The sequence below is a fragment of the Dasypus novemcinctus genome, chromosome 13, assembly GCF_030445035.2.
Source record: "Dasypus novemcinctus isolate mDasNov1 chromosome 13, mDasNov1.1.hap2, whole genome shotgun sequence".
Lineage (NCBI taxonomy): Eukaryota > Metazoa > Chordata > Mammalia > Cingulata > Dasypodidae > Dasypus > Dasypus novemcinctus.
In genome coordinates, this window is record NC_080685.1 from 24204260 (window position 1) to 24326296 (window position 122037).

The window sequence follows — 122037 nt, forward strand, 5'->3', positions numbered from 1 at the left end:
TATGAGAGTCTAGTTTCTTAAAAAAAAAAAATAGGTGTGTCAAAGTAAAAAGTAGTATAGTAAAATGCCCACTGAAAAAGATATGCTTCTCTTGATATGCTGCTTTCTAACCTCAGGAAAGTTATTTAACGTCTCTGAACTTCAGTTTGTATGTAATATGGAGATAATACCTACCCAAAAGGAAAGTTGCAAAGGTTAATTGAGCTATATGTAATGGGCTCAGCACATAGAATAAAAGGTGGCTTTTATTATTTATTATTAAGAGAAGAATCCGGAAATAGGCTGAGACTCAAGCAATTGAGATCCCATTTACCATGTGGCTGGACCTGGGTTCGATCTCCGAGACCTCTTGTTAAAAGAAGAAAAAAGGCATCCCAGACCTGCATGGAAGTGGAGAGGCACAGGCCCCAAAGACCGTGATGCAACCAGATAGAAAAAAAAGAAGAATCCTGAATTATGTCCTACATGAAGGTAATTTTATTTGCTTCAAGTGGAAAGATGTGTAAATAAATGTTTTACCTTATTTTCACAATATTTAATATTTTTCTAGTGAACAAAGATGTGATCTTGATCAAATGCTTTAATCAAGTCAATAATAAGCCATTTCTAAAGGAATTATTTCAATAGAAAAAAAATGTTATAATGACTCCTTTAGCATTAATGAAATTTAAAGATGTGTAAGAATATGCATTTTCTGGTATTTACCCTATATGGTTTGTCTGCTCTCTTGGAATATTATCTAAAATAATTTCATCACATTTTATATCTAACACAAAGAACAGCCCAAGAACAGAAATGTAGATCGTAAAAGAGAACTTAGCTATAATCTAGTTCAACTTTTTTTAAAATTAGAAATAAGAACCTATGGATCTCCTTAACATTACAAAGCACTTTAAAAATCATTTTATGAACTTTAATAACTTCTCAGGGAGGCAAACACATGACAAATACTTTTATTTTCAATTTGTAGATGGGATAACTTATGAATAGCAAAGCCAAATATCGCATAAAATAATTTGCTAAGAAAAATTAATTAAAACTAGGCTAAAGACCATATGTATATTTTTACTTATTTCTCACAACAATGTGAGATAGATACTATTATTAACTCCATTTACAAATGAAGAAACTGAGGCACAGAGTTTACATAACTTGCCAAAGTTATGAAGCTAGTACATAGCATAATCAAATCCAAGGGTGCGGGAAACGGACTTTGGCCCCGTGGTTAGGGCATCCGTCTACCACATGGGAGGTCCGCGGTTCAAACCCTGGGCCTCCTTGACCCGTGTGGAGCTGGCCCATGCGCAGTGCTGATGCCCACAAGGAGTGCCCTGCCACGCAGGGGTGTCCCCCGCGTAGGGGAGCCCCACGCGCAAGGAGTGCATTCCGTGGGGAGGGCCGCCCAGCGCAAAAGAAAGTGCAGCCTGCCCAAGAATGGTGCTGCACACACAGAGAGCTGACACAACAAGATGACGCAACAAAACGAAATACAGAGTCCTGGTGCCCCTGATAGGGACGGAAGTGGTCGCAGAGAAACACACAGCGAATTGACAGACAGAGCAGACAACTGGGGCGGGAAGGGGAGAGAAATAAATAAAATCTTTAAAAAAAAAAAGAAGAACAAGTGAATGCTGTGTGGGATCCTGGATTGGATCCTGGATTGGATCCTGGACCAGAAAAAGGACATTAGTGGGAAAAAAGGTAATTTTCAAATTAGATTATGGTTTAATTAATAGTATTGTATCAATGTTAAGTTCCTGGTTTTCATGCTTACACAACTATTATATATGATGTTAACATTAGGGGAAATTGGGTAATGGGTAAGGGAACTTTGTACTATTTTTGCAACTTTGATAGAAGTCTAAAATATTTCAAAATAAAATATGTAAAAGGAACAAATTTCTCAATTTGTCTTCTTCTTTCTCCTCAGAGAGTCCAAATTGGTGCGTGCTCCCATGAGTTGACTAGTGTCACTCAGGAGGGGAGGTAGGAGTGGTTTTCTGGAGGATCAAATTTATCATCCATAGACTATGTGCCTTTATAAGATTGGGTGATGACAGCATACAATAAACATATTTTTTAAGTAGTGTGAGTGAAAACCAGTATTTCAGAATGAAAGGCTTCAAAGAATCTTTTCTTCTAGAACAGTGTAAGTGGGTGAAATGGTGGTCCCCCAGAAAATATGTCCACAACCTAACCCCCGAACCCTGTGACTATATTTGGAAAAAGGGTGTTTGTACATGTAATTCAGTTAAGGCTCTCAAGATGAGATCATGCTGTTTTATCCCAGAGAGTCCTAAATCTAGTGACAACTGTTCTTTTGAGAGACAGAAGAGAAACCACAGACATACAGAGGAGAAAGCCATGTGAAGACAGAGGCCGAGATTGGAGTAATGCAGTCACAAGCCATGAAACACCTGGCACCAGATGCTGGAAGAGGCAAGCAAGGTTTCTTCCTTAGAGCCTTCAGATGGAGCACAGAGTCACCTGTGATATTAGTTGCATTTTCTCTGCCACATTCCAATCTTTCAAACCAAAATATATGGCCCTACTTCTATCTCTTGATCTTTTTCTCTTTAAACTATCCTTTGTTTCATGAAATGGTTTGGACTGCTGAAAATACATTAAGTCAAAACACTGCTGGGGAAGCAGATGTGGTTCAACTGATAGAGCATCTGCCTACCATATGGAAGGTCCAGGGTTTGATACCCAGGGCCTCCTGACCTGTGTGGTAAGCTGGTCCATGCACAGTGCTGCCATGCAAGGCGTGCTGTGCCATGCAGGGGCACCCCCGTGTAGGGGCGCCCCACGCACAAGGAGTGCACCCTGCAAGGAGAGCCGCCCTGCATGAGAAAAAGTGCAGCCCCCCAGGAGTGGTGTGCAGCACCACTCCTGGGGGGCTGCACACATGGAGAGCTTACACAGCGAGATGACACAACAAAAAAGAGACGCAGTTTCCCAGTGCCTCCTGATAATGTCAGCAGACACAGAAGAACACACAGCAAATGGACACAGAGAGCAGAGAACAGGGGAAAGGGGAGAGAAATAAATAAAAATAAAGCTTTAAAAAGAAAAGAGAAAACAAGCCAAAAAAAAAAAAAACAAAAACAACCACTGCTGGTTCTCTTGTTTTGGAATGGGAAGTAGGAGTTATGGATCATGCAATGCATGGGGATCCCAACCCCTCCTGCTTTTATTAGTAATTCATATTTATATCATGTTATTATGTTTTGCATTCATACTGAATTTTGATTTCTAATAATTAAAAGTTGATATTTACTGAGCAATTTACTATGTGCCAGGAAATGTAAAATACCTTCTATACAATATTTCATTTAATTCTCACAATTTCATGAGGTAGATGACACTATCATTAGATGAGAAATGGAGGCTTAGAGAAGTTAAGAATATTGTACAAGGACTGGGCGATTGATTGTCTGACACAGGCTATACGCCATTCTTTCTCCATGCATTTTTTCTATTGTTAACAAATAGGAAATAAACTAACTTGCATTTCATTGAATTTCATCTTTACCTCCCTCCTATCAAGGGCTTGTGGTAGACGTGTTAACAAGGAGCAACAAGGAACATAGTAGAGAATTAATAATCTAAGGTGGGAAGCAGTTGTGGCTCAACTGGTAGAGCATCCACCTGCCACATGGAGGGTCCAGGGTTTGATACCCAGGCCTCGGGACACGTGCAGTGAGCTGGCCCGCGTGCAAGGAGTGCCGTGCCATGCAAGGGTATCCCTCACATAGGGGTGCCCGAGGTACAAGGAGCGCGCCCCACAAGGAGAGCTACCCTGCGTGAAAAAAGTACAGCCTGCCCAGTAGTGGCGCTGCACACAGGAAAGCTGACGCGCGACAGTTTCCCTGTGCTGCGTGACAAGAATGCGAGCGGACACAGAAGAACACACAGCAAATGGACACAGAGCAGACAATGGGGGGGGGGGGAGGGGAGAAAATAAATAAAATAAATATTTAAAAAATAATAATAATCTAAGGTAACTAAGAGCAGACCATATTATTAAAATTTTACTGAAGCTTATTTAAATACCCTGAGTTCTGATAGAAGAAAAAATGATTCTGATTAAACATGAAATGAACAATAAACTGTTAAATAGTATACACTTTGGAGGAAGCTGAGGTACATGAAACTATTCAGGTAATCATTCCTGATTATTTAATTTATACACATATTTATAAGTCTAAATAAAATGTGTAGATGTAAATACTACATTTTTTTTTTAAAGATTTATTTTATTTATTTAATATCCCCCCCTCCCCCGGTTGTCTGTTCGGTGTCTATTTGCTGCGTCTCGTTTCTTTGTCCGCTTCTGTTGTCGTCAGCGGCACGGGAAGTGTGGGCGGCGCCATTCCTGGGCAGGCTGCTCTTTCTTTTCACGCTGGGCGGCTTTTCCCCACGGGATGCACTCCTTGCGCGTGGGGCTCCCCCACGCGGGGGACACCCTTGCATGGTAAGGCACTCCTTGCGCGCATCAGCACTGCGCATGGCCAGCTCCACACGGGTCAAGGAGGCCCCCCATGTGGTAGATGGACGCCCTAACCACTGGGCCAAAGTCCGTTTCCCTAAATACTACATTTTTAACTCCTTATTTTCTGTTCTTAAACATTGATTTCTTGGACCTTGTGAAAACAAATTTTTCAGGTAACTGCATTGGAAGCTTTTATAGTTAAGGTAATCACTCACATTTGTAGAATGTTGGGATTTACTTTTTAATTTTAATGTCTTTAATATTTAAAATATTTCATTATTATATAGGTTAATGCCTAAATAAAAAATATGCACTTCATATGGCCTTCTGAATTTACTATCTCTTACCTACAACAGAATACTCTGGGTTTATCCTGTATTAGTGACAAAGCAAGAGTTTGGATATTATCATTGGTTTCAGTCCTATTTTTAAAGTTACAGGGATACAAAAGAAATTCTTAATCTGGAGACATTTTAAATGGCTTGCCTGGTTTTCTTCAGGAAGGAAGTAGGCTGCAACTTCAGGACCATTATGGCATCCTTTAAATGTATAACTATCTACATATTTTGTTCAAAATATTTACATTTTCTATCTTATCACTCAATGTACGAAATTACACTGCCCACTGACAACAATGGAATCTCATGGGAAGTGGAATGAGTTAGTAAATCTTGTCAAAACAGGCATTTTCGTCCTCAAAATGTTAGTTGTTCAAGTGTGAATAACCAAAAGGATGCAGTCTTCTCATGTAGTACTTACAGATAGACTATTGTCTAAAAATGCACAAATTTCATGGACAAGCTTTTTTTCTCCGTGTTCTTTCTAAAAAATGCAGGAAATGGAAAACATTACGATTTACTATACTGCAGTTCAAATAATATATAAGAAAAAAAACAAGTGACAGGAGATTGGAGGTGAATTTTTAAGTATTGGTAACCTACAGGATTTGCAAGTGTTTGATTTTTCATCAGCACCGGTTCACTGTTTTCTCTAACATATGAACATTTTATATTGATAAGAATATTCATAAAACATTAGGTTTGTCTTATTTGTATCCATTTAAAGAATCATCCTCAATTTTATAATTTGAGACTTTTTTCACCAAAACATTTAAAAAATAGAAAAATGCACAATAGGAATCTTTACTTGGTGGGAAAACTTAAAAAGAGAGAAAATTAAACTCATTCTTTACGATTTCAGAGGTGATATAAGTCTATGGTATTTCAAGTGGCTTCTGATCGCCCTTAAAGTGATTTAAAGGATTTGAAAATGTAATATAATGCTGCATAAATTAATCTTAACAGCCAAATTAATGTTAACGTGCTTTTGGCTTAGTTTTGAGTGTACACTTCTTACAACATAACGAAGGAATGATTTATTTGGTAATGTTGAACCTATTGATTAAATTGATCCCAACAAACACTGGTCATTATTTTGACGGAAATATTTATAATCATTTGTCGTCACCAATTTCTGGCAGTACTTTCTTGTTATCTTCCTGATTTTACAATTCCCCAACATAAGGGTGCAGAAAGCAAACATTTACCCTCCTTTTCGAGAAATCGCAGGATGGAGAGAAGACCCGTGGGGTATAAACACAAATGCAGACATTTAGAAGTTGACGGCTTTAAATTCATTTCGTCTACAAGTTTTGGTGGTTTCGTAAATCAAAACTTATGAGATTTCTCTTAAAATGCCCCATGCTAGTTTGCTTTAGTCCCATTCATTCCTGACTATTAACTTGGCTTCTCCTGGCAGTTTCCCGGTCCGGAGTGCCCCAAGCCCGGCGCGGGCAGGAGGCGCGGGAGCCCAATCGCCCCGCGAGCGGAACCTGGAGGGGCTTGCGGCCAGGCGGGTTCCGCCAGCTGCGAGTCCCAGAGGTCGACCCCAGATCTGGGCCCTCCTGGAGGATCCAAGCCTCTTCCAAACCATCCCTAAAAGGCATTCCGTTGTTCATTCATTCAACAAATATCGGTTCAATTTCAGAAGTTTCTCAGTCTCCGGAACACTAAATCCAACACCGCTTTGCAGCCTTTTAACACACGCGTATTTTTCTTGCCTTGTTAATGACCCATTGCAGCTCGGGAAGAGGAATCGCCGCCACCGTTTAGCATATACCGAGTGCGAATTACCAAATGCCGTGCTTCCGAATCCCGAAAGCCCGGGAGCATCACGCCACCTCCCTTCCCTTCTTCCCTCACCACCCAAAAAAGCAGTAATGGCAGATAGAGACCACGGCCACGCTCTGTTGTTCCTGCCTCGGAGCCAGCCTTTTGCCAAGTTCCTCCAACATCGCGATGCGCCACCCTCTCTCCAACCTAGCGAGCCGTGTTTCAGACCGCTCCCGGAGCCTCCCGGGCCAAGGTCCAGGAGAGATCTCAGAGCCGGGCCCCCTATGATTCCCGGCGAGGATTAGATCTAGAATTGCGCCCACGCTTGGTGGCCCACTGAGCCTCCGCAGGTTTTCCCCGCGCGACCCGCGGCGGAACTACAACTCCCAGCACTGCTGCCGCCCGGACTCCCGGAAGCCGAAGCCCGGCGAGGAGGAAGCAGTTTAGACACCGCCAACAGTCCAGGGATTCATTGAGCTAGAAAAGGGGTGGGAAGGGCTGTTGGGCACCTGTCAGTTCGCCACCATGAACGTGGTTTTTGCTGTGAAGCAGTACATTTCCAAAATGATAGAGGACAGCGGGCCCGGTATGAAAGTACTTCTCATGGATAAAGAGACGGTGAGTTTGCTTTTGCTTCAGTATTCGTGAAGGAACCCTCTCTCCCTTCCAATAGTGGGTCCCGTTCTACTGTAGGCTTTAGTATTTAATTAAATATTTAAAAACAAGGGTCAGTTCTTTGTGAAACTGAAAAGTTGTAAAACTTCCCAGTGGGTTTTCAGTCTAAATGTCTCTCATCACTGCCTAGAGACTTATTCTTATCCCTGAACAATTTATTAGAATCGGAAATCCTTTTCTAAGTGTCTCTGCTAGAAAAGAATTAATATATGAGACAGAATACTTGGAAGACCTTGAAATGGTCCTTTTATTTCCAGTCAACGTTTTGTTTTTAGAGTAAACTGTTGGGGCAGAAGCTGAGAAGACAGGTTATTATTTGTTGGTCACAGATTAAAAAAAAAAAACTTTAAGATGATGGAAAAATATTTTAGAAATTTATGAATTGTTTGTGTTCAGAAGAAAGCATGTTTTTCATTCTGGTACATTGCTTACATGCTTTGGATGCTCAGTGTTATATATGTTAGCATTTAAGTTATCCAGGTAAGAAAATACTAAAAAAGTGTTAGGTATTGCTGCTTGTTTTTATTATTCTGGGCTAGCATGAACTCAGTTCATTCATTTTCTTTACAGACTGGTATAGTGAGTATGGTATACACACAGTCAGAGATACTTCAGAAGGAAGTGTACCTCTTTGAACGCATTGATTCTCAAAATCGAGAGATCATGAAACACCTGAAGGCAATTTGTTTTCTTCGCCCTACAAAGGTACTTCATAAACTGAGCTGCCATCTTCACAGACAAATGGAGAATGCTCTGGTCTGAAAGCATTAAGAAGGCAAAATAAATTAGTATTATCATCATTGGTGTATTATAAGTATCCTGATTTATCAGAGTTATAACGTTGACTCTTCTCCTATCCACATGTCATTTCATCCCTCACAGTCAATTCTTCCTTCCAGTTGTCTTTTAGTTTCTTGGCTATCTCCAAAGCCACCCTAACAGAGACCACCAACTTTTTATTCCTGGGTAAATCTCTATGTCTATCACACCATACACCATTTCTACTTAATCTTATTTATAACTATAAGCATCTTGAATCTTTATCATCTGCTTTACATCTATGTTTAGGAACCTATAGTAGTTCAATTTACTTCTATGATTAAGTCTATATTTAGTAAATTAGCAGTCAAAGTCTTCCTTTAGCTGGTCTGGTTTGCCCTTATGTATCCTATGCCCCAACTCTGTTCCTCTTCTACAGCCAACCAGGGTTTTCCCCCATACACTTATTCCTATCCCCTATTTACTTGTTCTCTTCCCCTGATCTAGTCTTTTGCCAGTCTTTGTCCATCACCTTCTAAATCTAATTTTCATCTCTCCTCCTTGAAAAATCCTTTCTTAATTCACTCTTATTTTGTGTACTCTCTTCATATTCTTGTTCTTCAACTCCAATGCAGCTCTTTTACCATGATTACTACATTATGTAGTGTTCAAAATGCAAATCTGATCATGTTACCCTTTCTTGCAATCCTTGAATAACTTCTCTTTGCTTTTAGGAAAAAAACAAAACTCCTTAATTGCGACCTGTTATTTGCAAATACTTCACAAACATTGCAGTTGTGTAGAGTCTAGGGCCCAATAAATTAAAAACCAAAGTGAATATAATTATATTTTCTCTTAAATGTTTTTTTTAAAGAACTAGAAACGTTTTTTAAAATATATTTTTATTACAGAAGTTGTGAACTTACAAAACAGTCATACACATGTGTAGAATTCCCATATAACATCCCTTCACCAACACACCTCTCTGTTATAGAAGATTTGTTACAGATTATGAGATAATATCATCAGGCTATTACCACTTACTATTGTCCATAGCATATATTTGGCATATATTTTCCATACCCCCTATTATTAACCTAGTACTTATTTGGCATTGATACAAGAATATTACAGTATTGCTGTTACCTATAGTCCATAGTTTACATTACTTGTATTTTTCCCATGCTTCTCCATATACCCACTACTCTGCAATAGTGATGTATATCTGTTCTAGTTCACAGAAAGACATTCTTGCATTTGTACTATTAACCACAATTTTCATCCACCTCTGGGTTTACTTTATTATTCAGTTCAAGAACTAGAGACATTTTGATGTTCTGTAAAAGAATTTTGATCAGATGAATACAATTTATGGACAAAGTGTGAGATAAATTTACAAAATTATTGTCAGTTACATGTTGTTTCTCAACATCAGTGTCCTTTATTTTTTTTTAATTTTTATTTTATTATTTTTTAAATTTAAGTCTCCTATGTTCATGTTCCCTACCCCTCCCCCCAATTTCTTGAGCCATATTACCCATCCTTCCATCCCTAGCCCCCCTCAAGCCCACAAAGCCCCACACAAAGTTATCCCTATGCCCCCGTTTTATCCCTTTCCTGTAAAAATACTTACCTCCACTTATCATAGATTTCACCCAGGTAGGTGTCAGCTCGCAACCTTCCTCTACCCCCCAACTCCTTTAAGCCTATCATCCAGTCTCTAGCTCTCTGAGGCAGCTTGGTTTACTCATATCATTGAGGTCATGTAGTATTTGTCCTTCAATGCCTGGGTTGCTTCACTCAACATAAGGTTCTCAAGATTCATCTGTGTTATCACATGTGTTTGTAGTATATTCCTTTTTAAAGCTGAGTAGTATTCCATTGTATGTATATACCACATTTTATTTATCCATTCATTTGTTGATGGGCATTTGGGTTGATTGCATCTTTTGGCAATAGTGAACAACACTGCTATGAATATTGGTGTGCATATATCAGTTTGTGTCCTTCTTTTCAGCTCTACAGGGTATATACCCAGCAGTGGAATTGCTGGGTTATATGGCAAATCTTTAGCTAGCTTTTTGAGAAACCACCAAAGTGTCCTCCAGAATGGCTGGATCCTTCTGCATTCCCACAAGCAGTGGATGAGTGTTCCTATTCCTCCATGTTATTGTCAGTTATATGTTGTATTTCAACATCAGTGTCCTTTATTTTTTTACTTAATTTTGCCAAGATGACACAGCCTCTTAATAATTAATATTGTGTGTGTATATACATAATTCCTGGTCATTATATTTTATGTATCTCCTTTTTTGCCCCTAATCCTCCGCTCCCCTCAACAGAAATATACTTATTTGAGACCTTAGTACACAGTAGATTTTCATTAAACACTTAAATAAATCAGTGGATGATATTTATTACTTGTTTACTTCAGCTGGTCTCCTCATATTTCATTTATTTGCTTGTTCTTTCTTTACTAGGAGAATGTGGATTATTTGATTCAGGAGCTCAGAAGACCCAGATACAGTATATATTTTATTTGTAAGTATGTTGTTTTGTCTATTTAAAAATGCAGCTATATCCTAGCTAGATTGTTCCATTGACACGTCATATCATCAATAAGTTAATTGAATCCATCACCTTTAAGCCTGGTTTTTTAAATGTTTTCAAATAACTAAAAGTCTGATAACCAGCATTCTTTATCAGAGGGCTAAATGTAATTTCCATTCTTTATTGATTGCTTAAGTAAAAACAAAATAGATTGTTTCACTTCACCTTTTTAGATGCTTTGCAAGTATCAAGGTTGTAAGTAGCCAAATTTCACATCCTGCCGTTGCAAAAAAAAATGTTCGCTTATCCCTATCTTAAACTTTTATGAATATCAGCATAGGAGCTGATTTATTTATTTGTGGGGACATTATGCTTGAGTTGGCTCGGGAAGCAGAGATTGACTTTATATACCAGGTAAAAACATTCCACTTTTCTTTGCTACTTTATGTGATACTTGAAAGTACAAGTCATCAGGTAGACATTCTTATGTGCCCAACTTTTTTGTTTGTTAGGATTTGGAAATAAACCAGGTTTGTGGTTACTAAACAATTCATATGGATTTTTTGATATAATACATCTACTTTGGAAGTTACATCTGTTCTCCTCTAGATGTCATTGTTGATCTTTACAGGATTGGTCTATTTGGTGACATTTCTAAAACCAAGAGCAAAATTTAACACTCAGTATATAGAAAGTTTAGAAGTCTTAAAGCTTATTTGGAGGCTTTGGAATTTTAAGGATTTGATACCCAGACTGTAGTATAAGACATACATCCTTCAGTATATTTTACTCTTTAATAAAGATAGCAGAAATTAACATTTGTATAAGACATTTTATATGTATATATTTTTTAAAGATTTATTTTTTATTTATTTCTCTCCCCTGCCCCTCCCCCCCCATTGTCTGCTTTCTGTGCCCATTCACTGTGTGTTCTTCTGTGTCTGCTTGTATTCTTGTCAGCGGAACTGGGAATCTGTGTCTCGTTTTGTTGTGTCATCTTGCTGCGTCAGCTCTCTGTGTGCGGTGCCATTCCTGGGCAGGCTACACTGGGTGGCTCTCCTTATGGGGTGCACTCATTGTGCGTGGGGCTCCCCTATGCGGGGGACACCCCTGCATGGCGCGGCACTCCTTGCGTGCATCAGCACTGCGCGTGGGCCAGCCGATCTCACGGGTCAGGAGGCCCTGGGTTTAAACCTTGGATGTCCCATGTGGTAGGCAGACTCGCTATCTGTTGGGCCAAATCCACTTCCCAGACATTATATTTTATAAAGAGCTTTCTCATACATTATTTTAATCAGCCCTTACAATAATCCCAGGAGGGAAAAAGAGGCAATTTCATTAGTTTCTGCCATCCTACTTGTTCTGTTTTCATTTTTAGTTAACAGTCACAGATTTGTTTATTTTTATATTAAACTTTAATGTTGCAATAATTATAGATTCACCTACAGTTATAAGAAATAATGCAGAGAGATCACCTATATCCCATACCTGCCCTATATGTACCCTTTACCCAGTTTCCCCTAATAGTAACATTTTGCATAAGTATTATTCAGAGAATTGGATGTGGCTCAAGTAATAGGGCCTCTGCTTTTCATATGGGAGGACCTGGGTTCGATCCCTGGGGCCTCCTGGTGAAAAAGAAGAGAAAGTGTGCCTGTGTGGCACGCCGGTGCTCACATGAGTGCCCGCCCAGCAAGCCAGTGCCCACATGGCAAGCCGAGTGCCCGTGTGGTGAGCCAAGACCCGTGCAAGTGAGTCATGCACCAAGATGATTGTGTAACAAAAGAAAGACTAAAGGGACAGTCAAGGTGAAGCACAGCAGAGACCAGGAACTGAGGTGGCGCAATTGACAGGGAACTTCTCTCCACATCAGAGGTCCCAGGATTGAATCCTGGTGAATCCTAGAGCAGAAAGACGAGAAGACAAAAAAGAGAAATAGATTCAGACGATCACACAGCAAATGGACACAGACAGCAAAAACAGCAGGGTGGGAGCAGGGGGGGGAAGAAAAAGTATTGTTCAATGTCACAACTAGGATATTGATATTCATACAGTCAAGATACAGAACATTTCCATCTCTACTAGGATCTCTCAAGTTGTCTTTTTTTTTTTTTTTAGATTTATTTATTTCTACCCCGCCACCCCCTCATTGCCTTTGTGCTCACTGTCTCTGCTTTCTGTGTCTATCTGCTGTGTGTTCTTCTGTGTCTGCTTGTCTTCTCTTTAGGCAGCCCTGGGAACCGACCCTGGGACCTTCCAGAGTGGGAGAGAGGTGCTCGATCTCTTGCACCACCTCAGTTCCCTGGTCTGCTGCATCTCTTATTGTCTCTCTTCTGTCTCTTTTTGTTGCATCATTTTGCTGTGCCAGCTCTCTGTGCCGGCCAGCACCCCTGCATGGGCCAGCTTACCTTTACCAGGAGGCCCTAGGAATCGAATCCTGGGCCTCCTATATGACAGATGGCTTGAGCCACATCCGCTTCCCTCATGTTGTCCTTTTATAGCCACACCCACTTCCCTCCCACCCCTACTCCCTGGCAACTAGTAATCTGTTCTTCATTCCAATAATTTTGTCATTTCAAGAATGTTCTGTCAGTGGAATAATACAGTGTGTAACCTTTTGGGCTTGGCTTTTTTCACCTAGCATAATGCTCTGGTGATTAATCCAGGTTGTGGCATGTATCAATAGTTCATTCCTTTAATTGCTAAGTAGTAGCCTGTGTTATGGCAGTATGGCAGTTTGTAAATCATTCACCTGTTGAAGGGCATCTGAGTTGTTCCCAGTTTTGGGCTGTTGTGAATAAAGCAACTATAAACATTCATACACAGGTTTTTGTGGGAACATAGTCGTCCTTCCTTTGGGGTAAATAATGCTCAGGATTACAATTCCTGGGTCATGTAGTTGTTGCATGTTTTTGTGTTTTAAGAAACTGCCAAACTGTTTTCCAAGTGTTTATATCATTACATTTCTACCAGCAGTGTATGGGTGATCCAGTTTCTCCACATTCTCATGAGCGTTTGGTGTTGTCACTATTTTTTATTTTAACCATTCTGACAGGTGTATAGTCATTTCATTATTTTCTTGGTCTGCTAACAAGTCTTTGGTAGCGTGAAGAAACTTCTATACTCTATGCTTAACATATATATATCTGTATACAGATTCCCTATGCTGCCAATTTTAAACGGGCATGTAACTCTTACTGAGTCTCTCAGCAAAAAATTGAGTTGGTCATGAGATGAAAAACCCTTTTTTCTCTGAAGAGAGTTCTTTCATGCAGTGGTTGAAACTGATAACCAGTATTAAATCTAGTATTTACTCTTCTGGTGAATTTTATTTGGGCTGCAAATCTATGAGACAGAATAAAAAATATATGTGTGTGTGTATATATATGTATATAAGAGTAGTTATATACACTGAAACCCATGAAACCCATGAAAAATAGACTCTGTTGAAATTTCTTGTGTGAAAAGATCAATTTCAGAATTTTATTTGGTTGAAGTAAACTAAAATGAATTTGTATTTAGTAATTTTATTCATTACAGACTTTTAGCCCAATTTGTGTTAGCACTGAACTCATTTGCACATCCTACTTTTATAATTTTATTTTTATGTATTTCTATGTCTCCTAATCTCTTCTATAACAGACTCTGTCCCTCAACAAGTATGGAAGTTTTCAAATATATACAAAAAGTTGAAAGAATAGTATAGTAAATCCCATGTCTCCATCACCAGTTTCAACAGTTATCAAGCCACAGCCAATCTTGTTTTAACTATTTTGTCACCTACTTCCACACCAATATTTTTTAAGCATGTCATATAATTTCATCCATTAATATTTCAATATGCCTCCCAGAAGATACTTATTTGAAAGAAAACAAAATACCATTATTATATCTAAATAAAAATGAAAAATAATTCCTTACTATTTTCAAATATTAATTGAACATTCAAATATCCAATTCTTTCATGTTTTTTCCCCCACTGTTTGTTTGAGTGAGGAGCAAAATAAGGCCCACAAATTGCTATTGGTTGGAATGTTGTTTAAGTTTTATCTTCTATATGTAGGTTCTCTTCTCTCTCTCTCTGTCTCTCTGTCTCTCACTTTCTTTCTCTCCCTCCCTCCCTTGCAATTTATTTATTAAAGAAACTGAATTATTATCTTGTTTCCCACAGCCTAGATTTTGCTGATTACACCCCCATGGGGTAGTAGTTTAACACATTCCTTGCATGTTTTCTCTGTCCTCTACGTCCTATAAATTGGTAGTTGGATGTAGAGAGTTAGTTAGATTCGGACTCATTTACTTATCAACAGGAATACTTCTTAGGTGATGTTATTTGTTTCCACTGGTTGTCTTTTATTAGCAGTTCTTGATTCTCAATGGCTAGATCCAATAATTCATTAATGGTTGAAAAAAATGGTGATATTCTAACTATCATTATATTCCTTTGTTTTTTAGCTGGGATATTTCTATAAAGAAATTTTTCCTCATCTACTATTTGATTACCCAGTGGCACAGATTTTATATAAAAGATTGGCCAAAAACTTACTTCTTTCCCTTTCTTTACTATTTTCAATATAATGACTAGTTCCCTAGCATCCTCCAGTGATAATCCTTTTGTTGTTATCAATTTTTTGTATTTAAACATACTTGTACTGCTTGTTCCTATTTGAAGAATTTTGACCATGATGTATAGTAAATTCCCATATTCACAATCTTCAACTGACAGGTCCATTTACATTTAATTGCAGCAGAGATGGTTTCCTTTGAGTTAGCCGCAACTCATATGTCTGTTTCAGATTTCAGTAATGTGATCAGTAAGAGTGATGTGAAGTCATTGGCTGAAGCGGATGAACAGGAAGTTGTGGCCGAGGTCCAGGTAAACATATTTGTCCCCTAACACATCTGTTATATAAGCCCTTTTTAAAAATTTGGGTCTAAAAATAAAAAAGGTGGTGTCTCCAAAGAAGGGAGACTGTTGAGCAGACAAAACAGATGTGCATTGCATCCAACTATATTCTTATTTAAAAGAGATATCAAATTGAATGGGAATAGAATTAAAGGAATCAGTGGGAATGTGGAATAAGAAGATTGGGTTGATGGTTGCTAGGAAGGGTTTCACAGGGTTTGGGATAAGAGATTGTTCTTGACATACTGTAAGAATGTTCGACAGGACTATGTCTGGTTAGAAGAGAATAAGAAGTAAACCTTGTGCATGAGGTTTCTTAAAGTTCTGTTTGTGTGGGAAGCATACTCAGCCCAATGGATAGGGCGTCCGCCTACCACATGGGAGGTCTGCAGTTCAAACCCCTGGCCTCCTTGACCCGTGTGCAGCTGGCCCATGCACAGTGCTGATGCACGCAGGGAGTGCCGTGCCACGCAGAGGTGTCCCCTGTGTAGGGGAGCTCCACATGCAAGAAATGTTCCCCGTAAGGAGAGCCACCCAGCACAAAAGAAAGTGCAGCCTGCCCAAGAATGGCACCGCACACACGGAGAGCTGACACAACAAGATGACGCAACAAAAAGAAACACAGGTTCCTGGTATCCCTGATAAGGATAGAAGCAGTCACAGAAGAACACACAGCGAATGGACACAGAGAGCAGACAACTGGGGGGGGCGGGGTTGGAGGGGGAAGGGAAGAGAAATAAATAAAAAATAAATCTTTTAAAAAAAAATTCTGTTTGTGATTTCCTTGCTCTAGGAGATAATAAGCAAACTTTTTCCAATAGTTTAAAACATGGAAACTCCTAAGCATTTACACTGCATGCTATATAGTACCTCACTTTAGAACATCTTGTGTTACCTTTTCCTTCCTAAAAACTTTTGTGTTCTTGAATATGTTTGTGATGTGTTCACCTAAGTGAAGAATATTGTCTTCAGAGGCAACAAATAAACAAGTTTTGAATTTTACAGAAGAACGTGCTAGGTGATAAATGAATGGAAAAGAATAGCCAATTTTAAATCATATTCTCCCTCATGAGAATAAACTGGACAAGCAAAATTCTTTTTTTATCTAACTGAATGTAACACTGCATAGCCCATAGCAATGTTTTATTTTTACAAACTGATAAGTGTGCATATTCTTCAGAAGTATAATGTGTATACCTCTATAGCTTTCGTTTTGGTAGGTGTTTTATTTTATTTTATTTATTTATTTATTTATTTAATTCCCCCCCCCCTCCTGGTTGTCTGTTCTTGGTGTCTATTTGCTGCGTCTTGTTTCTTTGTCGCTTCTGTTGTCGTCAGCGGCACGGGAAGTGTGGGCGGCGCCATTCCTGGACAGGCTGCACTTTCTTTTCACGCTGGGCGGCTTTCCTCACGGGCGCACTCCTTGCGCGTGGGGCTCCCCCACGCGGGGGACACCCTTGCGTGGCACAGCACTCCTTGCGCGCATCAGCACTGCGCATGGCCAGCTCCACACGGGTCAAGGAGGCCTGGGGTTTGAACTGCGGACCTCCCATATGGTAGACGGACGCCCTAACCACTGGGCCAAAGTCCGTTTCCCTGGTAGGTGTTTTAAAAGACATTATTATTGCTGCTATTTTGTAGTCACTTTATTAATTCCCCCACATTGACTATTGCTACTCCATTTTTAATTGAGCAGTCTTTGTATCTCTCTTGCCTCTGCATTCATCAAAATTGGTGTTATGGTATTGTGTCATATATGAAAATATTACTGCTTGATAAAATTGGAATTTGTACAATGATCTTCATATTCTTTATTTGTAGGAATTCTATGGTGATTACATTGCTGTGAATCCACATTTATTTTCCCTCAATATTTTGGGTTGCTGTCAGGTATGGAAGGAAAGGATTTTAAAAAATTTCAGTTTATCAGGCGGGAGTTAATTCAGCAAATAATTGGACTTCTAAGAGAAAATTCAAATATTTTCTCTGAATATATTTTTTTAACAAAAAAAGGGTCGAAATTGGGATCCAGCTCAGCTATCAAGAACAACTCAAGGACTGACAGCTCTCCTTTTATCACTGAAGAAGTGTCCCATGATTCGTTATCAGCTTTCATCAGAGGCAGCAAAGAGACTTGCTGAATGTGTTAAGGTATGGCATTGCCTTACCATCCCTCGTTCCAGAACATCAAGGCCATTCATTTCCCTATGGAAAAGAAAGTTACCTTATCATATTTCAGAAACTAAAGGAATGTTTTATTTACAACTAAGGATGTGTTAGGTTTACTGACAGGTAGATATTTGTAATCTAAAACCAAAGGTAACAAATTAGAACAAAGAGACTTCATTTCTTACCTAAGAAATACACACAAGCTATTCTAACTTTTTTGGTCAAATGAAACCACTTAAAACTAGGGTTATAAATCCTGATCTCTTAAATAGAATGCTACTAAACTTTGAAGCTTTGGAATCCTTTCATGGAAGACTTATGCAGGTATAAAAACTATTGTTAAGTATGGTTTTTATGTATTAATTTCTTATTTATATCATCTCTATCTGCGACCAGTTGGATGACTAAACTGTCTTTCTTTCTCACCCACAGCAAGTGATAACTAAAGAATATGAACTGTTTGAATTCCGACGGACTGAGGTTCCTCCATTGCTCCTTATTTTAGATCGCTGCGATGATGCCATCACCCCATTGCTAAACCAGGTGCAGATCCCTTTGTTAGCATAATAGAAGGATGATTTTAAGTGGTATTCATCAAAATGTGGAAGTAGAAGTAGACAGCATTGTCCATTTTTTTTGCGTCTTTCTTTTTTGCTGTCCTTATTCAGCTATTTTAACTTCTGGGTGTTTTGGTATCAACATTATTCCAGCCACAGTCATCTTTGACTCTTTCTTCAGCCTCATCCTTCCTGTCCCTGTTTACCACTTCCCTCTGTCCCTAACTGAGGCATTGAACTTCTAAGTTCTGTAAATTTTACTTTTCCAGCTTTTCCTTCTGTCCTTTTCCACTTTTATTGCCAGTACCTTGGTACAGGCCCTACTTTCGCAGGAATACTAAAATAGTTTTCAGCTTGCTTCCCTACTTTTAGTTTCTTCTCATTCTAATATATTTTACAGGCACATTGTTGTTAAATTACTTTACCTAAAGCATAGCTGTAATCCTATTATCCCACGGCTTTAAAATTCTTCATTGGTTCCCATTTGCCTACTGGGTAAAATACAGATTCCTCAACTTGACATCCAAGAACTTTCACAGTATGGCCCAATCTTGTATAAAACTGGAAAGCTCACTGGTGCCCAAATACAAAATAAAATAAAAAATACTGTTGTGCTTTTTCTCAGGTTATGACCTCAGTCTAAACTGTAGAACGTTTAGAATACCTTCTCTTCCCATAACCATCTATCAAAATACTTCTCTAAAACCATTCAAAAGCCATCTTACTTCCCTGCAAAGCCTGTATGTTCAGACATGCTCTTTTCTCTGTAAAAACACTGTAGACCTTTGTGTCTCTTATCTCATACGATGTTGTACCTTTGATTATTTTCCCATTCCTCTAGTTATACATTGTTTCAGGGCAGATGGTGTCTTACCAGTACTTGTTTTCTATTGCACATAGTAGGTGCTTTGTTAATAGTGAATTTGCAGGAAAAAACAAAGTCTATATTTCAGTTTCTTCTCAGATTATAATAATGTTAATGCCAAGGGATATCAATGTATGGCATGAAATTTCTCTATGGTATAAGATAACCTTATATTTCTAAAATTCAAAGTAACATGTTTCCTAAAGAGACTTTTGATATTATAAAAAATAATTACCTATAATTCTGTTCCCCAAGGAAAACCAACCATTCATTCAACAGATTTCCCTGAGGATCTATTATGTGCCAGGTACTGTACTAAGTCCTGGAGAAAAAAAGGTTAAAAAAGATATGGTCTTAACCGTCAAAGAGAAGTAAACATTTTATGTTAATTTTATAATATGTCATGTGGTAGAAGCATGGACAGGAAGCTGTCTGTGGGAACATAAAACAAGCTGTCAATCTTTTTTTTTTTTTAAGAGGTACCAGGAATTGAACCGAGGACCTTGTATATATAGGAAACAGGTGCTCAACCACTGAGCTACACCCACTCCCCAATGAAAGTTGGTTTTTTCGTTTGTTTTGTTCTTAGGAGGTACCAGGGATTGAACCTAGGACCTTGTACACGGGAAGCTGGTGCTCAACCACTTGAGCTACATCCATCCGCTCCCCTGTCATTTTATTTTAAATGCCCTAATTGAACTTGCTTTTTCAAGGTTTCCTATGCTGAATCTTCTAGGAAATAAGGTACTTTCTTTTCTAAGCTCCTAAATTATTTCTTGGTAAATCTAGATTGCTGATGATATCTTTATAAAGATTTCCTCCATACCAGGATATAGTAGCTAATTTACTTGAAAATAGTTAATTTTGTCTAATGGGCCTACAATTAAAAGTAATCCATTCTCTATAAATGGTGAGAAGGCAGAATTTTGGGAATTGTCCTTTCCAGTTTTATCAAATAAGTTTTTTTTTAATTTTTTTTTATATTTTTTATTTTTATAGATTAAAAAAAATTTTTAAAGATACATAGATCATACAAAATATTACATTAAAAATATAAGAGGATCCCATCAAATAAATTTATCTATTGTAAGACTGGAAACTAATGCTTCTTCACAATTCATATTAAATGAAAATATAAAATGGATTTAAAGGCAGGCTTCTGAATATGCTAGTGTTTTGATCTACTCACAAGGTTCTTTCTGATAATATTAGTGTTCCCAGGATAAATATAGCACCACTCAGATCTGCAAGAACACTTCTCATGCTGCAGAAAACCACAGAAGCGTACAGGAAATGGTTCAGCTTGTAACTGCAGTACCAATATAGCCCTATCTGTGAAGCCAAAAATATACTCTTAATTCATAGGCAAAGATTGGAGCTAATGATAGATCTAATTTGTTTTCTTTCTATCAGGAATATTAACCTTGCTGACCTTCCCAAAGTGTAAAATCTAAAGTATTTTGACTTTCGGGTGTTTAACCAATTAAAATGACAATCTTAATGCTTACTGCAGTACAAAATATTAATATAATTTGAACTAAATAGAGGTACTCCATGTAAAGAAGACTAGTTACCAAGAATGTTATCACTTTTGTTTTCCTGAACATTTGCTATTTCCATGGTTTTGTCAGTTACCAATTTTTTTTTGTCATAATTCTTTTATTTAGTGGACATATCAGGCCATGGTCCATGAACTTTTGGGCATAAACAACAACCGGATTGATCTTTCCAGAGTGCCGGGGATCAGTAAAGACTTGAGAGAAGTGGTCCTATCTGCTGAAAATGATGAATTCTATGCTAATGTAAGTGGTTTGTTTTTTTAAAAAAGGAATAATTATTTTTATGTAAGGTCAGTATTGACTTGTTAGAATGGGAGTAGAATGGGATTTCATGTGGAAGAATGATAGAGTCATCTTGTAGTCTTAAGGGAAGGCAGAAGACTTGGATTCTAACTCTTCAAGAATATTCTATTGTATGGAAATTCCATACATACCTAGTTACATATTTTTAAAAATTTGAATCCAACTTAAGTACTTCCCTCCCTATCCAGTAGCCCTTTGTGAGAATAATAATGATATTCACACCAAATTCCTGACCACTGTCCAGATAGTAATTAAAATGGAATTTTCTTGCCTTCAAATTCTATCTGTCTAGAATATCTATATCTATCTATAAGATTCTTTTTCACTTCTTGTTTTAAATAGTCTGAAAGACTAGTTGATAGAACTATGCTTTTTCACAGAATATGTACCTGAACTTTGCTGAGATTGGTAGCAATATAAAGAATCTCATGGAAGACTTTCAGAAGAAGAAACCAAAAGAACAACAAAAACTAGAATCAATAGCAGACATGAAGGTAAATTGAACATGTACATGTGTGACTAATGTGCAAGACTGAAAATATTGATGTACGAGACATTTCTTGGATCTTTGGGGTTGATTTCTACGTTGATTCATTATGTTTGATTTGAGACTCAGTTTCTGTAATGTCTCTCTTTAGTAAGCAATATAATGAAAACTTCATAATAAGCTATGTGCTTCTTTGCATTCTTCAGTCTTATTTGTATTGCTGAAAGACTCACTCTGCTGACATATACCAGTTCTTTCCTTAAGCATAACAAAACACTACGTGATTGAAAATTATAGGTGCCTTAGTCTGTACAGAAGAATGATCCGTGTATGATATTTTTCTTCTTTGTATATGCCTATAATCAGTCAAAAAATGACAGAGCTTCCAATTGATGTTTTTCCTATGGCAGGCCTTTGTTGAGAATTATCCACAGTTCAAGAAGATGTCTGGTACTGTATCAAAGCATGTGACAGTGGTTGGAGAGCTGTCTCGGTTGGTCAGCGAGCGGAATCTCCTGGAGGTTTCGGAGGTTGAACAAGAACTGGCCTGTCAAAATGACCATTCTAGTGCTCTCCAGGTATCTATTCAATACAATTTGATGAGCATTTACTACGTGTAAGGCACTCTGCCAAGCAGAGGAAGAGATACAAAGGCAAGTAATCCTTCTTCACCTACATGGAATTTATAGTCTAAAAAGGAGTGGAGACAAGATAAAAAAATATTTAAGATAGATATACAATAAGAACCACAGGAGAAGTACATTGTGCAATGGGGATTACAAAAGGTACAGTCAGTTAATCAAGTATTTATAAGGCAGCCTAGACTACTAGAAAAGAGGCAAGACTTGAATCAGGAGATCTGATTTTAGGGTTTGGTTTACTTCTTACTAGCTTTGTAACTTAGAGCTATTGATGTAATCTCTGAGCCAGTTTTCTCATTTGTAAAGTAGATTATTATTAATATCTGCTTTTCATTCCACAAACATGCCTAATTCATGTACACACTGATAGGAGATTCTAGGGATCCAAAGAAGAAAAAGATATGATCTTTATCCTTAAAAAGCTCACACTATTGGTAGGGGAGAAAGAGGTTTAAACTAGGAGCTCTAATACATACAATAGGTGTTATAATAGAGGTATTTACAAAGGGCTGTGGAAATAGAGAGGAAGGAGCAATGATTTTCCCTAAAAGTGAGCATGAAAGGCTTCATAGAGAAGAGGACATTAGATTTTTCTGGACAGATAAATAAGTAGGAGTGCACCAAGCAGGGAAAGGGAGGAAACATTCTCATCAGAGAGAATGCAGCAGGCATGGAGATGTGTGGGGCGGGGGGGGTGGGGGGGGTGGGAAGCAAATTAAGGGAACAGAGAATAGTTCAGTGTAGCTAATACAAGGTACAAGATGAGCAGTAGTCTTAGATAAGCCAGAAAGACAGATTGGGGCCAGGTCATGGCCATTGAAAGAAGACTGGACTTTTAATTTTTTTTAATCTATTTTATATTTTTATTTATTTTTAATCAATTTTATTGGTACATATTAATAAAGCATAAAATGCATCCAAAGTATACAATAATGGTATTTGATATAATCACATAGTTGTGCTTTCATCCTTCAATCATTATTAGAGCATCTTCATTATTCCAATAATAATAAAAAACAGACAAAAAAAAGTCTAACCCTTAATAATAACCTCTCAGTCTCTCTATGTTTCCCCTGCTGTACATAGCTGGTATTATGTTTCTTTCTAATTTATTTGTATTTATATTTTGTATAGCTGGAACCAAACAATATGTAGTACCTTTTGTCTATTTTCTTTCACTTAGTATATTTCCTTTTTTTTTCTTTAACCTTAATGTATTAATATATTATTGTACACTACTGTCCATGTTTTGCTTTTGTTGATTTTTGCATGATATTGACATCTTGTAACATTAACATTTACTTGTTCAGTTTCAAAGAAAAGCAGTCTTATATATGCAGTGTTACCCATATTCATATTTCACATGAGATTTTGCTATGCTATACAGTCCCATGTTACATTTTTTAGCTTTCCTTCTACTAATATGTAGGACCTTAGACTTTCCCTTTTGACCACCATCATACCCATATATTATCATTGCTAGTTACAAACACTATTGTGTGCTTTCACCATATCTATTCATTTCCAAAGATTTTACGAACAATTTTTTTACCAATTCTGTACAAGTTAATTCTCAGTTTTCCATTTTTACCATTCTGGTAACCTATATTCTAGTTATTAACTCCATGAGTTTATACAATATATTTAGTTCATAATAGCACAATCATGCAGTATTTGTCCTTTTGTGTCTTGTTTACTTCACTCAACATAATGTCATTTGCTTTACATCTTGTCTGGCACTCCTGTGCAGGGCAGCACTCCTGCATGGGGCAGCACTCCTGTACGGGGCAGTACCCTGCATGGGCCGGCACTCTATGTGGACCAGCTCGCCTTTACCAGGAGGCCCTGGGTATCAAATCCTGGAGCTCTTATATAGTAGACAGGAGCCCAGTTGCTTGAAACACATCCACTTCCCTGGAGTTGATTCTTTTACGGAGAGTGAAATAGGGTCCTCTTTCATTCTTTTGGTTATGGATATACAGTTCTCCCAGCACCATTTATTGAAGACTCTTTTGTTCCATTAACATGGACTTGGTAAGTTTGTCAAAAACCAGATGGCCATAGAGGTGAGGGTCTATTTCTGGATTCTCATTTCTATTCTACTGATTGATGTGTCTATCTTTATGCCTGTAAATCTGTTTCAAGGATATGTTTTGACCACTGTAGCTTTGTAGCATGTTTCCCACCATGCTTTTCTTTTTTAAGATGTTTTTGGCTCTTTGGGTGCCCTTTCCCTTCCAAATAAATTTGATAATTCCCTTTTCTATTTCTGTAAATTAAACTTGAAATTTTGATTGGCATTTCACTGACTATAAATCAGTTTGGATAGGACTGACATCTTCATGATATTGAAGTCTTCTAATCCATGAACAGAAAATGTCTTTCCATTTGTTTAGGTCTCTTTGATTTCTTTTAACAGTATTTTTTGGTTAAATTGATTCCTAGGTATTTGGGTCTTTTTGTTGCTATTGTAAACGGAATTTTTCCCCTCCTCAGATTGTTCATTACTAATGTACAGAAGAAACATTACTGTATCCTGCCACTAGTGTACAGGATACATTCTTGTATCCTGTCACCCACTTTGCTGAACTCATGTATTAGCTCAAGTAGCTTTCTTAGATGTTTTGGAATTCTCTAAATATAGGATCATGTCATCTGCAAATAGAGTTTTACTTCCTCTTTTCCTTTTTGAATGCCTTTTTTTTTCCTTGTCTAATTGCATTAACTAGAACTTCTAGTAAAATGTTGAATGATAGCGGTGGCAGTGGGGATCCTTGTCTTGTTCCCGATCTTAGAGGTAAAGCTTTCAACCTTTCCCCGTTGAGTATGGTGTTGGCTGTGGGTTTTTCATATATACCCTTTATCATATTGAGGGCTTTTTCTTCTGTTCCTATCTTTCAAAGAGTTTTTATTTAGAAAGGATGCTGGGTTTTGTCAAATGCCTTTTCTCCATCAGTTGAGATGATCATATGGGTTTTTTTTCCCTTCAATTTGTTAATGTGTATTACATTAATTGATTTTCTTGTGTTGAACCAGCCTTGCATATCAGGAATAAATTCCACTTAGTCATAGTGTATTATTTTTTTAATATGCTGTTGGAGTCTATTTGCAGATATTTTGTTGAGAATTTTTACATCTATGTTCATTAGAGAGATTGGTCTGTAATTTTCTTTTCTTGTATTTTCATCTGGCTTTATTATTAGGGTGATGTTGGCTTCATAAAATGTGTTGGGTAAGTCTCCCTCCTCTTCATTTTTTTGGAAGATTTTAAAAAGGTTTGGTATTAATTCTTCTCAAAATGTTTGGTAGAATTCACCTGTATAAGGCCATCTGATCCTAGACTTTTCCTAGTTGGGAAATTTTTTTTTTTTTTAAGATTTATTTATTTATTTCTCTCCCCTTCCCCCCCCCCACCCTGGTTGTCTGTTTTCTCTGTCTATTTGCTGCATCTTCTTTGTCCGCTTCTGTTGTTGTCAGTGGCACGGGAATCTGTGTTTCATTTGGTTTGCGTCGTCTTGTGTCAGCTCTCCATGTGAATGGCACCATTCCTGGCAGGCTGCACTTTCTTTCGCGCTGGGCGACTCTCCTTACAGGGTGCAATCCTTGCACGTGGGGCTCCCCTATGCAGGGGACACCCCTGCGTGGCAGGGCATTCCTTGCGCGCATTAGCACTGATGCATGGGTCAGTTCCACACAGGTCAAGGAGGCCCGGGGTTTGAGCTGCGGACCTCCCATGTGGTAGACGGATGCCCTAACCACTGGCCCAAGTCTGCTGCTGGGAAATTTTTGATGACTAATTCAATCTCTTTAAATGTGATTTGTTTGTTGAGTTCTTGTATTTCTTATGGAATCAATGTAGGTTGTTTGTGCGTTCCTGGGAATTTGTCCATTTCATCTAGTTTGTCTAGTGTGTTGGCATACAGTTTATCATCATATCTTTTTAAAATCTTTTTTTAAAGATTTTTTTATTTCTCTCCCCTCTCCCCCCATTGTCTGCTCTCTGTGTCCATTCACTGTGTGTACTTCTTTGTCCGCTTACATTCTTGTCAGTGGCACCAGGAATCTGTGTCTCTTTTTGTTGCGTCATCTTGCTACGTCAGCTCTGTGTGTGTGTGGCCCCACTCCTGGGCAGGCTGTGCTTTTTTTTGCACAGGGCAACTCTCCTTGAGGGGCGCACTCCTGGCACATGAGACTTCCCTACACAGGGACCCCCCGCATGGCACAGCACTCCTTGCACACATCAGCACTGCACATGGGCCAGCTCACCACATGGGTCAGGAGACCCTGGGTTTGAACCCTGGACCTCCTATGTGGTAGGCAGAAGCTCTATCAGTTGAGCCAAATCCACTTCCCTATAATCTTTTTATTTCTGTGGGATCAGTGGTAACATCCTCCCCTTCATTTCTGATTTTATTTATTTGCATCTTCCATATTTTTTCTTTGTTAGTCTGGCTAGGGATTTGTCAATTTTACTGATCTTCCAAAGAAGAAGATTTTGGTTTTGTTGATTTTCTCTCTATTTTGTTGTTGTTGTTATTCCCAATTCCATTTATTTCTGCTCTAATCTTTATTATTTCTTTCTGCTTGCCTTGAGATTGGTTTGCTGTTCTTTTTCTAGTTCTTCCAGGTGTTCGGTTATATCTTTAATTTTAGCTCTTCTTTTTTAATGTATGCATTGAGGACTATAAATTTTCCTCTCAGTACTGCCTTTGCTGTATCCCATAAGTTTTTTTTTTCTCCCCTTCCCCCCTCCAGTTGTCTGCTCTCTCTGTCCATTCACTGTGTGTTCTTCAGTGACCACTTCTATCCTTATCAGTGGCAAAGGGAATCTGTGTTTCTTTTTGTTGCATCATCTTGTTGTGTCAGCTCTCCGTGTTTGTGGCGCCATTCTTGGGCAGGCTGCACTTTCTTTCGCGCTGGGCGGCTCTCCTTACGGGGCACACTCCTTGTGTGTGGGGCTCCCCTACACGGGGGACACCCCTGCATGGCACGGCACTCCTTGCGTGCATCAGCACTGTGCATGGGCCAGCTCCACATGGGTCAAGGAGGCCAGGGATTTGAACCGTGGACCTCCCATGTGGTAGGCGGACACCCTATCCATTGGGCCAAGTCCTCTTCCCCCCATAAGTTTTGAAAAGTTGTATTCTTGTTTTCATTCATCTCAAGATATTTACTAATTTCTCTTACATTTTCTTCTTTGACCCACTGATTGTTTAGGAGTGTGTTATTTAGCCTCCACACATTGGCAAATTTCCCCCTTTCCTGTCTATTATTGATTCCCAGTTTCATTCCATTATAGAAGGTGCTTTGTATAATTTCAGTCTTTTTATATTTATTGAAACCTGCTTTGTGACCCAACATATGGTTTATCCTGGAGAAAGATCCATAAGCACTTGAGAAGAATGTTTAACATGCTGATTTGGGATGCAATGTTCTGTATTTGTCTGTGGGGTCTAGCTTGTTTATCATATTGTTCAGTTTCTCTCTTTCCTTGTTGGTCTTCTGTCTAGTTCTATCTAATGAGGGTGGTTTGTTGAAGTCTACAACTATTATTGTAGAAATATTTAATTCTCCCTTTAGTTTTGCCTGAGTTCGCCTTATGTATTTGGGGCACCCTGTTTAGATGCGTAGATACTTATGACTGTGACTTCTTCCTGGTAGATTGTCTCTTTTATTAATATAGAATGGCCTTCTGCATCTCTTATAATTTTTTTGCATTTAAAGACTGTTTTGTCTGATATTAGTATAGCTACCCCTGCTCTTTTGTGGTTACTATTTCCATAGAATATTTGTATCCCTAGATCTAAGGTGAGTCTCTTATAGACAGCATATGGGTGGCTCATAGTATTTTTTTATCCATTCTGTCAGCCTGTATCTTTTGATTGGGGAGTTTAATCCCTTCACCTTCAGTGATATTACTGTAAATGCATTATTTACTTCCACCATTTTATTTTTTTGGCTTTCATACATCGTATCTTATTTTCTTCTGCCTTTTTATTCTTTTGGTTATCCTTTCTGCCAGTCTTTCCTTCTGCACTCTCCTCCAAGCCTCTATCTTCCTGTCTTTTTCTTCTGGGCTGTGAGGCTTCCTTGCTTTACTTTATTTATTTTATTAACAACTTTATTTCACAGTCACAAAAATGAAAGAATAGAAAAGGACAGCTTAATAAATTATGGGAACATTACTCCTAAAAAGACACTTTTATCTCATCTAATTCCAGCTGCTGTTTCAGTTGTTCCTCTAGTGTTCAGAAAGATACACAGATGAACACAGATTAGATAAATGAGATGGTCATTATTAATGAAAATAAAAAATAAAAAAGATGAAAAAAAGCTTAATCGTATTCATATTGCACAAAATCAAGCCCCATATTCTTTTTTTACCTTCAGAATTAATATGGTAGCAACTTTGCTTTTGCTACAAAAACATTACAATGATGTTAACTATAGTCCATAAATTACATTAGTTATATTTTCCTATATGTCACCACATTCTTAATATCCTATAGTTAAACATTCCCAATATTATTCTCCAGCTGTCCTCCCACTAACATTAATCTTCCTAGACTACTTGTTTCAGCCACAATTACATCCATAAATCAACAGTGTTTGTTATATTAAGGCCAGAAATTACCACATAGATACATTTGACCTTATTAAACATTCTACATACATTCGGCATTTTCTCCACCTTCTCATCCCACATTCCATCTCCCACCAACCTACACTTCATAGTTCAACTCCATTAAGTCTACTCATTGTATTTAGTTCATATCAGTGAGACCATATAATATTCGTCCTTTTGTGTCTGGCTTATTTCACTCAACATAATATCCTCAAGGTTCCTCCATGTTGTCATGTGCTTCCCCAATTTCTTCTTACAGCTGAGTAATCCATCGTACAAATATACCGCATCTTGTTTACCTTTTCATCAGTTGACGGACACTTAGGTTGTTTCCATCTTTTAGCAGTTGTGAATAATGCTGCTGTGAACAGTCCCTTCTGATAGTCTTCCCTTCTACACTCTCCTCCAAACTTCTCTCCTGTGTTTTTCTTTTGGGTTGTGAGGCTCCCTTTAATGCTTCCTGCAAAGCTAGATTCTTTTTTATGAACACCCTTAGTTTTTGTTTTTGAATATTTTATACTCACCTTCATATTGAAGGACATTTTTGCTGGATAAAGAATTCTCAGCTGGCAGTTTTTCTCTTTCGGTATCCTAATTGTATCATACCACTGTCTTCTTGCCACCATGGTTTCTGATGAGAAATCATCACTAAGTCTTACTGGGCGTCCTTGTATGTGATGGTTAGCTTCTCCCTTGCTGTTCTCAGACTTTTCTCTTTATCTTTGACATTTGACATTCTGAGTCTTGGAGTAGCCTATTTAGGTTTATTCTAATTGGGGTACAATGTGCTTCTTGGCCATGTAAGTTCATTTCTTTGTGAGAGTTGAGAAATTTTTAGCCATTATTTCCTCAAAAACTCTTTCTAGCCCTTTTACCTCCTCTTCTCCTTCTGGAACTCCCATGACATGTATGTTGTTGAGCTTCATGTTCTCATTCAACTCCCTGAACCCCTGCTCAATTTCTTCCATTCTTTCTTTCTCTTCAATTTCAGCCCTTCTGTCTTCAGTGTCACTTATTCTTCTGTCATTTCAAGTCTGCTGTTGTACACCTCTATTGTGTTTTTGTTGTTGTTGTTTCCCTCCCTTTGCTGCTTGCCCTTGCTGTCTGCTCCAGTGTTCATTCACTGTGTGTTCTTCTGTGTCTGCTTGTCTCCCTTTATTGCATCATCTTGCCGTGCCAGCTCTCTACGGTGTGTAGCCCACCAGCCCTCCATGGCTCAGGCCAGCTTGCCTTCACCAGGAGGCCCTGGGAATCAAATGCAGGGCCTCCCATATGGTAGATGGGAGCCAATCACTTCAGCCACATCCACTTCCCTCTAATGTGTTTTTTATCTCACCTATTGTGGCTTTCATTCACATAAGCTCTGTTATTTTTCTATTCAGGTTTTCAGATTCTTCTTTGTGCTCACCCAGTGTCTTCTTAATGTCCTTTATCTCTTTAGCCACATTATCTTTCAACTCATTGATTTGATTTAGGAGATTTATATGAACCTCATTGATTAGTTGTCTCAAATCCTGTGTCTCATCTCTTGGGCTTTGATATATTCCTTTGCTTGGGCCATATCTCCATTTTCTTAGTATGATTATAATTTATTTGTTGATGATGGTGAGTTTACTCCAATCTTAAATTTTTCTCTCTTGCTTAGGGATTTAGTGGTGGTGAGGCTTTCTGTTACAGCACTTAATTGTTGGTTCAACCTGTAGCTGTTTAAGAATATCCCTGTTTAGTTGCTCAAATCCAGACCATGGACCCAGTAATGGGTTGTGGACTCTCTTCCAAGAACCTTGAAGAGGGAGGCTGTAAAGGCCAGAAAAAGCCTTTCTTATTTATTTACTTTTCATTTCCTCCCATGCACTTCCTTGGTCAGCTAGCAGACAACACTGTTTAGCACCTCTCTCAGTTGTAACCCTGGTTGGAATGTGCTCCCTGCAACAGGGACTGCAGCAATGTGAGGAGTGCAGCAAAGTGACAGAGTAGCCTGTCTCAAGACTCTTCAGAGCCTAAGCAAATGAGATTCTCTGAGGCTGTCCTTCAGCCTTGGTAGCAGCCCCGTCCCTTTCCCAGGTAGGACCAATGACATGTGCGCCTGCATCCTCAACCACAGTCCCAGGCAGGAGGAAGGGTGTTTGAGAGTTGGATTTCCTTCCTCCCCTGCCCACCCCCATGGCGAACAATGGCCCAGCCCCATCTGGACTGGAAGGACTCAAGGGACACAGCAGACCACATTCGTTGGCCAAAAGCTGAATCAGCCTTAGGCTGCTTCCCTCTGTCTCCCCTTTCCTGGGGAGGGGGACCCTTGCAGGGCCCCTTCTGTCCATAGCCACCAGCCAAAAGCCAGAGAATTGAGAGCTGTCAGCTTGGAAGGTAGGGCGATGGGCACCAGCAGCTGCCTCTCTCTGCTGGGTGGTGTCAGTCCTTCCCCGGGAGCCCTAAACCCTGTGACGTTTTTTCAGGCCGTTTTTGCCTGTCTTCGAGCTATTTTTCTGGGGGAGAAGTGATGGGCTTTAATCTTAAAATGGTGGAAAGCTACCAAAGGATTTTAGAAGAAAAGTGACACTGAACTCAAGAAATTTACCATCTGATGGAAGAGACACAACTAAAGCACAAGAAACAATTAGATAATATTTCAAGGTCATGTTTAAATCAAAATTGTGAAATTGACTATAATACAATTTGAGGCTACTGAGATCATTTCTTAGAGAATATGATGTTAAGCTGAACCTTAAAGAATGAATAGAATTTGGAGGAGGATTTTAGTCAGTGATAATAGCAAAAACAAAGATGCAGAAATATGCAGGGAAAATAATGAACAGCTTGACCTGACCAGAGTGGGTGTAGAAGAGAAATAGATAAAATTGAATAGGTAAACAGAAACCAGTTTATGAAGAAGCTTGTATAAGGAATTTGTACTTTCCAAGATAGGCAAAAAGAGCTAGTGTAGGGTCTTATATAGGAAATTTAAAAAAAATTTTTTTAATTCTCCCCCTTCCCTCCTCCTGGCCTGCTGTTTTTCCTGTCTGTTTTGTCTTCTCTTCCCATTTTCTCTCCTGTAGGATTCACCAGGATTCGATCCGGAGAACTCTGATGGAGAGAGAGGTTCCCTGTCCGCTGCGCTACTGCAATTCCTGGTTTCTGTGGCGCTTCACCTTGACTCTTCCCTTGTCTCTCTTTTGATGCGTCATCATCTTGCCATGTGACTCACTAGTGCAGGCCACTGGCTTAACAAGCAGGCATTCACGCGGGCACTGGTGCAGGCACTGGCATGGACACTGGTTTGCCGTGCGATCACGCTTTCTCTTCTTTTTCACCAGGAGGCCCCAGGGACTGAACCCAGGTCCCTGGTAGGCGGAAGGAAGCTTTATCAGTTGAGCCACATCTACTTCCCTTATATAGGAAATTGATGTGTTGAGAGTAGTGTTAGGAAATTTAGTAAGGATTCTTTGGAGATGGGGAAACTAAAGTCATAGACACTAGTAAACTTGTAATAGTAAGCATGTACAGTAAGAAGCAAATCTCCCTCAAAGGGAGAAAACAATAATTGGATCTAAGATTGGATATAAGTATAGCAAGACAGAATAAATCAGAGATAATACCAAGATTTCTGAGAAATGGAAAAATATGGTTCCACTGACAAATAAGAAACTTGGGAATAAGATTCCTTTGGGTGATAGCTATTTCCAAGCCACTTAAAAGAAACATTTCCTTATTAGTAGGAATCTATATTCTAAAGCTTAGTCTCTGCTGCAGTTCTACTTTATAAAATGAAGCCAGCATTGTTCAGGCTTTGGGGCCAGATTGTCCTGGCTTATATCCTTTCTCTACTTACCAAATTTTCTTCGGGAAAATTACTTTGCCCAAGCCTCAGTTTCCTCATGTGTAAAATGAGGATAATGATTTCAAACTTTTACACTATTCTGAGGATTCATGCGATAGATAAAATGCTTCACATATAATTGGTGTTGTGTAAATGTTGTTTTCCTCCAAGTATAGTTTTTTATACATGGGTAACCAGAGGAAAGAAATTCATCTGTGGGTGTTCTAGTTACACCAAAGTTTTTACAGGGATTTTAGCTGTTGGTTTTTAATTTTAAAAAAATGTTTATTTAGGTTTCCCCTGAAAGTACACCATTTTGAAAATCAAAATGACGCTATTTGCTTTATGTTTATGAAGAGTGTTTCTGTTATCACTATTTTAATTTTATTCTGTATTCCTAGATCTTCAGAAAAAACTCTTTTTTTCTTTAGGCTGACTATTTTATTGATTTTCTTTTTCTTTTAAGGATTTTATTTTATTTATTTCTCACTCCACCTTTCCCCCATTGTGTGCTCTCTGTGTCCATTTGCTGTGTGTTCTTTTGTGTCTGCTTATATTCTCTAACTAGGCAACTCCAGGAACCAATCCTGGGACCTTCTGGAGTGGGAGAGAGGTAATTACTCCCTTGCACCACCTTGGCTTCCTGTTCTGCTGCGTCTTCTTATTTTCTCTCCTCTGTGTCTCTTGTTGCATCATCTTGCTGCACCAGTTCTCCACGCAGGCTGGCACTCCTGTGAGGGGCAGCTTTCCCACGTGGGGCGGCATTGCCACATATGGCGGCACTCCTGTGTGGGGCCACATTCCCACATGGGCTGGCACTCTGTGTGGGCCAGCTCGCCACGTGGGCCAGCTTGCCCTCACCTGGAGGCCCTGGGCATCAAACCCTGGACCTCCTATATGGTAGGTGCGAGCCCAATTGGTTGAGCCACATCCGTTTCCCTATTTTATTGATTTTTAACTGTATTAAATTCTAATTCTTAAATAGGTAAGTACCTAATGAAAGGGACATATAGTAAAAACTGAGCCTGTTTCATATGCATTCTTTCATTATTCTAAGTATGTGCAAGCCTGTGTATCTCTATTTTTGTCTTTATGTTTTGTTTTGTTTTGTTTTTCACTTAACCATGTATCTCAGAGACTATTCCAGATCAGTACTTAAGGTGCACCCCATTCTTTTTTTATTGTTTTTTATTTTATTTTATTTTAAATTTTCACATCATTCTTTTTAATCACTAAATAATATTCCTTCATAAAGATATGTCATAATTTTTCTAACTTGGCCTACTTAGAATAAACAACATTATTAATAACAGTTTATAGTTGTTTTTTGGGCCTAACAGAAGTACTCCTTAAAGCTTTTTATCTCAATAGAATGAATTTTCTTTCTCTTGTTAAATAAAAACAATAGTTTTTTTCTGTAACTAAATTTAAATTTCCTTTTTTTTCCCTCATCTTTGTTTTCCTTTTAAAACAATAGAATCACTAGCTGATTTTATTATCTTTATTTGTCTCTCTCTAGCATATAGGAAATCCATTGGGAAAAGTTACTGTAATTCATTTCCTGAAATCTAAATTTTTGCCCCCCCCCAAAGAACCCAAAACTTTAAAAATATGAACTCCATTTGTAATCTAGTTTATATTTTAATAAGTTATCTTTTAAAGGTTTTCCTGCCTCAGGTACTGGGGTTTTACAGTAAGCAGTTGGATTGGATCCTCCAAATAAAGAATTTCTTTGGAAACATGATTAAGTAGTCTATAAAGGGAACTTTTGTTTGATAATAAGTGGATGCAAGGGTCCTAACCCCTAAATGGGTTGTAGCATTTCTTGGCTTGAAACATATCCATATCTCAGAAAAAGAGACTCATTTGATTAGCAAGGAAGATTTTTGATATCATAGAAGATAAACATTTTTAGAAAATGAGCAATTTATTTGTTTTTGGTTTTGTTTTTTCCTTGTGTCATGTCATAACTTTTCATTTGGAAGGAGTTACCAGTCTATTTTATCCTTCTTTCCTGACCTTGGGTAAAAGATCTCATCATCCTATAAAGGCACATAGTAAAGACTCAATAACCATTTATTAGAAAAATGAGGGAAAAAATTCTGTTTGAAATAGCTTAGTGTAGTGACTGAGAGCTTGGGCCTTTGATGGCTTGGGTTTGAAAATGATTCTTAAACATGCTAAACTTCAGTCTTTCTGTCCATAAAATGGAGAAAAATAACTGTACTTACCTCAAAGATTATTGTGAGGGTGCAATGAACTAATACATGTAAAGCACTTACTGTGGTACCTGGTACTTGTAACATTCAACAAATGTTAACTATCACCATTATCAGTTATCTAGCATTTGATGGTAAACTTTTTTTTCTTTATGGTATGCAGGACATGCTTTTTAGTGTGCTGATGACCTTGGATCTTTCTCTGACTTAAGAAAGCTTTTTCTTTATATTACAATCATAAGAAAATGGTTTGAGACATATTGTACTGATGATTTTATCAGTGAAGTAAAAATGAGACTTTCTTCTCTAAAGCAACTTTTAATCAGTGTTTAAGAAATAGTGTTGGCCAGCAGAAAACCTACTGAAAAGCTAAATTGTATGTTGAGTACTCATTAAGAAAAAGAATACTGGCTCAGATGTATTTACCAGTCAGTGGAACAGGTCCTGCCTACTTTCCTTATCATTCTTGCTAGATAGGTTCTTTATAGTCACACAACAAGTGTTAGATTAGACCCAATTTTTCATCTCAGCATGTTCTGCCTGCTCCATCTTGCTGTCGTTATCTGTTGGTTTATATTGCTATTCACTGACTGCTACATTAATGTGAGAGTAGATGGCAAGGAAGAATCCTATTCTTTAAGCAAAATTAAAGCAAAAAGTGGAGACCATATTTAATTCTGATTTTATCTGTAATTATGTGCAGTAGTTTGAAATGTAGGGATATGAGTGAAATATATTTTTTTATGCTGCTTCAAATTAGTTTTAGTAGAAGAAAACAGAAAAGCAGTCAGGAACAATGGAAGAATTTTTAAATATCAAAGAATATTTTTTTCACTGATGTCTTATGGTAAATATTAGTTCCTTTTTAGAATCCTGACCTTCAAAGACAGTATTTTTTGCTTTTCTTTTCCTTTTCTTTTATTAGGCCATCACAAATGTTAAGAGTTCTGGGTTTTTTGTTTTTGTTTTTGTTTTTTGTGTTTAATATAGTCAAAAAACTTATTTTTAGAAATAGCCAGCTGGACTCAGTTTAGATGAGCCCAATTTTGTTGGCAACATCTAAAGCATCATAAAGGAGCCTGTCAGACATATGCCTTCTTCTCCCCATCAGACCTGATTAGGGTGTTGCCCTCGGCCACATCCGTGCCATAGAGCTTCTTCACTGCCTATTTTATCTGGTGTTTGTTGGCCTTGACATCCACAATGAATACAACTGTGTTGTTGTCTTTGATTTTCTTCATGGCTGATATCAGTGGTCAGGGGGAACCTGATAATGGCATAGTGGTCAAGCTTGTTTCTCCTGAGGGCTCTCTTCCAAGGATATTTGGGCTGTCTTCTGAGACCCAGTGCCTTGGGCCATTGGATAGTGGGTGATGTGCGGATCTTTGTGTGTGTGTGTGTGTGTGACTGTGGACACCTTTCAGAATTGCCTTCTTGGCTTTCAGAGCTTTTGCTCTGGCTTCAGTTTTGGGAGGGGCAAGGACTTCCTTCTTTGCTTTTGGTGCCATCTTCGCGAAAAGCAAGTGAAAGGTTTATGAATCTTGTCTTAATCTTAAGCAGACAATAGTTTTCTGTTTTCTCTTACTCAGTCATTGTTATTATGTGACCAGTATACTTTTTCTGTCTTGATAGACCCAAGGTTTATAGAAAATCTAATAGGAAAAAAGAAACCAAAACATTCCAACATATAAATACTACCATGTTCCGCATGCCTAATATGTAATTAAAAACCTCTGATTCTTTTTCCTCCTCTTCTCCGGTTAGTACCCTGGGAATTTCAATTTAATGTATTCCACTATCAGTTAAATTGATGAGTCATAAGGAAAATAGTTCAAAATTAAGTCAAAGGATAACGTGGGATCCAGACAGACAAAAGCCCCTGCTTCTCCAAGGACTTATACTACAGATCCCTTCTGATTCAGGAATAGAGAAGTCTAGTCAGAGGGACTGACCTGAGCCATGGGTTGGGTCCTAAGGGCTCAAAAGCAGGCAAAGTCATCTCCTCAAGTGATCCTAGATCAGACCTGTGCAGTCGTTGAAGGACAGCCAAGCCAGGGAATGTAAATACCAGTACCAAATCTCAAGGAATAGGAGTAGATTCTTAAATGGGAAACAGAGCTAAGAGTCAAGATCCAGATGAGGACTTTTGGGAAAATGGTGGACTAGAAAAATAGCTAGAGGACAGGCTGAAACAGCCTAAAAAAAGATCTAGTGTTACTGGATTTTTTTTTTTAGATTTATTTATTTCTCTCCTCTCCCCCTCCCCCCCAATTGTCTGCTCTCTGTGTCCATTCACTGTGTGTTCTTCTGTGATTGCTTCTGTCCTTATCAGCGGCACCGGAAATCTGTTTCTTTTTGTTGCGTCATCTGGTTGTGTCAGCTCTCCGTGTGTGTGGCGCCATTCTTGGGCAGGCTGCACTTTTTCACACTGGGTGGCTCTCCTTGTGGGGTACACCCCTTGTGTGGGGGGCTCCTCTACGCAGGGGACACCGCTGCATGGCAGGGCACTCCTTGCGCGCATCAGCACTGTGCATGGGCCAGCTCCACAGGGTCAAAGAGACCCGGGGTTTGAACTGCGGGCCTCCCACGTGGTAGGCAGATGCCGTATCCATTGGGCGAAGTCTGCTTCCTAGTGTTACCAGATTTTGTTTAGGTTCTTTGGCTATGCTAGAGAAATGAATTTCAAGAGCATGTCAGGTGAGTTAGGCCAGTAATTTATTTAGATAGGGAGGTATTGTAGATGTCAAGAGAGGTTCAATTATTTGCATATGAAAAGGTCAGGACTGATAATAATTTGGGGAAGGAAAAAAGAATTTATTTACAGTTGGCTGGACTCGAGAACTTTCTATTCAAAACCCAAGCCCCAAACAAGATTTTTTAGTTCTTTTTATACAGAAGAAGGGCCAAATGGTTCTTTGTTTCAGTGCTCAATAAGCTTGAATTAACATATATCTTCCACATCCTAGGTAAGCTTTTAGCATGGACTTCATACATTCTAGGTAAGCTTTTAGCATGGACTTCATACATCCTAGGTAAGCTTTTAGCATGGGCTTCATACATTCTAGGTAAACTTTTAGCACATTTGGTTTGCATTTTCTCTGAATATTTAAAGTTTATAGAGTTTGCATTGCTAAACTTTTTCCAGGACTGGAGTTGTTGTCATGGTTACCAAAGGCAGGCCTGCAGTTCTCACTGTCCCACAGGCACAGCTCAGGACACATACAGCTCAGGTTATCTACAAAGAGATGAACAGCCCTCCACCCACAGCCTATATCATTCCCCCCCTTTATGCCAGCTTAATTTGCTAAGCTTTGGCATAATTATTGTTGGAGTTATGAGGTGGGTGGCTGTTCATTGTTTTGATTGATTATCCCACTTATCAATTTCCCAGTGAGGGTCCAAAGACAAAGTTCCTGGGTAACATCTGGGGCTTATCCTGTTTTCAGAAGAAGTTCTCATCCTGGACAGTAGAATCCTGGGGGTGGGGTCCCCCAGCAGTCATCCTGGGGGTTATTGGTGTTTGTGTGGATTTCTTGCTAGGTTCCAGATCCATCTATTAATTTTATTTTACCCTTAGAGAGTTTACACCTTTAATCTTAAAGGGGTGCTGAAGGGAGATGATCTCTTTTCTGTAACTGCTTCCTGCTGGCCATGGGTTGTAGTCCTTACCTAACAAGGTGTAAAAACTTTGTTTATTTTATTTTGACTGGAGGAAGATGGATCTGGCATTCTGTACAAAGTTGGATGAAGTTTTCATATAGTTAATAAGATGTTCATTCTGAAAGAAACGAACTTAATTTAAAATTTTGGAATACTTGTTGTTGTTGTTGTTTTTTAAAGAGGACATTGGATTACAGAGGTAGCCTGTAAGGATGGCACCCTTTTTAAAAGTTGGTGGAGAACAGTGTGTGTGTATATATGTATATATATATTCTTTTTGTTTTTTAAGTTATCTATTTTCAGAGGGAAATTGTAATAGATAACAGTATTAGGTACTTAGCTTTGTTTTGAAGATGTATTTCAGGCTGTTTAATGATTGGTACTCATGTGCTCCATCAGGTGCTTCTGATGAATTGGCACCTTTGAGCAGTTGGTTTCATTCCGGATTAGTGCACCACGTTGGAAAATCTCTTAGTTTTTAGCTGTGGGAGTGATCAGAACTACAGAATAAAGTTTTTTTACATTTTGGTTTTAATTGTACAATTCCTGGTAATTTTGACTGTTCAATATCAGACCCATCACTAGCAAACAAGCCTTGTTTTGCTTCACAGTAGAGTACAGTAGAGTAGTAGGGTGGCTGAGCCTGGCACCAATTAACCACCTACCTGCAAGCCACTGGTGACCCCATTGTGTTTTACCTAAGATGGCTATTTTATATTATAGACATGTTCATTAACTATTTAGAAAATGAAGTTTACCAGGAATTTAACATGTCTAATGTACTTTTGTACTTGATTTGGAATAGAAAAGATAACATTATAATTATTAGGCATATATTTAGAACAGGATAGAAGTATAGCGCTTAATTAATATATTATTTAATGCATAAGGATTCTGAGTTGCAATTAATAGTTTTAAGTTTCAGGTTTGTAATACTTTACATGTTATCTTTCCATGGGAGCAGGCCATAATGTCAATTTTGTTTAAGTTTTACTTACAGTATTCTGGTAATCATGGCTTCACTCAGTATGTTCTTCACACAGTGAGCAAGTCTCAGCATCGTTGATCCTAGAGAGAAGCTAAGAAGGTAGTTTCCAGTATTTCACTGGCCTGGTGCATAGTGCTCTCTGGCACTATGGAGCAGTGCCAGTCTGGAGGCGATATCCATTGTACATTTGGCTGTACTGAGCCATCATTGGCTGCTGCAGGAGTTTGAAGCTGCAACATAGTTTCCGTCGACTTTAGGAGCACAATCAGAAGGATGATGTAGTAGATATTTTTATTTGAGGTGTCAGTGACCAGCCTAGCCAATAACTCATATGGAGAGGCAACCTGTAATGTATTCAAGGCCTGGTTTGAATGCATAAGAGAGTTTGACAATGTTAAACTTTATCCCTTGTTTTTATATATTTTTAACATTTTTAATGCAGCACATCATGTATCAAATGACTTTGTGTATTTTTTACACTTTTACCATGAAGATATTAGTAGGCATTTTACCTTAGTAATAGAGGGGGGAAAAAAACTATTTTTCATTGTTAAAATGAAAACAAAAGATTCCCAATGGAATCAAGGTAACTTTTCATTACCATTTACTTAAATATGCACTGTGCGGTAACTTTCAGACAGGTTTTATTATCTCAAAGTTATTCTTTGCCATCAATACCAATCCAGGTTTTTAGTTAGCAATGACTTCTAGAACTAGAACCATTTAAATGCTTCTACTGGGAAGATGTTTTTTTATATACTTTTTACAATTGACCACAATTATAGACTGGCAAATTTACTCCAGATTACAATTGGCAACCAATGGAATCTACCTCATGCATTTAAGAGAGAGTAGTTTTACACTTAATTTAATTTCATTAAACACGAGCTTACAGTTTCCATTATTTTAAAGATTCAACACATACAATGTTAACTTATTAGCCTGGTATTCATAAACCCAAGAGATAATACTTAAGCTAAACAAGTTGGAATTGTTATTGATTAAACAAAGAATGTTTGTTTTCCTTTTTTACAGGGGCTTAAAACCTTTTGTTTTTGATAATTTTAGAACTGTGAGTAATTTCAAAAGCATACTAACTTTTAGGCTCTGGAATATAGAGCAATTATTTAACCTGTTTTAATTATGATTTAATAAGGATTTCATAGCTTTTTAACAGTTCTGTATTTAGATTTTTTACATGAACTTTTATGCTGTTTAGTTTAATTTAGGTTTTAGAAATATATATTACTAATATAACTGCATATTTAACTTTAGCAGATAGGGAGACATGAATGGTTTTATACAGAAACACCATTTAAAACCTTTTTCTTTGCTGGGTAATTTAAAATATAGTTCCCTCACTGACTTTCCTAGTTGCATTGATGTTTGGAAGGAACCTGTCAAGTATTTGGGCTTTTGTTTAGCCTAGAAAGAAACTGGTAGCTTTTGCTCATTTTTTTTTTTCCTTTGAGATGGCCTGAACAATGGAGGGAGTTGTTTAGTAAGGCCTACTACTCTAGGAAGACTATTGCTTACCCCTGGAAAACCTGGCGTCAGTTATTTCTGATTTCTGGTGGAAATGGCCAATCAGAATTAATTTATATTATTTTAAAGGTTAAGGAAAAAGACAGTTTTTCCTTTAAAAGGGCAAAGAGGAAATGAGAAGACTAAAAATATTTAGAATGGCACAAAAGTGATATGCATAACCCCCCCTTTTTAATTTAACTATAAGTTTTAAAGTTTAATTATTATGTTGGTTTGTTAATGGTGGGCCAGACCTGCAGGAACTGTAAGTAAATGTAAACACAGCTTATAATTACCGTCACAATAGTTGAAGAGCAGGGGTGAAATGAGTTATAAAATAACTATAAGGTAAGTGTAAGTAATAACCACCACTATTACAGTAAGCATTAGATAAACTTGAAGTAGCCATAAATAGAGGCAAATTAATTCAATATCACTATTACAATAACCAAAATCCAGTCCATGTTTACCACGATTACTCCGTAATAGCTTTAGTTACAGATTTATATATATGTATAAAGGTACTTATACAATGATTTTAATTCTTAGTTACAGTTTTTAGTATGTTCTATTTTAAGATGAATTGGATACCTTTATTAAGTAAGTTACAAAAACCTTATTAGTAACAATCCTGCGATGCTTTCCTGTTTTTTCCTAGTAACTGAACAAATTTCATTTGCAGGTTATGTATTTAATTCCCCAGCAAGACAATATTGGCATTTAAAGATTCATTTTAAGTTGCCTTTTACTGTGGTTTTTTTTTTAAATTTATTTATTTATTTAACTCCCCCCTCTCCCCTGGTTGTCTGTTCTCTGTGTCTGTTTGCTGTGTCTTGTTTCTTTGTCCACTCCTGTTGTCGTCAGCGGCACGGGAAGTGTGGGCGACGCCATTCCTGGGCAGGCTGCACTTTCTTTTGCGCTGGGCGGCTCTCCTTACGGGGCGCTCTCCTTGCGCATGGGGCTCCCCTACGCGGGGACACCCCTATGTGGCGCGGCACTCCTTGCGCACATCAGCACTGTGCATGGGCCAGCTCCACACGGGTCAGGGAGGCCCGGGGTTTGAACCGTGGACCTCCCATGTGGTAGACGGACGCCCTAATCACTGGGCCAAGTCCGTTTCCCTTACTGTGATTTTTAGGCACGAGCAAACTGACAAAATCCAAACACAGATTTTAAAGTTGAACACAAAGTTAAGCACAGATTAAAACAGAATTCCATATCTTTGCATTTTAAGGAACTCCCTGACCCTAATTGATAGCACATGAGGTCTTATTTCGATTACTATGTATACCTTTTATGGGCACAACTGAGTTTAAACTGAGAAGTTTGAGGTTTATTTTTTCAAGCAATAACCTCCTTCCTTTAGACAAGTTTACAGCTTTAAAACATTTCAAAGCATTTCTACATAGACTTACAAAGAGAGAGATTCAGAAAAGCAGAACCTGGGCAGAAGTCAATTTATGCAAATATGTTTTTGGCCCTTGACGCTTTAGGTAGAGAATTTTATTGCATTTATCCTGATTCTGATCCTGTGTCTCCTTTAACTCCCCCCATTCCAGGTAGATCAGTGATTTGATAGGAATGTGGCTTACAAATAGAAGGCGTGGACTCACTGGAAAGGGACAAGTCACTCCCCTTCCCAGCTCTCCACTTTTGCTATGTGTCGTCCTAACAGGAGGAGGGGAGAAAAGGTGATGGTAGTGAGTTCCAGGCTACTAAAATGGCTTGAAAGAACTTTTCAAATTCAGCACCTTTCCTGGGGACCCCCACCCTGGCAGGGCTGTGATTTAAGTTACTGGCTCCGTCAGCTACCCTTACTGGGCCAGTTTTAATAAACTTGGGTGTATGGCACAGACATGGACACAGACATTCCCTGAGCTCCGGCAAGTGGGATGGACCCAGAGAGGCAAGATAGCAGAGCATGTGCACACATGTTCAAACACCACAGTTCTGCTTTATAAACTACAGTCAATTTGCTCCTTTGCCAATGGCAAGGGAGGGTTCCAGCTTAACCAAATTTTACCACTTTACATAATTGTACAATCTTAACACCAGCATTTAGCAGACAGACAGAAGCACAAAACTTATCAATCTGACTCACAATTTTTATATATGTTTTCTTCGGCATGGCTGCCCCTGCAGCCATTACAAACTTTAGAAAGAGAGAACACTTACCATCTGAACAGGATCTCCTGCTTACACTTGCTGTCTATAAAGCGAATTCATTTGCAATTCAGCACCATAACAAAAGATTCCGGCTAGACCTTTTCACTGTTTAACTTTACACCCAGACCAAGCTTCACTAGAAAGCTGATTCATTTTCCTATAACCAAATTTCTCAAAATCCAGACCAATTACCAGGACATTAGGACTTGAACCTATAAACATACTTTCTTATTATAATCAAGCCCTCACTACCTCAGTGGAGACAAGACCAGAACCAGATGTTAGACAAACCCAAACACCAGCCTTTTTTCCCTTTTTTTTCTTCTTTTCCTTTCAGACCTTGAGAGAACGGCTTCCCCCTGAATTTCCGGAGGTACTGGGGCTTTCTCAGAAGTGGATCAGACTTCCTCTTCTGACATTTAAAGTTAGTTTTTTCTGACTATGCTCCCCCAGGGGAGTCTTACCTTTTTCCATGTTTGGAGTCTTTTTCTTCCCAGAATTTTTTTTCAGACCTTCCATTGCCCTCAAATTTTGTCGAGAAGATTCTGGTGGAGCCCACATCTTTTCTGGATTAATTGTAATCCAGGGGCACCCAGATTGGGGTTCACCTATGCCCTCTCACATTCCTCAGGGATCTGGAAAGGGTAGCAAAATGCTACTTTCTCTGGCCTTCATTTGCAAATCCTGGATGAGCTCCCAAATGTTGTGTACATTGAGGGAGGCTCAATTATTTGCATATGAAAAGGCCAAGACTCATAATAATTTTGGGAAGGAAAAAGGAATTTATTTATAGCAGGCCAAATTTGGCTCAACTGATAGAACATCTGTCTACCATATAGGAGGTCCAGGGTTCAAACCCACAGCCTCCTGACCTGTGCGGTGAGCTGGCCCATATGCATTGCTGATGCGCTCAAGGAGTGCACCCCATAAGGAGAGCCGCCCCCGCATGAAAAAAGCGCAGCTTACCCAGGAGTGGCACTGCATATATGGAGAGCTGATGCAGCAAGATGATGCAACAAAAAGAGATACAGATTCCCGGTACCACTGACAAGAATCCAGGATGACACAGAAGAACACACAGCAAATGAACACAGAGAGCAGACAATGGAGGGAGGAAGAGGGCGGGGAAGGGGAGATAAATAAATAATAAATTAAAAAATAAGTTAAAAAAAGAAAGCTAGAGAATTAAAAAAAAAAAAAAACATTAGAGGCATGCAACAGCAGACTTGAAAAGATAGAAGAAAGAATAAGTGATACCAAAAATAGAACAGCTGAAATTGAAGAGACAAAGGAACAGAGAAAAAGAATGGAAAAAATTGTCATTCAGAGACTTGAAGGACAACACAAATCGCAACAACATACGTGTCATGGGAGTTCCAGAAGGAGAAGAGAAGGGAAGGGAAAAGGGGCAGAAAGAGTATTTGAGGAAATAATAGCTGAAAATTTCACAACATTCATGAAAGAATTGAACTTACATGTCCAAGAAGTGCACCATACCCCAATCAGGATAAATCCTAATAGACTACTCCAAGACACATATTACTCAGAATGTCAAATGTCAAAGATAAAGAGAAAATTCTCAGAGCAGTAAGGGAGAAGCAAACCATCATATACAGGGGTGTCCAATAAAACTTAGCACAGATTTCTCATCAGAAACCATGGAGGTGAGAAAACAGTGGTCTGAATCAATTAGGATACTGAAAGAAAAACTGCAAGTCGAGAATTCTTTATCCAGCAAAACTGTCCTTCAAATATGAAGGTGAATATAAAATATTTACAAACAGAAACTGAGAGAGTTTACAAAGAAGAATCCACCTTTGCAGGAAATATTAAAGGAAGCCTTAGACCCTGAAATAAAAAGACAGGAGGAGAGTATAGAAGAAAGAATAGCAGAAAGGATAACCAAAAGAGTAAAAAGACAAATATGATATGACGTGAAAACAAAAGAATAAAATAATGCACGTAAATAGTACATTTACAGTATTATCATTGAATGTGAATGGATTGAACTCCCCAATCAAAAAACCCAGGCTTGCAGAATGGATTAAAAAACATGAGCCATCCATATGCTGCTTACAAGAAACTCACCTGAGACTAGGGATACAAACCAGCTGAAAGTGAAAGATTGGAAAAAGATAATCCATGCAAATAGTAACCAAAAGAGAGCAGGGGTAGCTATGCTAATACTGGACTAAACAGTTCTTAAATGCAAAAAAAGTTATAAGAGATGAAGAAGGCCATTATATCTTACTAAAGGGACAGTCCACCAGGAAGATTTAATAGTCATAAATATCTATGACCCTAATCAGGGTGCCCCAAAATACATGAGACAAACTCTGGTAAAACTGAAGGGAGAAATAGACATCTCTACAATAATCACTGGAGACTTCATCACTCCACTGACATCATTAGATAGAACAGCTAGAGAGAAGATCAACAAGGAAACATAGAACTTGAGCTACATGATAAATTAGCTATACATATACAGAACACAGCATCCAAAGTCAGTGGGTTATACGTTCTTCTCAAGTGCCCATGGATCTTTCTTCAGGATAGATCACATGTTAGGGCACAGTGCAGTCTCAATTAATATAAAAAGACTGAAATTATACAAAGCACCTTCTCAGATCATAATGGAATGAAACTGGAATTCAATAATAGATAGAAAAAAAGTAAATTTGCAAATGTGTGAAGGCTAAACAACACACTCCTAAATAGTCAGTGGGTCAAAGAAGAAATTTCAAGTGACATCAGTGAATATATTAGAGACAAATGAAAAAGAGAACACAGCTTACCAAAATCTATGAGATACAGTGAAGGCAGTCTTGAGAGGGAAATTTATAGCCCTAAATGCCTATATTAAAAAAAAGAAGGAAGAAAGAAACTCAAAGATTTAACTGAACTAGAGAAACTAGAAAAAGAACAGCAAACCAATCCCGAAGCAAGCAGAGGGAAAGAATGGTGATTAGAACAGAAATAAATGAAATTGAGAACAAAAAAGCTACAGAGAAGATCAACAAAACCAAAAGCTGGTTCTTTAAGAAGATCAATAAAATTGACAAACCCCTATCTAGACTAACAAAGAAAAAAAGAGAGAAGATACAAATAAATACAATCAGAAATGAAAGGGGGAAGTTACGACTGATGCCACAGAAATAAAAAGAATCATAAGAGGAAATAACGAAAAGCTGTATGCCAACAAACTAGACAACCTAGATGAAATGGACAAATTTCTAGAAATGCAGCCTGCACTGATGCTACAAACAGCTTGCACTGATGCTACAAGAAATACAGGAACTTAACAAACCAATCCCATTTAAAGACATCAAATCTGTCATCAAAAATCTCCCAGCAGAGTCCAAGACCAGGTGGCTTCACAGATGAATTCTACCAAGCATTTCAAAAAGAATTAATAGCAATCCTGTTTAAACTCTTCTAAAAAATTGAAGAGGAAGGAAAATTACCCCAACACATTCTATGAAGCCAACATGATACTAATACCAAAGCCAGATAAAGATACTACAAGAGGGAAGCAGATTTGGTTGAACTGATAGTGTCCACCTACCATATAGGAGGTCCAGGTTTCAAACCCAGGGTCTCCTGACCTATGTGGTGAGCTGCCCCACACACAGTGCTGATGTGTGCAAGGAGTGCCATGCAGGGGTGTACCCCATGTAGGGTTGCCCCAAGCGCAAGGAGTGTACCCTTCAAGGAGAGCTGCCCTGCACAAAAAATGCACAGCTTGCCCAGGAGTGGTGCCACACACAGAGCTGACACATCAAGATGACACAACAAGAAGAGACACAGATTCCCGGTACAGCTGACAAGAATGCAATCAGACACAGAAGAACACACAGCAAATGGACACAGAGAGCAGACAATGGGGGAGAGGGGAGAGAAATAAATAAAAAATAAATTTATAAAAAAAGATACTACAAGAAAAGTAAACTACAGACCAATCTCTCTAACAAACATAGATGCAAAAATTCCCAACAAACTACTTGCAGTAGAATCCAAAGGCATATCAAAAGACTTATGGGAAGCAGACTTGGCCCAGTGGTTAGGGCATCCGTCTACCACATGGGAGGTCCACAGTTCAAACCCCGGGCCTCCTTGACTTGTGTGGAGTTGGCCCATGTACAGTGCTGATGTGTGCAAGGACTTCCGTGCCACGCAGGCGTGTCCCCCGTGTAGGGGAGCCCCACGCGCAAGGAGTGTGCCTTGTAAGGAGAACCACCTAGTGTGAAAGAAAGTGCAGCCTGCCCAAGAATGGCGCCACACACATGGAAAGCTGATACACAAGATGATACAACAAAAAGAAACACAGATACCTGTGCTGCTGACAACAACACAAGTGGACAAAGAAGACAATGCAGCAAATAGACACAGAGAACAGAAAACCAGGACCGGGTGGGGCGGGGTGGGGGGATGGGGACAGAAATAAGTAAATAAATCTTAAAAAAAAAAAAAAGACTACTTATACATCATGACGAAGTGGGATTTATTTCTGGAATGCAAGGCTGGTTCAATATAAGAAAATCAAACAACCACATTAACAAATTGAAGGAAAAAACCCACATAATTCATCTTAATGGACACAGAAAAGGAATTCGATGAAATGAGCATCCTTTTTTGATGAAAACTCTTCAAAAGATAGGAATAGAAGGACAATTCCTCAATCTGATAAAAGGCATACATGAAAAAACCCACAGCCAACATATACTCAATGGGGAAAAATTGAAAGCTTTCTCTCTAAGACTGGGAACAAGACAAGGTTGCCCGATGTCACCATCATTATTCATTTTGTATTAGAAGTTCTGGTTAGGGCAGTTAGACAAGGAAAAAAAATTAAAGGCACCAAAATAGGAAAAGAGAAAGTAAAACTCTCTCTGTTTGTGGATGACATGATCCTGTGCTTATAAAATTTTGAAGTATCCATGAAAAAGCTACTTGAGCTAATAAATGAATTCACCAAAGTGGCAGGATACAAGATCAGCATGCAAAAATCAGCAATTTTTTTGTACACTACTACTGAACAACGGAGGAAGAAATTGGCAAAATTTACATTTACAATAGCAACAAAAAGACTCAAATATCTAGGAATTAATTTAACCAAAGAAGTACAGGACCTATATGCAGAAAACTACAAAACAATTCTATAAGAAATTTTTAAAAACCTAAACAAATGGAAAGACATTCTGTGTTCATGGATTGGAAGAATAAATATGAAGATGTCAATCTTACCCAAACTGATTTATAGATGCAATGCAATACCAATCAAAATTCCAACAAATGGGAAGCAGATGTGGCTCAACTGATAGAGCATTTGCCTACCATATAGGAGGTCCAGGGTTCGAACCCAGGGCCTCCTGTCCTGTGTGATGAGCTGACCCATGCACAGTGCTGATGCGTTCAAGGAGTGCCATGCCACTCGGGTGTCCCCCGCGTAGGGGAGCCCCTTGAACAAGGAGTGTGCCCCACAAGGAGAGCCACCCCACTTGAAAAAAAGCACAGCCCTTCCAGGAGTCGCACCACACACATGGAGAGATGATGCAGCAAGATAACACAACAAAGAGAGAGACAGATTCCCGGTGCCACCAAGAATGCAAGTGGACACAGAAGAACACACAGCAAATGGAAGTAAGAGAGCAGATAACAGAGGGGGGTGGGAGGAAAGGGAGAGAAATAAATAAAATAAATCTCTTTAAAAAAAATTCCCACAACTTACTTTACAGAATTAGAAAAGGCAATTGCAAAATTCATTTGGAAGGGAAAGTGCACCTGAATAGCCAAAAGGGAAAGTGAACCTGAATAGCCAAAAGCATTCTAAAAAAGAAAGCAACATGGGAGGAATTTCACTGCCTGACCTTGAAACATATTACAAAGCTACAGAGGTTCAAAGAGCATTGTACTGGCATAAAGATAGACACATCGATCAGTGGAATAAAATTGAGAATCCAGAAATAAACCACCACCTCTACTGTCAACTGATTTTTGACAAATCTACCAAGTTAATGTTAACGGGACAAAACAGTCTTTTCAACAAATGGTGCTGGGAGAACTGGATATCCATAACCAAAAGAATGAAAGAGGACGCTTATCTCATTCCCTAAACAAGAATCAACTCAAAATGGATAAAGACCTAAATAAAAAAGCCAGGACCATAAAACTACTAGAAGAAAATGTAGGGAAACAACTCCAAGACCTTGCTTTATAGTAGGTAGTGGTTTCTTGGACCTTATACCCAAAGCACATAAAACAAAAGAAAAAATAAGTAAATGAGATCACCTCAAAATTAAACACTTAGGAAGCAGATGTGGCTTAAGCGATTGGGCTCCGTCTACCATATGGTAGGTCCTGGCCCATGCAGCGAGCTGACATAACAAGATGATGCAACAGAGACAAAGGTGGAAGTGGATTTGGCTCAACTGATAGAGCATCCACCTACCACATGGGAGGTCCAGGGTTCAAACCCAGGGTCTCCTGACCCATGTGGTGAGCTGGCCCGTGCGCAGTGCTGATGCATGCAAGAAGTGCCATGCCATGCAGGGGTGTCCCCCATGTAGGGGAGCGCCATGTGCAAGGAGTGCGCCCCCTAAGGAGAGCCACCCAGCACAAAAAAAGTGTAGCCTGCCCAGGAGTGGTGCTGCACACACGGAGAGCTGATGTAGCAACTAAAAAGTGATGCAGTTTCCCAGTACCTCTGACAAGAATGCAAGTGGACACTGAAGAACACACAATGAATGGACACAGAGAGCAGACAACTGGGGGGAGGGGAGAGAGAAATAAATTTTTTTAAAAAAAAGAGGAAAGACAATGAGAGATAACAGACCAGGGAACTGAGGTGGCTCAAGCAATTGAGTGCCTCTCCCCCATGTCGGAAGGTCCTGGGATTGGTTCCCAGTGCCTCCTAAAGAGAAGACAAGAAAGGAAGACAAGCAGATACAGAAGAATATGCAGCGAATGGACACAGAGAACAGACAGTGAGCACAAGAAGCAAGGAGGGGTAATAAATAAATCTTTAAAAAAGAAGCACTTTTGCACCTCACAGGACTTTGTCAAAAAGGCAAAAAGGCAATTTACTCAATGGGAGAAAATATTTGGAAATCACATATCTGATAACAGTTTAATACACAGGATCTATAGAGATGTTACAACTCATCAATATAAAGACAAACGACACAATTAAAAAATGGGCAAAAGACTTGAATAGATATTTGTCCGAAGAAGAATTACAAATGGTAAAAAAAACACATGAAGAAATGCTCAACATCACTATTGATTAGGGAAATGCAAATCAAAACTACAATGAGATATCACTTCACACCTATTAGAATGGCCACTATTAAAAAGACAGAGAACTGCAAGTGTTGGAGAGGATGTGGAGCAATAGCAACACTTATTCACTGTTGGTGGGAATGCAGAATGGTACAGCCACTGTGGAGGACTGTTTGGCAGTTCCTAAAGAAATTGAATATAAACTTGCCACGTGGCCCTGCAATGCCACTACTGGGTATATACCCAGAAGAATTGAGAATAGTGACACGAACACACCAATGTTCATAGCGGCATCCACGATTGCCAAAAGTTGGGAACAACCCAGGTGTCCATCAACAGGTGAATGGATAAACTGTGGTGTAATTCACACAATGGAATATTATGCAGCTGTAAGAAGAAATGAAGTAAAGCATATGACAACATGGATGACCCTGGAGGACATTATGTTGAGCAAAGCAGGCTAGACACAAAAGAACAAATACTGTATGATTGCATTACTATGAACCAAATATATTGTGTAACATGATTTTTAAAAATTGTATGCAGTATGTTTAACTGAGCAATGGATATTTTTATTCAACTGTGTTTTCTTTTTATTTTTTAATTGTTTATATTTTAAATTATTTAATATGCAAAATAAAATTAAAAAAAAAAGAATCCAAGTGAGGGTATTTAGGAAGGGAGCAAATAGGAAGGGTACAAGCTGGTGGCTATAGTCTTTTTTTGAAAATTATTCCTTGATACTTAAAGATTCTTCCATTGTTTCTGAATGACTACTTTTCTATTATACTAAAACTGAAGCAGCACAAGAAAAATATTTTACTGATGGGTATTTGGGTATGTCAGATTTGCTTAAAAGTACAGAGACATGTTAGTCAGAAGCTGAGTAAATTTAAGGTGAAAAGAGAATGATGGCAAGGGCAGAAAATGAAACATTGTGCCTATAAAAAAAACGTCACAATAGAGAGATAACAGATAGGATTCTTTTTAAGTTCTTAAATTTATGTCAAGGTGATTGAGATACATATGAGATTGTGTCTGTGTATACTTAGTAATAATTTGTACCCTGAAATTCCTTCAGATTACAGTAGAAACTAATGGAATATTTGAACAAGTGTGGCTGAATTCAGTGGCTGCTGTGTGGAAAAGTACCACAAAAGGGAAAAAAAACAGTGAGGAAATTCTTACGAATACAAAGTCTAAATCTATAGAAGAGAAATTTCTTTCTTGTTGGTCCCTTAAGGATGATGGTAGTAAATTGCTAACCCAGTAAAGCAACATTAGGAATCCCACGCAAAGAGTTTTGTACTTGAGAGTTACCTGGGAGGTTCCCCATTTCATTACAGTCACTTTTCAGTGTGAGCAAGAGATTTCTTAGACATTGTCCATATTGTTGTGAGGTACTGAAAATATAATGTATGTGAAAGCATCTTGTAAATTGTGAAGTACCATACAGCTGTTAGTTGTTATGTCCTTAGAATCCAGGGTCCTACAAGGCTTTTGCATGAAGTCTTTCTTGATTCCTCAGCAACCAGATATACATTCTCTTCACTTTGTCTCCTATTCCTCCCATTGCACTGATTTTCTTTTTGTTTTCTTGTTTTGCATACATGTTTCTCTTTTAACGTCACATATGTGTTCTTGAAAAACGCTGTGTTTCACAAAATCTTGCACTAATAATAAGTGTTATGAGAATATAGGGTTATATGTAAGCAGAACACTTAAAACCTATATAACTATGTAATCAGAGCCTTAACAAAAGTAACAACAATTCTAATAAAAATTATAGCGCAATACAAAAGTATTGACTTTTTGTACCTAGAAAGTCCATCTTTTGCAGCCTTATTCCTGGGGCTCGTGTTTTCTTCAAGATTTAAGGTCTCAAAAATATCTGCTTCTTGTAGACTAGTTCATCAAAATTAAAAATACAGTATGGGCATATTTTTTGAATGTAACATTTTTTAAAAAAAGAAAAATACAATATGGGGGTAGCCTTTATGAATCAGTTTGTTGTCATCATTGTTTCCTTTGCTTTTTAATGCAGAAATATCTTTGCATCCTTTTCTTTTGTACTTGCCTCTTCCCCTGATAGCTTAACATAGTATAAATTATAACAGTTCCTGAAGCCAAAGAACCACTGCATCACGCAGAAAATACTGTAGGATTTTCCTCTTTTCTCTTAACGTAATTGCTAATGCTTTGTCTTTGTGAGGAAGGTTGTCCCTGGCAACTTCTAAACATTGCCATGCTTGAAAAATTACATAGGAATCAATATGCGTTCTGTGTTAAACTGACATCATTCCCATATTTACAAATCTCATAGAGCATTAAAGAAACATGCATTGTTGCAAAACAGACTATACTTGTTTCCCTTCCTTCCTCCCCCATTGTCTGTGAACTCATTAAGGACAGGAATCGTCTCTAACTCATCTCTATCCCCTGCATTGGCTGATAGGGGTGCCTGTGCCTAGAAGTGGTTGAAAAAGTATTTGTTGGTTTGAATCAAATTATTTGTTCTGCTGCATAATAAATATAAATCTCTACTATATGGAAGGCCTTTAATGTGAAAATTGGCAAAAGCTAAACATGATTTCTTCTAGCTGTCAGTACCTGCCCTCTTAAGATCGTAAGTACTCAATTTAGAGATTAAGTGCTATTACATACTCTAATATCCCTGTAAACCATGTTGAAACATATTGTTACTTCTGATGTTCCTTATGAGTTAAGCCCAGCCCTCCTATGTAAAATTCTGCCAAGTTGTTTCCATTTCACTGACCAGTCATTAACACTAAGAGAAAGGAGTAGCATTTTGCAAGTCAACCGGTCAGTTGTGTTGTGTGCTCTACTGTTTAGAGAGTATATTCCTTGTTTCAGCAAGGAAATGGCAATTTACACTATTGGAAAAGAAAAGAGGAACTATCCATAGTTAAATTCACTTTTATCTTAAAGCAATTACAAAGGGAATTTATTCCTTAATTCTTATCTTGCGCAAAAAAGCATTTAATTTTCTAAAATTGAGGCAGTTGCTAGTAGTATCTCATCATCATTTAATAATTATTAGAGCTAAGGCATTATATATCACTCAAGTGGAGGGGGGATAAATATCAGTTCTATCTCTCTCTCTCCAGAATGTAAAGAGGCTCCTCCAGAGCCCCAAAGTGACAGAGTTTGACGCTGCCCGCCTGGTGATGCTTTATGCTCTACATTATGAGCGACATAGCAGTAATAGCCTGCCAGGACTAATGATGGACCTCAGGAATAAAGGTGTTTCAGAGAAGTATCGAAAGGTAACCAAAGTTATATTAAGCCCACCAAACAGGAACCAACTCTGTTATTATATTCTTAGCACTGACATATATTAAATCATACTGGGTTTTTGTTGTTGTTGTTTGCTTTTTTTATTTTTCTTTGTTTTTTATTTTTTGTTTGTTTTAAGATGTGCCAGAGTTTGAACCCAGGACCTTGTACATGGGAAGCAGGTGCTCAACCACTGAACTACATCCGCTCCCCAATGAGAGAATTGGTTTTTTTGTTGTTGTTGTTTGTTTTGTTTTGTTTTTAGGAGATACCAGGGATTGAACCTGGGACCTCATACTTGGGAAGAAGGTACTCAACCACTTGAGCTTTATCTGCTCCCCCATACTGGTTTTTATTTTTTTAAAAGGTTGTGTCTCTTTTTTTTTTTTTAATAGCTTGTGTCTACAGTTGTTGAATATGGTGGTAAACGGGTCAGAGGAAGTGACCTCTTCAGCCCCAAAGATGCTGTGTCTATTACCAAACAGTTCCTCAAAGGCTTGAAGGTATAGACATCTCTTTGCTTTCCTAAATGAAAAAGTGAGGTTGCAAGTGAAGGAATATGATCTTCAAAGTATCTTCTGGATTGCTGCAGACTGAGTACTGTGTCAGTTAAATGAAATTAAAACAGATATCCTCTTGAAAACTTTCTCTTTTAGTGCTTTCTGCATGGGAGTAGTATCAGCATTGAACTAAACAGCTGAGCAGGAAGTAACTGGAGATATTTCTAGGAGATACCCAAGAGTAAAAAGACAAACAGTTCTCTTAGTCATGGCTGTTTTATGCCATTTGTATATAAATTAAGACTTTTTAGGTAATTTCTCTTTGAAGGAAATTAAAGATGAAGCAAACAAAGATCTTTGAAAAATACTAATCTATTTTCTTAAAATTGTCAAAAATTAATTTTAATCTGTTAGCCTTTCTTATGTTTCCTGAAAATTATTCATTTTCTTGAGCATTTCCAAACTTTTTTTCTACATGGTCCTTTCTTTTTATTTGCTCTACCTTCATTTAAGATTTTCACAAAAAGGGTGAGGCAGTGAAGAGATGATAAAGCATTTAAGCAATTCCATTTTTAAAATTCCTTTACAGTGGCTAGCATTAAATTACAGAGTGTTTTTATGAGATTTGGGACATTTCTGGCTGATAAGAATAATTTAAAAATCTCCAAAAATTCATATCTGAATCTACACCATGAAATTACTATTGAATAAATGCTTTTTTTTCTGATATGAGTACCATTAACTGTTATATTACAAGTTTCCCAAAAGTTACATAAGGACCATTTTCCCCTATCTTAGGGAGTAGAAAATGTATATACGCAGCATCAACCTTTCCTACATGAGACCCTGGACCAGCTCATCAAAGGAAAGCTTAAGGAAAACCAGTACCCTTATCTAGGCCCCAGCACACTCAGAGACAGGTAAGATAATAAAGATATTAATAATAGAAACCAGAAACACCAAGCAAATAGAAAATTTAGAATAATGTAAGGGACTACAACTGAGATTGTATCCTTCATCCTTTTCCTGCTAATTCAGTTCTGAGGTTCTTTGGGTTTTAGATGAGTCAAGGTTAGTTATGAATTCATCTGCTAAGCCTGAAATATGAGTTTTTTAAAAAATAAATAGACATTCTAGGAGGGCCCCAAATATTTGTATTCTGTCTTTTAATTATTATCAGATCCATTTACTTATACCATTTAAGGTTCAGTTCTATGGCATCTGGCATTTGGAGTTTCAAACGTTAAAGCCAAAAATAGATTTGCTGCTGGACTGCCAAGGAGAGCAGGTTGCTACTATTTCTGGTGAGGACTGGACTTTGCCAAATGTAGCCAGCACACAAACTGAGAGACCTAATTAACAAAGGCCATTTGTTACACAAGAGAAAAGGATGGTTTTCTTTCTGGGTATTAACTGAAGGAAGCACTTAGTTGACTCTTTAATCCAGTGGTTAGTTAATTTCTCTAAAACAAAACTTATTGAGAGCAAGTTGCTTAGGCTAACTTAAATATTTAAATATATATAAATTCTACTTAGTTATAAATGATATTCTCATATTTTTAATTGGTACCACATGTCATAAAGGACCTAATATATGTAGGCAGAATCATATTAGATAGATTGATCTGAGAAATGTTACTGTTGGTATAATTATTCTATTATTTCAACTAATCATAACTTAAGAGCCTTTGAAGAATAGTATTTTATGAAAATAATGAATTTCTGAAAGGGGAAAAGTGTTTTGAGGTACATAGATGAACCTTTTATATAGTAAAGTATTTTTAACTTTATCCCTTAAAACAATACCTATACTTTGGTAACAGAATATAAAAATAATCATCTTTTAAAAATCCAAGGTTAGGAGGCAGAATATCTGGGGTTAAATTCAAAGAGTACATTCATTCAGATAAAATGCTTAAGGACCTTGGCATCAAGATTCAGAAATATCAACTAAGTGGGAAGAATGAAAACAAGCCCAAAGCTATTCACCTATCTCATAAGCTTTAGTATAACTCTATTATTTAGCTTTCCAATTAATATCATAAAAGTAAAACTATAATTTGCTTATGAATTTCATTTAAGAATCACTGAACAAGAAATTAGCTACTTATTACTAAAGGGAAACCATAGACCACCAGAATATAAATTGTATATGACTACACAACAGCAAACTTTTCTAATTTGGATGATCCATTTCCAAATAAAGCTCAAAATGATGCTCCTCCAACAAAATGCTTTTATTGGTTGTCAGTATCTGTTATTATTTGCCTCTATTACCTAAATATCTATACAGTTTGAATGCCTTCAATATGCTAAGAACTGGTATAGATGCTGGAGATATAAAAATGACAGGAAAGATAAGGTAACTTCCCTCAAGCAACTTACATGAAGGATAGTGACAGTAAACAAGTAAACAAATAAATAATATAATTGGAATGAAGTAAGTGCTATAAAGGAGTTAGGTCAATAAACTACAAAGTAACTTTGTGATGGTAGGAAGGGCTACTTTAGATGACATGAACCCCTCTGAGACGGTGATATTAAGGTGAGTTTTGAACTACAAGAAAGAGCCAACCACATAATGATCAGGAGAAAAAGCATCCCAAGCACAGGGAACAACATGAGCAAAGGCCTTAAAGAGAGAGAGGTTGACAGTTCACAGAACATACGGAAGCCCAGTGTGCCTGGAGCATAGTGAGTAAGAACAGATGGGAGATTGAAAAGATAGGCAAGGGCTGGATCACATAAGGCCTTATAGGCTTTGGTAAAGAGTTTAACTTTCATCTTAAATGTAGCAGGAAGCCACTGAAGGGATTTAAACATGTAAGTAACACGAACTGAAATATCTTTTAAAAGATCACCTTGTGGAGAGAGTGGATTGTTGAGGGCAAGAATAGAAGCAGGGAGACTACTTGGAGGCTGCTGCAATAATCCAGGTAAGAAATAAAGGTAGTTTGGCCAGTGAGACTGGGAGAAAAGAGAATCAATAGACTTATTGGTGAAGTAGATTGATGGGATGGGGCTAAGAGAGAAGTCAAGAATAACTTTAAGGTTTGGTGGCGCTGGGGGAAATCAAGAGTCATGTTGTTAATTTGGAGATGCCTGTGAGATAACCAGATGGAAATACCACGAACAATATTGGGATTTACCAAGATGTTGGTGATATTTAAAGCCGTGGGGGGGGGGAAACAGACTTTGGCCCAGTGGTTAGGGCGTCCGTCTACCACATGGGAGGTCCGCGGTTCAAACCCCGGGCCTCCTTGACCCGTGTGGAGCTGGCCATGCGCAGTGCTGATGCGCGCAAGGAGTGCCGTGCCACGCAGGGTGTCCCCCGCGTGGGGGAGCCCCACGCGCAAGGAGTGTGCCCATGAGGAAAGCTGCCCAGCGTGAAAAGAAAGTGCAGCCTGCCCAGGAATGCCGCCGCCCACACTTCCCGTGCCGCTGATGACAACAGAAGCAGACAAAGAAACAAGACGCAGCAAATAGACACCAAGAACAGACAACCAGGGGAGGGGGGGAAATTAAATAAATAAATCTTTTTTAAAAATAAATAAATAAAGCCGTGGAGCTAGATAAAATCGCTTAGGGAGTAAGCATAGAAAGAGGAAAGAAAACCGTCCAAGACAAAGTATTGCATAGAGGATGAGGAGCTAGCAATGGAGACTGAGGAGGCAGCAGAAAGGTAGGAAAACTAGGAGAGTCTGGTGTCATAAAGACCAAGGAATGAGTGGTAAACTTTGTCCAATCTTCTAAGAGGTAAAGAAGGTGAAGACAGTGAAAAATCCATCAAATTTGGCAACATGAAGGTCTTTGGTGGCTTTAATCCCCAGTTCTAGTGAGGTTGGAAGCCAAATTGAGAGGGTTACAGGGTACAAGATAAAGTGGAGACAGCAAATGTATATGATGCTTCTTAAGAAATTTTTCATGAAGAGAGAACTGAGCTGGTAGCTAGAAGAGATTATGGGCTCAAGTGAAAAGTTTTTCAAGATGGGAGATTGTAGAGCATTTTTGTAATCTAATTAGAATGATCCAATAAAGAGAGAGAAAAAGATAATGCAGAAGAGAAAAGGGGCAAAGCTGCAGAAATTGAGTCCCTAAGGGATCCAGCACTCAGGCCCAGGGATTGCCTTTGATAGAAGCACAGGTACTTCTCATTATAACAGGAGCAAAGACAGAATATGTATAGATACAGTAGGTTTGTAGTTTCATAGGTAAGACCATAGGGCCTTCCATAAATTACATCTGTGTTCTCAGAAAATTAGATGTCAAACTGTGAACGAAGATGGAGAGGAAAAAGAAACATTGTAAAATTGTCATCTTATAGGCTGGGAATCATATTTACTAGGGAAATATAAGTATGACTTCTAGGCTAAGTTGTATGCCCATTAGAGGTTTGGTTTTTTGTTTGTTTTATCCACTCCCCTTGAGGCTTTTATTTATTTATTTATTGGCATGCTGTCTGCTCTCTGTGTCCATTCGCTGTGTGTTCTTCTGTGTCTGTATTTATTTGTTTTATTTCCCCTCCCCACTTGTGGCTTGCTTGCTGTCTGCTCTCTGTATCCATTCTCTGCATGCTCTTCTGTGTTTTTGCTGTCTCCCTTTTTTGTTGCATCACCTTGCTGAGTTGGCTGTCCGTGGTGCATGTGGGCCGGGTGGCGCTCTGCAGCATATGGGCGAGGCTGCCTTCACAAGGAGACCCGGGGACACGAACCCCGGGCCTCCCAGATTTTAGACAGGAGCCCAACTGATCGAGACACAGTCGCTTTCCTCATTAAAGGTTTTTGCTCATTAATTTAAAATGCAGCCAATGAACCTAGCTGCATGGTTTTCTCCAGCTCCTTTTAGCTGCTCTGGATTAAGTGCAGAGAAGGCAGATAGTTAGATCCAACTTGAATTTGAGGAAATGGAGATAGGAAGAGGGTATTGGATAGTGGATTAGAACTTTTGATAAGTCAAAGAATTATTACAGTTGGCATATTAAGGTAAGTGAATTTGAAGATTAGGAGGTGATAATTGGAGAGAGATCTTGAATTCAAGATTCCATAGCTGGAGCAGGCACTTAGAATAAAAAAGGTTTAGGTTATAATCGGATATGGGTAGTTGTGGGGGATGAAAGAAAAGATCACAGTGGGTGAGGAAGCTAGATTGTTAGGTGAATAATTCACATTGATGTTAAAGTCACTGAAACTCATGAAAGGAGGAGGCGTGAAAAGAAGGTAGTAAGCCAGAAGCTAAAGCCTTCATGGAAGGAGAGGAAAGGAGGTCAGGAGAAGATAGTACAACTATATCGTGAGCTGCTAAGACAGTGAAAATTTGAAGGAAGAAGGCAGAAAAATGGTTATGAAATTAGAAGAGGGGTCACTGAAGATACTTATGCTACTTTCTGTCTCCACTTAACAGAAGGAAGACTACAGGGGACTTGAAAAGACTCTTAACAATTGTACTTCTAAAAGTTTGCCAAATAGAAATGCTTGCACAAGTACACCCAAGATGTATAAACAAGGATATTCACTGATACATTATTTGCAATAGCAATAAAATTGGAAACAAGCTAAATATCCATCAATAGAGAGATGGTTAACTAAATTACAGTATAAAACTATGCATTCTTGTTTTTAAAAAATGGCATCACTCTTTAGGGGGTGATATGCAAAGCTTTCTAAGGTATATTGGATAGAGAAGCAAGATGATATAACATTTTGTGTTAAAAAAAATTCTCATGTAAGCATAAATGATTATATACATATGTGTATGTACATATGTTCTTGACTAGACATACATGTATCATGTATATGTGTATGTACAAGCACATAATGTGCTTATATACATAGTAAATATTTATGAAAGAATAAAAAGAAATTGTTAATAGTGGTTACCTCTGGATATTGAGACTGTAGTTGTGTACATGCTTACCTTTCATTAGGTATTGTTTTAGGTATTATAATCTTGTCATTCTAAGTTTTTTGCAACATTTAACACAACACTTTACAAATAGTAAGTATTCAATAGATGCTTGTCAAATTTCTTACATAAACATTCATAAGAGTTTATATACCAACTTTTACAGTTGGAAAATTTAAATCAGAGAATAAATCTGGTTGAGGCTACCAGAAAATTTAGATTTTTGCAGTTTTCCAATATCCCTATACTATTTTGGCTCTGCATCAACTTGGCCTCTCTGTCAGCACCAGCCACTCTCTTGGCACTAGACCATCAAATTGAGAGACATTGATTTTAATCATCTTTATGATAATTTCTCATCATGATAGAACTTCTTGGTTTTGTTGTTTAAATGTTAGAAAGTATCAAAGGAGATGTGATGAGAATACAACCTTGCAAAATCAGCATCACCTGTAGAAATGTTTTAGACCTTAGCAATTAAATTAATGGTTACCGTATTTGGCAGTATAACTATATCCACAAATTAGATATGATCTTTCTCTTGCAGATGGGATATCCAGATATCCTATTTATCAGCTAATTATTTTTTTCTCTCACTCCCTAATCAATTCTTGACTTGTACCTGATAAAAACAAGTAACTTAAAACATTTGGTGAGAAAATGGAGCTATCTAGTCATGCTAATCATTAAATTTTTCCAACAGAGTCTATTAAACAAGACAGCACTTTTCACTTTTACACAAATTTAGTAGTATCTTGTTGCAGCACCTTTTTTTATTCTATAAAAGCAGCATATTTTTGCTCCTATAAAAACTTACTTTTACTTCCTTTTTCATTGGCCTTTTTTTCCTGCAGTAAACGCTTATAAGATCTTTATCATATTATGTGTTAATATGGCAGTATGATAATATGGCAAATATATTAAAAATTTTCCATTTTATACATAAGTGTAATGGTCCACAATGTAGATAAAATTTTGCTTTTTAAAAGTTTAACTTATCCATATATAGAAATAATGATTTCTAGAAATACTCCATGTGAAATTTTTTGTTGTTCATTTTTCTTACAAAATAAGTAAATGAGTCAGACTCTCAGAGTATCCTTGTATATCTATATTCAGCATGAACTGGCTGCTGTTTTCTAATATTTGCTGTCTGCATTAATTAATGCTTTTGGTTGCTATGGTGAATTACAGCACAGGAAGATGTGCACAAAGAAGAGAACTTGTGTATTCCACTTGGCTTCGACCATCACATAAAAAAGATTTGCTGTATATTTTGCCACTGGCCTCATCACAACATCTACTTATAAAGTTCACTGGGAAAAGGAATGAGAAGGAAAAATGTCAGGGATGTTTTTAAAGAATTTTTCTCATACACTTTGCTCCTCCTTAAACCAACTTGAACAAGTAGTAGGAGGCTCAGGAAAACATTTATTAATGTTTTTATAACCAAATGTGACATAGTCATCTTTGTTAGAGCCAAATTCTAAGAGCCTATCCTTGTATCTAGGTTTTGTCCTTACATTTATATAACCTACACCCCCAGTTTACATCCATGACGTTTTCTTCCTTCTCCAGTAATACAAAAATATTCTGGCACCCTGAAATTATCAGACTAAAGGGCAGCATTCTCTGGCTGTGCAGGAAGCCACTTGAGTTTATTCTTCCCAAGTTCTTAGCTTTCTTTTCATTAGAGAGAGATTTTCCCTAGAGCAGGTAATGATCAGAGGGCAGCTATAGAGAATGAACATCATTTTCAAGGATGGTCCTCATTAGTCTGCTCTGCTGCTTTTTAAATTCACTTATCAGTCAGGAGCTCAAAACACAGGTGTTACTGTCCTGTTCCTCTCATTAATCACCAAGAATGGACATTGTACCACTGCAAGGGAGAAGCTTCCTCCCTACTATTTGATGAAATAATCTGTGCAATTCTTGGGTATTTATCATAAGATAAACTGTAGAAAGGGCCTCAGGATAGAGTGATCCCTCACCATAGGGAGCATTGCATATGGAATCTTATTGTAAAAGATACTTATTTTCTGGGAATATAGCATCCTTTCAGCCTTGAGGATTTTATTATTTCTGAACACTTTAACTGCCCCTTCCCCCTTTTTTCTATTTTCCATCTAGGCTGATCCCTAAATGTTATAACATAGACTCAACTGTTGGTAGAGTGCCATCTGTCTCCTTGCTGGCATGTTCTTATAACATTGGGTTCTTTTCCCACAGAATTCATCCTTTACATCTTTATTATTAATTAATTATTAATTGTTTTTAGGAAGTACTGGGAATTGAACCTGGGACCTCGTATGTGGGAAGTAGGCACTCAACCACTGAACTACAACCACTCCCCAATCCTTTACATCTTCAGTGAATATTAAGCCAGTTGTGACTGTACTTGAGAGGCTGTCATTATCTCATGTCGTTGGTATCCCTGGACCAATATAATGGGAAGAACTAAAAAATTGACTTCCTTGGAAATTTAGTGTTAAAAAGATACAATTTCTGTATATCTGTGAGGGTAATAATGTGACGAAAGTTTCAAGAACTCATGTAAGTTTTTTAAAATTACAGCCAACTGTAGCTTACTTGATTTCCTTCTTAATCAAATTTATCCCTAAATATCATGATAAGACACGAACTTGTGTTTTAGCTGTTATAGTTCCCTTCCCTTTCTATAGAAATATTAGTAAGAATTAACATGTATCAGTTGGAGAAAAAGAAGAGAAATTACATTTTTGCCTGGATATTCCATCCCTGCATAATTGGGAGTTCATCATGCTCAGTAGAAAAATATTACTGTCATAATCATACAGTCTTTCCTAAGCAAATGACCTTTTTAAGCAAGAAAATGTTGGCTAGTAACTGGAGTGGAGGACTCAAAGAGAAAAGCCTTGGTAGTGTAGAAAATTTTTGAGTGGTAATGCTTTTCCATTGGTTTATAAGGAATCTCTTTTCCTGCAACATGAAGTACCAGGTTAATACTGAATTAATGCTTAGTCTTAAACCTCATAACCACTGCTTTGTGCTACTAGAGGAAATCCCCAAAATTATAGATTAATGCTACTACAAAGACATTATTTCTTACTTCACTTGGACCTTCAGGAATAAATACGCAGGCAAATTTTTATGTATCCCTACTGATCTCTCTTTGTCTTATTCTTCACATCAGTTTTGAATGTTTTCCATTCTCTTCAAGCCACTTATCCTACCTCAGCCCACTCTAGTGTTTCCCAGTTCACAGAGAAATAACTGAGTCATTAACATCCTCAATGTCTAGCCCCCATGCATACAAACATTTAAATATATCCCACCTTTACCCCCTTCCTTCATTTTGAAGGAAATAAATACCTTTTTCCTAATCTCTATGGCAACAACTCTTATTTTAGACTCCTCTATCATCTCCTCTGAAGGCTTCTCTGTTGATTATATGTGCTCGCTCCTATATTTTAAGCCTCTTCTCTACTGTCTATTTCCCTTAGACTATATGCATACTTAAGTTTCTCCTATTAAAAAATAATAAATTAAAATCCCTTGAGCCTGGATTCTCCTCTAACCTACCTCCTTCCTTTCACAGTCAAGCTTGTTGAAAAAAAGAAGCCTGCAATCAATTCTTAACCTTTCTACCCTCTGCACTCTGGTTTCTTACTCCTGTAAAATAGAGAAAAACTTTTCTTGCAAGTTTCTTGCAAGTATATTGATAAATCCAAGCAACTCTCAATCCTAACCTTATTTACCTCACTCCTCCTACATTTAACACTATTAACAATTCTATTCTTGAAACTCACTTGTTCTTTGTCTCCCTTATAGTTTACTTCCTACTCTTCTGACCATTCTCTTCTCTGTTGCCTGGGCTGGCTCCTCTTCTTGCTTATCCTGTAGATGTTAGAGGTTCCCCAGAATTCTGTCTTTTGGTTCTCTTCTCATTCTACACTTGCTCTGTAAGAAGAGCTATCCACTTCCATAACTTCCCAGCTGCTACCTGTATGCAAGGAAAGTACCAGTCCTGAATATCCAGATGCCTAGTGGGCATCTCCATTGGGATGTTCTAAAGACATCTCAAACACAATGTTCAGAATCAATCTATCTTCATAAAACTTAAACCACTAAACCTAGTCACAAAGTCAGAAATTTGAAGTTATCATCATCTTCTTTCTCCTTATCCTCCTCAATCATTGACCAAGTACTGAAGTCTATGTTTATTTCTTGTATCATCTATGTCCAGCCTCTCATTTCCAACCCTTCTGGTATTTCTTTAGTTCCATTTTTCTTCATATTTTCCCAGAAGTCTTATAGTTGCCTTTCATTTGCCACTTTTTCCCCACCAGTACCCACTAATTCATTCTCAAATAGCTACCAAAATTATCTTTGAAAAAGAAAATGTAATTTTATTCAACTGTTAAAATCCTTCAATGATTCCTCGGGGCCTGTAAGATACAAGGCGTACCGTGATATGGCTTTTGCTTATTTCTCTCACTGTCCCTGACTCACATGCTTTAACTACAGCCATGATAAATTATTTGTAGCTACAGAAATAGAACAGGCTATTTAACTGTCTCCTCATTTTTCCTTTTATTTTCCCCCATTCACTTGGAGAAACTTGTTCTTTCACATTCACTTGTGGCATTTTTTAAAAATGATGCTTTGCCTGATCTTTTCTATCTTTTCCTTTAATATGATATACCAATACTTTCTAAACGTTTTCATGCCTTTGTTCACATTATTATTATTATTAAAGTCTCAACTGAAATATCATTGCCTCAGAGATTCTCTCCTCAACTACCCATCAGAAGTCGCAACCCCTTGTCACTCTCTATCATATCACCTCGTTTTAATTCTCTGCAAATCACTCATTACTATTGGATATTTTTCTTTTCTTTTTTCCTATTTTTTATTTAACTACATATTTATTGTCTGTCATCTCCAAACAATATAAATTTCATGAACATGGGGATTTTTTCTCATTCATCAGTACCTACCTACTATCTAGAAAAAAACCTGGCCCTAGTAGGTACTTAATATGTATTTATTGAATAAATGAATGGGTGATTTCATTCTGACATCCCTAAATTTTACTTGTACTACAAGACAAAGAGAATAGCATTTCTTTTCCTAAATGATAGAAGTGTTATACCTAAAGTACATATATATATATATATATTTTAAAGATTTATTTTTATTTATTTAATTCCCCTCTCCTCCCCCGGTTGTCTGTTTTCTGTGTCTTTTTGCTGCGTCTTGTCTCTTTGTCCGCTTCTGTTGCCGTCAGCGGCACGGGAAGTGTGGGCGGCGCCATTCCTCAGCAGGCTGCTCCCTCCTTCGCACTGGGCGGCTCTCCTTATGGGTGCACTCCTTGCGCGTGGGGCTCCCCTATGCGGGGGACACCACTGTGTGGCAGGGCACTCCTTGCGCGCATCAGCACTGCGCATGGGCCAGCTCCACATGGGTCAAGGAGGCCCGGGACTTAAACCGCGGGCCTCCCATGTGGTAGACGGACGCCCTAACCACTGGGCCAAAGTCCGTTTCCCGCTAAAGTACATTTGACCCAAGCAACATCACCCCCCCATACAAGCTTATTTCAATGTAAGTGCAAATATTAATAATATGACATTCTAGGGCTAGTTCCCAGTTTAATGGAGAACTTGCTGATATACAGCAAGAAAATAGGGTTGTTTTTTAATAGTGGTTACATAAAATTATTTGATGGTTTCTGAGCCTTGAATTTAATGTTCTGTTTTGATCAGTTGTGAGATTACTTCCAATGCTCAGGCTTTAGTAAGAAAGCTGTCTTATTTATTCTTCTTCCTTAACATATACTCAACTCTTTTCTTTTATCTAGTAACTAGGCAATAGATTATATTCATGAAATAGGAAAAATACACAGAAATTTAAGTAATTTACACGATCATTACTTAGAGTCCTGGCATTTTGCTTTGTATTGAAGAGACCCTGCCCTCCAGGAGTTTTTGGCTGGGAAGGAAGTTAGGGTTTGTTTGTTTATTTGTTTATTTGTTTGTTTGCTTGTTTTTGCTTTGCTTTTTGTTTTTGTTCTTATTTAATCACAATACAATGTGATAAGTGCTCTAAAAATGTATGCATAAAAAGCTCTGGAACCAGTTGAAAGGGTAATTAATTGTGCCTGGAGGAGTCAGAGATTTCTTAGAGAAAGTAATATTTGAATTTTTTGCTTGAAAGATAAGCCAAAAGGAATGAGGTGGTATTACAGAGACAGAAAGCAAGACATTGGCTTTTTATGGGGAAATCGGAGAGACATTGCAAGAAGAGAGACAAGAGCTGACTTACATTTTAGCAGGATCACTTTGGCTACTGTGATAAGAACTGTGTTGGGATAGGGAGTAGAAGGAGGTTAGAAAGCTGTAACAGAAATTGAGGTGACAATTGGTGGGGGCTCAGACCAGAATGGTGTTCATGGAGGCCGTGAAAATGACCTCATTTGGGGTATATTTTGAAGATAGAGATAATAGTATTTCTTGACAAATTGGATATAGAGTATGAGAAAAGGAAGAGTTATGGATGACCCCAAAGTTTTTGGCCCAAGCAACTAAAAGGATGGAGTGGCCATCAACTAAGAGGAAAACTATAGGCAGAACAGACTTGGAAGGGAATATTAAGAATATGGACATGGGAAACGGACTTTGGCCCAGTGGTTAGGGCGTCCGTCTACCACATGGGAGGTCCGCGGTTCAAGTCCCGGGCCTCCTTGACCCGTGTGGAGCTGGCCCATGCGCAGTGCTGATGCGCACAAGGAGTGCAGTGCCACACAGGGGTGTCCCCCGCGTAGGGGAGCCCCACGCGCAAGGAGTGCACCCATAAGGAGAGCCGCCCAGCGCGAAGGAGGGAGCAGCCTGTTGAGGAATGGTGCCGCCCACACTTCCCGTGCCGCTGATGACAACAGAAGCGGACAAAGAAACAAGACGCAGCAAAAAGACACAGAAAACAGACAACCGGGGGAGGGGAGGGGAATTAAATAAATAAAAATAAATCTTTAAAAAAAAAAAAAAAAAAGAATATGGACATGCTGAATTGAGAAATCTATTACTAAGTAGACAATTAGATATGCAAGTTTAGAGTTTGGGAGAGAGGTCTGGGCTGGAGATACAGATTGGGGAATCATCAGTGGATAAGTATATTTAAACCCATAAAACTGGGTAACATAATCCAGAGCAGTGCTGTTCCATAGAACTTTCTGCAATGATTGAAATGTGCTATGTCTCTGCTATCCAGTAAGGTAACCATGAGCCACGTGTCTCTTCAGCACTTGAAATGTGGCTAATATTACTGAAGAACTGAATTTTTTATTTTATTTAATTTTAATAAAATCTGAATAGCAACACATGACTAGTGGCTACTATACTGGATAGAGCAGATCTAGGGAATAACTGTAGATGGACAACAAGGGAAGACCAGTGGCTGGGCTCTGGGCACTCCAACATTAAGAGGTCACGGAAATGTGGAGGAACCATCAAGGGACACACTGAAAATTAATAGCCAGTGAAATAGGAAGAAGCCAAGAATGTGATATCTTAGAAACCAGGTAAAGAAAGTATACCAAGGAGGAGTGATTGACTCTGTCAAATAAGACAAGGACTGAAAAATGACCATTTGGATGAAATAATGTGACCTTGGAAAGAGCAGTTATCTAGTGGAATGGTGGGGGCTAAAACCTGACTGAAATGAGTTTAATTGCTTAGCCTTTCGGAATTTCTGCTTCCTCAACTCTGATTTTTGCCTTGCAAAAATGAAAGCAAGGTGTCTGACAAATAGGTACTCAATAAATGGTTACTGCTGGTACTGGTGCTTTGGGGGAATAAAAAACAGAATGATATTCACTCATTCAGCCAATTGTTGCAAACTATTTATTGACTGCCCACTATATGCTAACCACTGTTCTGGGATTCAAGATTGAGCAATGAATAATAAAATCCCTAACCTCATGAAGTTTACTTTCTAGTGATCTGTCCAGAGAATAGATTGGAACAGAAGAGCATGAGGCTAGATATACTAAGTCCTGGTTGAGAGAGACTATAATACATAAACTAAGCATTATTTCTGCTACCTTATCTTTTGGCAGAGAAAGGGCATGATTAGATTTGCATTTTGAAAAATAAAGGTTGCTGGCAAATGGAGTATAAATTGGAGCAGAGGAGGAAATGGATACAAAGGGACCAATTGCAATAGTCCAGGCAAGAGATTACTATTGCAGGACTCTGGCAACTGAGCAAGGGAAACCAAGTAAGGGGATGGCATTGAAACAGTCGATATAAAATTGACCCAAATCGATAAACAACTGACTAAGGGTAAGGTGAGAGGGTAGAATATGAAAGAAGAAGGAAGAAGAAAAGATGATTCAAAGTTTCTGACTTGAGTGAACGGATAGAGAGTGCCAATAATAGGCAGAATAATGGCCCCCAAAGATTTCTATGCCCTAATTTCTGGGACCTGTGAATATGTTACCTTATATGTCATAAGGGACTTGCAGATGTAAGGTACTGATCTTGAAATGCGGAAATTATCTTAGATTATCTGTGTGTGCCCAATCTAATTATGAGTCCATATAATTGGAGAACCTTTCCAGGCTGTGATCAGAAAGATGTCATGGCAGAAGGATCAGAGACATATGATTTGCTGACTTTAAAAATGGAGGAAGAGGTCCACAAGTGAACAAATGGGGGTAGCCTCTAGAAGCTGGAAAAGGCAAGAATAAAGATTCCCCACCTTGAGCCTCCAGAAGGAATATAGCCCTTTTGACACCTTGGTTTTAGCCTATTGAGATTTCATATAAGACTTCTGATTTCCAAAACTGTAAGATAATATATTTGTATGGATTAAGCTACTAAGTTTGTGATGGTTTGTTTCAGCAGGAATAGAAAACAAATACAGTGCCATTGATCAAAATAAGAAGGTGTACAAAGAGAAGCCAATTGAGAACAGAACGTGAATATTTAGAGTTCAGTTTTGGGTATGGTGAGTCTGAAATGTCTGTGGTGTATAGATATGTGGATCTGGAGCCAAGGATAAAGGTTAGGGCTAAGGATAAAGGTTTGGTGTCATAGGGGTGTGTTAGTTCCACCTGAGTAATGAATGTAATAGAGAAGGAAAAGGAAGATCATAACAGGATGTTGAGAATAAATAACTTTTAAGTTGGATAGAGAAATAAAAGCCATTTTTAAAAAAAGAAGAGAAAAAAAGAATAGGTGCCTCAAAAAGTTAAAAGAATTACCATATGACCTAGGAATTCTACCCCTGGGTATATATCTATAATAAAAACAGATACTAGTACACCAATGCATAACAGTATTCACAAAAGCCAAAAGGTAGAAACAACCCAGGTGACCAGCAATAGATAAATAGGTAAACAAAGTATAGTGTAGCCATTAAAATGGAATATTATTCAGCCATAAGAAGGAATAAAGTTCTTATATAAGCTACAACATGGATGAACCTTGAAAACATCATGCTACATGAAATAAGCCTGACACAAAAGGACAAATATTTTATGATTCCACTTATATGAAATCTCTAGAATAGGCAAATTCATAGAGACAGAAAGTAGATTAGAGGTTACCAGAGGCTAGGGGAAATGGGAAATAGGGAGTTTAATATACAATGGATGTAGGGTTTATGTTTGGGGTAATGGAAAAGTTTTGGTAACAAGTGGTAGTGATGGTTGTACTACATTATGAATGTAATTAATGCCACTGAATGGTATAGTTAAAAATGGCTAAAATGGCAAATTTTATGTTATATATTTTACCACAATGAAATTACAAAAAAAAAGACTACTCCACTAAACCTACTGTCACCTTATCATCAGTGACCTCTATTGGTAAAAACAATAGATACTTTTCAGCCTAATCTTACTTAACCTATCTTCAGTTTTTAAGACGATTAAATGCTTCCTGTTTCTTAAAACACTTGACTTTCATAATGCCATACTCCTCTGGTTTTATTGTTACCTATTCTTTTCTCTCCTTTCAAATTTCCTATTCCTTCACCCATCCCTTCAATGTAGTGCTCCCTTTCCATCCTAGCTCTCTTCTCCACTATCCCATCTCCCAAACTTCATGTGCTGATGATACATAAATCCGTATCTTTAGCTTAGATCTTTACTGGACAGATCATAATGAGAAGCTGTGATGAAATACCACTTTTTGAACTATCAGTTTAAAATGACCAGAAACTCTAATAATACACTGTGTTGCCAAGAGTATGGAGAAATTGACACTTTCCTGAATTGCTCGTGGAATGACATCTGTGGAGCCACTTGAAAATATCTATCAAAATTGAAGCTGCACAACATATCCAAGATAAGCACAAGGTGCAGAATGATGTACATAAAATGCTTACGTTTGCATTTTAAGATATACAAATTCAGCACACACACACACATATATAAATACAGAAACAGAAATAATATCTCTGAAAGGCTATATAGGAAACAAGTAACAGTGTTTGCCTTTAGGGAGAGAAAAACTGGAGGTAGGGGAGATAAGAGCAATTAAGTGAGAGGGATGTTAACTTTTCAAGTATACCCTATTGTATTTTCTACCATGTGCATTCAGTTATCTAGTCAAAACATTTAAAAATGATTGTAGAGTATATAATAGTGTATAACTCTTAAAGCTCTGTGGTGCTAAGTACATTGTTTTTATTTCAGGTGGGTAGTCTTCAATGAAGCTTATTTTGTCTTGAAAAGTAAATTTGTTTCAGAGATATGAAGTCCAAGACCACATAGAAATGGCATAATTGACTCTCTAACTTTTTTTTTTTAAAGATTTATTTATTTATTTATTTATCTCCCCTTCTACCCCCCCACCCCGGTTGTCTGTTCTCTGTGTCTATTTGCTGTGTGTTCTTTGCCCGCTCCTGTTATTGTCAGCGACATAGGAATCCGTGTTTCTTTTTGTGTTGCATCATCTTGTGTCAGCTCTCCGTGTGTGTGGCGCCATTCCTGGGCAGGCAGCACTTTCTTTCGCGCTGGGCCGCTTTCCTTACAGGGCTCACTCCTTGTGCTTGGGGCTCGCCTATGCAGGGACACCCCTGCATGGCAGGGCACTCCTTGCGCGCATAGCACTGCGCATGGGCCAGCTCCACACGGGTCAAGGAGGGCCCGGGTTTGAACCGCAGACCTCCCATGTGGTAGACGGGCGCCCTAATCACTGGGCCAAGTCCACTGCCCGATTCTTTACCTTATTACTTGCAAAATAACCACCTCTTCATCATTGGGAGCTTAGATACCTTTTATGGGGATCTCTGCATTTCAGAGATTATCTGAACCTTTTTAAATAATCACAATATCTGATTCTGTTTCTATGAAGTCACACAAGAACAAAAATTTTTTCAGTTGATTCTTTCAAGGTGTTTTAAAAAGAGACAGAGAGATAAACAGAAAGGAGATGTGCACGTGTTCGTGGGTTTTTTCTCCCCCACGATTTATTCATAAGTGTGTTATGTCCCTTGATTAAAGATATTTCTATCCAGTTTTGTGCCATAACCTCCAGAATGGATGCTTCTGATTGATGTTGTTTTACATAATGGCCAATAAGGGATTTAGCAAAATTACTTGTTTACCAAGATTATGTAATTTTATCTTCATTTGATAGCATGGAAAACTAACAGTTCTGAAAAGAATTTCTCCTTGTTGATATCTACAAAAGGAGTTAACAGGAGGCCACACACTTTTATTATGAAGCCATCTTTGATAAAGATTGAATCACAGTAAAACAACACAGTGCTACCCAGATAAGGCTGGTGGATGAGCTGATATATCAGCATGTCCAGTATCAAACTATACCCATGGTTTATTTTTATTTTTATTTTTATTCTTATATCCATGGTTTTTTTCTCTTGGTTTATTAAAGGTGTTGGAAACAAAGATTTTAAGATGAGGTGGAGTTCTTAGAAGCACCGTTAATTTATATGTCCCAGTCTTTTTAAAAAAAAAAGATTGATTTATTTATTTATTTACTACCCCCCTGCCACCCCCCATCCCCCACTGCTTGCACTTGCTGTCTGCTCTCTGTGTCCATTTGCTGCACATTCTTCTGTGTCTGCCTGTCTTCTCATCTTCTCTTTAGGATGCACCAGGAACCGATCTTGGGACCTTCCAATGTGGGAGAGAGGCACTCAGTCTCTTAAGCCGCATTAGCTCTCTGGTTTGTTGTATCTCTCGCTGGCTCTTCTCTGTGTCTTTTTTTTTGTTGCATCATCTTGTTGCTTTCTGTGCAGCACGGGCCAACTTGCTTTCACCAGGAAGTCCCAGGAACCAGACCTGGGACCCTCCATATGTAGACAGGAGCCCAGTCACTTGAGCCACTTCCACTTCCCATCCCAGTCTTTTTATATCCACTCGAATTACTAAACATTTCTAGGTCCCATGATACCAGTACATTCAAAAATGCTTTGAGGTCCTTGGATAGAGGCCATTATAATGAAACTGTACTAATTATTTGACAAAGGGTTTATACATGAGAAGATATATGTAGAATAAGCATAAATTATTGCTATATTGTATCACATAACAATATAGCACTCTGCAGCCTCTTGAATATAAAATAATATTTCAACATTTGGTTTCAGCAAACACTGTTAACGCTATTCTGAAATCTACAGCATAGAAATTCTAAGGTATCTGCTCATAACCAAACAGCAAATCACTATTCAGCATTTCCTGCTCTGTTTCCTGCCAATTTCAGATAATTAAAACTTTTAAAAAATCTTTTATTCTATTCTACTTAAACTCTGCTTCCTCCACCCAAAAAGAAAGAGTTAGAAATTAAAACTTTGTGCATATAATATTAACAATGACAAGAAGTGGATGTGGCTCAAGCAGTTGAGCTCCCACCTACCACATGGGAGTTCCCAGGTTTGGTTCCCGGTGCCTCCTAAATAAGATGAGCAAGACAGTGAGCTGATGTGACAGGCTGGCACAGCGAGCTGACAACAAGATGATGCAACAAGAGACACAAGAAGGAAAACATAATGAGGGATCAACAAAGCAGGGAATGGAGGTGGCTCAAGCGATTGGGCACCTCCCTCCCACATGGGAAGTCCTAGGTTCAGTTGCTGGTACCTCCTAAAAGGAAGAAAAGCACACAACAAACAGACACAGTGAGTGAAAACAATAAGGGGAAGATAAATAAACAAATAATAAAAATCTCTAGAAAGAAAAAAACAATCTTTGGCTTTTTTTCTTAGCCTGTGATATTAACTCCTTGTTCATTATTGCAGACCTCAGGATATCATTGTGTTTATAATTGGAGGAGCCACCTATGAAGAGGCTCTAACCATTTATAACCTGAACCGTACTACCCCTGGAGTAAGGATCGTCCTGGGAGGAACCACAGTGCACAACACAAAAAGGTAAAGGAGAACATTTAGTCCTACAACTCTCTCCACCATCTAAGAGAATAAAACTTAAATTCCCTTAATATAGGAAAAGTTTGATCAATGGAATAATTTAGAGTGTGTGACAGGTGAAGGCTCTCCCCCATTAGATTAATAAATCACTTTATTAGGTCAAAGACTTGGAGAATAAGGGCCACCTGCACTGTTTTGTTTTGTTTTTTATTTTTTATTATCCACAATCTGTAATGCACTGTTAATAATTTATGTTTCCTATGTTCAAAGAAGGAAAAATGTATAGCCACAGACTAACACTGTGAAAATACTTAAACACAATGGTATTGGATTCCGTGGGTTTTCCTATTTTATTAATAAGCTACATTCATTCAATAAGTTTTTAGTAAGAAGAAAACAAAGATGACTAAGGACTTACCTCAAGGAGTCGTTATTTATTAGGAAGGTTAACACATAAAAAAATAAGAAATAAGTCCTGGAGGGAAAATTCAATGAACTATGGATTCTCAGAGCAGCTAACAGAAATTAGCAAATGTTTCTTGGGAATACAGCAGATGAGACTTGGGGCAGAATAGACACATGGAGGAAAAGAGCACATTCTAGGCAGAGTTAACCACATGAACAAGTTATGGAAAGCTGTAGGCAAACAGATGTGTAGAAAGAACAGCAAGTGGCTGACTGACTAGAATATGCACAATAAAGTGAAAAGGTTGATTGAATGCCATAATTGTGGAAGGCCTTGAATTCCAGGCTGAGGAATTTGTACTTTCTTGTGAAGAAGACAAAGACTCATAAGGTTTTCAAGCAGTGAAATTACATGGGGATCATGTGTTTTAGGAAGATTAATTTGGCAGCTAAGGGTAGAAAAGACAAAGGAGGAAGAGATTGGAGAACTGTGGCATCGTGGTTGAATTTAATGATTGATGACCCTGAGAGAGCCATGCTCAGCCATATACTTTATCCATTGGGGGTCATTAGAGGTGTTTGTGTGCTTTTTAATTTTTATATTATTTTTTAATATAACTCTTTTCCTTCATTATGGAAATAATATATGCTTATTCTGATTTTTTTTTTAATTCAGAAAGTATAAAGAGTAAAAAACATCCCCATAATCTAACCTCTGTTACATTTTGGTCTTTACAGACTTTTTCTAAGCCCGTAAAGACATTTGTCAGTGTATACTCAGAAAGGGATTTCATTATTCACTCTGTCTCATAGCGGGCATTTTGTAATCTATAATGTAAACATCTTTTTTATGTAAAATATATAAACATCATGCATTGAACAAATAGTTATTGACGAATAAGAATGCCTGGGTAAGGGTGAGCATCTTGATTTTCCCTCTTACTATTTTTGTGAACTTGGACAAATTATTTAACTTCTTTGTTAGTTTCCAGAACCCCCTGGCCATTTATATATTTAGTCAATTGCCAGTTCATATTCTTTGCCCATTTCTTAATTGAGGTATTCCTTTTTTTTTTTTCCTAATAATTTTCAAGAATTCTCTGTATATAATTAAAGGTATTGGCCATTTGTCTGGCATATGTTTTACAAACCTTTTTCCCCTATTTTTATATTATTCAGTGTTTTGTTATATAAACTTTTTGTTATTTTTTTCAATGTTATGTTGTCAAAGCTACTGGTGATTTCTGCCTTTGGTATTATGCTTAGAAAGTTCTTCCCTAGGCAAGATGATATAAATACTGACCTATTTTGTTTGTTTTTTACCATTTCTTTTTTTTTTCCTATCTGGTTGCATCATCGTCTTTTTGGTGCGTCGCTTTGGCACCTCTCTATGTTGCACAGGTCTTTTTTCTTTTTTCTTTTTTTACCAGGAGGTCCCAGGATCAAATTTAGGTCTTCCATATGGTAAACGGGAGCTCAATTTCTTAAGCCACAGCCGCCTCCATCCATTACTTTTATGACTCATATTTAACATGATATCTTTAATCTATCAGAATTTTATTTTAGTGAACTGTAAAGTAGAATTTTATTTTAGAAGTTTTATGGAAGTATTACATATATACAGAAAAGTAGGCAAATGATAAACAGTTAATGAAATATCAGAGTGAACACATCTATGTAACCACCACCCAGATTAAGAAATGGAACTTTACCCAGCACCCCATTGTTATGACTTCTGTCACCGTAGATTAGTTTTACCTGTCCTGAAAAGATATTTGTTGAATGAATGAGGAAACAGAACCTAAAATTAATCTAGCTCTATCTTTCTAATAAACAATATAAGATTCTTGGAATGTTTTAACAATAATCACCCTCCTCCCAACTAACAAGCCATTTTGGTTCTATCTCATTTTTATAATCCCCAAGTTAATTGTTATTTTTGTTTTCTGTGTATTCAATGTTTTGATTTACCCACTTTCTTTTTTCTTTACTTTCTTTTATCCTGGTCCTTCCTTCTGACCCAATTTCCTTTTTACTAAAGAGCATGCATTAGTAGTTCTTTCAGCTGCTGGTCAGCTTTCTATCTTTGCCTAAAAATGTCTTAGTTTAGCTACATAGAAATTCCAGGCTGATAGTTTTCTCTCAATACTTCCAAGCCAGAAGACAATGAAATACTATAATTGTTGTTACTGTCAAGAAGTCCGTTTTAAATATAATTAGTTTTCATTTGTAAGTAATCTTTTTATCTCTGGCCTTTTTGTGTTTGATTTTCTAGTGTCAGTACTGTGGTATCTAAATGTGGATTATGTTTATGTTACTTGATATGAAATTTTATGTTTGGCATAATTTCTAGAAATTTTCTAGTCATTATTTCTTTGAATATTGCCACTCTTCCATTTTCTCTGTTCTCTTCTTCTGGAGTTGCTCTGAGATGTATGTTGGGCCTTCCTCTATTCTTCATGTCTCTTAACCTCTCATTTATATTATGTATCTGTTTATCTTTCTGTGCTGCCATCTGTGTGTGTGTGTGTGTGGTTTTTTGTTTTTTGTTTTTTGTTTTGTTTTGTTTTGTTTTGTTTTGTTTTGAGGTTCTGGGGCTGGGCATTGAACCTGGGACCTTATATATGAAAAGTCAGTGATCAACCACTGAGCCACATTGGCTCCCTGTATAATTTTTTTCAGATCATTATTCCAGTTCAGTAATTCTCTCTTAATCTATGCCTAATCTGTATGTATTTGTCCATTGAGTTTTTAATTTCAAAGATTTTATTTTCATGCCTGTAAATTGTTTGCCTCTTTTTCAAATTTGCCTGATCCTCATGTTTTCAAATTCTTCATATTTCTTTAACCATATTCTATAATCTGAAATACAGAGTTCTAATTCTTCTATTAGCTTATGGTGAATCATATCCTCATTGTTCTGTAATTTTTCATTGTGAATTATCTTAAGCAGGGTTTTTCTGTGAAACTCCTGAAGGGCTTAAATTGAAGACGTAACATCTCTCCTGCATAGTTTACTTTAATTTAGGCCATGAACCACAATAGCATTGTTAGCCTGGAATCATTTTTTTTAAGATTTTTTATTTATTTCTCTTCCCTTCCCCCTTTCCCCCATTATGGGGTGCACTCCTTGCGCGTGGGGCTCCCCTATGCGGGGACACCCCTGTGTGGCACAGCATTCCTTGTGCACATCAGTACTGTGCGTGGGCCAGCTCATCACACGGGTCAGGAGGCCCTGGGTTTGAACCTTGGACTTCCCGTGTGGTAGACGGACGCCTTATCTGTTAGGTCAAATCCGTTTCCCTGGAATCATTTTTTATGTTAATTTCTATGTTTAAGTGTTCCTGACGTGTGCAGAGCCAGTACCTGGGTATTTAAGCTTTCTTGTTATTTCCCTGTGCAGACAGATCTTTTTTAGTCTACCTTTTTAGTGAGGACCTCTACATTTACATGGGAGTCTCAATTCTAATGTCTTTTCTTACTCAGCCTAGGCCTTCTCTCCTGACCTTCTGTGGCTATTAAAATACTGTTCCTTCGTTTATCAACACTGACACATACCTACAGGGTAGTCACAGCTTCAGTGTATACTTATCATCCTGATTTTTTATTCCCTTTTTGTTATGACCCTTAGAGATTTCCCTTACTTCCTAAGACCTTAGCTATTCATTTAAAAAAAAAAAATTATTTTTTCATCCAGCCTTTCTAGGTGTTTTATTGCAGCAGAATTTTCACCTTATCTAATCTGTCATAATTCCAGAAATGGGAGGTCAGTATGGTTACAATCTTGGGAGAATATAAAATCACAGTGACATTATGTAAATTTTACTCTAATTTGAAAACTTAACAATTCCAGGAATATGGCAGACTAGAAAGACATGAGACTCTCTTCACTCTCAGGTCAATAGCTAGAACATAGGCAGAAATAGTCTGGGGAAAAAAATCTTCCAGGGTTAGGACACCAGGGGAAGACTGGACACTGCCCAGAAGAGAGAGGGACGAAGGAAAAGAATCACAACAACAAAACTGAGTTAAAAGCCACAGCTTCTACTGAGGGCACCATCCCCCACACTATAGGCACTTGAATTCTCCAGCCTCCGCCCCTGGCTACAGACAAAGGGGGACCCAGGGATCCACCTCCCCAGGAAAGAGAGAGGGACACAGCCGAAGGCTGGCTCAGCTTTTGACCCACAGATTTGGTCCACTGTCTCCCAGGAACCCTTCCAAGCCAAGTGGGCCACACCATTGTTTGCCTTGGGAACTGGCAAGGGACTAAAAAGACCCAACCCTCTCAAACACCCTCTCTATTGAGTGGAACTGGTTGTTGAGGATACAGAAGGGAGTGGAATTATTTCCTACCTGGGAAAAGGGAGGGGCTGCTAGCAAAGGATGGAGAACTATCTCAGAGAAAGTTTAAATCATAAGGCTCTTAGCCTCCAGGCAGGAACTTTTGTCACATTAATCCTGCCTGCATTGCAGCAGACACACTCCAGGCTTTGAACTGAGAGGCTGCCAAAGAGTGCCATCTGTTAGCAGACCAAGGAAGTGCATGTGAGGAAATTAAAATTAAAAAGTAATGGAAGAAATTCCACACGGATGAGGGCATCACCATACCATCATCCACAGAATGAAGGAATAAAATATGGACTAGAGTGTTTACTGATATTCTACTATAAAACTATTGTGACCAGTAATAGAAGAAATTTTAGCATCAAGGTGCAGAAAGTGGCCACAGTATTTTCTGACGGCAGGGAGAGGGAAGTAGAGGTGTGATGTGGGGGCATTTTGGGGATTTTGAGTTGTTCTAAATGACATTTCAGGGTCAGATGCTGGACTTTATCCTGCCATAACCCACTGAATGTACTGGGGGGAGTGTGAACTACAGAGTAAACTGTTATCTGTGTAGTGCTGCAGTTCCCCAAAATGTGTTCACCGAGTGCAATGAGTGTGCCACAATGATGGGGTGTGGGAGGAGCAGTGTGGGGGATGGGGGGTATACAGAAACCTCTTATATTTTTTAATATAACTTTTTTTTGTGATGTATATATCTTCCAAAAAATACAATTTACAAAAATGATGAGATGGGGGTGGGGAGTGGGTCATATGGGAACCTTTTATGTTTTTTGGTTTTTTTTATGTTTTTTAATGAAACATTCCTTGTGATCTATTAACTTTAATAAAAAAAAATAACAGAGAAAAAAAATAATGGAAGAAATTGTAGCATTGATGTGGAGAAAGTGGCCATGGTAGCTGCTGAGGGTAGGGAGAGGGAAGAAGAGATATGATATGGGGGCATTTTCAGGACTTGGAGTTGTCCTGGGTGGTACTGCAGGGACAGATGCTGAACATTGTATGTCCTGCCGTGGCCCACTGGGTAGACTGGAGGAGAGTGTAAACTACAATGTAAATCATTATCCATGTTGTACAGCAGTGCTCCAAAATGTATTCACCAAATGCAATGAATGTCCCATGATGATGTAAGAGGTTGTTCATGTGGGAGGAGTGGGGTGAGGGGGGTAGGGGGTATATGGGGACCTGATATTTTTTTAATGTAACATTAAAAAAAATATAGAGAAGAAAAAAAGTAAGTAAGAGAGGCTTTTTCTGGCCTTTATAGCCTCCCTCCCTAAGGCCCTAGAAGTGGGTCTGCAACCTATTGCTGGGTCCAGAGCCCAGTTTTGAGCAACTAACAGGGACAATCCTAAAGACCCAGGTTGAACCAGGAATCAAAGAACAGCAGTAACACACAGCTTCCTGCCACTACATCCCTACGAAAGAGAGAGAAATTGAGCATCTGAATAATCTCACCATCCTGATCAGATGCCTAGACATCAGTGAAAAATTAGAAGCCTACTAAGAAAATGGAAGACATGGCCCAAGCAAAGGAATATATCAAAGCCCCAGAAGAGACTCAGGAGTTGAAACAACTAGTTAATGAGGTGCACACAAATTTCCAAAATCAAATTAATGAGTTGAGTGGCTCAAGAGATAAATGACATCAAGAGGACACTGAGTGAGCACAAAGAAGATTTGAAAACCTGAATAGAAAAGTAACAGAGCTCATGGGAATGAACGACACGATAGGTGAGATCAAAAACACATTAGAGGGAAGCGGATTTGGCCCAAAGGATAGGGCATCCAGTTACCACATGGGATGTCCAAGGTGCAAACCCAGGGCCTTCTGACCTGTGTGATAAGCTGGCCTACGTGCAGTGCTGATGCATGCAAGGAGTGCCATGCCACATGGGTGTCCCCCGCATAGGGGAGCCCACACGCGAGGAGTGCGCCCCATAAGGAGAGCTGCCCAGCGCAAAAAAAAGTGCAGCCTGCCCAGGAATGGCGCTGCACACAAAGAGAGCTGATGCAGCAAGGTGACACAACAAAATGAGACACAGATTCCTGGTGCCTCTGACAAGAATACAAGCAGACACAGAAGATCACACAGCAAATGGACACAGAAAGCAGACAACTGGGGCGGGCGGGGGGAGGAAGAGAAATAAATAAAAAATAAATCTTTAAAAATATATATATATGTTATTTTAAAATAAAAACAAGCAGATTTGGCCCAACAGATAGGACATCCGCCTACCAGATAGAGGGTTCAGGGTTCAATCCCCAGGGCCTCCTGACCCATATGGTAAGCTGGCCCACACACAGTGCTGCTGCGCTCAAGGAGTGTCATGTCATGCAGAGACATCCCCGCATAGGGGTGCCCCACACACAAGGTATGCACCCCACATGAAAAAAAGCACAGCCTACCCAGGAGTCATGCCACACACATAAGAGCTGATGCAGCAAGATGACACAACAAAAGAGATGCAGATTCCCAGTGCCACCTGATAATGCAAGAGGACGCAGAACACACAGCGAATGGACACAGAGAGCAAACAACAGGGGGGAAGGGGAAATAAAAAAATAAAAATGAATAAATCTTAAAAAAAAAAACACACATTAGAGGCATACAACCGCAGACTTGACATGATAGAAGAAAGAGTAAGTGATACCAAAGACAGAACAGCTGAAATTGAAGAACCAGAGGCCATGCTTTTCATCACTATGCATTTCCTTCATAAATATTATATTACTTGAATGCCTGACACTTTATTTCTCTCTAAATAATATTTAATAATTTAGAGTTTAAAAGGTTTATTACTTGATGATAGCTAGATAGTATTTTATTTTCTTTATCCAAATGAGTTCTCTCATGTATGTTTAGATAAATCATATGCTTTTCAATAGGTTTTAACATCAGAATTCAAAAAGATTAATTGACCCTTAAATGATTCTTCTGAGAGTTCATATTTTCCATTGAGTATTTGTAGCTCTGTGGCCAGTGCATAAGAATTGTAGCATTTTCCCTATAACTTGAAATATTAGAAGTTTAAAACTGAACATCTGTATCTTAATTTTTAGAATGTGTTGGTTTCAGATGGAAAGTTAGATTAGCAAAAATTTTTGTACATTTTTTTGTAGTTTAGTCATAGTATATACAAACATAATGCATCTATTTTTCATGTGTTTGACTAATAGTACCGTGAATAAAACTTCATTTTACTGTTTAAAAAATGAAAAGAACTCCACACCATATACAAAAATTCACTCAAACTGGATCAATGACCTAAATATAAGAGCTAAAATTATAAAAATCTTAGAAGAAAATATAGAGGAATATCTTCAGTACAATGTGTAAGGCAATGGACTATTAGACTTTATACCAAAGGCATGAGGAAAAAAAGAAAAAATAAATAAACTGAACCTCATCAAAATTAAAAACTTTTATGCCTCAAAGGACATTATCAAGGAAATGAAGACTACCCACAAAATGGGAAAAAATATTTGAAAACCATACATCTGATAAGGGTTTGATATTCAGAATACATAAAGAACTCCCATTATTCAACAACAGAAAGACAACTCAATTAAAAAATGAGCAAAAGGGAGTTGATGTAGCTCAAGCGATTAAGCACCTGCTTCCCATATATGAGGTCCTGGATTCAATCCCTGGCACCTCCTAAAGAACAAAAACAAAAATAAACCAAAAGAAGCAAAGAACTTGAATATACGTTTCTCCAAAGAAGACATACAAATGGCCAATAAACATCTAAAAAGATGCTCAACAGCATTAGTCATTAGGGAAATGCAAATCAAGACTACAATGAGATACCGCCTCATACCCACTAGAATGGCTATTGTTTTAATTTTTTTTTAAGTGTTGGTAAGGATGCAGAGAAATGGGTACCTTCTTATACTGTTGGTGGGAATATAAAATGGTACAGCCATTATGGAAAATAGTTTGGCAGTTCCTCAGAAATTTAAGTAAAGAACTACCATATGACCTGGCAGATATTTGTGCACCAGTGTTCAGAGCAGCATCATTCACAACAGCCAAACAGTGGAAGCAACCCAAATGCTCATCACAGATGAATGGATAAACAAAATGTGGTATATACATACAATGGAATATTACTCAGACTTAGAAAGGAATGAACTATTGATACATGTCACTACATGGATGAACCTTAAAGACATGTTGAATGAAATAAGTCTAAGGGACAGATATTGTATAATTCTACTTGTATGAAATAGCTAGAATATGCAAACTCATAGAGACAGAAATTAGAGTATAGCTTACCAGGAACAGGTGTAGGGGTGGGGGTGGGGGGTTAATATATAATGGATATAGGATTTATGTTTGGGTTAATGGGAAAGTTTTGGTAATGGATGGTGATGGGGGTAGCACTACATTTTGAATTGATAATCCTACTGAATGATATGCTCAGTAGTGGTTTGAGATGGGAAAGTTTGTCTTGTATATGTTTCTACAATTTAAAAAAAAAGCAACTAAAGAGACAATGACAATTAAATGTAATACATGATCTGGGACTGGATCTAATATTGGAGGAGAAAGTCCTGATGGACATTATGGAGATATATGGAAATATTGGAATATAGACTGAGCTTTATATCAGTATTAAATTGATATAAATATTATTCTTTGGAAATGTGCATGGAAATATTGTATGTTCAAGGAATATGATATATACAACCTACTTTCAAATGCTATGAAAATAGAAAGAAAAGTAAGGCAGGGAGGGAAGGAAAAGAGGGAGGAAGGAAAGGAGGGAGGGAGGGAGAAAGGGATGGAGGGAGAGAGGAAGGAAGGAAATGGCAATTGTGCCAAAATGTTAGAATTGAAAAATTCAAACTGGGGATCTGCTGGGGGTTATGTCAGAGTTGTCTGAGTTTTTTTATTTTTGCAACTCTTAGAAAGTTTGAAATTATTTCAATATAAAAAGGTTTTGTTTGTTTTTCTAAGAAAAAGAAGGGAAAAAAGACTAACCATCTAGGTTTTTCCTTAAATTATTGTCCCAGTTTCTGTGCAAATAAGCTTTTACATAGGATTAAGAAGGTAAGTCGGAATGCTTAATTTGTACAGAGTTTCTGTTTGGGATTCTGGAAAAGTTTTGGTAAGGGATGATGTTGATGGTAACACAATATTGAGAATCTAACAACACTGATTTATATATATTAAAGTCATTAGGGAAGCAGACTTGGCCCAGTGGTTAAGGCGTCCGTCTACCACATGGGAGGTCCGTGGTTCAAACCCTGGGCCTTCTTGACCCTTGTGGAGCTGGCCCATGCGCAGTGCTGATGTGGGCAAGGAGTGCCCTGCCACGCAGGGGTGTCCCCCACGTAGGGGAGCCCCACGCACAAGGAGTGCGCCCTGTAAGGAGAGCCGCCCAGCGTGAGAGAAAGTGCAGCCTGCCTAAGAATGGCGCTGCCCACATGGAGAGCTGACACAACGATGATGACACAACAAAAAGAAACACAGATTCCTGTGTCACTGACAACAACAGAAGTGGACAAAGAAGAAGATGCAGCAAATAGACACAGAAAACAGACATCCGGTGTGGGGGGTTGGGGGTAAGGGAAGAGAAATAAATTAATCTTTTTAAAAATAATAATAAAATAAAGTCATTAAAATGGGAAATTTTAGCATACTGTATGTGTAACAATAAAATAAAGAACTGTACAAAGAACTGTACAACACAAAGAGTGAACCCTAACTCTGGACAGTATAATTATAATAATACTGTTACACCAGTGTAACAAATGTTAAGAACAGAGAAAACTAAGTATGTGAGGGAATATATGGGAACTCTGTGTGATTTTTCTTTAAATCTACAACTTCCGTGATTAAAAAAAAAAATGTTTTATTGTGATAACAACAACAACAACAAAAGGGTTTTATCAGTCCTGCCAAAACTTTAGGCTATGTCCTTCCAACTGTCTCCAGCTTTGGTATCTCTTTTTCTGAACTTACAGTTTTTATCTAAGTAAATAGTGAACTTTATCACTGTTTGTAAGAAGATAGTGAAATTTATATTTCAGAGACCAGTTATTGTAAATGCGTAAGAAATTGAGAGCAACACAAATGGTTTCAGCTTTTAGTGAAAATGCTCAAATATTCATACGAATTTGGGCTTCCTTGGGTATTAGTAGCATACTAAGTTCACAACTCTAGCTTTTCATATACTGAAATACTGGACCTTCAGTAAGTGGAAAGGTTAGTATATTTTTAAAAGCACAATTTGTATTCTCGGATATACTAGGACTGCTGTGAGCTAGCAATAAAACCTTTATTGGTGTTGGAGGGTATTGTGCAATTTGTTTCTGTGAATCTTTAGAGTTTAATTTTTGTGGGGGTTTTTATGGTGCAATTTCCTGTATAAAAAATGGGTTATTTCTTAAAAGGCCAACTAAGTGACAAAGATAGAGCCTTAATCACTGGAGCTCTTCAGTACAGAAGTATAATGCTGAGAGACTATAGAAATTAGGAAGCAGTATACTTTTTAATATGCCATGATAGGTGCCCTCCTTTTATACTTGGAATCATGTAAAACATATATGGGTCACCCCACAAGGAATTGAATTAGTGGGTATCCCCATACACAGGAAAGAAATCGTGTCTTGCGCTGTGAGCACAGTGTGCTATTTGGAAGCTATTACCTTGTAGAGTAAGAAATGCCTGTTGTGGACTATTTGTAGACTATAGGTTACTTGGTTTCCCGTGATCTTTATAACTCCTAAATGTAAGCTGAGATTACTACATATTTGTTCTGCAGTCAAATCCCAACACTACTACTTACTAGTTTATGATTTTGGTCAAAGTTACTTAATGTAATGAATAGATGGGTCAAAATTGTCTCCTGCATCCTAGAAAATTACATGCCACTCATTAGTAGCAATTTTAACAATCCTCATCCTAGGATACCCTCCATTTCTAAAGTGCATCCAGATTGCCTTTACTGTAAATTGAAACAAAATCTTACTTGTAGACAAAACTAAAAAATAAATAATAGAAAACAATTCTTTCCTTCTCTCCCTGGCGTATTTCTAAAAATGAATGTAGTATTTGATGAGAGAATAGGGCCTATGTATATGTACCTTAAGCTAAGCAGAGACTGAACATGTGTCCCTTAGATTTTAAAAGGAAATAATAAATTATTTGAATCTGAAATTCAGCTTGCCATTCAAAGTTACAACTTAAGCTGCTCCTTCTTAAGTAACTTCTTTATTTTTTTGTGGGTTTTTTTAGTTATTTTTTATTTTTGTTTAACCTTATTTCTTTAAAAGTTTTTTTTTTGACTTTTTTTTAGTGATTCAAGCACTGGTCACAATGAAGCAGAGTTTTATATATGTAATCTTTTGTAGTTATATGACTTTTTTCTAAATGGCCTGCTCTGATTAGGTATAATTGTGATGATCTTTGTTTAGATTTAAACACCATTTTAAATAGAAGGCATGTATTTGCTGCTAAGACACCAAGGAACATTGCAGAAGCTAATTATCTTCTTAGCAACATTCTTAATAAATTGCCTTCTGAGTAAAGAGGCAGTCAATATTTTCTTCTCTCTCCATAGCCATGTGAAATTTAATAAGAATTTTGTATTGCTTTCCCTTTTTTTTAAATAATGAAATACAAAGAAATAAAAGATAGTAATTGATCAGGGAGACCTCTTTAAAGGTATAACTTTCATGCTTTTTTAAAGGCTGAGAACCTGCCCTGAAAAAGGGTCTGGGTAATGGATTCAGCAGTGACTGAAACATATGCAAGTGCCGGCCCTAAACAGTTAGCCCATTATTTCTCTAGGGTCCATGCAAATTTGCCATGTGCAGAGTGTCATCTCCTAGGTTAGTATTTGCCCTTCTTATGGAATTATTTTCTCCTCCTTACTACTTCCCTCTGTATTTTTCTGATTAATCAGAATGGCTTAACATATCCTCAGTTAGGAGGGAGAATGTCAAATTCCAAATTCTAGGAATTATTTAAGATATGAGTTGTTGCTATGTACCATAGGTACTCTACCAGCATCTATGTGGAACAGACAAAATTATACAGCAGATTGAATTGTGAAGTTATTTTATTTGTTTGATGTGTGAAAAAAAAGATTCATATTGCCCTGGTTATGAGTCCTAGAATAGATATTTATTGAACAAATGGTTCTAGCATACAGTCAATAGGTCATCCACTCATTCAACAAATATTTACTGAGCATCAGGTGTTTGTGCGCACTGTCTGCTCTCTGTGTCTATTCGTTAAGTGCTCTCTGTGTCTGCTCATCTTCTTTTTAGGAGCACCAGGAACCAAACCAGGACCTCCCATATGGGAGGGAGGCACCCAGTCGTTTGAGCCACATCTACTCTCTGCTTGTTGAGTCTCTCATTGTATTTCCTAGTTGTGTTTCCTTGTTGCATCATCTTATTGCATCATTTTGCCATGTCAGCTCACTGTCTTGCTCGTCTTCTTTAGGAGGCACCAGAAACTAAACCCAGGACCTCCTGTGTGGTAGGCAGGTGTCCAACTGCTTGAGCCACATCTACTTACCTGGAGCATACATTTTAATACAAGAAGAAATAAACTAAACTTAATAAATAAATAAATTTTATAGCAAATTAGAAGGTGATAAATGCTTTGAGGGAAAAAAGTAGAGCAGGATAAAGGGAAATTGGTAGTATGAAGTGGACAGTGAGGGTAAATTGCTCTACTCAATATGGTAGTCACCAAAGGCCTTATTGAGAAGAGATTTGAACAAAGACTTGAAGGGGATAAGGGAGTGAGCCAAACACATATCAGGAGGAACATCCCAGGCACAGTCATAACAGGTCCTGAGTCAGGAGCATGCAATGTGTTCAAGGAAGAGCTAATGAGTCTGGGGTGGAATAAGCAAGAGAGAAAACAGTAGGAGATGCATTCAGACAGGCATCCGGAGACTCATCATAGAGGGTCTTGCAGACTTGTGAAGATTGGTTTCACTGAGTTAGAACATTTTGGAGGGTTTTGAGCAGAGCTATGACATATGACTTATGTTTTGGAAGGTTCATCCTGCTGTAGACGATAATATGAATTAAGAGAACCATCCACCAAAATGATTGTGTTTACTGTGAAAATGTAAATTCCTAGATATACTTAAATAAGATACACCTGGTAGCAGTTTGATATTACTGATGAATTCCAAAAAGAAATATTGGATTATGTTTGTAAACTGGTCTTTTCCTCTGGACATATTAGTGTGTGTTGGATTCAGAGGTTTTATTTTTACTTGATTAAATAATGATTAAGGCTTTGATTGGGTCACATCAGTAGGACTTCAATCCCCGCCCCCTTGATGGGCGGGGACTCACAGAGAAACTGCATAGCAGAGAAGAGAGGTTGGAGTTTTGAGCTGAAGCCCTGGGAAGTAAACACACGGAGAAGCTTCGTCATGAGGAAAGTGAGACGGCTCTGGGAAGAAAGATGAGCCATTTGCCTGATAGTTTGCAGCTGCAGAGACGAGAGAATGAGCAGCTTAGTCCACAGAGAGGCAGGCCCCAGAAGAGAAGGAACCCAGGAAGCCTGAACCCATGCAGACAACAGCAGCCATCTTACTCCAGCACATGGCAATAGACTGGTGAGGGAAGTAACTTATGCTTTATGGCCTGGTAACTGTAAATTCCTACCCCAAATAAATACTCTTTATAAAACCAAAGGATTTCAGGTATTTTGTATCAGCACCCCTTTGGCTGACTAATACATACCTCTTATATATTCATCTACAATACTCAGCTGTTTTTCCAGTTGTGTTTCTAAAGAACATGATCCTTCCTGGCAAATAAATGAGCATCTTGGTTTGGGTTTTGAGCTAGCCTGCCTTATCACCTCACAAGTCACTCAATACTGAAGAGTTGGGAAGTGGACTTGGCCCAGTGGTTAGGGCGTCCGTCTAACATAGGGGAGGTCTGCGATTCAAACCCCGGGCCTCCTTGACCCGTGTGGAGCTGGCCCACGCGCAGTGCCTTGCGGCGCAGGGCTGTCCCCCGCGTAGGGGAGCCCCACGTGCAAGGAGTGTGCCCTGTAAGGAGAGCTGCCCAGTGTGAAAGAAAGTGCAGCCTGCCCAGGAATGGCACCACACACAGAGAGAGCTGATGCAGCGAGATGACACAACAAAAAGAAACACAGATTCCCGTGCCGCTGACAACAACAGAAATGGACAAAAAGAAAAACATGTAGCAAATGGACACAGAAAACAGACAACTGGGGCAGGGGGAAGAAGGGGAGAGATAAATAAAATAAATCTTTTTAAAAAAAAAAACTGAAGAGTTCTCTGGTTCCTCCTGCTGGCAGCAACTGACACTTTTTTTTTTTAAGATTTATTTATTTATTTCTCTACCCTCCCTACCCCCACTCCCGCCCGGGTTGTCTGTTCTCTGTGTCTATTTGCTGCATCGTCATCTTTGTCCGCTTCTGTTGTTGTCAGTGGCTCGGGAATCTGTGTTTCTTCTTGTTGCGTCTTGTTGTGTCAGCTCTCCATGTGGGTGGCACCATTCCTGGGCAGGCTGCACTTTCTTTCGCGCTGGGCGGCTCTCCTTACGCCCGGGGTTTGAACCGTGGACCTCCCATGTGGTAGACCGAGGCCCTAACCACTGGGCCAAGTCCGCTTCCCAGCAATTGACACTTTTAAGTTGGCTCTGTGAGCTAAGAGGTCAAGAACCAGATCCAAATAGATGAAATTGTTCTCCTAATAAAAAAATTCCCTCTGGTGTCTTCTGGAGATTCAGGGCAGAAATAGAGGGAAAAGGGGGCTAGGAGAATGTATTAACCAACAGTGTTGGGGTTCTCTGAGCACCGCTTGAACAGTAGGTGAAGCTAGCACTTCAGTCTCCAGCACTAACTCTTACTGCCAGATTCCCTTTCAAAGTTATAATAATTATTGTACATAGTAGGTTCTCTGTATTACTACCGAATTCAATTAAATCTTCTTTAGTTATAAACCTGCAATATTGTTAACACAACCCCACTTTTCAATTTTGTCTCTAACTAGCAAAGACAGATAGTTATGCTATCACACAGATGAAGAATAGACTTTTTTCCCAAATAATCCATGCCCATTGTGGGAAAAAAAACTAAATATAATGGTAAAAATCATAATACTGTAACTCAGCTAACCACTGTTAATATTTTGGTATATTTCCATCTAATATTTTTTCTTTGTAGGTTTTTCAGTTTTGTTTTATGTTTTGTTTTTGACATAGGATCACATTGTCTACACAGTTCAGTAGTTTTTCTTGCTTTTAATTATATTGAGAACATTTTCCCATGTTATTAAAAATTAAAATAATTTTAATGGCTACATAGTTTCAATTTTAAGGATGCATCCTTATTTAACCATTCCATTTAGATTTATGATTTTTTGTTTGAAATAAATAATGCTGCAGTAAACATCAAGTATATTGACAAACTCTTATCCCCATCTCTGATTATTTCCTTAAGATAAATGTGCAGTGAGGCAGTCTCCAATATGGCTAGTAGAAGTATAAATTGACATTATATATTCAGGGTTCTTATTATTGAGTTTTGTTTGTTTTATGTTTTTTTAAAGCCCTTGCTCAAATGATGGAAATGTATTATATCTTGATTGAGGTGGTAGTTATACTCTGTACATTGTAAAACTCATCAAATAATATATGCCCTTAATATCAGTGAAAATTATTATGCCTCACTAAAACTGATTAAAGATTTAGAAAACAAAACACTTTCTATATACTAAAGGGATTGTAGTAGTCAGCCAAAGGGGTGCTGATGCGAAGTACCAGAAATCTATTGGCTTTTATAAAGAGTAATTATTTGGGGTAGAAGCTTATAGTTACCAGCCCCTAAAGAGTCCATCTCAAGGTACCATAAGAGGTACTTTCTCACCTAAAGTCATTTGCCACGTGTTTATGCGAGATGGCAGGCGATGTCTGCGAGGGTTCCCTCTTAAGCCTCCATAGTTCCAGGTTCCTCCGATCTCCGCTGTAGGCTGGCATAGAGGGTGGGAGGGAGGGAGTGAGGGAGGAAGCAAAATGTTGGTGGATCTGGGTATCAGCTGGACAGGGGTTATATTGGAGTTCTCTGTTTGGGGTTTGTTATTAGTTTTGCAATTGTCCTGTAAGTTTGAAATTATTTCAAAATAAAAAGTTTAAAAAAACACTAACACCAAACTGACACTTTCTTCTTGATATAGTCAGAAGATATAAAGATAATTTTAAAAGGAATGGTTTTCTCACTGCATAATTCAGTGTTATTTAATGCATGCCCCTAAACAACCTGATATCAGCTGGTGTTAGGAGTCAAACACTTTGGGAAACACTGATCTATAGCAGTTCCTAAGAGTGGTGATGATTATACCAAGAACTAAAATTTATTTAGAACAGATATGTGCAAGACACTGTTTTAGTACTTTACACCTTCACTGTCCCAAGAAAGGTAGCCACTAGCCACATTTGCTATTGAGTACCTGAAATGTGGCTTATCTAGTTTGAGTTGTGCCTATTATGAATATAAAATACATACCAGATATCCAAGACCTAGTATCAAAAAAATTAATTTTTAATTGATTATGTATTGAAATGTTAATATTTTGGATATATGGGTTAAAATAAAAATATACTGGGTTTTATACTTTTTTAATGTAGCTACTAGAACATTTTAAAATACATAAACAGCTCACATTTGTGACTTGATTATATTTCTGTTGGATAGTACTGTTTTACCCATTTAATTTTGTTTCATTTTTAACAACCCAATGAGATAGGTATTAACTATTTTCAACTCCATTTTTCAAATGAGGAAATTGGAATGTTGAGAGATTAACTACCTTGCCCAAGGTCACAGAGCTGATAAATGGCAAATTGAACCCAGACACTCTGTTTCCAGTCTGGACACCTGAGTACTCAATTGAAATATTTTGGAAGATTTATCTAGCTATGAAAAAACCCTTGCTTATGAATACCACTTCTAACAAAAGGTAGGCAAATGGACAATATATGAAGCTCTCTGCCTTCTAAGAAATACTGTAAAACAAAGTAGGGGGAAAAAATTATACAAAAGTGGGGAATCATTTAGTTTTGTTTTAAAATTTTTGTCATCCAAAGATAATTAAAAATGAGATTTGAGGCAATGCTGTTTTTTTGAATAAAAATGATTAACTTGAATAATTAGAGGCACCTGTTAGTTTATTACTACCTGAGATCATGCCTGAATGTTGATAATAACTCTGACAGAAAGTCAGTGACAGTAATTCTTTTTGTAGAGTACAGTTTAGAGTTTGAAAAACAGTTGGCATTCTGAATTTCTGTAAGTAAATTTGAAGTTGGGAGGGGCAGATTCATATTATCAGCAGGTACTTTATAGATTTCTACCTAAACAAGTAACACTAGAAACTTGGACCTTCTCCTGTAACCACGAGTTGGTTCAATCTCTGAATTATTTACAGAAAAATTAGGATACTGTGACAATTTGCATTTCAAAGGGAGAGGAATCCAGAGGCCACTCTTTACTCATGAGCATTTCGGGATCAGTTTTGAAGCTGTTGGAACCATCATCTTCTTTATAGAGATTTTCTTTGGGAGTTTACTTTCCTCCTCTGACCAGGTGTTAGATACCCTTATAAGAGCCATAATGTAGTGTATCACCTGTCATTCACAAGCATTTGAGGGCTGATTTTGTGTAGGTTTCTGTGCAAAGTGCTAAAGAGAGAAAGATAAAGACATATTCTATGTCTTTATTTATTTTTAAAGATTTATTCCCCGCCCCCCGCCCCAGTTCTCTGCCCTCTGTGTCCATTCGCTGTGTGTTCTTCTGTGACCACTTCTATCCTTATCAGCGGCACCAGGAATCTGTGTCTCTTTTTGTTGTGTCATCATGTTGTGTCAGCTCTCCATGTGTGCGGCGCCATTCTTGGGCAGGCTGCACTTTCATGCTGGGCGGCTCTCCTTACGGGGCGCACTCATTGTGCGTAGGGCTCCCCTACACCGGGGACACCCCTGCATGGCAGGGCACTTCTTGTACACATCAGCACTGCGCATGGGCCAGCTCCACACAGGTCAAGGAGGCCCTTGGTTTGAACCGCAGACCTCCCATGTGGTAGGCGGATGCCCTATCCATTGCACCAAATCCACTTCCCATATTCTTTATCTTTAAAGATCTTAGTATCTAATGAGAAAATGAAATTATGAATGAATAACTCTAATAAGATGTGTTAAAAAAAAACAGAACTGAATTTAACCCAGGATTCAAATCTGGTGTGTTCCCTGATTCCAATTTTATTGCATACTGGGACATAATTTTTTTTTTCATTAAAAATATTTTTTCATTACAAAATTAATACCTGGTCCTTTCAGAAAGAATTAAATATAGCTAAGCAAAAATAGGAGAATAAAAATACCCATCTAGGGAATATTACCAACATCTTTTTTTTTTTTAAGATTTATTTCTTTATTTCCCCTTCCCCCACGCCATCCCACGCCACCCCACGCCACCCCGATTGTCTGTTCTCTGTGTCTATCTGCTGCATCGTCGTCTTTGTCCGCTTTTGTTGTCAGTGGCACAGGAATCTGTGTTTCTTTCTGTTGCGTCATCTTGTTGTGTCAGCTCTCTGTGTGTGTGGCACCATTCCTGGGCAGGCTACACTTTCTTTCACCCTGGGCAGCTCTCCTTAGGGGGTGCACTCCTTGCGTGTGGGGCTCCCCTACGGGGGGGACACTCCTGCGTGGCAGGGCACTCCTTGTGCGCATCAGCACTGCGCATGGGCCAGCTCCACATGGGTCAAGGAGACCTGGGGTTTGAACCACGGACCTCCCATGTGGTAGACGGATGCCCTAACCACTGGGCCAAGTCTGCTGCCTATTGCCAACATCTTGATATAACCTATTAGCCTTTTTCCTATAAATATATACACATATATTTTTAAATAAAAGGGAATATACTGCACGTATACTTTCAACAAAAATACTTATGTCATTTTTATTGATCAAATGCATTCTATTGTCTGTACCACCGTTTACCAGTCCTCAATAATTTGTTCATTCAACAAATATTTCTTGAGTACTGCTATATTCCAAGAACTGTCTTAATGTGACTAGGTATGCAGTGGTGAACAAAACAAATATTGTCTCAGTCCTACCTTCTAATTAAATAAATGTTTGATAGTTCCAATTTTTCACCGTCGTAAACAGTACTGTAATGAACATCATGGAATATACATCTTTACATGTCAAACTGTTCACTTGGGATAGTAATAATTGAGCATATATTATATACCAGTCTGCTGACTTTATTTATATGTATTATGCCATTTAACCTTCATGATTCAAGAAGTAAGATTGTTGGGATCCCAGTTTTCAAATGAAGAAACTGTGGCATGGAAAAATTAAGTTATTTGCCTTGCATCATATAGCTAAGAAATGCAGAGCCGGAATTCAAGCTCAGATTTGTGTGATGCTGGGTTCCAACCACCATTAGCAATGTTGAGATGAAATTACTGCATGAGAGGGTATAGACGTTTTTAAGATGCTAAATTACTAAATTTCTGGTTAGAAAAGTTTTACCAGTTGATACTTTCACATCGTATCTTTGCCAACACTGAGGTTAGCTGCTGAAGATTCTTAAAAATAAACTTAAACTTTAAATTTATCAATTTATATGGGGTCCCGAAAGTGCTGGACAGATTTAAAAAATGATTTATTTCAACCAAAGCACAGAGAAAGAGACAAGAAATAAACAGATAAACAGTGTGACACTAGAAGAAGAGACTAATAAATGAGAAAGAAATAGAGACAAGAGTGGCAAAGGGGTGGATATTTTCTAGTTTCAAGACAGCCTTCCAGTCCTGATTCCCGGCCCTTTGAGGCACTGGATTGCCTTCATACATTGGTCCTGTGATAGACCCCAATTTCATCCAGTAAACTTTTAAGGTTGTTTGAAAGAGTTTCTGTTTCTTGCAGCCAGGATGTCTCTTACAAGTTATAAAATATGCCTTTTTGTGTAGTGTGTAAGATCCAATACAAGATTTGCATTTATGTTTTAGGATTTGTTGGGTTAAATAAAATTTTAATGGAAGGAAAAACTCAAATATGCTGTGTAGTGAGACAAAAGTGACTCATTTTCTTCTCTGTTTTCTACATCATCTACATTTCTCTGGTTTTCTGATCAGAAAAATATTAAAATGTTTTACAAAGTTTTAAAAGTCATCCATTTGATGCCACTGGAATTATTTAAGTAGTCAAGTGTCTAGTTGATTATCGTCATCATAGTCCTGAGTTGTCATTACTCTGCCAAGACTGTATTGCCTTCCACAACTAAATGATGCACCTTTCAGAACATAGGTTCTTTCACTAGGTTTATCATTATAGCTTCTGCGATTGAATTGACCTGCTTTTCCCCTTGGTTCTCCTTCGGTCTTTGAAGAGGCAGTGTACCAACTAGGGGCATGGGCTTCCATTTAAACCTATTTTGCCATGTGGTCACTGTATGACCTTAGACAAATTATGTAGCCTTTTGTGCCTCTATTTTTTTGTTTGTTTTATTTTTATTGTGTTAACATATACAACACAAAATTTCCCATTTTAACCACTTTGTTGTGTAAAATTCAGTGATACTAATTACATTCACAATATTGTGCTACACCACCATGCATTACCAGAACTTTCCCATCACCTCAAATAGAAATTCTGTACCCATTAAGCAACAGCTCCCCATCCTGTCTCACCCACCCACCCCAGCCCCTGGTAACCTGTCATCTACTTTCTGTCTCTATGTATTTGCTTATTCTAGATATTTCATATTAATGAAATCATATAATATTATACTTCTGTATCTGGCTTGTCTTCAAGGTTCATCCATGTTGTAGCATATACTAGAACTTTACTCCTTTTTAGGCCTGAACTGTAGTCCATTGTATGTATATACCACATTTTGTTTATCCATTCATCTGTGATGGACCACTTGGGTTGCTTCTACCTTTTGGTTATTATGAATAATGCTGCTAAGAACACTGAGCTACAAATATATGTTCGAGTCCTTGTGTTCAGTTCTTCGGGATATATCCTAGAAGTGGAATTGTCAGATCATATGGTAATTCTGTGTTTAACTTGTTGAGAAACCACCAAACTGTTTTCTCACAGAGGCTGTACCATTTTACATTCCCACCAGCAATGTACAAGGGTTCCTATTTCTGTGTATCCTTGCCAGCACTTGTTATTTAACATTTTAAAAATAATAACCACTCTAGTCAGTATAAAGTGGTATCTCGTTATGGTTTTGATTTGCATTTCCCTAATGTTGAGCATATTTTCATGTGCTTGTTGGCCATTTGTAGATCTTCTTTGGAGAGAGCCGTTCTAGTCCTTTGCCCATTTTTTTAAACTGAATTGTTTGTCTTTTTGTTGTTGAGATGTAGGAGTTCTTTATATATTCTAGATATTAAATCTTTATCAGATATATGATTTGGAACTATGTTCTCCCATTCTGTGGGTTGTCTTTTCACTTTCTTGAAAATTTCCTTCGATGCACCAGACTTTTTGATTTTGAAGAAATCCAATTTATTTTTTCTTTCATTGCTTGTGTTTTTGGTGTCATATCTAAAAACCCATTGCCTAATACAAGGACTTGAAAAATTTCCCCTATTTTTTCTTGTAAGAAATTTATTATTTTAGTTTTTATATTTAGGTCATTGATTCATTTTGAGTTAGTTTTGTATATGGTGTCTGTGGCTCCATCTTCTCAACTGTAAAATGAAGATAATACTAGCTCATTCATATGGCAGTTGTGATGAATAGATGATATAGCATATATAAAATGTTTAGAAGAGTATCTGGCACAGAGTAAGCACTCCATAAATGTTGCTTCTGCTGCTGTTGTCACTACTTTTACATTTGGAGTGATAAAGGAAAAACAACTTTGGATATTCATCATTACCATCTTTATTGTTACCGTCACTTATTTTGAAAATCCTTACCTTACCATAACTCAAGGATGTAACTATATTATCTCAAGCAGGAATATACTGGGGCAGTAATAAAATTTCCCATGCAGGTAGTCCAGGTACCAAATGGGCCTTTGTAATCTGTGAGGAGAAACATTTTTAGCAGTTCAATTTCCATTTGTACTCACTTATCTTTTCACTTTTTAAATTATTATTTTTATGAATAGAGTTCTTAATTTTCAAAGAAACTTTTTGTTTTATTGATTCTATTAGTTTTCTCTTTTCTCTTCATGTATCTCTGTTCTTTAAAAGTTCTTCATTTTAATGTACTCTAATTTATAAATCTTTTCTCTTATGGTTAGTACTTTTTATATCTTAAATTCTAATCACAAGATCAGAAAGATTTTAAGAAACTGTAATATGTCTTCTAAATGTTTTTAAACTTTGCTTTTTCAGTTTTAAGACCATAATTCATCTGGAATTACTTTTGTATGGGGTGTAAGGTAGGGATCCAATTTCTTTTTTCTTTTTTTCCCATATTGATAGCCAGTTGTCACATATAGAATATCCCTCCTTTCCCCATTGATCTCTGTTACAACTGTTCTGATTTATATCATAGTTATATATGTATAACAGGTCTGTTCTGGGCTATCCCTTCTGTTCCATTGGTCAGTTTGGCTATCCTTGTGCTAATACCACACTGTCTTGATTACTAAAGCTTTATCAAGACTTAATTTTTAATAGAAGCAAAAATAAATCTCTCGTATTCTTGATTTTATAGAGAATGTTTCTAACATCTCGTAAAGTGTGATGTTTGTGGTAGGTTTTTGTAGATGCTCTTTTCAGGTTAAGGAAGTTCCCTTCTAATCCTCTTTCCTACTTTGCTAAGAATTTTTAGCATGAATGAGATTCATAGAGCTTTGCCCTTTAATCTATTAATGTGATAAATAACATATATTTTTCCAAAGGCAAACTAACCTTGTGTTGTTGGAATAAACACATTATTCATGATGTGTTATCTTTTTATACCCTATTAGTTCTATTTGGTGATTTTTATTTATTTAAATTTTTTTTTAGGATTTTTGCAACTCCATCAAGGATATTGGCCTATCATTTTCTTTCTTACACTTTTCTTGTCTAGTCTTGGTATTATAAAATGAGCTGCTCTTTTGTTCTGTAGAAGATTTTGTATACAATTAGAATGACTTGTTTCTTGAAAGTCTGCAAAAATTCATTTATGTGGACCTGGTTTTGGGAGAAAAATTTTAACTACTGCTCCAATTTCTTTAATGGTTATAAGATTATTCACGAATCTATTGAATCTGTTTCTTCTGGAGTAGGTTTATGTAAGTTATGTCATCCTAAGAATTTGTCCATTCTGTCTAACTTACCACATTTATTGGCATAATGTTCTCTCATATTTTTCAATTCTGATATACATCTGCAGTTTTATGTTCACTTTCTCATATTGTTTGTATGTATGTGCTTTCTACTTTTTTTTAATCATTCTCACCAGAAGCTTATTATTTATTAGTCTTTTCAAAGAACTAACATATAACTTTATTGATTGTTTCTGCTGTATTTTTGTTTTCTGTTATTGATTTCTACCCTTTAGGATTAGTCTTTTTTTCCTCTAACTTCATAAATTGGACATCTAAAATTTATAGCATGTTTGGACCTGTTCTGCCAATATGGTAACTATGATAAAAGAAAAATGTTGCCCAAAAAGAGAATATTGACTTACTGACAACAAAAGGAAAGAAAACTTCTTATTTTCCTCCTGTCTTAGTCAGAAGAGAGAGAAGCCTTAAAATGATCTACTTTTTACAACAGGTTTGAAATCTCTATGATTCATGGCCTTTGAGGCAAGACCTTTTTTTCTAAACTGTTTTAGAGCATACTTCTTTCACAATGTCACTAGCAGAACACCTTTTGTGTGTGTGTGTGTGTGTGTGTAAATTTGGACATATACAGCCACAATCTGAAATCTTAATCCTTACTCTGTTGGGTCAGCTCATGTGCTGATTCCCTAATTGACTTTTTAAAAGCAATGAACTTTTTAAATGTCATATTTTACTTTTCACCCTTAGTTATAAATGAACTTGAGAAAAAAAAGGAAAAAAATCTCAATGTGTTCCAAAAGGAGGTAGCGATGCCATTATAAATCTATTTTGTTATCATGTCAGATACTAGGAATGAGGATCAAATAAATATTTCTCAGTAACTACTGAAAATACACTTTTGTGATTTATTATCAATTGTTAAGAGCTCACAAACCGAGCAAACATCAATCCAGATTTCCAGGATACCCGTTAGAGCAACAGGGGACTGTGACCATCTCACTTACTACTTAGACTATTACAGTCAAGGAATAGCAAGAAGAAATGGGAGTCAAGAATATTGATGGATTATTATGATTATATTGTTTGAGAGTAAGAGAAAAGATATTTATTGAGTGCCTGCTTTACACTTTGTAGGGGCAAAATACAAAGATAAAATGTCCCTATCTTCAATGACTTTTTGGTCTAGTCGGGGAGTCAAACAAATCACATTTCTCAAATTAAGATATGATTAGTCCCAGGGACACAAAAAGGCACAAAATAAGCATGACACATCTTTTGGAGTATTCATTTTCTTATAATTTGGGTGGATGTGCAGGGATAGAATTAAATAATTTAACTGATAAACACCTTAAAATGTGTTGATGTCAAAATTTAAAAGGTCCTTTTATGAAAAATAGTATAAAATTATTTTGCATTTTTAAAACAAAATACTAGATTTCAAAGAAACTTTGTGACCTGGTACACCAATTTGGACTACACCCAGAGGACTAATAAATTCATTCTCCTCTGCTGTTGGGGTTCTTAGGTATAAAATTTCAAGACGTGTTAATGTACGTAAGTTAAATAAAATGTGTCCTAAATAGAAATAATTAATTCTGACAGAGTAGTCAGGAAATGTTTCACAGAGGAGATGGCATTTGAGCTAGACCTTAAAGAATGTGTAGGCTTTCCATGCAAAGGCAGGGCAGTAAGGGCTGCGGAAATAGCCTAAGTAAGGACAGTATGACAGTTTGAAATTCTTTTATGAATCCCAAAAGAATTTTGGGTACCCTTTGATTGCATTAGATTCACTTTAGCTCACTTAATTAGGGTGCTTTTGATTGGACTCCATCAATGAGGCATGACTCAGTTTGAGTCCCTGTCTTCTTGTTGGGTCTGATATAAACAGAGACAAGAGAGATTCACACAGGAAAAGGAAGCTCTGCCATTTTTGACCCTGCCATGTGAGAAAGGACTTGAGGATCGCTTAAGCATAAAGCCTCCGAGATGCTGGGTCCATGAAGTAGCCAAAGGCTGAAGGGATAGGTCGTATACCTGATAGCTCACAGCTGAACCCAGGAAGACAGCGAGCAGCTAAGGCTGAGAGAGGAGGCTTGGACAGAGACAAGCCCTCTGCCTGGTTGCCCTCCACTGAGCTTCCGGAGAGGGGAAGGCAGAGACCTTGGCAGAGATCAGCAGCCATCTTGCTTCACCACATGGCAGGACACCAAGAAAACATCTCTGCTGATGCCTTGATTTGGACATTCCATGGCCTCAGAACTGTAAGCCTTTACCCTAAATAAAATTCCCGTAATAAAAGCCAACTCATTTCTGGTACTTTGCATTGGCAGCCTTTGGCAAGCTCAGACAGACAAGCCAAAAAAAAAAATACAGCATGTTTGAGAAATAATGAGATGTTTTTAATGGGTAAAGTGTATTTCCAGTATAGAGCAAGATGGCCTTTGTGTTTGAGATTTCTAGTATTTTCACACATAGACTTTTTTTTTAGATTTATTTCATTTATTATTTCTCCTCCCCCACCCTGTAGTTTACGCTCAGTCTGCTCTCTGTGTCTGATCGCCTTCTTTTTAGGAGGCACCAGAAACCAAACCCAGGACCTCCCATGTGGGAGGGAGGCGCCCAATCACTGGAGGCACCTCTGCTCCCTGCTTTTTGTGTGTCTCATTGTGTTTCCTTGTGTCATCTCCTTGCATCATCTTGTTGTGTCAGCTCACCATGCCAGCCATCATGTCAGCTCATTGTCTTGCTCATCTTCTTAAGAAGGCACTGGGAACCAAACCCAGGACCTCCCTTGTGGTAGGCAGGCGCCCAACTGCTTGAGCCACATTGGCTTCCCACACATAGGCTTTATTTATTTATTTTTCTTTCCCTACACATAGACTTTATTTCATTTATTTATTTATTTTTGAGGCACTGGAGCCAGGGATTGAACCTGGGACCTCCTATATGGGAAACCAGCGTTCAACCACTGAGCTACACCAGCTCCTCCCACACATAGACTTTAAATGCCAGTCTTATCCTTGCTCCTGATAAAATTGCTGTTTGGATATTTAGAAGTTTAGCTTGTAAGCATTGTAAGGCGACATTTAAGCTGGAGTCTTAACTTTAAAATATGGGAATCTGATTCATATAATCATTCAGCAAACACTTAATATAGTAGCAGAGTGATCCTGTTAAATGTGTAATTCGGAACTTGTCGCATGTCTGCGCAACACTTTCCACCCTCCCACTCCCAGTGTTGCCCATCTTGCTCAAAGTAAAAACCAAAATCTTAATGGTGACCTACAAGATCCAACATGATCTCATCTTTGCACTCCTTCCCCCTCCCTGCCTGAACCTCTCTGATCGCCTCTCTCACTCCCCAAAACCTTATTCACTTCACCCCTGCCACTCTAAGCCTCCTTTCAGGTCCTTGAACAGATACTCCCTTACCTCCTTCAGATTTTGGCTTCAAATGTCAGTTTCTTGGTAAGGCCTTCCCTTCCCTGATCACTAAATTTAACATCTCACACCACCACCACCACCCCCAAGTCTCCCCATCTCCCTTCTTCAAATCTGCTTCATTTTTCTCCATAGCATAGAGAAAATCATCATCTAGCGTGCTACAGAGGACAGTGTAGCATCACAGTCAAGAGAACGCAGTCTTAAGCCAGACTGCCTGTGTCTGTATCCCACCTCTGTCACTTTCAAGATCTAAAATCCTGAATTCTCTATGCCTCCATTTCTTTGTCTATAAAAAGGGGTAGTTTCTATCTCATAGATTGTTGTAAGGATTAAGTTAATATGTGTAAAGTGCTTATAACAGTGTCTGGCCTGTTAAGTGGTATATATGTTCACTATTTTTACTTTTGTTGTGTTAATATTATTACTATGTTTTACTTACTAATTTAATTTATCATCTTACCTCCTCCTGTATTAGAATATGAATTCATGAGGGCAGCGATATTTTCCCGCTTTGTTTATTGTTTCTAGAATAGTGCCTGGCTCATAGTAGGCACTCAGTAAATATTTGTTGTATGTTAATGGTACAAGGCGTTAACATCAGACCAAAAAAATAAAACCATTATGCTAAGTGAAAGAAACCAGACACAAAGTAAAAAAAAATGTTGTTGATTGAATCGTTGTTACCTCTAGAAAGGGTAGTGGAGGATCTTTATATGTACTGTTTAAAATTTTCACAAAAAGAATGTCATCCTGTGTCACTTGTGTTCTAGAAGAACTCATAGACTTACATGGAAGATAGACATGAAGAAAAATAGATGACAACACAGTATAAGTATATGTCCACGATACGGAGAACTGAGTGTGTAACACCAGGGGAAGGCGATGCAGTGAAGGTTAGCTTCCTGAAAGTGCTCACGTGAGAGCTGGGCCTTAAACTAGGCAGTGTGGGAAGCAGAGGGGACAGAGACGAGAGGTGAGGAGCGTTTTGAATATTTTGCAGTTTTAAAATTTCCATCCTATTCTCCCTTACCCACTCCCATATTCAGCATCTGCAGATAAGTGTCTGGCTGCAATTAGGACCTAAATACTCCATTAATGCGAATATATTGGGATTTTTTCTCCTAATTATTTTCTTGCTCCCCAGAAGTTCCATTAGTTTTTTTCATTATACCACTCTTCACATTTAGTCCTAGATTCCCTTGGTGGTTTACAAGAACTTCACATGTGATTTCTGTCCATGGAATGTGGTGAAAAAGGAGGAAGACATATTTTGTTTAATTATAGCTTTGTTTAGGAACAAACATAGTTCAGCTGAACTACCTTTTTTTGTTGCGTCATCTTGCTGATTTTTATTTTGTATTTATTTCTCTCCCCTTCCCTCTCCCCCCCAGAGTTGTCTGCTCTCTGTGTCCATTCACTGTGTGTTCTTCTGTGACCGCTTCTATCCTTATCAGCGGCACCGGAATCCATGTCTCTTTTTGTTGTGTCAGCTCTCCGTGTGTGTGACACCATTCCTGGGCAGGCTGCACTTTCTTTTGCACCGGGTGGCTCTCCATATGGAGCCCCACTCCACTACGCAGCGGATACCCTTGCGTGGCAGGCACTCCCTGTGCACATCAGCACTGCACATGGGCCAGCTCCACACCGGTCAAGGAAGCCGGGGGTTTAAACTGCGGACCTCCCACATGGTAGGTGGTCGCTGTATCCATTGGGCCAAATCCACTTCCCTAAACTACCTTAATAATTAAAATTTAATATCCATTACGTGCTGGTTTCTAGTCCCTTAGCAAAGGACTTGAAGGTCAAGAAATTTGCTTTTCATTGTGTGACTCTAGACTTTTTGAGGTTGATTTTTTTTAAATCTCTGATGAGAGTTTGAGGTTCTGCCTTTTTCTACCCATCATCCTTCCATCCAGGCTTGGGAGAGTAACCTCGATGACAGCCTACACCCAGAAAAGGAAGAGCGTCAATCCACTATGTTACTCTCGGTACCTTCTCTATTTATAGCACATCTCACACTGAGTTGTCACTGTGTTTGTCTCTGACTTAAAGCCCCTAAGGAGGACTATAGCAGGTTTAATATTCATTTGTACACCTAGCCCAGTGCCTGGTTCATAATAGATGCTGAGTAACATCGGTTACAGTGAACTGAATTGAATTACTGTACCACAGGAAGAAGGGGCTTTTTTTTTTTTTTTTTTTTAAAGATTTATTTATTTATTTAATTTCCCCCCCTCCCCTGGTTGTCTGTTCTTGGTGTCTATTTGCTGCGTCTTGTTTCTTTGTCCGCTTCTGTTGTCGTCAGCGGCACGGGAAGTGTGGGCGGCTGCTCTTTCTTTTCACGCTGGGCGGCTTTCCCCACGGGATGCACTCCTTGCGCGTGGGGCTCCCTCACGCGGGGGACACCCCTGCGTGGCAGGGCACTCCTTGCACGCATCAGCACTGCGCATGGGCCAGCTCCACACGGGTCAAGGAGGCCCGGGGTTTGAACCGTGGACCTCCCATATGGTAGACGGACGCCCTAACCACTGGGCCAAAGTCCGTTTCCCAGAAGGGGCTTTTTGATTTGCTGTTTAAGTGAAACTGACTTAAATCTAGAAAAGTCATTTGTATTTTGTTTTTAAACATGGTCTAAATTTGGGGTACAGCTACCAATATGTTCATCACCTATAATTTTTCAAGCATTTTGTGCAGTGACTCATCAAAGTCCCCAAATACTTTTTAAAAAGTCACAATGGCCCTAGGAAACAAAATTAGGCCTGACAAATAAAAATAGTGTTTTCTCTTTGCAGTCAGGAATGTGTGGTCTTGTTGATATATAGAGGAGGATCTTTAAGTATAACACAGGCAAGTTACTCCTTTCCTTGGACATGTAGCAGAGTCTGAGAGTGAAGCAGATGTCACATGGTAAATTCCAGTAAGGGCTTCCTAGCACATTTGTTTCATTCTAACTAGTATCCACTGATCAAAGGCTTGTTGGGTTGTCCTGATACTTGTTTTCTGACCTCCAAGTGTCTCTAGTCCAACTAGCCAAAAACCCAGACCAGACAGGGGTGTCTCTTTTTTAGTAAAGGAATAAATAAACTTAGCTTCTATTCCTTTCACCATTTTTTTAGTGAAAAATTGCTTCACTAATTTTTTCTTTTGTAAAGGAGTTCAGAATTTAAATCCTCCAGGCCCAGGATCTTCCAAGTCTAAAACTATGAAAACAATGGTAGTAATAAAGTACCTGGCTACTTTCCTATCTCTCCTTTTGCCATAGATCTGTCTCCTTCTGAGATCGAGTACTGAGTATACTTATAAGTACCATCTGAATAAACTCTATATTATAGAGAAGGCTCTCTTGCCTTCCATTCATTCGTTTGTTCATTCATTCATCGTACCTTTACTGGGTAGCTACTAGGTGTCAACCTCTGTGCTAAGCTCTGGAAATACAGAGATGAAATGAGATTCTCCCCCACCCTAAGGAGCTCACAGTCTTTTCAAGCACAGTAATATATATAATACCTAATTAATAATAATAAAGTGCCAATGGTGAAGGAAGTATTAGTTCAGCATGGAAGGGTTTGGAAAGGCTTTACAGAAAATGTAAAAAGCTTTACAGAAATATAACTTCTGATCCTCAGCCTTCAAGGAGGAAAGTATTTCGTTAGGCAGAGATGGGGGTAGTCTGTCGTTTCGACACAGGGCACGGTAAGAGCAGAAGCACGGTGGTAGAAAAGCTCATGGCATGTTTAGGAAACAGGCTGCACGGGGGAGATGGAACCAGACGGCTGCGGAGTTCCCACCTGGTGCTGAAGGGTACGGACTTGAGAGCCTGTGTTTGAATCTCAGCTGTGCCACTTACTAGCTGCTGTGACCTTGCAAAATCACTGTATAAAATAACCTCTCCAGCTCGGTTTCTTCTTTTTTTTAGTGGGAAAATAGTAGCATCTATTTCATAGGACCTCCCCACACACACACACATACATAGTACACACACGGCTTAAAAGAGTTCTTAGAACAAAGTAAATACAATAAAAGTATTCATTATTATTAAAACACATTACGAAGAGCCTTAAATTTTACTCTGTACATTGCTATGTAAGCAAAAGGAAGGTTTTTAAGCAGGGAGGGGAGAGGCTGTAAAAGGATATAATCTGTGTTTTAGAAAAGTGAGTATGGTGGCCAGTTTGGAGAATAGTTGGATACGGAAGAGACTAGGGCCACAATACAAGGTCTGAGACAGTTTTTCAAGTGTGCGGATAAGAGGTGCCATGGTCCTGAGTTAATTCAGTGGCCTTGCCCTTTAAAATTCTGGGTTCCTAATGAGAAATTTCAAACTTGAGATAGTCATCTCAACAGATATTTAAATCCAGAAAACACAGTGAGGACCCTGGAGAAGAGCGCCAAGAGGCACTCCTGTTTTGGATGCTTTAGTGCTCAACTGAAGCTTCCACTGTACACCCAACATCACACCATAGCAGTGTTCTGCATACTGCTCATGGTATCTTTTCATCCAGTCAGATGTCAGAGCAAGCTCTTCTATCTTTGAAGGTTTTTTTCCCGCTTTGAATAACTTCATGTTTATTTTTCAGTTTCTTAGAGGAAGTTCTGGCTTCTGGACTGCACAGCCGAAGCAAGGAAAGCTCTCAAGTCACATCACGGTCAGCAAACCGGAGATGAGATGGTGATGGAGAGGTGGGGAGAATGGCACAGCTTCCTCTCTTGCCCGCAGTGCAGGCTTTCCTCACTGGCCGGAGGGGTTGGAGAGGAGCCTTGGGTTTTCTCTTGTTATAACCCATCCCCATAGCCTGCTGATTCCTGAATTGTTGGCACAGACACCAACACTACCAGTGATGACAGAATAAGTCTGAGCCCATCCCAACTTACTTTTCTCATGGTTTCTTTATTGAATAAATTTAAAACATGTATGTGATAGCACAATCATTTCAGTTTCTGATGAATTTGGGGGATCTTGAAAAGAGGGTTATCTGAGTCTAGAGGAGTTTAAAAAAAAAGAAAATAAGTCATCATTTGTATGTGCTACACTCCTCCATTTCTTCTCTTCTCTTCACCCTTTTTACTTTTTATTAACCACATTCCTGCACAATTCATTTCTGAGAACTCTATTTCTTGAGAGAGCCATCTAATAATTGTTTATCTCCACATTGCAATTTTCTGTGGTCCTGAGAAACCATGTATGACTACAATAAAAATCCATTTTGTGAAAAGAGATGGGTGATTTGTTTTTGTTTCTTTGGGGTTAATAGGCATTCATGAGGTGGGGCATGAGCTGGCTTTCTGCCAAACATGAGAAGGTCTGGCCTCTACACAAAGGGTATTTAAAGTAGGTCAAGGCAAATAATAATTCTGGTGTCAATTTCACTTCCCTTGAAAGCAGTGGAAAGTGATGGTGTCACTAATGCTAGGAAATTAAGGATTCCTCAGATCATTATAGCAAAAACACCATAGCACAATCCCTCTCTGGTTCTCTGTAAGTCCTTCTATATTTTTCTTTTAGGCTTTTCTTTTACTTTAATGAATATTCTCAAGTCAAACAGAGTAGGATGAAATCGTCACTACCACTTACCAGCTCTGTGACTTCGGGAAAGCTACTTCTTTGTGGCTTAGCTTTATCATCTATAACATGGGAGTAGTAATAGTACCTGCTTCATAGGGTTGTAAGGATTAAATGAAATGATACACGTAGAGCACGTAAACATTGTTTGGCACATAATAAGCACTCAATAAAATTTAACCAATAGTAAACAAAATTGATTCCTCTCTCCAAGTTGGGGATACAAAATCATTATGCAAAATGATGGCTTCCTGTCAACTCTTCCACTCCACTAATCAGTTCAAGAGACAAGGTTTCCCCCATTCGTCCCTACTCTCAGCAGTTGTTCTTTTACCTTACACAAATTCATGGGGAGTCCATGATAGTTATAGCTAAAATCCAAGTTCAAGTTCTTTTTGTTTTTCCTCTTTCTTTTTTTCACTTTATAGGTCCTTTTGGATGCTTTTTAATTCTTCATTTTTTTTTATGTCTTTGAAACAGCCTGCAGTATTTTCAATGCAGCATTTTACAAAGTATGTAATCTTTTCAAATAAAGGGAAACCTCCTCCAAGCAGGATTACCTGTGCTTCCTTTTCCTGGCAAGATAACTCTTTGGAATGAGAAGAGTAAGAACTGAGAATTTTCTTATATGATTCTCCCTTACCTGCTTCCATTGTGCCAATTCAACTAACAATATGAAGTCTAAGAAATGAGTCCTACCCTCAGGATGTGTGATGCTAGAACATGGCACTTGTGTATTAAAGGGCAAAGACTCAAATGTATTTTTAAGGTTTACAGAGCTGATTCCATTATTACTGGCCTTTTAAAAAATATATTTTCCCTTTAAAAACATCATTTTAATTAAGGTCTCATAAGCTTTTAGTAACTTTCTCCCCCATAAATTGAATTACCCTAGGCTAAAACTTTATCTGCCATTTATTCTACAAAAGCCAAGGACATTTGTTTTTTAGTTAACTGTTTGAAAAAGGATATCCACTCCGTAAACTTACAGGCAGCTATTCACAAACCCTTATCTCTGACAGCTCCCTTTTTCCTCCCTTAAGTGAAGTTACTTATAAAATATTCAATTGAAGAATAAAGCTACTGGCTGTCCTGTCTTATCCATGGGTGCAGTTAGGGAGGTAGCCCTATCATGAGTCCTCCCAGGACCTGATCTCCAGCTAAGAGAAAAATGACCTTGAGAGTTATTTTTGTAGTTTGTGTGTATGGTAGTGTCGAGCTCACTGAGAATACAGTGCTATGAAAATGTGCAAAGGAATCCATCAGTTCTTACCCTCAGATTTTTCCTTAAGCATTGGCCTTTGGGAACTGTCCCCACATAGATTCCAATTCAGGTACCGCTGAGGCTCACCTGATGGGAGGGAAGAAGTCAGCTTAAAGAGTGGACCAGGGGAGGAGTATGGCTTGTGGGAAGAGGGATGAGTGACAGGATGAAGGGAGACAAGGTGAGGGAAGTTGGGGGCAAGACGACAAAATGAGGCAGTACAGCAGTGCAGGTTATCAGAGTGGAGAGGGGTCAGGGTAAGGGGCCATCAGCAGCAACGAGACAGCAAGAGATTTATGTAACATCTTGAGCAGACAGAGACGGTTCTACAGCCCACATGCATCTGCTCTGGAATCTGAAAATTACTTTGGAGAGTTTGTATTTTTTAGCAGCCCCTCTGCCTGATGTTCCACAAAACTGCTGCTCCTGCCTGACACAGTACCCAAGGAGCCCAGTACCTTGCACAAAGGAGGCATCCAATTTTTTTTTTTTTACTATATAAAAGCTATTGGGAAAGAAAGGAGGTGGGGCAATGTCATGAATTTTATTTTTTCCCATAAACCAGAATTATTTAAACTATATACCCAAACCACTCTTATCTGCCTGGCCAGCAAGGTCCTCAAAAGATTATATAGGGGGAGCAGAGGTGGCACAAGCTACTGGGTGCCTCCCTCCCACACAGGAGGTCCTGGGCTCAGTTCCACGTACTTCCTAAAAAAGAAACACAACAAGCAGACAGTCCAAACAATGCGGGGGGCGGGGGGGGGGGCAGAATATATAAATAAACTATTTTTAAAATATATCTATTTTTTCACTGTAATGTTTATAATCTAAAGCTTTCAAAATAAATTTTTTGAAAAAGTGACAACACAAGGCTATGGGGAAATATGCACACTCACACATTGCTGGCATTGCAAAACAGTAAAGCAGGCATGGGGGAAACTTGATATGCATTTATTTTTTGACTCATTCACTAAACATTTAGGAATTTAGCCTGAAACTGTACTCAAACAATACCAAGATACGTGTGCGTAATATTTATAGCAGCATGGTTTGCGACAGCTAGCTATCAGAAACAACATAAATGACCATATTTAGTCGAGTTCAATAATCTGTGGTACATCTATGAAAGGGAATCTATGCAGCTGTAAAAAATAATGAGAACATTCTGGAGAAATGGTATGGGGAATTTTAGGATATATTGTTAATTTAAGGTACCTTATTGGAATAATGAAAATGCTCTAATTCATAATGTGATGAATGCACAACTAAGTGATTTTATCAAATACCACAGATTGTACACCTTGGATGGATTGTATGCTTCATTAATGTGTATCAATAAAATTGATTTAAAAAAAAAATCAGTAAGCTAGTTTCCTCACCAGTATAGAGGTACAAAAGATTTAAGGAAAAGGGGGAAAGGGGAAAATAGAGAGGAGGCCCTCTCCTTCATTTGATGGATACCTGAAAAGGCTAAGATACCCAAAATTCAAATTTGTCCAGACCTTTCTTGTATCTTAATACATCTCCAGGAAAAGGGTCCTTCATTTTTCCCACTCCTGTGTCAAAGATTTTTACTCATTCTGTAGTGCTTACCATATGCCAGGGAATGTGCTTATTAGCTTATTATTTAGCAATAAGCCCTGGAGGGCAATACTTTTATTTTCAAAGGATTTTCCTAAGTCATCTCCTATTATTCCCCTAACTTTCCTTGTCGATGGAAATGGCAGTTCACCCCTCACCACTTAATATGTGGAGGAGCTGAGACCTAAAGAAATTTCGGCGACCTGACCAGAGGTCACAAATGGGGGGCGAAACCCGTACCCACACTTGGGTTTCCTGACTCCCCTCTTCCCATCAACTGTTGGGGGGGAGTTACTTAACTACTGGCCCTTGGGCTCTGCGGCAGGATCTGGTATAGGACGGGCGGCCGGTGGTCCCCCCGCCTAGGGCACCCTGCGGCTTTGAGCGCTTCCCCCCCGCGGACTCAAGTGGGGTAGACAGGCTGAGATCGTGCCCCGGCAGCGCAGCAGGAGGGATCCCCAGGCCGTAGGAGTTGAAGCCATTTGGTATCACGGAAAACGGCTTTGGAGGGAGTTCTAGTCCTGCCAGCGTTTACAGTGTGTGCCTGTAAATCCCTCAGCCACTCCGACTCTCACTTTCCTCCTCTGTGAAATGGAGACCTTAACACCCACCTCCCTACTCAGGGTGATACCCGTGACGCTCAGAAAGGTAGAGCTTTGTCCACTGGAAGACGTGTGCCTCGGTAGGAACTTCTCCCCACCCCAACTCGCGGCCACCCTCGGAAGCATGAAACTTTTCCCCCGCGCTCGGCCTGCCCGGCTCCCATCTCCACCACCTGGAGAGGGTGGGTTCCCGGAGCCAGTTCTTGGGAACACGCCCTCCCCGGCCGCGCTCGGGCTCGCGCGGCTGCTCCGCAGGACGCTGTCGCCGTCGGTCTCGAGTGCCCACGCCCCGGCAGGCCCGGGGGTCCGCGTCTGCCCCGCCCCGCCGCGCGCCCGCCCGAGGCCGGGTCTCGCCGCCGGGACGCCCCTCCCCGCGGGGCGTGGGTCTCCCCTCTTCCTAGCCCGCGTGAGTCAGAAACAAAGGAGGGGGTGGGGAGCGGCCCCGGCTCCGGCTCCGCGATTCGCCCTTTATTCTGAACTCGCAACGTCAGCGGCGGGCGCATGGAGCGGCGGGGCGCGGGCTGGGCCGCCCACTGCGCGCGGGGCCGGGGCGGCGGCGGGGCGCGCGGGCAGCCGGGCCGCGGGGGCGCCGCGATGGAGGGCGCCGGGGCGCGGGCGGCGGGCGGGCGCGAGTGTGCGGGCGCGCGGGGGGCCGGCCTCTAGCGTAACCCGAGCTCCAGAGAAGGGGCGAGTCGGGGCGAGGGAGGAGCGGCGGCGGCGCGGGGCCACCTCCGACGCCCGCCCGCGGCCCCGGCGCCCGCCCGCGCCCCCCGGGAATGATGAAGAAGAACAATTCCAGCAAGCGGGTGAGTGCGCGCGCCGGCGCGGCCGCCGCGGCGGACTCGGGGCTCCGAGGACGCGGCCCCCGCCTGCGCGAGCCGCCCCTCCCCAGCGCCCCGCGGCGGCTGCGGGGTCCCCACGGCGCTCGGCCCGGAGGCGCGCGGCCCCGCCGCGGGGGCTTTTGTTTGTTTACTTGGGTCGGGGGGTTTTCACTTGGGTTAGTTGCGCGCGGCCGCCACCTCCTCCTCCGGCCCTGGGCATCGCGCTCTGCCGCGGCGAGGAGACAATGAGAAATAAAAGAACACGCCGTTAATCCCGGCGCGGCGGGAGGAGGCTGGGGGATCCTGGGCCACCTCTGCCCCCAGGCCCAGCCCGCAGCCCTCGCTCTCGCGGTTGCAGGGCTTTATTCGGGGGCGACGGGGGAGGGAGTTCCCCCGAGTGGAAACCTTGTAAGTGGGGGGACGAGACTTTGGGCCCCCGACTCCAGCCCTCGGTGGCGCGGTCACCGGAGAGGAGGAGAGGGGAACTGAGAAGAATGGCAGGAGGCGGACGGCGGAGAAGGAGAAGACGAGAGCACTGATCACCTAAGCATCTGGGTCTTGTCTCGCCCCTGGGACAGGGGCCTCCGGACGGAAATCATCAGTCTGCACCGCCTGAGAAGGTCGGCTGGGTCCGGAAATTCTGCGGGAAAGGGATTTTCAGGGAGATTTGGAAAAACCGCTATGTGGTGCTGAAAGGAGACCAGCTCTACATCTCTGAGAAGGAGGTAGGGGCCCTTTCGCTCTGTCCGCCCCGATTTCCTCTTTCTCCCCACTAGATCTCCCCACAGGGGACTCCTGTACCTCCAGTTACACCCCCTACCACACCCCCACTTGCTTCCAGATTCCATTTGAAGGCAAGTTCGGGGTGGGGTTAGTCTCTACCCCAGTTATCTGCAGGGAAAGGTCACCCCTTAGTGAGAATTCCTGAATTAGAAGTTGAGTTTGCCTCTTATTTAATATTGTTTCTTTGCAGATATCTTTCTAACGATAATCCCCCTCCCAAGTCGTCCGAAAAATTCTGAGTGTCCCCTGCTTCCCTCTGCCCTGTCCGGGCCTCTGGCTGCACGCATGTTCTTTTTCTTTGCTGTTGCTGCTGAAACACTCTGTACAGCTTCTTCTCCACTGCTTCCTGCCCCCCCATCCACCTCAGCCAGCCTCCCCTTTCCTGTCTACCAGGGGCGAGCTCGGGTCACAGCAGCAGCTCAGCCCTCCTGAAGCAGAGTGCGCAGGCGACCTGGAGGGAATGTGAGATGATTTCGGGTAGGGCGTTTGTGAGTGGCAAACAGTTGTTTCTGCTAAAGCCGATGTCTCTAAGTAATACGCCCTTTATTCCCTACCCCAGCTCCCCTTAAACCAAACTCACTCTCCATCCCTTCCTGACCAGCACCCCCACCCCACCCCCCAATTTGAACCAGAAGGGAGAGGGGGCTGAAGTTTTGAATCCCGGTCTGCCTCCGGGGGGCTTTCGGCGCTGTAGTTAAAATGGCTACCCACTGGGTCAGAACCTGAGCCAGACCCTGAGTCCAGGCTCTTCCTCCTTCCATCCCTAACTCTTGGGATCAGCAGCACATAGCAGTGTTGAGAAGTGGGAAGTACCCCTCTGCGAGACCAAGTCGTTGCAGGCCCTATCTCTGTGGCCGTGAGACTGTAACGCTAGGAGGGTGGCCTGTGTCCCCTTTGGGTGGCCCTTCCTCTCCCGGATTCCGTGTTCCCTCACCCAGTCAACTGGGAAGTCCTCCTTGAGTTCTAACCTCCTTTGCTTCCTGAGGGAGAGATAATATAATCAGTAGATTATATTTAGGTAAATAAATCCTTTTATGGTATTGAAACAGGCTCGCATGCCATCTAAGAGAAAGTACTCATCTGCAAAGAGCGTCTACTGAGACAACCAGGGAAAACTAAGCTGTTCCAGGGTTGAAGAGATTCCCTCTTTAGGTTATTTAAACTCAACTCTTTACACTAAGCTAGGAACTGGGTGATGGAGAGTAGGGCGAGAGAGGACTTCGATGGGACGATTTATTTTTAAGTGTCACCTCCACCCAGCCACAAATCCTAAAAGGTTGTCTCCACAATTTTTTGGCTTTCCCAAAGCAAGTAGAAAAAAAAACAAGTGTCAAAGACTATCTCCCATCTTCCCTGAACTTCATAATGGCAGGAAACTTTAGTGAGTAATCAGGGAGCACTTCCCACACATCAGAGGGGAAACACGAGAATAGTGAAAGGCTAGATAGACGTCAGGAGACCTTTCTTTCTAGTTTGTATTTGTCCAAAGAGGCAGACTCTGGGGGCGAAAGAGCAGGAGTGCGCCTTGTTTGTGAAGGAAAGGGTCTCCAGAGGCAGGGGAAATGATGGAATGAGCTCAGCCCAGGATGTCTGGCGTCCTGTGAGTCAGGAGCATCTGGCCGGTCATGGGGCCAACTGCCCCCTGCTGGGAAGGGCACAGGAAAAGAGGGAACAAGCTTGCTGAGGTTAGTCTTCTCTGGGGACAGTGTCCATGCTACAAGGGGCCATGGCTAAAGGCAGGACTGACAGAGAATTCTAGGCTTTATTCTTCCCACTTCCTAAAAGCTCCAGAGCCAAAAGAGTCAAGATTTTTTAAATGCATAGTGCCATGCTTGTAATTAAAACGTTAATGCAAGAAAAGCCCTAACCCTCTCCCCCAGAATTTGCACTGCTCTTTTTTTGTTACTTCTCATAAAGGCAGGCTCTCCCAAAGAAATCCTTCTCTACTGTTAATAATGATTTTCCTCATTCTCAAAGTCCAGAGAGGCCTCAGGCCTGATGTGTAGGAACTGAAGCGAGACGATAGAGAGGCCTCATGGTAAAGGGAATTGGCAAGCCCGGGAAGCATCCCTTTCTGTGGGCTAAGGACAAAGAATCAGGGCAAAGGAAGGGTTAACGCAGGACAAAGGAAAGGTTAACTTTGGAAGACTGGGTAATTATAAATGAGTCTTGGTGATGGAGAACAGAATGCAGCAGAACCAGGCTCCTGGGGCTGCCCATCTTCCCTGGGTCCTGGGATACACTTGCCCTGCTGTTGGCTTCACCCTGTCCCTGCCCCTGCCTTACTAAGAGCTGACCTGTCAGTGTCTTCTGCTCCCCAGAGCTCTTCATCAGCCTGTACCCAAGCCAGGATACCCCCTCCCTTCCCTTCCCCTCCCCTAAGGAAAACGGAACACTAACTCTCTTCCCTTGGCGACAGGCACACACCCAGCACTTTCCTCTCCAAGATTTCTGGCCTCTGCTGATAGTCTCAACTCTAGGGAAGGAGGAGGGAGGCGGGGTGATACAGCATCCTACCTCCCTGCCCCATGTTTCTGGGAATTGTTGTTGGACACCCTTTGCCAGCGTCTTGTCTCATTATCCTCCAAGGCCTCTGGTCACTTCCCAACCCAGAGCCGGGGAGCCTGGAAAGGGGAGAGCTCTGGAGGGGCCAAGCCAAAACAAATGGAGGTGGGTGGCTGAGCAGTCGCTCAACCGAATGGGGCTGTGAGAGCCTCTATCCGAGTGTCAGCCCCCTGGGTCAAGCAGCCGCTCAGGACCAAGGGCAGGTGCAGGGCGCCAGAGGGGCTGGGGAAAGGAGAAGAGACACTTTGCCACTTAAAGTTGAAGAGAACCAGCAGCAGAGATGAGGTCACCTCCACACACACATTCTTGGTTCAGAGCTAGGGAATGGAGGCTCTTTTGTGAAAGAATTCTAGTCGGCGTCAGTGGATGTCTTCCGAGGAAGGCCCGAAGCTGATTTTATCTGCTTGTTTGGTGGTTTTCATCTCTCATCCCAGGAAAATGGGACCAGCTCATTCCCAGGTTCTTCCAACCCCAGGCCCAAGTAGGAGAGCGCAAACAGGTTTTTCTAACCACAGCCTGCGTTATTTCAGTCAGTGACTAAGTGCCCTGTCTCTAACGTTGGTCCTTGCAAGCCAAAACGAATCCATAAGCCACAGCTTCAGCGCACCAGGGCTATCGAGACCGCTTTAGGCGAAAGGAGAAAAAACTCTGAGAAAGTTTACCCTTCTTCTGAGAGGAACCTTTGAAGAAAGATGAATGGAGTTTGCTTTGTGATGTTCAGAAAAGGCTGAAGGGCTGGGCTGGGGGCTGTGGGTAGAACTGTGGTCTCTGGTTAGACATTCAGCAAGAGAGTAAGAGCCAAAAGTTGGATGAAGCTGCTCAGAGTTGAACCAGCCTGCAGGATAAAGACTGTAGCAGGAAAGGTTAAATGTAGATGCAAGGAAGACTGTCCTGGCAGTGAGGGAAGCTGGGCTGTCAAACTGAAGCAAAGGAAAGAGAATACTTTTTTCCAAGTCTGAAACATAGTGCTCCAGGGAACGATAAGTGCCTCATTGCCAAGAGATAGGTAGATACATTAAATGACTTCTCAAGACTAGCGGAGTCAAAGCTGGGTTGACAGTGCCTTGGAGGGAGTAAGGAGGGATGATAGGAACTGCAGTTGTATTTCTCAGCTTCTGTGAACAAACTCTGCTATACAGGGGCTGCCTTTCCTATGGTGATGGAGCGTCTGGAATGAATGAGGCAGTTGAATCTCCTTATAATAGTATGTATTAGAAAAAGGAATAAGGTGAGGTAAGAAAGCGACATGGTAAACGTAAGACTGGGGAGGCCGCAGCAGCCTCCGTTCCCGCAGGCATCCCCTGGCCTTTCTCTCCTCCCTCTGGGCAGTCAGGGGCCATCGGTCTTACTTCAGGATGGTCACCCTCCTTGCCTTGTGAGCCATGTCCTCTTAAGGACAAAGTGCGGGTCCTGGCTGAGGAAAGGCATCCTGGGGTTCTGAACGGGTGACTTGTCTGAGGAGAGCAGGGATCAGGGGTTTAAACCCAAACCCCCTTTCCGGGTCAGGGCTGGCCCCACCCCCGAGCTCTCTCCGGTCCCGTCGTCCCTCCCCCCGCCCCAGGCTTCTTCCTGGTTCCCGAGACAGGTCTAAGTAGCAATTTGGAGGTAAGGGAGAAGGACTAAGTAATTCTTACCCTCCCCACCTCACCTCACCCCAACGCTTCCCTAGGTAAAAGATGAGAAAAATATTCAGGACGTGTTTGACCTGAGTGACTATGAGAAGTGTGAAGAGCTCCGGAAATCCAAGAGCAGGAGCAAGAAGAACCACAGCAAGTTCACCCTCACCCACTCCAAACAGCCCGGGAACACGGTACGTTTCTCCTGCCGCCTTGGGCGCTGGCACGCCGAGGGGGCCTGGGGGCCAGGGAGAGCGCCTTCCCTGCAGGCTGTGCCTCCTAGCCCTCTTGGCTCAGAGGCCCTGAATTACTCTCCCCGCTGGCTTTTATCATTTAACCTGAGAATATTATGGCCATTTCCTTCCCTCCAGACAGGCCAGCCTTTAAACCATCCAACACGAAGATCAACCCTCTGTCTCTCTCACACACACGCACACATACATCTCTTAGAAGAAAATCACAGGTCCCTGTATCCTGCTCGGTAGTCGAGTTTCTGAATCTAATTTTCCTTGTCGGAGGGAACCCAGGGAAGCCGTTCCTGTTGCATTTTATTTCTTTGTCTTTGTTTTCGTTGCTATCCTTTACCAGATCTCTTCAAATTATCTCCAGCCCCATGCTAATATCCAATACCCTTTCGTGGTTGCTTCTAAAACAGCCTCTGTGTTATGGGCATTTTGTAGGCATCGAGGCTGGGTTTCCTTAAATTATGGATAGCGGCAGAAGCAGAATCTCTCTCCTCGCAGGAACTGCATCTAAAAGAATGAGATTATAATTTCTTATTTCTTCACTGTCAAGGTGAGACACCAACTCTAAACCCCTGGCTGAAACAAGAATCTTCCCCTCACAGGCACCCAACCTGATCTTCCTGGCAGTGAGTCCAGAAGAGAAGGAATCGTGGATCAGTGCCCTCAACTCCGCTATCACCCGAGCCAAGAACCGCATCTTGGATGAGGTCAGGGGGCTCACTGTGGGGTGAGGGACGTGCGGGGCCAAAGGGAGCAACTGTGACTCACTACGGAGGGAGGGTTACTGCGTGGCTCTACGTCCTCTCTCCCCTACCAGCTCTACTTCTTTAAATGCCCGAAAACCCTTTCCTCCCTCTCCCTTCTCTCCAAGTCTTTTCGGCCAACTCCTCTTCCCCCCTTATGGTATGTGGACCGGCCTGGGGCCAGCACTGGGCGCTCCTTCATGTCCAGGAAATCCCTTGCCCGTAGGACTTGCTCCGAAGCAGTTCGTGGTGGGGGTTTGCTTCCCAGTCCAGACACGTCCAGGCCTCAGGGGATGCTGGGTTGGGGCAGAGTCTGTGAAGAGCACCCATGACTCACAGTGCATCTTTTCAGGTCACCGTGGAAGAAGACAGCTATCTCGCCCACCCCACTCGAGACAGGGCAAAAATTCAACACTCCCGCCGCCCCCCAACTCGAGGACACCTAATGGCCGTGGTATGTACGACCGAAAGAAAGTAAAAATTGCTGCAGAGCGGGTGGCGCCCGGTGGTCAAGCACCTGCTTCGCGTGAACGAGGTCTGTCTCAGAACTGTACCTCAACCAGACCACCAGAGGGACTTGGGGAGGCCCCCTTGAAAGCAAGGGCAAACGGCTAGGGAAGTGCTTTATTGAGCACCCGCCCTCAACAAGCTTACCAGCTTTGGGGGGAAATGAAACTTACAAAGTAGAAAAATAGAAGAACCAGAGACTGTCCAAGACCATAAAAGCTACCGCGTGGTGGCTGGTGGCCCCGAGTATTCAGAGGAGGAAGGACCGCAGTGAGTCTCTGTGACATGGAAAGTGGTGGCTTCTTTCACTGGTCTAAGCCCTTGGCCCTGGGGAGAGAGGCAGTCGGGGTGGTAGAAAGGCCAGAGGCCCTGCAGTCCAACAGAACCTGAGTGGGCATCTCGGTTTGTGGTTTACTGTCTTTGTGGTTCTCCGAAGCGGCACGGCTCCAACTCTGAAATGGGGCGGCAGTCAGGCCTACGTAGGAGAGTTGCTGCGAGGAATGATCGCAACAACGTATGTAGAAGTGCGCAGTGAGGCGCCGACTGCCTGTAGCATTACAGTCTTCTGGAAATAGGTGAGCAGGTTTTATTAGAAGGCAAGAGGTTCTGCATCCCAGACAGCAGAGAGGGCTGAATTGTATGGCTCAGAGGATGCAGCTGGAAGGGACAGTGACGTGCTGTGCGGAGCATCCTGGGGTCTCCCCTCAGGAAGCTCACCGTGAAGGGGAGACAAGCAGGAGAAGTTACTGTAGAGCACAGATTAGTAAAGGAAGAGATAAGTTCCTGTCGCTCTCAGAGGAGTAAGAAATAGCAAATAAAGGAGAAAGGCTCAGCCAGGAGGGAAGGGTTTCTCAATCAGGGAAGGGATCCTGAAAATGACCACAGCTGGCGTCTCTGCAACCCCTACCGGACTGCTTCATCCCCTTCGTTCCCACCCTGTTCCTCCCCAGGCTTCGACCTCTACCTCGGATGGGATGCTGACCTTGGACCTGATCCAGGAGGAAGACCCCTCCCCTGAGGAGCCAGCCTCCTGCGCCGAGAGCTTCCGGGTCGACCTGGACAAGTCTGTGGCCCAGCTGGCGGGCAGTCGGCGGAGGGCGGATTCCGACCGTGTGCGGCCCCCTTCAGACCAGGCAGGCAGCCTTCTCCGACCTTGGGAAAAGCTCGACAAGGGGGCCACCTACACCCCCCAGGCACCCAAGAAGCTGACCCCCACAGAGAAAGGCCGCTGCGCCTCCCTCGAGGAGATCCTGTCCCAGCGGGACGCCGCCTCCAGCCGCACCCTCCAACTCCGGGCCAAGGACCCTCCGACCCCCATCCCGCCCCACCGGGGGCAGCTGTCCCGAATCCAGGACCTGGTGGCAAGGAAACTGGAGAAGACTCAGGAGCTGCTGGCAGAAGTGCAGGGCCTGGGCGATGGGAAGCGAAAGGCCACGGAACCCCCCGGGTCTCCTCCGGACTCTGAGTCGGAGCAGCTGCTGCTGGAGACGGAGAGGCTGCTCGGGGAGGCGTCGTCGAACTGGAGCCAGGCCAAGAGGGTGCTCCAGGAGGTCCGGGAGCTGAGGGACCTGTACAGGCAGATGGACCTACAGACCCCAGACCCCCGCCTCAGACAGACCGCCCAGCACAGCCAGTACCGGAAGAGCCTGATGTGAGGGAAGGGACTGGGGCCTGGAACTTGGGGGGGCGGGGTCCAAGGATAAAGCTTTTTTATTTACCTCAATCAAAAAAACAAAACAAATCATGCAGATTCGCTGCTCTTGCTGACGCCTGATCCGCCTACAGCCCTTCTTTCCTGCCCTCCCCTCCCTGGGGCCCCCCTCTCTCTGAGTCCTGAATTGCCTCTGATTTGAGGTGGCCCCGCTAGCAGAAGCATTCTCTCTCTGTCTGAAGAGAAAGGGAAATCAAGGCACAGTCTGGCCATGTCACACGCACCACTGCGCCCCGAGGTGGAGCGGGGAACACCCGGCTGCTCCCAAGCGCGGGTACAGGCTTCTGCATTCAAAGGGGAGGGGACTTTCTCTTTGCCCCATTCCAGGTTTTCAGTCTGAGGGTGACATCACAGCTGCCCAGCTCTGGCTCTAGGGAGGTGGAAGCCAGTGCCACCTGTCCATGCACATAGGAGAAGGCAGTTTCCCCCAGCCCTGAGGATTTGTGGAATTAAAATCTCCCCCGTCAGACTCTGGCTCCTCATTCACAGCAGTCCCTCTGATGGGAGATTGAGCCGCCGGGCTTTTCGTACGCAGAGAGTTTCTTCCCTTCACCTCCAGACCCTCCTCAACACTGATTCAAAGAGACAACCCGGGATGGGGGAGACGGGTTTGCGTTATTTCTCTAGGGAGCCTAACGCAGGGGAACTAAGACAGCTGACCCCGGGGAAGAACTGAACTAAGAATGAAACTGCTCTGTGATGCAAGCAGGGCAGGACGAAGGGGAAAACCAAACATGTGTCCAGCTTCCTCTTTCGGCCAAGTGAGGGTTTCCTGTAGCCTCTCCCTCGTCTTCCTCAAACCTCTGTTCCAAAATTAATGAAGCCCTAACTGAAGAAAACCACGTCTCTGCTCACACCACCACCTCCCTTCCTGACTAGCTCTGGAGACCAGGGGCTGCCAGGCTCCCTTGCGTTCTGATAAATCCTACCCAGCTTGTTATATTTTGTTTGCTTCTTTCCCCTGAAGTTTGTAAGATGAGGTTCAGGAGCAATGATGAGGTCCAGAAAAGAGTTGTGAAGGCAAGGGATGAATGATTTTGGGAAAGAAGGGGACAAAATAGAGCCTTATGACTCAAGTAAATGAGGGGAAAGCACTTTGCAGTATGGTCTTGCTAGCTTCTTGATTCTCTTCCTTAGACTCACGTCCAGGAGCTAAGACCTAGGGCTTCGCTAAGAGGGAAAGGGGAGAACAGGGAGAAAATGGGCACAATCGCCCACAGACACTGGCCATGAGGTTGACCTAATGTGAGTTTAGGCAGGTGGGTAGGAGGGAGAGAGGGAAGGTCACTTAGGAGAAAGGCAGACCCTTCAACGCCCATCCTTCTCTCTTGGTACTCCTACAACCCACATAAGCACAAGGAGAGAGTCTCCCCAAGCTAAAGCACCCCTAGAGAAGAGCTCTTCCTGCCCTCTGTCAGTCTCCCACCTCTCACAGTCAAAAAGGTTTGCCCTAGATCTAGCCTTTAGATATGATCTCAGCTAGTCTCTTCCCTGACGCACGTGTCCCCACTTGAAGGAGGGAAGGCAGGAAAGTGTCACGCTGAGCCTTCGTGTCATATCCAGGGCTTCCTGGCGTAGGTACTGGGTGAGGCGGCCAAGATCACTAGGCTTTCTGTCCTCCCAATGGAGCTCATTCTCTCAACCCCCAAGCATGGTCTGCAGACCCAGTTTCACAAATACTGAAAGTCAAGGTTTAAATTATTTTCTTCTTTATAAGTCTCCATCTTTGTGTTAGTTTTATTTTACCAGCATTTTCCCTTGTATTTTTTTTCCTCCCTTGTCACTCCCACAAAATGAGGAAGAAGACAAAGAGCAAGAGTGACATGTATATCCCAACATGCCAATTATCTGTGGCTCCCAGGGGAGCTCGAGGATGGAGGGAGACACTGAAGAGAAGAGTGACAAGTGAGGGGAAAAAGAAAAGAAAGATCGGGGCCTCACAGAGATGAAGCGAGCAGCGGGGCACTGGCTCCTGGGGTCTTCAGGCACCAGAACCAAGAGCTTCCGGTCCTCCAGCAATTGCTGGAACAGCCAGGCCATGAGGTAGTGAAATTAGCCCAGTTTTGGGTCCAACAGATCTGGGTTCAAATTCTGACGCTGCAGCTTTTTGGTTATGAGGCACTGAGCAAGGCATAAGCTTTCTGAGTGTCACTTTTTGTCATCTCTAAAATCAAGAGTTGTTGGATGGATAGAGTCAGTGTATAGAAAATGCCTGACAGACAAAAACCGGCTGCCACTGGCCCTCAGTAAATGGCTGCCCTGGCTGCGGCTGCTGCCGTGACTGACTGAGCGGGCGATGCAGGCGAGCGCAGGAGGTGGCAGCACAGCTTGAGCGGGGCCTAGGGCAGGGGGTAATTGCCAACACTCTGTTCTAGTCCATGGGCCAATCCAGTCCACAGCGCGTACCCATAACCTTTTCTTCTTAGGACAGAGAGTGCCAGGTACCACGCGAACCGCTAGAGACAGGAAGAGAGGTGGGAAAGCCTCATGCCCTGTCTTCAAGAATTGCGCCGCTTAGCTCAAAGGCAGGCTTCCCACTAAAAAAATAGCTCAAAGTGTACCCAAATGGTGGGCTACTAGCATGATTTCTGTTGACAAAGATTGCTGGAACACAGGCCCTTAGGGCGGGAGGCTACGACTGCGGTTACTCTAGCCTCCCCCTCCTCCTTTTACTGAGGCCCAGTCCCGGCACCTCCGCTCACCTTGCCCCACCGCTCCAGCGCCTTGACCTGTGATCTTTCCCTTCCTCCCTCCCAGGCCCTGTGCTTGGGGCGAATGGGTGGGCTGAGCAGGGAGGCAGAGCTTGGTGCCGTGGGGCAGCTTACTCATGGTGCAGCTGCTGGCCTGCATTTTCCAGGAGGCGTTTATTCCTCCACGCTCCCTCCTCCTCCCAACAACTTTGCTGTGTGCTCTTCTCATACAAATGAACTGGAAAAGGGAAAATCCTTTGAGAGGCCCTAGGATGGGGAGAGGGGAAGCCAGCAGCTTTTCCTAGGATGAGCAGTAGAGACAGATAAAGAGCTAAGTGCTGCCTTCCTATTTCAGTGACATTTCCTCAACTTTTCCTGGTCTTCCCCCAAAATATGTTCCAGGGGGATTTGGAGAGCAGTTAGACTCCAAGTCCTGACCTTCCCC

At 39.9% G+C, this 122037-nt stretch overlaps 2 protein-coding genes across 5 annotated transcripts; both read left to right on the top strand.

The window, feature by feature from the left end:
* The first annotated feature begins 7010 nt into the window (after window positions 1-7010).
* Window positions 7011-106114, top strand: VPS45 (vacuolar protein sorting 45 homolog). Of its 3 annotated transcripts, none has more exons than XM_004461630.4 (15): window positions 7011-7224; window positions 7852-7986; window positions 10521-10581; window positions 15387-15466; window positions 17318-17386; window positions 17510-17647; window positions 18098-18208; window positions 20755-20889; window positions 21330-21443; window positions 21847-22014; window positions 53480-53638; window positions 54044-54151; window positions 54947-55068; window positions 73301-73432; window positions 105479-106114. In XM_004461630.4, the coding sequence occupies exons 1-15, from the start codon at window positions 7132-7134 to the stop codon at window positions 105564-105566; spliced, it is 1713 nt and encodes a 570-aa protein (XP_004461687.1). In that variant the 5' UTR covers window positions 7011-7131; the 3' UTR covers window positions 105567-106114. The 3 variants fall into 3 exon arrangements, with proteins under 3 accessions (XP_004461687.1, XP_023445476.1, XP_023445477.1); XM_023589708.3 differs by lacking the exon at window positions 105479-106114 and adding an exon at window positions 57005-57084 and having other exon boundaries at window positions 7019-7224; XM_023589709.3 differs by lacking the exons at window positions 73301-73432; window positions 105479-106114 and adding exons at window positions 57005-57084; window positions 59549-59586 and having other exon boundaries at window positions 7019-7224.
* Window positions 106115-110020: 3906 nt separating this feature from the next.
* Window positions 110021-118958, top strand: PLEKHO1 (pleckstrin homology domain containing O1). 2 transcript variants are annotated; one of them, XM_058309627.1, is made up of 6 exons: window positions 110021-110317; window positions 111311-111457; window positions 115750-115890; window positions 116544-116648; window positions 117037-117138; window positions 118142-118958. In XM_058309627.1, the coding sequence occupies exons 1-6, from the start codon at window positions 110036-110038 to the stop codon at window positions 118844-118846; spliced, it is 1482 nt and encodes a 493-aa protein (XP_058165610.1). In that variant the 5' UTR covers window positions 110021-110035; the 3' UTR covers window positions 118847-118958. The 2 variants fall into 2 exon arrangements, with proteins under 2 accessions (XP_058165610.1, XP_058165611.1); XM_058309628.2 differs by lacking the exon at window positions 110021-110317 and adding an exon at window positions 110551-110717.
* The last annotated feature ends 3079 nt before the right edge of the window (window positions 118959-122037 follow it).

Excerpts from the sequence above, each read along its gene's own strand:
- PLEKHO1 (XM_058309627.1), top strand. The coding sequence starts at position 110,036 with ATGAAACTTTTCCCCCGCGCTCGGCCTGCCCGGCTCCCATCTCCACCA. Across the intron at positions 110,318-111,310 it reads CTCCCCTCTTCCTAGCCCGC|GGGCCTCCGGACGGAAATCA; the intron begins GTGAGTCAGAAA and ends CCCCTGGGACAG. Across the intron at positions 116,649-117,036 it reads AGAACCGCATCTTGGATGAG|GTCACCGTGGAAGAAGACAG; the intron begins GTCAGGGGGCTC and ends GCATCTTTTCAG.
- VPS45 (XM_004461630.4), top strand. The coding sequence starts at position 7,132 with ATGAACGTGGTTTTTGCTGTGAAGCAGTACATTTCCAAAATGATAGAG. Across the intron at positions 10,582-15,386 it reads ATACAGTATATATTTTATTT|ATTTCAGTAATGTGATCAGT; the intron begins GTAAGTATGTTG and ends TGTCTGTTTCAG. Across the intron at positions 54,152-54,946 it reads AGTTCCTCAAAGGCTTGAAG|GGAGTAGAAAATGTATATAC; the intron begins GTATAGACATCT and ends CCCCTATCTTAG.